This window comes from Artemia sp. Qi Xiang Cuo, chromosome 13 (assembly GCF_049724085.1).
Source record: "Artemia sp. Qi Xiang Cuo chromosome 13, ASM4972408v1, whole genome shotgun sequence".
Taxonomy (NCBI): Eukaryota; Metazoa; Arthropoda; class Branchiopoda; order Anostraca; family Artemiidae; genus Artemia; species Artemia sp. Qi Xiang Cuo.
Window position 1 is genome coordinate 68,971,804 of NC_142806.1, and position 144,179 is coordinate 69,115,982.

Consider the following 144,179-nt stretch of genomic DNA (forward strand, 5'->3'; position numbering starts at 1 on the left):
TAGTGTTTGGTTGTGGTTTACCTTGTCACAGTTACATTTTCTTGATTTTTCACAGTTCATTTTGAATTTATTTCATTGAAATGCAAGAGTTGGAATATTTCAATAGTGTTTTATCGTGGTTTACCTTATCACAGTTACATTTTCTTGATTTTTCAAAGTTCATTTTGAATTTCTTTCGTTGAAATGCAAGAGATGGAATATTTCAGTAGTGTATGGTTATGGTATACCTTGTCACAGTTACATTTTCTTGATTTTTCAATGTTCATTTTGAATTTCTTTCTTTTAAATTCAAGTTTTTGTTGTTTTAATGTGGTTTTGTGTTTTGTTTACATTGTCACTGTTACTTTTTATTGATTTTTATAAGTTCTTTTTGAATTTCTATTGCTGAAATGCAAGAGTTGGAATATTTCAGTAGTGTTTGGTTGTGGTTTACCTTGTCACAGTTACATTTTCACGATTTTTCAAAGTTCATTTGAAATTTCTTTCATTGAAATGCAAGAGTTGGAATATTTTAGTAGTGTTTGGCTGTGGTTTAACATGTCAAAGCTAAATTCTCTTGATTTTTCAATGTTTATTTTGAATTTCTTTTGTTGAAATGCAAGAGTTGGAATATTTCATTAGTGTTTGGTTGTGGTTTAACTAGTAACAGTTACATTATATTTATTTTTAAAATTTCTATTTTAATTTCTTTCTTTGAAAAGCAAGAGTTGAAATATTTCAGTAGTGTTTGCTTGTGGTTTACCTTGTCACAGTTACATTTTCTTGATTTTTCAAAGTTCATTTAGAATTTCTTTCGTTGAAATGCAAGAGTTGGAATATTTCAGTAGTGTCTGGTTATGGTTTACCTTGTCACAGTTGCATTTTCTTGATGTTTCAAAGTTCATTTTGAATTTCATTCGTTGAAATGCAAGAGTTGGAATATTTCAGTAGTGTTTGGTTGTGGTTTACCTTGCCACAGTTACATTTTCATGATTTTTCAAAGTTCAATTTGAATTTCTTTCTTTGAAATGCAAGAGTTGGAATATTTCAGAAGTGTTTGTTTGTGGTTTACCTAGTCACAGTTACATTTTCTTGATTTTTCAAAGTTCACTTTGAATTTCTATCGATGAAATGCAAGAGTTGGAATATTTCAGTAGTGTTTGGTGGTGGTTTACCTTGTCACAGTTACATTTTCTTGATTTTTCAAAGTTCATTTTGAATTTCTTTCGTTGAAATGCAAGAGTTGGAATATTTCAGTAGCGTTTGGTTGTAGTTTACCTTGACACAGTTACATTTTCTTGATTTTTCAAAGTTCATTTTGAATTTCTTTTGTTGAAATGCAAGAGTTGGAATATTTCAGTAGTGTTTGGTTGTGGTTTTCCTTGTCACAGTTACATTTTCATGATTTTTAATAGTTCATTTTGAATTTCTTTCGTTGAAAAGCAAGAGTTGGAATATTTCAGTAGCGTTTGCTTGTGCTTTACCTTGTCACAGTTACATTTTCTTGATTTTTCAAAGTTTAATTGAATTTCTTTCGTTGAAATGCAAGAGTTGGAATATTTCAGAAGTGTTTGGATATGGTTTACCTTGTCAAAGTTACATTATCTTGATTTTTCAACTTTCTTTCTGAAATTCTTTCGTTGTAAATAAATATATGGAATATTTCAGTAGGGTTTGTTTGTGGTTTCCAATTTCACAGTTACAGATTAGTTATTTTTAAAAGTTCATTTTTAATTTCTTTCGTTGAAATTCAAGAGTTGGAATATTTCAGTAGTGTTTGGTCGTGGTTTACCTTGTCACAGTTACATTTTCTTGTTTTTTCAAAGTTCATTTTGAATTTCTTTCATTGAAATGCAAGAGTTGGACTATTTCAGAAGTGTTTGGTTATGGTTTACCTTGTCACAGTTACATTTTCTTGATTTTTCAAAGGTCATTTTGAATTTCTTTCGTTGAAAAGCAAGATTTGTAATATTTCAGTAGTGTTTGGTTTTGTTTTACCTTTAATCATTTAATTTTACTTTATTTTTAAAAGTAAATTTGAATTTCTTTCTTTGAAATGCAAGAGTTGGAATATGTCAGGAGTGTTTGGTCGTGGTTGACCTTGTCACAGTTACATTTTCTTAATTTTTCAAAGTTTATTTTGAATTTCTTTCGTTGAAAAGCAAGAGTTGGAATATTTCAGTAGTGTTTGCTCATGGTTTACCTTGTCACAGTTACATTCTCTTGATTTTTCAAAGTTCATTTTGAATTTCTTTCATTGAAATGCAAGAGTTGGAATATTTCAGTAGTGTTTGGTTGTGGTTTACCTTGTCACAGATACATTTTATTGATTTTTCAAATTTCATTTTGAAATTATATCGTTTAAATGAAAGAGTAGGAATATTTCATTATTGTTTGTTTTTTGATTACAATTTCAAATTTACATTTTCTAGATTTTTCAAAGTTCATTTTGAATTTCTTTCGTTGAAATGCAAGAGTTGGAATATTTCAGTAGTGTTTGGTTATGGTTTACCTTGTCACAGTTACATTTTCTGGATTTTTCAAAGTTCATTTTGAATTTCCTTCGTTGAAATGCAAGAGTTGGACTATTTCAGTAGTGTTTGGTTGTGGTTTACCGTGTCACAGTTACATTCTCTTGATTTTTCAAAGTTCATTTTGAATTTCTTTCTTTGAAATGCAAGAGTTGGAATATTTCAGTAGAGTTTGGTTGTGGTTTACCTTGTCACAGTTACATCTTGATTCTTCAAAGTTCATTTTGAATTTCTTTCGTTGAAATGCAAGAGTCGGAATATTTCAGTAGTGTTTGGTTGTGGTTTACCTTGTCACAGTTACATTTTCTTGATTTTTCAAAGTTTATTTCGAATTTCATTCGTTGAAATGTAAGAGTTGGAATATTTCAGTAGTGTTTGGTTGTGGTTTACCTTGTCACAGTTACATTTTCCTGATTTTTCAAAGTTCATTTTGATTTTCTTTCATTAAAATGCAAGAGTTGGAATATTTCAGTAGTGTTTGGTCGTGGTTTACCTTGTCACAGTTACATATTCTTGATTTTTCAAAGTTCATTTTGAATTTCTTTCGTTGAAATGCAAGAGTTGGAATATTTCAGTAGTGTTTGGTTGTGGTTTACCTTGTCACAGTTACATTTTCTTGATTTTTCAAATTCATTTTGAATTTCTATCGTTGAAATGCAAGAGTTGGAATATTTCAGTAGTGTTTGGTTGTCGTTTACCATGTCACAGTTACATTTTCTTGATTTTTCAAACTTTCTTTTGAATTTCTTTCGTTGAAGTGCAAGAGTTGGAATATTTCAGTAGTGTTCGGTTGTGGTTTACCATGTTACAGTTACATTTTCTTGATTTTTCAAAGTTAATTTTGAATTTTTTTCTTTGAAATGCAAGAGTTGGAATATTTCAGTAGTGTTTGGTTGTGGTTTACCTTTTCACTGTTACATTTTCTTGATTTTTCATATTTCATTTTGAATTTCTTTAGTTGAAATGCAAGAGTTGGAATATTTCAGTAGTGTTCGGTTGTGGTTTACCATTTTACAGCTACATTTTCTTGATTTTCCAAACTTCATTTTGAATTTATTTCGTTGAAATGCAAGAGTTGGAATATTCCAGTAATGTTTGGTTGTGGTTTACCTTGTCAGAATTACATTTTCCTGATTTTTCAAAGTTTATTTTGAATTTCTATCACTGAAATGCAAGAGTTGGAATATTTCAGTAGTGTTTGGTTGTGGTTTACCTTGTCACAGTTACATTTTCTTGATTTTTCAAAGTTCATTTTGAATTTCTTTCATTGAAATGCAAGAGTTGGAATATTTCAGTAGTGTTTGGTTGTGGTTTACCTTGTCACAGTTACATTGTCATAATTTTTCAAAGTTCATTTTGAATTTCTTGCGTTGAAATGCAAGAGTTGGAAATATTTCAGTAGTGTATGGTTATGGTTTACCTTGTCACAGTTACATTTTCTTGATTTTTCAAAGTTCATTTTGAATTTCTTTCGTTGAAATGCAAGAGTTGGAATATTTCAGTAGTGTTTGGTTGTGGTTTACCTTGTCACAGTTACATCTTCCTGATTTTTCAAAGTTCATTTTGAATTTCTTTCATTGAAATGCAAGAGTTGGAATATTTCAGTAGTGTTTGGTTGTGGTTTACCTTATCACAGGTACATTTTCTTGATTTTTCAAAGTTCATTTTGAATTTCTTTCGTTGAAATGCAAGAGTTGGAATACTTCAGTAGTGTATGGTTATGGTATACCTTGTCACAGTTACATTTTCTTGATTTTTCAATGTTCATTTTGAATTTCTTTCTTTGAAATGCAAGAGTTGGAATATTTCAGTAGTGTTTGGGTGTGGTTTACCTTGTCACAGTTACATGTTCTTGTTTTTTCAATGTTCATTTTGAATTTCTTTCGTTGAAATGCAAGAGTTGGAATATTTCAGTAGTGTTTGGTTGTGGTTTACCTTGTCACAGTTACATTTTCACGATTTTTCAAAGTTCATTTGGAATTTCTTTCATTGAAATGCAAGAGTTGGAATATTTTAGTAGTGTTTGGCTGTTGTTTACCATGTCAAAGTTAATTTCTCTTGATTTTTTAAAGTTCATTTTGAATTTTTTTCATTGAAATGCAATAGTTAGAATATTTCATGATTGTCTTGTTGTGGTTTACCTTGTCACAGTTACATTTTCTTGATTTTTAAAAGTTCATTTTTAATTTCTTTCGTTGAAAAGAAAGAGTTGAAATATTTCAGTAGTGTTTGCTTGTGGTTTACCTTGTCACAGTTACATTTTCTTGATTTTTCAAAGTTCATTTTGAATTTCTTTCGTTGAAATGCAAGAGTTGGAATATTTCAGTAGTGTCTGGTTATGGTTTACCTTGTCACAGTTGCATTTTCTTGATTTTTCAAAGTTCATTTTGAATTTCATTCGTTGAAATGCAAGAGTTGGAATATTTCAGTAGTGTTTGGTTGTGGTTTACCTTGCCACAGTTACATTTTCATGATTTTTCAAAGTTCATTTTGAATTTCTTTCGTTGAAATGCAAGAGTTGGAATATTTCAGCAGTGTTTGGTTGTGGTTTACCTTGTCACAGTTACATTTTCTTGATTTTTCAAAGTTCATTTTGAATTTCTATCGTTGAAATGCAAGAGTTGGAATATTTCAGTAGTGTTTGGTCGTGGTTTACCTTGCCACAGTTACATTTTCTTGATTTTTCAAAGTTCATTTTGAATTTCTTTCGTTGAAATGCAAGAGTTGGAATATTTCAGTAGCGTTTGGGTGTGGTTTACCTTGTCACAGTTACATTTTCTTGATTTTTCAAAGTTCATTTTGAATTTCTTTCGTTGAAATGCAAGAGTTGGAATATTTCAGTATTGTTTGGTTGTGGTTTTCCTTGTCACAGTTACATTTTAATGATTTTTCAAAGTTCATTTTGAATTTCTTTCGTTGAAAAGCAAGAGTTGGAATATTTCAGTAGCGTTTGCTTGTGTTTTACCTAGTCATAGTTACATTTTCTTGATTTTTCAAAGTTAATTTGAATTTCTTTCGTTGAAATGCAAGAGTTGGAATATTTCAGTAGTGTTTGGTTGTGGTTTACCTTGTCACAGTTACATTTTCTTAATTTTTTAAATTTTATTCTTAAATTATTTGTTTGAAATTCAAGAGTTGGAATATTTCAGTAGTGTTTGGTTGTGGTTTACCTTGTCAAAGTTACATTATCGTGATTTTTCAAAGTTCATTTTGAATTTCTTTTGTTGAAAAGCAATAGTTGGACTATTTCAGTAGTGTATCCTTGTGGTATACCTTGTCACAGTTACATTTTCGTGATTTTTCAAAGTTCAATTCGAATTTCTTTCGTTGAAATGCAAGAGTTGGACTATTTCAGTAGTGTTGGGTTATGGTTTACCTTGTCACAGTTAAATTTTCTTGATTTTTCAAAGCTCATTTTGAATTTATTTCGTTGAAAAGCAAGAGTTGTAATATTTCAGTATTGTTTGCTTATTTTTTACATGTTCTCTGTTGATTTTACTTTTTTTTTCAAATTAAATTTGAATTTCTTTCGTTGAAATGCAAGAGTTGGAATATTTCAGTAGTGTTTTGTTATGGTTTACCTTGTCACAGTTACATTTTCTTGATTTTTCAAAGTTCATTTTGAATTTCTTTCGTTGAAAAGCAAGAGTTGGAATATTTCAATAGTGTTTGCTTATGGTTTACCTTGTCACAGTTACATTTTCTTGATTTTTCAAAGTTCAATCTGAATTTCTTTCATTGAAATGCAAGAGTTGGAATATTTCAGTAGTGTTTGGTTGTGGTTTACCTTGTCACAGTTACATTTTCTTGATTTTTCAAAGTTCATTTTGAATTTCTTTCGTTGAAAAGCAAGAGTTGGAATATTTCAGTAGAGTTTGTATCAGGTTAACAGAGACAAAGTTAAAATATCTAGATTTTTAAAAGTTCATTTTGAATTTCATTCGCTGAAATTCATGAGTTGGCATATTTCAGTAGAGTGTGGGTATGGTTTAAATTGTCACAGTTACATTTTCTTGATTTTTCAATGTTCATTTTGAATTTCTTTCGTTGAAATGCAAGAGTTGGAATATTTCAGAAGTGTTTTGTTGTGGTTTACATTATCACAGTTGCATTTTCTGGATTTTTCAAAGTTCATTTTGAATTGCTTTCCTTGAAAAGCAAGAGTTGGAATATTTCAGTAGTGTTTGGTTGTGGATTACCTTGTCACAGTTACATTTTCTTGATTTTTCAAAGTTCATTTTGAATTTCTTTAGTTGAAATGCAAGAGTTGGAATATTTCAGCAGTGTTTGGTTGTGGTTTACCTTGTCACAGTTACATTTTTTGATTTTCAAAGTTTATTTTGAATTTCTTTCGTTGAAATGCAAGAGTTGGAAGCCTACGTACGCGCGCGTACGTAGGCTAACCTAGCCTAACCTAACTTAACCTAACCTAACTTAATCTAACCTAACCTAACCTAATCATACACCTAACTTTCGCATGTCTCTCACCTAACCTAAGCTAACCTAAGTGAAGCGTACGTAGGCTAACCTAACCTAACCTAATCTAACCTAACTTAATCTAGTCTAACCTAACCATACTCACCGGAAAAGGACCAACTCTTGCATTTCAACAAAAGAAATTCAAAATGAACTTTGAAAAATCAAGAAAATGTAACAGTGACAAGGTAAACCACAACCAAGCACTTCTGAAATATTCCAACTCTTGCTTTTCAACGAAAGAAACCAAACACTACTGAAATATTCCAACTCTTGCATTTCAACGAAAGAAATTCAAAATGAACTTTGAAAAATCAAGAAAATGTAACTGTGACAAGTTAAACCACAACCGATCGCTACTGAAATATTCCAACTCTTGCATTTCAACGAAAAAAATTCAAAATGAACTTTGAAAAATCAAGAAAATGTAACTGTGACAAGGTAAACCACGACCAAACACTACTGAAATATTCCAACTCTTGCATTTCAACGAAAGAAATTCAAAATAAACTTTGAAAAATCAAGAAAATGTAACTGTGACAAGGTAAATCACAACCAAACACAGCTGAAATATTCCAACTCTTGCAATTCAACGAAAGAAATTCAAAATGAACATTGAAAAATCAAGAAAATGTAACTGTGACAAGGTAAACCACAACCAAACACAACTGAAATAGTCCAACTTGCATTTCAACGAATGAAAAACAAAATGAACTTTGAAAAATCAAGAAAATGTAACTGTGACAAGGTAAACCACAATCAAACACTACTGAAATACTCAAACTCTTTAATATCAACCAAATAAAATCAAAATGAACTTTGAAAAATCAAGAAAATGTAACTGTGACAAGGTAAACCACAACCAAACACTATTGAAATATTCCAACTCTTGCATTTCAACGAAAGAAATTCAAAATGAACATTGAAAAATCAAGAAACTGTAACTGTGACAAGGTAAACCATAACCATACACTACTGAAATATTCCAACTCTTTCATATCAAAGAAATATATACAAATTTAACTTTGTATAATCTAGATATTGTAACTGTTACTCGGTAAACAAAAACAAACCAATACTGAAATAGACAAACTCGGGCATTTAAAATAAATAAATTCAAAATGAACATTGAAAAATCAAGAAAATGTAACTGTAACAAGGTAAACCACAACCAAACACTACTGAAATATTCCAACTCTTGCATTTCAATGAATGAAATTCAGAATGAACTTTGAAAAATCAAGAAAATGTAACTGGGACAAGGTAAACCATAAGCAAACACTACTGAAATATTCCAACTCTTGCATTTCAACGAAAGAAATTCAAAATGAACTTTGAAAAATCAAGAAAATTTAACTGTGACAAGGTAAACCACAACCAAACACTACTGAAATATTCCAACTCTTGCATTTCAACGAAAGAAATTCAAATGAACTTTGAAAAATCAAGAAAATGTAACTGTGACAAGGTAAACCATAAGCAAACACTACTGAAATATTCCAACTCTTGCTTTTCAACGAAAGAAATTCAAAATGAGCTTTGAAAAATCAAGAAAATTTAACTGTGACAAGGTAAACCACAACCCAACACTTCTGAAATAGTCCAACTCTTGCATTTCAATGAAAGAAATTCAAAATGAACTTTGAAAAATCAAGAAAATGTAACTGTGACAAGGTAAACCACAACCAAACACTACTGAAATATTCCAACTCTTGCATTTAAAAGAAATAAATTCAAAATGAACTTTTAAAAATCAAGAATATTTAAGTGTGGCAATTTAAACCATAACAACCCTCTACTGAAATATTCCAACTCGTGCATTTCAACGAAAGAAATTCAGAATGAACGTTAAAAAACTTAGAGAATGTAACTTTGATCACGAATTCCGCAAGAAGACACTGCTAAAATATTTCAACTCTTGCTTTTAAACGAAAGAAATTCAAATGAACTTTGAAAAATCAAGAAAAAGTAAATGTGACAAGGTAAAGCACAAGCAAACACTACTGAAATATTCCAACTCTTGCTTTTCAACGAAAGAAATTCAAAATGAACTTTGAAAAATCATGAAAATGTAAATATGTCAAGGTAAACCACAACCAAACACCACTGAAATAGTCCAACTCTTGCATTTCAACGAAAGAAATTCAAAATGAACTTTGAAAAATCAAGAAAATGTAACTTTGACAAGGTAAACCACAACCAAACACTACTGAAATATTCCAACTCTTGCATTTCAACGAAAGAAATTCAAAATGAACTTTTAAAAATCAAGAAAATGTAACTGTGACAATGTAAACCACAACCAAACGCTACTGAAATATTCCAACTCTTGCATTTCAACGAAAGAAATTCAAAATGAACTTTGAAAAATCAAGAAAATGTAACTGTGGCAAGGTAAACCACGACCAAACACTACTGAAATATTCCAACTCTTGCATTTCAACGATAGAAATTCAAAATGAACTTTGAAAAATCAAGAAAATGTAACTTTGACAAGGTAAACCACAACCAAACACTACTGAAATATTCCAACTCTTGCATTTAAAAGAAAGAAATTCAAAATGAACTTTGAAAAATCATGAAAATGTAACTGTGACAAGGTAAACCACAACCAAACACTACTGAAATATTCCAACTCTTGCATTTCAACGAAAGAAATTCAAAATGAACTTTGAAAAATCAAGAAAATGTAACTGTGACAAGGTAAACCACAACCAAACACTACTGAAATATTCCAACTCTTGCATTTCAACGAAATAAATTCAAAATGAACTTTGAAAAATCAAGAAAATGTACCTGTGACAAGGTAAACCACAACCAAACACTACTGAAATATTCCAACTCTTGCATTTCAACGAAAGAAATTAAAAATGAACTTTGTAAAATCATGAAAATGTAGCTTTGACAAGGTAAACCACAACCAAACACTACTGAAATATTCCAACTCTTGCATTTCAACGAATGAAATTCTAAATAAACTTTGAAAAATCAGGAAAATGTAACTGTGACAAGGTAAACCATAACCATACACTACTGAAATATTTCCAACTCTTGCATTTCAACGAAAGAAATTCAAAATGAACTTTGAAAAATCATGAAAATGTAACTGTGACAAGGAAAACCACAACCAAACCCTAATGAAATATTCCAGCTCTTTATATTCATTGTAAGAAATTAAAAAAGAAAATATAAGAATAAAGAAAATGTAACTGTGAAAAGGTATACCAAAACCATACACTACTAAAATATTCCAACTCTTGCATTTCAGTGAAAGAAATTCAAAATAAACTTTGAAAAATCAGGAAAATGTAACTGTGACAAGGTAAACCACAACCATACACTACTGGAATATTCCAACTCTTGCATTTCAACGAAAGAAATTCAAAATGAACTTTGGAAAATCAAGAAAATGTAACTGTAACAAGGTAAACCACAACCAAACACTACTGAAATATTCCAACTCTTGCATTTCAACGAAAGAAATTCAAAATGAAATATGAAAAAACAACAAAATGTAACATTTAAAAGGTAAACCACAACCAAACACTACTGAAATATTCCAACTCTTGCATTTCAACGAAAAAAATTCAAAATGAACTTTGAAAAATCAAGAAAATGTAACTGTGACAAGGTAAACCACAACCGAACACTACTGAAATATTCCAACTCTTGCACTTCAACGAAAGAAATTCAAAAGAAAGTTTGAAAAATCAAGAAAATGTAACTGTGACATGGTAAACGACAACCAAACACTACTGAAATATTCCAACTCTTGCATTTCAACGATTGAAATTCAAAATGAATTTGAAAAATCAAGAAAATGTAACTGTGACAAGGTAAACCATAACCAAACACTACTGAAATATTCCAACTCTTGCATTTCAATGAAAGAAATTCAAAATGAACTTTGAAAAATCAGGAAAATGTAACTGTGACAAGGTAAACCACAACCAAACACTACTGAAATATTCCAACTCTTGCATTTCAACGAAAGAAATTCAAAATGAACTTTGCAAAATCAAGAAAATGTAACTGTGACAAGGTAAACCACAACCAAACACTACTGAAATATTCCAACTCTTGCATTTCAATGAAAGAAAATCAAAATGAACTTTGAAAATTCAAGAAAATGTAACTGTGACAAGGTAAACCACAACCAAACACTACTGAAATATTATAACTCTTGCATTTCAACGAATGAAATTCGAAATGAACTTTGAAAAATCAGGAAATGTAACTGTGACAAGGTAAACCACAACCAAACACTACTGAAATATTCCATCTCTTTCAGTTCAATGACAGAAATTAAAAATGAACTTTGAAAAATCAGGAAAATGTAACTGTGACAAGGTAAACCACAACCAAGCACTACTGAAATATTACAACTCTTGCATTTCAACGGAGGAAATTCAAAATGAACCTTAAAAAATCAAGAAAATTTAACTGTGACACGTTACACCACAACCAAACACTACTGAAATATTCCAACTCTTGCATTTCAACGAAGGAAATTCAAAATGAACTTTGAAAAATCAAGAAAATGTAACTGTGACACAGTAAACCACAACCAAACACTACTGAAATATTCCAACTCTTGCATTTCAACGAAAGAAATTCGAAATAAACTTTGAAAAATCAAGAAAATGTAACTGTGACAAGGTAAACCACAATCAAACACTACTGAAATATTCCAACTCTTGCATTTCTACAAAAGAAATTCAAAATGAACTTTGAAAAATCCAGAAAATGTAACTGTGTCAAGGTAAACTACAACAACACACTATTGAAATATTCCAACTCTTGCATTTCAACAAAAGAAATTCAAAATGAACTTTGAAAAATCATGAAAATGTAACTGTGACAAGGTAAACTACAACAACACACTACTGAAATATTCCAACTCTTGCATTTCAACGAAAGAAATTCAAAATGAACTTTGAAAAATCACGAAAATGTAACTGTGACAAGGTAAACCAAACACTACTGAAATATTCCAACTCTTGCATTTCAATGAAATAAATTCAAAATGAACTTTTAACAATCACGAAAATTTAACTGTGACAAGGTAAACCACAACAAAACACTACTGAAATATTCCAACTCTTGCATTTCAACGATAGAAATTCAAAATGAACTTTGAAAAATCAAGAAAATGTAACTGTGACAAGGTAAACCACAACCGAACACTACTGAAACATTCCAAGTCTTGCATTTCAAAGAAGGAAATTCAAAATGAACTTTGAAAAATCAAGAAAATGTAACTGTGACAAGGTAAATCACAACCAAACATTACTTAAATATTCCAACTCTTGCATTTCAACGAAAGAAATTCAAAATGAACTTTGAAAAATCAAGAAAATGTAACTGTGACAAGGTAAACCACAACAAAACACTGCTGAAACATTCCAACTCTTGCATTTCAACGAAGGAAATTCAAAATGAACTTTGAAAAATCAGACCTTTGGAGGTGGGAGGGGCCGGGGGAGGGGGTCGTTCTGTGTCTCAATGCACAAAAAAAGTATAAAAAAATGGGGGAGGGAAGGGGAGGGGAGGAGGGGAGGGGAGGAGGAAGGAGGAGGAGGAGGAGGAGGAGGAGGAGGAGGGGGAGGAGGAGGAGGAGGGGAGGGGAGGGGAGAGGGAGGAGGGGCGGGGCCCTTGGGCCCGGGGGGGGGGGGGTCTGGGGGGACCTTGAGGGCCGGGGGGCCCTTTGGGAGCCCAGTGGACCTTTGAGGACCGGTGGCTTCCTTCGGGGTTGGGGTAGGGGGATTGGAACCCTTTGGGATTGGGTTAGGGGACCTCACAACACTGTTCAATGGAACTTGTGTATTATAACGACCACACTCAAAAATCATCTTTTAAATCATCTTTTAAATCAACGTCTCTAACGGTTTCGCCGAAATAATTCCATAAGCTGTCTAAAACTGTTTCGCCCAAATAATCCCTAAAAGTAATTTCATCGTGTTCCTTTTGTTTGGCATCTCTGTGCTTTCACATTTCAAATTTCTAGCAAACCCTTTCCTACGTTAATCTCTTCATCTCATAAATTTTCCTAGCTAAACTATTAGGGTTTCGTTAGAATATCAATTTATCTCTCCGACTTAAAGCTCCGTGAAGCCGTATTTAAAAATAGAATTTCTATCTCTTTAGACTCCCACATAATTCCAAGATAACAAGTGATGTCATTTATAATTCCTGACACTATAGATTAATGAAGCCCTATTTAAAAATAGAATATTAATTTTTCTCTCTGTCCTAAAGAACGTTTATCCCTCAGACCTAAGATTAAAGAAGCCTTAATGTTTCTTAATTCCCCCTTCGTGAAGCCCTATTTAAAAATAGAATATTAATTTTTCTCTCTGACCTAATGAACGTTTATCCCACAGACCTAAGATTAAAGAAGCCTTAATGTTTCTTAATTCCCCCTTCGTGAAGCAATACATTCCCCCGCCGATTATGTAAAACAATTTCTCAGGTTAGACTAGCCAAACAACAAAGAAGCCATGTTTGTTTCTTAATTCCCCTTCGTGAATCAATAATTCCCCCATCGATTATGTAAATTCGATTACGCAATCAAGTTCTCGGAAATCCACTTCCTCTTCGATTACGCAATCAATTTCTCGGAAATTCACTTCCCCCTCGAGTCCTAGATCAATAACATTGTTCCCGTTAGAATTCAATGCGCATGTGCAACCTTCGTTCCGGAGTTATTACACATAGAAACATCAAATAAATCGACCTTGAAGGAAGAGGTCATTGACCCCATTACGCAAGCATTCTCCCTAGGAGGCTATGCCCTTATTTGGACCATAAACCACGTGGTAATCGTGGGAGTTTTAAAAAAGTGTCCGGATCGGGATTCGAAGGGGTATTGTAATCGTGGGACTCAATAAGGCCATTCTACTCACTAGATAATAGAGTTCGTTTAACATAAAAGTACCAATTAAGTTCAATTATTATTTAATTTAATACTAATGTTAAAAATAATTTAAAAACCAAGCACTAATGCATAAAATTTAATATTTAGCATTATTATATTTTAAACAATGTGCGTTTCGCCCATACGAGTGTAAATTAAAGTAAAAATATAAGTATCAAATGAACATGTAATTATATTTGACAATCAAGACGCGTCAAGAACTTATTATTAACAACAACTCTACTACGAAAAACTCACTGCAGCATACAGCGTTTGACCCCCACCCCTAATTTCTACTTGACTTGTAAAATTTATCAAAAATACTGGTCCTCCTCTTGATCTTGTCTCATTTAATGGTTCAGTTTGTCCGTTTGCATATTTTCCTCTAGGTATTATGAAACTGCTAAAAACATCTTATGTTTTGAACTTATTACACTTGGTATTTTATGCTTAGCTATATATATTGTGTAATTTTGCATCCATCATAAATACTTAACGACTGAAAAGATGCTATTTTCAACTATCTAGAATATAATGGTTATCCCAAGATTTTGATCAAATGGCCTTGGGAGGAGGCTGGATGCCCTCCATTTACTTTTGACTATTTTATTTAAAAAAAGAAGGATGGCCACATAAATGACCGCTCATAGTATATTATAGACTATTAAGAGATGCTTTCGATCAAATAGATTTAAACATATAATGGGACGGATTTAAAAAATGTGTCCCTTTTTTACCATTTAATGCCCCATGTTTTTAGAATATACCTTTGCATGTCATTTTTTTTTTTTGGGGGGGCACATGGGGAATAGGTTTTTTCGACATAAAATGTGTCCAGTTGGGAACCGTGCTTACAACATACCTTTTGATCATAAATACAACTGTTATTCAAAACGCAATTTTTCTTATAGAAAATTTAAATTTATATGCACTATAAGGAGAAATTGATATGATTTTATACTCTAACTAAAAGGTCAAAGTCAAATACTAAAATTAGAAATCCTGTTTAGCGTCCCAATATAAAAAAACTGGTTTTAACCAGAACTTAATTAAACGACTCTTCCAAAATTTTAATGCATGAGAATGCGCCTAATCAGTTTTCTTGTGAATAGATTCAGATTCTCCTTCGTTTATCATGTTTTCTCTACAAGAATATGCCTAACAAATCAAGCTTTTTCAACTGAAAGTAAGGAGCAACATTAACACTGAAAAAAACAGAAATTATTACGAATATAATAGGGGTTGCCCTTCCTTAATACCTCATTCTTTGTGCCTAGGTTTGACGTTTTGTCCAAATTTTTTAACAATGACTCAAGAAACACAAAGGTCATTTATTGAAAACAATGAGCATTTTTTAAAGTTATTAAAACTTTAGCTTAATGAGCGAGGCATTGCGGAAGGATCAACCTCCCTCATATTTGTAATAATTTATGTCCGTTTTAAGTTTTTATGTTGCTCCTTACTTTCAGTTGAAAAAACAGTTTCCAGTTCAGTTGAAAATCAGTTTCTCAGTTTTCCACAAAAAGGCAAATGTAGACGCGCTGTATCTAACCTCTGTTTTCAGGCAGAGGGTTTTAAGCATGTTTTAAGCGAGTTTGACAAACACCGTTTTCCGTATTCAGTAAAATTCAACAACACTTTCATCTATGGGCCCTGAGTCTGTTAGATACAGGTTCTTTATAACTGGAACTTTCCAGAATATTGAGCTACAAGTGAACTACAGTTCTGGAAGACTGGAACGCAGTTTTTCAAAAACATAGTCTAACTAGCCTGTGTCCAACTCCGTGTTGGATATAAGCTGGTTTGTAAACGGAGCTCTGGAAGTCTAAAAATCTCTGTTAACATGCAAGGCCGTATCCAGGGGGGGTTACCCGGTTTGAACCCCCCCCCCCCCCGAAATTTTTGACCGAGTCTAAAATAAGTCGAAAATTAGTAAAATCTAGGTAAAAATAAGTATAATTAGTCGAAAACTGAGTCAAAAATTAGAGACCCCTCCCTCCGAAAAAGTCAAAAATTAGTAACCCCCCCCCTAAAAAAATCCTGGATCCGTTCTTGTTAACATGTCTACAAATGTACGGCTATGTGTAGATTGATTGCCCTCCGTAGATGTAAAAAATACAACACAGACGGCATAATTAATAGAAAAAAGAAAAAGTAGAATCAATCTTTCAAAAAATCTATAAATAAGAATCGTAAAGAACAGTTTCGAAGGCATTTCAACAGTAAACTGCTTCTTATACTTTACATCTCTGTTTTTATAAAATGATCGCCGAATTAACAACTACTTTTACTACTTTTGCAGAATTTTACTGTATAATTAGTCGAAAACTGAGTCAAAAATTAGAGACCCTCCCTCCGAAAAAGTCAAAAATTAGTAAACCCCCCCCCCCTAAAAAAAATCCTGGATCCGCCCTTGTTAACATCTCTGTTTTTATAAAATGATCGCAGAATTAACAACTTCTTTTACTACTTTTGCAGAATTTTACTTGTGCAGAACTTTTGCAGAACTTTAACTACTTTTGCAGAATTTACTACTACTACTAACAACCCACCGCACAACCAAGTTGTCTGAGGCCAAAAACAATCGCTTCAGTAATTCTACTTGAATCTTGGTTCTATTTGAATTTCAGTAGTTAATAATTACGGACTATTTTCAAAAAAGATGGACGACAAACCAACTCATGGAGGGAGCGGAGCAAGCCCTGACATCCCCCCTGTTTCCAAAAACTGGTTTAATATTCTGGCTGGGCCCCATGTAGGGACCGTATTAGATATTAAGCAGATAAGAACAAATACTACACTTTGATCTTAGCTAAAAGGTCGAGAACCGATTATTTAATGAGGGTTCTCAAAGACTTTGTTAGAATAAGAGTAATAAGGTTTGTCGCAAATTTAATTTCTGTTGCAATACTCAAATAACATTCAATAAACGGATCAGTTCGTTTTTGTGTTTTTCTAATAAGCGTAAGACACTTCCCATAAGATCAAAATTTATTTCAAAATTTTATAATAAACAATTTTTCGATGGTTTTTTGTAACTTATTTTATACCCCTCCCTCCATAACAATTTTCTGGACACGGCCCTGGGGGGGGGGGCGAAAAAGTATTCTTTAGAGTCCTGGGAGGGGAATTTCGTTGTCTTTTAAATTTCTTTAACAAATATACGTAAAAACCACAAGCCGGCGTTAATGAATTTAATCAATTTAATCAATTATTTATAAATTTAAATGGGTGCCTAACTAGTAAGGACAAGGAACACATGTTTGATTTTACCATTTGTGCTTTAGTTTACAAGAAATAAGGGGGTTTTCAGTGAGACTTACTGGACAGAAGTGATTGAGTATATTATATATATATATATATATATATATATATATATATATATATATATATATATATATATATATATATATATATATATATTTTCAAACTAAGACAACTCACCCTGGTTGAGCACTTGGCTTTTGTTTTTATTCCACGGGATTCCTGACCACCACAAACCCAAACTGTCATTATAGCTTCATTGTTAGCTTTTCATTTCCAATCGGTGAGAAGATACACAGAGAGATGTTATTTTCCGACCTTTGGAAGCTGGAAGAGTCTGTATGCGAAAAAAGGAAAATGGAGACAAAAAAAAAGTAAAAAGAAAGCAAAAAACTATGTTTTTTTTTTTTAAACTAACACTTTGTGACTTTTCAACGAAAGTCGTAAGGAATTCCATGATAATTTAGAGCTAAGACCCTGTGTTTCAAGAGATAATTAATTTATCCTGTTTTTTTTTTCTTTACTTATCTACTATTCTTATCACTTACGAATTGAAAGCTACAAAATTTTACATTTTGCGCACACAAATTTCTCTACTTATCCTTCAAGAAACTGTTAAAACAGGCGGAAAATACAGTATTTTCACGGCTGTCTGACTTTTTGGGCAAGGGCTTTGCCCAAATAAAATGACTTTAACAATCAATGGTATTACAGATCTTCTGCGCCACAGATGTTTGGCCAATGTTGGGTCAAAATTAATAATTACTTGCCTTGTTTTAATGCATGCTACCATTATTAGCCAATTATGTTCAGGGGCGGATCTAGGATTTTTTTTAGGGGGGGGGGGCAAAATAGGTTGATTAAAAAACAAATTTAGGGGGGGGGTGCAAAAGAGGGTGATTTGACAGACGTACGTATTGGACAAGCTTAATTAACGCAAACTTCAGTTAATTAAGTAATTTACACTACTATAGACCAGCCTAAGAGGGAGATATCCCCTCACCCCCCCTGGATCCATCACCGGTTGTATTCTTCCCGCTCAATGTCAAAAATTCTAAATCTGACCACAGTTGAATTCGATGCTCAAGAAGTGTTTGAATTTTCTCCGCATATGTACGGATGATATTTATAGGGTCGCTTATTATATTAATATCCCGAATGGTCTCAAGTGTACTCAAGTCGTCGTATTATATAAAGGGGGGGACTCGGAATGATCCATTCAAGTTTCCGCCAATATTTTTGTTGTTTGCGATTAACAAAATATTGGGAAGGTGATGCTTTTTCGTCTTAGTAATTTTCTTACTTCTAAAGACATTTTTTTCACGATAATCATTTTGGTCTCCGTGCAAATCATTCGACTAATCATGCTTTGTCAGATCTATTTAATTATTATCAATCGGCCCTAGACTCCTTTTTTATTTCTGTTACTCTGTTTCTACTAATACTAACAGCACACCGTAGAACAAAGACGACAGAGCCATGTTTGCTCCTCCTCCATCCAAATCTACTCAAAGTCTCTTTCTTTACAGCCTCACTGGGAGCTCCAATATTTTTAAATCTTTCTTTATGACTTTGTCATACTGAAAGGATAGGTTAATAAAGTTCGTTAAGGGAGAAATAATGGAAGGAATATTACTTTTGTAGCAATATTACTAAGGCTAGATGAAAAGGAATATTTCAATCCCATAACAATTTTTGTAATTCCTCTATGTCATTGGTTTCAACAACACTGTCTTGAAACAAGGTGGCTCGAGATGAGATCTGAAGTTGTATCAGGAAGGAGAAGAACTAACAGAAAATGCAGTCCTAAATATGAAGTAACTGTATCTTGAACATTCATTTCAGAAGATTCGTTCTTTCACACAAAGTCATTTTATGTGAGGGTTTCTTATGAATAAGACTCTAAATCTTTTAAATTCATTCTATCAAATTACCTTAAGCTTAATTTGTGTCAATAATTAATTTATAATTAAGCTTAATGTATAAAATTACTTAAGCATAATTTATAAGATTACATTTAAACTTCTTCAATAAAATTAGACTTAAAACACTTTCAGTAGTCATTTTGGCAATACATCTATTCTGAAGAATTGCATTTCCTATGCAAGCCTTGTTAAAATTTCACAAAATTCCCATCAGGTTTAAAAATTGTGTTTATTGGCTTACGAACAAATTTCCATTCGTACGCTATTAAATTTTCAGCAAGCTCGTGTTCCACACCACAATTAAATGACATTACGATCCCTTAATGTCAAGCCCCTACACAAAAAATAAATTTTAATAAAAAACACCGGTCATTGACAGAGAGACCCCTAACCAGGAATTATTTTGATATTGGACCCCCCCCCCTCTACAGTTTTGTAAGACTATTTATAAATTATTGACGATTCACTTGGGCAACTTTCTATGTGTTTTTAATTTTTTGTTTAACCCATGGAAATGTACCTCCCCCTCCCCGAGGCCCCAAACAAAAATACCGGGTACATATGGATTGGCGGAAAGACATATATATATAATTTCTAACATTTGGGCAATTTCTGACTCAGGTAAATACTTTTACTTAATTCAATGAGTATTGATTTCTTTAGGACAGGGAAGATGGTCTAATCGTAATTACGCTGTTAAGACAAAGGGAAATTCTTAATAACACACATGAATCAGCTAGAAATGGCAATTTTTTCCCATGAGCCAATTTAAAAAAAAAAAAAAATTTTAATCTTGGTTACCTCGGACTATTTTGAGCTCTTTTAGGGGTTATTAATGCAGTTTGGCCCAGAATCCATTATTGGATTATAAAATAGTAGGCTATAAAGAAAAAAATATAAAGAGATAGCTCCACCTTTATCCTAGCTAAATTATGTTATAATAATTTGTCTTTGAATAAACTGTCTTTCAAGCATGAATTTGTTCAAATATTCAGCCTGTTTATTATATCAATATTTAGTCCTGCCGACAGTTTAACGTGTCTTTGTCTGGTAATTCTACTATAAGTCAAATGATAACGTCTTTGCACTTTATCTAGTCAAAGCTAGTAAACGATCAATGAAATGAATCAGTAGTCATATTCTTTTTTACACCGTACAGACCCGTTAAGCAAGCTGAGATATATTTAAGCTGTGGCCTGGATTCAGAGTTACCTTCTTTCTTGACTCACCAGCTTTAAAAAAATTGTTTAACTAACTTAAAGGAAGTCAGGGTTGCCACCACATCAAAAATAAAATCCCGATTTTTCAACTAAGAAAATCCTAGAAAATCCTAAAATACGGTTTTCACACTGTGGAAAATAGAGTTGCGCAGTGATAACATAAAAACCAAAACATGCAATTTAAAGTACTGTCAAACGTGGTTTCTAGTTGTAACTAAAACTGATTGTCAACATTCCTAGTATTATTTCTTTGAAAACGTTCTGGTGGATTAGTAAGATCTACGACAAATATTTTAGGCCAAAGCAATTCACCAAAGTTCTGAGATAACGTTTTGACACATCCACGTTTCATCGTTATTTGAATTTTCCACCCAAAAATTGAAGTCTATATTCAAATGTATTCACCTTCCAATCCCCTCACAAATATAATTCTGGTACTGTCACCAGCATAATATTTTCATTCTGCGTAATACTTGAAACTGCAGTTTTAGGATCTTTTGACGGTCTTTCAAAGTTGTTAGTTAGGCGAAAGAAATTTTACAAAAAATATATTCTGCTCAAATAAGGCATAGACTTGTAAATTTGTTTATATATCTAGACCTACTTTCAAAACTTATACTTCTTAAACAATTAGTAACCCTGTATGAAGGCCAATTCTAGAGATAGAAACAAAAAAATTTTAGGAAAATGTGCTATCATCGCATTTCTTCTTAAGAAATACACCAAAATACAATGTTTGTGCCGTAAAAATTGCACCCCCCCCCCCCAAGGGCGTCGTTTGGGAGGGGCAAGGGGAGGGGCATTTTCCCCTCCAATAATTTGGAGAAAAATCTACTATATAGACCATGCTACTTGAATATCCGGATCCTGACCCCTCTTGCCCCCCCTAATGAAAATGCTGTAGATTTGCTCCTGCACCCCCCCCCCCCCCCTGACTCCTCCTAATGAGAAAAAATTTAGCTATAGACTATATATAAGATCAGGGAATAGGAGATTTACCGGAAGTAATCCAACAAATATTATTCATAAAAATTTACATACTGCTTAAAGAAAAAATTTGGTTATTAGGATCATATTGTTTTCCTTTTGAGGTTTTTTACTATTTTATGACTTAAACCTCACGAACTGCTGGTTAATATGTTAGTGTGTTAATATGTTAATATCAAATAATGTTAGTGTGAGGAAATAGTTTAAGTAACTTTTGCAGGATTTGTAGCCTATATCTATCATATCCTGGCATTAAATGGGCTGATATAAAAAATGTGGCTGCAATAATTACTATATTTAGAACATGGACGGCCGCAGGCGTGGTGGGAAGGGTTGGGGTTAATCGGTGACTATATTGTAATTATGAGGTAACCAAAAGAAAAGTAAGCAAAGTATAAATAAACAATGAAAAAAGTATGTTCTAAAGGAGTATTTTCCGCAGGGAGGGAGGGGGGGGGGTGGTTTGTTCCGCAGGGGGATTCTCCATCGTATTTTTATATACATCAATAAAACTAGTGTATACTAGCCAACTGATGATATTTCCCTATGTTTTTAGGATTATAGAAAACTGGTGGTTTACTGAAAACACAAAACAATATAAGAGTTTTGGTAGGGTAAAAGTAAATGTCTTACGTACACTTTTAATAGTATGAAAATAAAAAATTTTCGGATTGTTGATTATTTTTTTTTTTTTGTTTAATTTGGCACCGCCTATGCACAATGAGCTCAGTCCAATGATTGACTGTCGTTTGGGATCAGAAATGATACTTTATGATAATTTTTCAGATAAGTTAGAAACGAACCAATCTTGATAGCACTAGTACTACATACTTGCTTTAGAATTGGTGTGATAAGTCAAAATTACATAACTGATAATTTTAATTGTATACTTAAAGCACAGTTTATAGAATTATCCAGTAAGTTTATCGCAGATCATTTCTGGTCTTCATTCTCGGTGCGAACAAAAAGCTCCTCCCACTTATTTCTGCATTAGCGCATTAGTATGTTTTCGTAAATCACTGAGAAATGGTTACCAAGTGCATTATTCGTAATTGCGAAAGCAGAAAAAAAACTTGGTGAGCCAGCCAAGTGGTTTGCAAGTGTCCCATCTCACAGGTATGAATTAATTTATATACAAATTATGACTTAATCTATTATTTACATACAGTGGACTCAACTGATCGGCCTATGTAGGATTCTATAAAAAAGGGGGCGGGAGGGTTGATGAAATTTGTGAAAATAAGGAATTTTTTCTTCTTCTAATAACTGGTGGAATAGGGGTAATGGTTTCAGGGGCGGAGCCAGGATATTTTTTAGGGGGGGGGCGCAGAAGAGGTTGATCTGACAAACTTACGTTATGAGCAAGTTTAATTAATGCAAACTTGCGTTAATTAGGTAAATTACACTACTTTAGACTACTTTAGGGGGGCACCCCTCGCCCCCCCCCCTCTGGTTCCGCCACTAGATGGTTTATCATTTTTTTTTCACGTCGTGATGTTTATTTTATACGATATTAATTTTCTAGATAAGACTACTTTCGTTTTCAATCAATGTTTTCATATGGAATGGGCAGACCTTTCCTGAAATTTAAACAATAAACACCTCTGTTTGAAAATCTTTGCATTTTGTGAATTTAGATAGCAATAAGGGTTCCTGATTGAGACCAATTTCAGGACTTGGATTCTAATTATTGGTTGCTGGGGTAAAAGTTGCCACAATAGCCCTATCCAAGAGAATACCAAACGTCTGTTAAGAAGTGTTTTTCGTAAAATTCTTAGGGAACTTTCAGAAAATTTTATTTCTACTGATCTTAAATTTAATATGGCCTTTACTTTTCTTTAAAAAAAACTTTCTTTTTCGTAAATAGTATATATATATAAGTATATATATATATATATATATATATATATATATATATATATATATATATATATATATATATATATATATATATATATATATATATATATATATATATATATATATATATATATATATATATATATATATATATATATATATATATATATATATATATATATATATATATATATATATATATATATATATATATATCGACACGTACAAACAGCTATCTCTTTGATCTGCCATCAGCGGTAATTACCTAATACGTATTTTATAAACTTTCTAAAATGCCTTTGAAACTAATCGAGACTTGAAATATATGAAATTCCTATAAACATCTGAATAATATATATATATATATATATATATATATATATATATATATATATATATATATATATATATATATATATATATATATATATATATATATATATATATATATATATATATATATAGCGTATGTTTTTGTTTATATTTTTGAATTTTTTGGGGGGGGGTTTATATTTTTGTGTTTTGACTATTTTATGTTTTTATGTTGTGTATTTTGTTGTGTGTGTGTGTGGGTTGTGTGTGTGTATATGTGTGTGTGTGTGTGTGTGTGTGTGTGTGTGTGTGTGTGTGTGTGTGTGTGTGTGTGTGTGTGTGTGTATATATATATATATATATATATATATATATATATATATATATATATATATATTTATATCGACGCGTACAAACAGCTCCTCTCATTTGATCTGCCATCAGCGGTCCAATTACCCTGGAACACGTATTTTGGCAGAAACTTTCTCAAAATGCCTTTGAAACCAACTTGAGACTTCGAAACCTATTTTTAATTCCTAAAAACATCTAATAATAACATTACACTACTAACTACCGGTTTTCATGTATGTATTGGAATAAATTAATTTAAAATTAGTTTCTTCAAAATTAGTGTTCCAACGTTGAAGCCAAGTTTCGCTTCCAAGAGAAATCTGACTTGTGTACCCGTGAAAAGATCTGACTTCGCTTATGTTTATATCTGCAAAAACGATCTCCGGAGCACTCGCACCCCGGTCCGGGTTTTTATAATGGGTGAGATAGAGAATGATCATACTGCTAATTATATAAACTGTGCTCTGGAGGCACAGGTGGATCTAAGGTCTAAAGTAAGGCTAAAACAGGACAATAGAAAAATAAATGACAAAACTACTTCATAACTCATTCGCGTTTAAGTTAGTCCGTAGAAAAGTCCTTTAAAAATATCAGTAGGAGCTCAGAAGAAGGACATATTAAGCAGCACGATTTCGTTTGTTTATATTCTAATTGGTTAAGACGAGTAACATAACCCAGTTCGCTGCAACAGCGGTGAAATATTGTAAGTATTTTGAAGCTGTAAAGTACTTAAAACTGCTCTGGAGGAAGATTGAGAAACCTAGCTAAAAGCATACTATGGCACCATAGTAACCAAAAACTAAAAAAGGCGTTTTAATAAAAAAAAACAACCTGCTGGTGAGAAAGAGTTGCCATTTGTAGCTGATTGATGAATTGTGACTATTATCTCGATTAGTCTTAATTGTAAAAAGTTATTTCGAAATAACAGCTTTCTGTTCATAATTATAATCATATTTTTCTGTATATAAATTATAATGCTAAATTCTTTAAAAATAGCAATTCAAAATGCTCAGTTACTTAGTAATTAGGATAAAAATGCATCCAATTTAAGTTAGTATTGTAGTATACTTATAACTGCTTTATGGGAAGTTTCCTTACCAAGTATTTTGACAGCAAATAAGACAACTCCAATTAAATATGTCAATTTCATCTTGGTTAAAAGTTGACTGACGATCGACAAATTTTTATTTGTAATAAAATAACCTTATCACATGTGGTTACTTCCAATGTACTTATTGGAAACAGTTGTGTTTGATTTGAGAATCTCATATAAATATTAAATGAACATGGAGTGACCTTTCCATGTACTGAAGCAATGTGAAATCGCTCATGGTTATATGCAATAAGTAATGAAGGACCTTTGGCAAAGATTCTTTGGCAAAGAATCTGAAACGCCTCCCTACTTCAAGAGCATAAAATCTATGTGCTGATTCCAATAGTGTAAATGGTTGCAGCAATAGCCGCAGCGTAGCAAAGAGTAAACCTTCACCTTCAGTAACCAAAAGTTTAAAAAAGGTTTTGAAAAAGAAACTATCTTGTGGGGAAAAAATTTCATTAATACTGATTTAGGAGTGATACTGATTTAGGATTCCGAATACTGGGACAAACAGGTCCGCATTTCAATTCCAGTCTAGCCTATAAATGCCAGTATTACCTACAACATCATATTACTGTGTCAGTTTTTTTTTAGGTTGAAAAAAAATTAACGAAAGTGAACCTTTTTATAAATCTCTTTTCTCCACTCTATTTTTTTATATTGATTAAATATTAATTTTCTATCACTAAAACAAGATTTATGACTCTAAGCAGAATAAGTCAAAAAAATGAAATTTTCTAAGAAAATACAATTTTCTCGGAGAATTATTCAGTCAATATGTAAAATTATCCTCACCAAATGAAAAATCTTCTTTTGGGGCGTCAGATTGTTTTTTGTTTTTTTCAAAAAAACTTTAAAATCTACCAGAGGAAAAAAACAATAGTTGCTTCATAAATCAACTACTTCCAAAGCAATTGTTCCTGACTGGTTTCTTTATTATAAATTTCTAGTAATTTTACATCTTTGAGTAATTAAAAAATCAGAAAATGAAATTGTTTCAGAATAACCTACGTTCTTTCCAGTGCCTAGAGAAGATATAATAATCCTGGGAAATCTGGCTCCCCCTCCATGGAAAATTCCCTTCCCAAGAATATTCTTCCATGGTGAGATCCTCCTACGTAACCCTCCGGACCCCCCACCCACTAGAAAAATCCCCTGAAAACGTCTGTATACTTCCCAATAACCAATACTATATGCAAGCAATGGGCAAAGTTCATAGCTTGCAGCCCTTTGCCTGCGTTGGGTCATCTTCAAAGACATAGTTATTAGATTTTTTGACTATGCTGAACAAAACGGCTATCTCAAAATTTTGATCGGGTGACTTTGGGGAAAACATAAAGGGGGGAGGGGGCTGGCTGCCCTCGAATATTTTTGGTAACTTTTTATTGGACACTAGAACTTTTGATTTTCGATCAAATGAGCCCTCTCTTATTCTTTTACGATCACTGGTTTGATATGACCACTCCTGACAAATGACAAATAAACGCACATCTGTGATCTTTCTTCTGAAAAAAAATTGAAAATTCCACATGTTTCTACACAAGACCTTGAGACATCTACAGTAGATTCTCTGATACGCTGAAACTGTTGGAGTGATTTCCATTAAGATCACTTAAAGTTTAGGGAATGTTTCCGCCTTTTTTCAAAAATTGGGAAACAGATTTCGGGCTTGTAACTTTTTATGACTACCGTTTAATTTGATGAATTTTATATATTTTGTATAAGCATCAAAATTCGATTCTTTTGATGTACCAGTACCTATTACTACCAAGACTCTGTTTCTTAGAGTTTCGGTTACTATTGAGGCACATCGCTCCTTACTTACAGTTCGTTACCACGAACTGTTTGGATACAAAAGTGCCACATTTTAAGGGATTTGAATCTCCTGTATATAGCTGATGAATATGAAGTTTGAAAACTTTTTCTTTTTTTGCTCACGAAAGGACAGAAAATGTGAAAAGGGGTAGATTATGTGATGGAGCCAATCAAATCATTTGAGCTTGATTTGAAGCCAACTTTTCCGTATGACCTGCCTAAATAGGAAGGTTTATTGTTTCTCCAGATGGTTCGAAGTTGCTTTTGCCAAGATCCATGGACCCATCAAACCTGCGACATTGGAAGGTTTTATTCTTTTTTACGTAACCACCAAACCTGCGTAAATATGAAGGTTTATTGGTTTAGAAAATAGGGATGGATCCTTACTTTTCTGAGATACTGATGGTAGCATAGGCCCAGATTTTGTTAAAAAGCATCAAACCTTCGTATTTGTGCAGGGTCAGTGGTTTCCTTGTTTCTCCGGAAAAACCTGAATTGTCACTTTGCTGCAGCTTTGATCGTTCCATAAATCGTCTGCAAATAGTAAATCTTCGTATTTCTGAAGGTTAAATGGAAAAAATGTGTCCCTGCGGAGGAATAGAAAGAAATGTCTTTCACACAGCACATCAGATAAAAGCAAATACTTTATATCTGCTATGTTAAGTCTGCTCACTTCTGATCAGGAATCAGTGAGACACAGCAGAGCCATAAAATAAAAACCCTTTAGGAAAAAAGAAGAGTTCGGGGTTTTTGAAAATTAAATCCATTTTCTGACGCTAGAACAAAATGACTAGTATAATCCTTTTTTCAGTTTTTGAAAGTCTCTTTCACTCGAGCCTGACTTCATTGTGCTCTGCTGTATGGCTTAAATTCTTGGAGAAGAAGGAACAGTTCCGGTCAGGCGACGCTGAGACGGATGATGTAAGTGATGTAACTAGTGCTTATGCGGTCCTTACGTTGAAAGTTAAAATTTTACAACTTTTGACGTAAGAGAGCTTACGATGAACCAGTAGAGAAGCAGTTTTTTGGCAAAACCTTCAAAACTTGAACAAGGTCGGCCCACTGGAAATGAAGGCAGCTTTAACTGAGCTTTTGCATGAAAAACTAGCTTTATATGAGCCCTCTTCTTCTTGGCATAAAGGATAAAACTTTGAATAAAGATATGTGAAGGAGCATTGCTGATGGCGTGGTTGCTTCTTTTCTACAGGGTCTACTTTTACTACTACTACTACTACTAACAACTCACTGCAGCACCAAGCCACCTGAGGCCAACGCAGCTACTCACGCTCCTCGTCCATCCCAATCTATTCAAAGCCTCCTTTATTACACCCGCCCACGAAGTTCCCATTTCCTTAAAATCTTTCTTTATGACGTCCTCCCGCCCCAGACGAAAACGACCTGCTTTCCGTTTAGCCCTAGACGGTTGGCCGTAAAGAACAATCTTCGACAATCTGTCACCCTTTATCCGCACAACGTGCCCTAGCCACCTCAACCTTTCTTTAATTATAGCCCTAGAGAGCGGTACTGAACCACATTTTTTGTATAGCCTATTGTTTGAAATACGGTCAGTCAGCCGGGTACCCAGAACAATTCTTAAGCAATTTCTCTGGAAAACATCTAGAAAATCTTCATCCGCTTTTCGAAGCTCACATGCCTCAGAGCCATATTTCACCACTGTCATCACAGTAGCTTATAATATTCTAATCTTGGTTTGCAGACTTATTTTCCTATTCTTCCAAATTTTTTTTATTAACTGTGAAAAAACACCCTGAGCCTTGGCTATTCTACTTTTAACATCTTCATTGCTCCCACCATCTTTACTAATAATACTAGCAAGGTAAGTGAAGCTGCCCACCTGATCAATCTTTTCGTTACCCAAAGTCACCGTTTCATCTTCACTTGTTCCTGGCCTTAGTGACTTAGTCTTCTTAACATTAATTTTTAAACCTATTCTAGCACCCTGAACTCGCAAAACCTCTAAAACATCATTCATTTTTCTCACACTTTCATATAGGATGCTTAAATCACCAGCAAAATGTACGTCCAGGAGGCTTTTTCCTCCCCCTTTGATTCAGTGGTCTCCCATTGCCTTTCCTGTGCTCCTTAAGACAAAGTCCATCAAAATGATCCATATAAAGGGGGATAGAACTTAACCTTGCTTAACTCCTGATTTAATACGAAACCGACTACTAACCTCACTTCCACCTTAGCAGCATTAATGTTATTCTTGTACATAGCACTAATCACTTTAATGTATTATCTGGTATACCAAACAAGGACAAAACCTTTACTAAAGCTCTTCTATCAACAGAATCGAACGCTTGCTCATAATCTATAAAACTAAGGACCAAATGTGTTTTAAAACTCAGGCACTTCTCAATCATTAGCCTAAGAGTAAAAATTTGGTCGACACATTCTCTACTGTTTCTAAAACGGCATTCTTAAATTAGATTTAAATTAGAAAAGTTTTATGAATTTTTTTGAGTTTAAATTTAATTCTCATTAATAATTTAATTTATCTCTGTGATGTGGTTAATATACCGTTTATTTTTCCTTTTAGAATTACCTTGGATAAATTACATATAACATTATTGATTTTTAAATTTTCAAATATTTTTCCAGCACAATGCATTTTCACATATTTCAATAACATAAGCCATTTGGCTATGTAGCACATTTTCTAGGCCTAAATTAAGTTCTGTTTTTATCTCACTTTCTGACGAACTTGTAGTAAAGTCTGTATTACTGCTATAGTTTCCGAGTATGGTTTGGTTTCTGATGGTATGAGATGATAATATCAGGATATATTTGAAGTGGCTTCAAAATTTGTTACTTTCCAAAAATGTGTCAAAATGTGATTGAAAGAAAAATGGATCCAAAAGGATGCTACGAAAAATTTGATTTCCAAAAAAAAATAGCTAAGGCTGTATCTAAAATAAATATTCACATTAGTATACATATAAAGCATATAGTTTTACATATATAGTAGAAAGAAACACTCAAAGTTTTTTTTTTTTAACGACAGTTAATTACTTTTAACTACTTTCTCCTCTGTTCACTCTTAATATAGAATTATTAATCACTTAATAGATTGTTTCACAATAAAAATATTTATACGTTGTATCGAAGTCCAACATTTACATATAACATTAAATCACTAGTTAAAACTTAAAGTTAATAAAAACATAGTATATATATATATAAGCATTGTGTAATAACTTACACAATTATGTTAAGTAACAAAAAACTTTAACCTAAAAATATATTTGGTTAAATTTTTAGAAGTTACTTTAAGGCATCAATCATTTTTTTTTTTTTAATTCGATTTTTCGCAAAGCAACACTAAAAAGTGGTATAACTTCTTTTTTTTTTTTTTTTTTCATCATTAAAAACTCGAATTGCTAATTTATTTACAGTAACAAGTATTATTGCTGACACAGTAATTAAATCGCTTCATTATCAATCATAGATTTATCTTTTACTTTCATATTTATGAAATCATAGTGCCAACCGAATTTTCGTGGTTGTAGATAAGCATTTTTTTTTTTTTTTTTTTTTTTTTTTTTTTTTTTTTTTTTTGCGATAGATTATGGTTTTGTGCAGACAGGGTTTCTTATATCCTTACCCCCGAGGGTTTGATGTTTCATAGAATACCAATATTTAAGACCGCATATAATCAATCCCAGAACTACGATAGTAGTTATGAAATATCCCCAAGTATAGGCTAATAAGCCTTTATAGTAAGTGGTTCTTTCTATTTCTGTCTGGAAAATGGGATAATTTATGTCCGGATTTTTATTTAGATTTTCGAGGGTTGTCAAAAATCTGGGTGTTTCTCCTTTTATTTTTTCCGATATGGAGATATAATTTAAGTTCTTTAACATCTTTTGTACTTTCTTAATTTTTTCATTATCTTGTTCCAAATTTGTTGCTTTAAAAAGATTTATTTTGGGTATAGGTTTTATACTCAATTTGTCCATATTTATCTCCGTAATTTACACAATTGGAGATGATATAATTGTCTCTCTTGTCGTTAAACGACAGGATGGGGGAATATTAACCAGGCCTATCCCTTCTATTCGTATATCTCTTGTATTCTTCAACCCTGAAGAATTTTGTATCTCAACTGCACCATATATGGTTGTGGAACGCTGAATATGAAATTATTTTCACTTATTTTTTTCTATAGTTCAAGATTAATTTCGCTCGCTATGTTAACATCACATTCTTTTGACAGGGGATTTGAGTGATCCATCTCCTCCCAAAGTTTAATAGCACAGATTTTTCTTGCGCGTAGATGCGATATAGTCCCTAAGTTGCAAAAGGGTAGTTTATCGTTTTGACATTTAATTATTTCCTGTTGCCTTGGTATCCTATATTTTAAGTTGGAAATGGCAACATATGGGGACAAATTATTTATCTTAATCCAGCTTGTGGTGTTCGTTAACCTTGTAGGAAAAGTATCTATTTGGAACAGTGCGTATTCTTCGTTTTTAACTAGGGGTACCTTTAAGAATATCCATACCTCCCCTTGCTTAATTTGCAAATAGTTTTCCGCCATGCTATAAAAGTATAGAATATTCTCGAAATTTGGTTCTAAGTGTTCTAACCCTAGTCTCAATTGATAAGGCAAATGACATTCTATGGTTTGGAGTACTCTTATAAATTTACCTTGGCTTAGAAGTCGTGCTGGTAATTTTTTTGTCAAAAGGGTTAGAAACTCTAACTCTAATTGATTAAATTCATGAGATATTTCCATGATGGCACTAGATAATAACTGCAAAGCCATCTGAAGATTTATATCCTCTATGATTTCACTTTGATTTCCTATTATTCGTTTTAGAGTTATTAATACTGCATTGTTTATATCCTTTTTAAACATGGAGAGTTTATCGATCGTCTGATTCCCTTTTTCTATGATTTGTAATATCCTTGTGTCGTGATGTTCTGAGATTGTTGGTTGTTCATCTACCAAGTGCAGAAATTTTTGATTTGTTACTTTGACTTTCTCTATTCGATTTTCAGATTCCTTCCACGTTGGCTCAGATACCATAACGAGCATGTATTCTGAGATTTCCCCTACAATACCGATTAAGCTTCTTTTCTTTCTGGCCAATGTATTGTCTGGTTCGTTTTTGTTTTGTTTTTGCAGCGTAATTAACATTCTTTTTTACTACCTACAGAGACCAGACAAGGCCTCGATAATTACCACACTCACTTTTATCACCTTTCTTATAAAGTGGGTTAATTAAGGTTTTCCTACAATAGTTAGGTACTTCCCCTTTTACAAAAATCATATTCATAATCTTCAGTAATTTCTTTCTAACCTCAGAGCCACCATATTTAAGAAACTCAATTACCACCCTATCTGCACCTGGAGCCTGATAATTTTTTAATCCTTTTAGTACTGTCTCTAATTCCTCTTCACAAAACAAATCTTCCTTCACATCCAAGGTATCACAAACTTTTTTATTTTCCTCTATATATTTTCCTGCAACTCGTTCTCGGTTAAGCAAATTCTCAAAATATTTGGCCCATCTCTCTAGTTTTTTTTCTTATCGGTAATTGCGGCCTCATTCCTATCCTTAACTGGCCATGTCCAGATTGACTACTCCCTCTCAACTTGTTAACATGCCAGTACAATATTTTACTATTATGCCGTCTAGCTGTGCCCACCAAGCCAGACCCCAACCCTTGAAGAATACTCAGTCTACAAAGAACTGCTCAAACTCAAACCCAACTCTTCCAAATACCTCGGTGAACGACATATAAAATTAAGTCGTGAATATGCCATTTTTCTCGCTAGACCAGTTTGTCACATCCTGAATTCTTTTTTTGCTGAAGGAGTATTTCTTTCTGTTTGGCAAACTGCATATGTGAGAGTTATACCCAAAACTAAACATCCTAAATATCCAGAAGAACTGAGGCCTATATCTCTTGCCCCTGCCTTCGCAAAAGTGTTTGAGGCATTTATTGCTCAAGCAACACTCAGTGAAATTTCCACAAATATTGATAAATACCAGTATGGGGGTCTCAGATGCGACAATACCACAATTTATCTAGTGTACCTGCATGATACTATAGTAAAATGACTTCACCAAAAAGATACCATCGTTAATCTTGCCATGGTGGATTTTGCAAGGCTTTCGACCTTATCTCCCACCGTATTGCTCTAATGAACCTAAAACTAATGGGGGCGAATAGACTAACAGTTCAGCTAATCTCTGAATTCGTGTCTAATAGAACACAATGTTTGTTTCCTGTATTTGAGGGTGATACTCTGTCCTCTTCTCGTAAAACTACGTGTGGTGCCCCTCAAGGCACCAGATTAGCCGGGCTGATATTTGTGGCTGTGATAAATTTTGTACTGTGGAATTATGACCAAAGATGTAAATTTGTCAATTACCTTTCAGTTTTACTTAACTATGAAGCTAAAAATTCAAGTGTTACCCCTTATTTCCCCCACGACCTGATGAAAATGCTGAAAAAGGAGGTTGAGCAAGCTAATCAACACCCATGTGGAATCAGTGACATCGAAGGCATATAGTGCCCTTCAAACCATTATTAAAATGAAACGTTTTGATTTTTTCCAGAGACCAGTTAAGAACTGCCTTTATGACCTATGTCCGCCCCACCTAGAATATGCCTGTCCAGTGTGGGGTCCTATAGTACAAATTTCACCATCCTTATCTGAAATGCTGGAAAATGAACAAAAACGCACAGTTAAAGTGATTCTTGACAGGGACTACATCAACTATGAGGAAGGACTTGGAATTTATTGACCTACCATCGTTGTCCGAAAGAATCGATAAATTGATAATGAATTTTGGTATATTCTTATTAAACAACAAACACCATAGATTCATACTACCCCCTGATGCCCCTATCAATATGAAGACACGGACCCAACATAAACTGTTACCACCAATGTGTCGCACTCGAAGGCATGAAGATTCTTTCGTGCCGTTTTTTTACCAAAATATATAACAAGAGCTGATATTTTTACCCTTGTTTTTTTTTTTTTTCGAGTTTGTAAAAATCTGTGTAATTTAGCAAATGCTACGAAACAGATTTATGAATAAACCTGTACCTACCTACCTACCTAGCTGCATCTTCTAGATCCTCGGCAATTTTATCCATGGCCTCCACTTCACATCTCCTTAGTTCATATTTTAATGCTTTCTCCATTTTTTTACATTCCTTTTGTTTTCAAATGATCTATCACTCAAATATTTCTTGTACAAGTCCCTTCTCCTTTCTATTAAACATAAAACTTTTTCACTAATATTCATAGCTGCAGTTCTAGCTTTCTTCAATAAGACACCTTTAGCAACTTCACAAATCATTTTTCTAAAATTATTCCAACCATCTTCCACATTATCAAATTTTAAACTCTCAAGTTTAGTTTTCAACTGTTCCTGGTCTACTCCTATATTTTCCATTTAGTTGATTTATGGCCTCATTTGGATAAATGTTTTTGGCCAAAGCTCAATTTTGACTCCAATTGTGTGAGCGGCTTCGCATAAGATCTGGCACCTTATGCGTCTCTTATGTTGCCCGTCAGAGCGCCACCTCAACCAATCAGAAGAACCTCCACGCTTTTTAGGGTAAAGAAATATTCTGCTTCCCGTAAATCCAACGAATTGATGTTGTCATTCTATGCTGCGAGTTCTCTAGTTCTTATAAAAAAGAAATTAAAAAAGATTCGTGTGACGGGTGATGGCAGTAAGTTATTTCGAGGACAACAAAAGAAAAGAGAACCAGATAGAAAAAAAGAAGAGAATCAAAAAAGAAGAAAAAAGAAGAAGAGGAAGAAGAGCCTTCCTACTGTCAAAATCGATACTTGACGGTGCGCGTGCGGTGATAACCACGTACGCAAAAAATTTTTGGGCATTTAGTAAAAACGAGGTGTAAATTTTTAGTAAATTTTATCCTCTCAGAATTAGTAAATTCTTACAGACTAGGGTGGCAACCATAAATCTAGTATTTGTTACTCAGAGAGTTTCTTAGGAGAAGCACTGAACCTGGCCCACACAAGAGAATGTACCATTGAGAAATTTGACTTTACATTGTGCTTGATCTGTGATCAATGTGGAATAATTTGAAAGAAACTGTGCCGAGTTGAGACTTTTAGTCGTCAAGACAAAATATTCAGAAAATCAAAAGAAACCTGCGTATTTGCAATCAAGACTCTGAAGGGCAGATATGCGGTTATACAATTGCTAGAATCGCCTAGTAACCGTTACAAACATATTTAACAGAGCTGCGTAGCCTCATGACGGGTGACCTAGAATCAACTGAATTTTTTCAAACTTTTCTTAACTGCAAAGAGCTTCAGACAGACGCAATGAAGTAATATCTAAAAGGGACCTCGGCCAAGGTCAAAATTGTACAGTGAAATGATTAGCCTCCTCTCTGAGCAAATAAAAGAAGAATCAGAACAACAATGAAGAAACAGAGCTCCTCAAAAGGGCTCTAGGTTTGGCCAACCGGACCGACAATAAATTATACTTTTTGGTACTCCTAAAGATTAATTCACAACCAAACTTTTATTAAATTTAATAAAATTGAATTAAGTTTAAACTTTTAGAGCATCGCAAGGAAGATGTTGTAAAGTGATCAGAGGGCAGCCAGTCCCCCTCCCATTCCCTTTGTAGATGTCCTTTTTCCAAAGATTTATGATCAAAATTTAGGAATAGCTATCTTCCACAAATTAGTTGATAAGATCACATAACTGTATCTCACTGAATACTTAACTCTTAAATCCCCTGGGGCATGTGTTGTAAGATATATAAGTTGCCTGTTGTTTACCTACAGCGTTGGGTATTATGGAAAGAGGTATGTTTGATCCTGATTATCCAAAAAAGGCTGAAAATGTTAAGGTAAAACTTTTAGACAATGTTGAGGAGAATTTCAAACAATATCAAAGCCTATATTAAAACCATATGCAGGAGGCTTTTCAAAAGGACACAACAGCAATATCTAAGGAGTGGCTATGGTTGTTAGGTTGAAACTTTAAAGGCGTGTTGAAGGCAAGATGAAAAAGCAACCAATGGCAGACGCCTATCTCCTCTTTCTCTTTTAGATTATCTCATTAACACTGTTAGAAATGTTAAAAATCCATTTTTTTCGAAACAGTCATAATGTCTAATAGTTAAGCATCTTGGGATATCATGCCCCAGCAGCCCCCAGGGCATGGAATATAAATTATGCAATTTATCCATTTTTTACTTGCACAATTTATCATTAGGAAGGGGGAATGCCTGATTCTGGATGTGTCCAAAAAGGCTATTTCTGGATGTTTCACCCCTGCCGTCAGCTTCCAGTATTTTCATCACGGTTTGTATAGACTTCTCTTCCAATTCTTTCAAACTTTTTAAAACTGTGAAAAAAACACCCTTGATCTTGGCTAGTCAACTTTTAACATTTTCACTTCACCCACTGTCTTTACTATACATTATTAAAGAAAAAAAAACTTTCTGAGAAAGAAGTTTTTCAACGAAAAGTAATGGCCATATTAAACCAAAGATAAGCATAAATAAATTCCTACAATAGTTCAAACTCAAAACGACCAGAATATACTATTAAAGAATAAATGAGACCCTAAACGGACAAAAATTAAGTAAATATTTATAGCAAACAAACTTACAACACCTACCAATATAAACGAATGAATAAATCTTAAAACAAATAAGACTTGACCTGAATATGCAAATAAAGCTTGAAACGGACAAAAAATCACGACAAACAACAGTTTGGCTACTGCCCCCCTCCCAGTTGTGCAAGTCTAACGCCTATTGTTCCATTGGCGCTTTACTGAGAACAAACTATATTACAAATATTTCTGTACTTAATACAAGTTACAACATCGAAAGTAAAAATAAAGATTAAACTGAAATAAGATTGCTACATAATATCATTATGTAGCAAATATTTAGTTAAATTTTATTAGTTCTTTCCAAGACTGTTCAAGACATATATAGACACAAGACACAAGATATTGTATTGGCATGTTAAAAACTGAGACAGAATAGTTTTTCTGGACTTGTCCCAATTAAAATAGGAACGGGGCTACAATTTGTGAGAAATATTTAAAAAAAATGGGCAAAACAATTAGAGAAAGTGCTAAACATTGATAAAGTTACAGAAAATGATATACAAAATATAATGATGATGAAAATATTTTTTAATATAGTGAGTGGTTGTGAAGCTAGAAATAAATTACTGATTTTTCAAAAGATGAAGCACCTAAATAGAGGCGCGTTGTATCACCATTTACACGGATCATTTTTATAGTATTTGTCCTAAAGAACATGGCAAAGGCCTTGGGACAGCATGGAATCAAATGGGAAAGGAAGACTCTCTTGGACTTAGATCATGCCAGTGATTTGAGCGTCCTAGTTGAAAATACTAGTAAAATAAATGATTTTTTGAGGTTTTGAGAGGTCTGAACCCAATAGCAGGCTTAAAAATAAATATTAAGCAGACTAAGTCGCTTAAACAGGAAATAAGTGAAGGTGAAAAGGTTATGTTGGATAACGGAAAGATCGATCAAGTTGATATATTAACTTAGCTAGATAATATTACTAGTAAAGATGGTGGGTGCAGTAAAGAAAATAAAAGTAGAACAGCCAAGCCCCAAAGTATTTTTTCGCAATTCGGAAACGTTTGGAAGAATAGGAAGATACGTCTGTGAACTAATATTGACATACTTGAAGCTAATATGATGATAGTGGTTTTGAATAAGGTTTTGAAACGTGAACGTTCCGAAAGACGAAAGAGGATTTAAGAGAAATTTTCTAAAGAAATTATCTACAGATTATTTAGATAATTACCTATCTGACTGATCGTATTTCAAATTGTAAGCTGATTCAAATTGTGATTCTATTCCGCTTTTTGTGCTTTTTATGAAAAAAAGGTTGAAATGAATAGCAATCTAGTACATGAACTGCGGATAAAATCTAACAGATTGCCAAAGATCTCCCTTTTCGGCAATTTATTTAATGCCAAACGAAAAGCAGGTTGTTCCCATATTGGGTGTTATGAGATCGTAAAAAATATATAAGGGAAAATTACCCTTCTTGGGAGGGTATAAAGAGGAAACCTTAGTCCTAGTTACACAGATTATGGACAAGCGTTCGATTCAGCTGATAGAAGAGTTGTAGCGGAGGTCTTACCCTTGTGTAGTATACCAGACAAATACGGTAAAGTGACTAATGCTATGTACGAGATTAACACTTCTGTGGTTAAGGTAGGAAATGAGGTTAGTACCGGGTTTCGTATTAAATCAGGAGTTAGGCAGGGTTAAGCTCTCCTCAATCCCCATTTATTGAGACAATTTTTATGGAATTTGTCTTATGGAGCACAGGAAATGCAATGGGAGAACATTGAATCAAATAGGAAAAAAAACTCTGCTGGACTTAGATTATGCTGTTGATTTAAGCATCCTAGATGAAAAGCCTCAATGAAAGAATAGAAAAATAAGTCTTTGAATCAAGATTAGAATATGAAATACATTAACGATGTTAGTGGTCATATAGTTCTGAATGATGGGCACTCCAAAAAACTGAAAAAGATTTGCTAGTTGTTTTCCAGATAAATTGCCTACGGATTGCTTTGGGTATCCGATTGAATCGCTATATATCAAACAATAGGTTGTGTGAAAAGTGTAGTTAAATCCCACGATAGAAGATTTACATGGCTAGGGGACGTTCTGTGGATGAAGTATGAACGGTTATCAAAGATTGTCTTCCTTGGCCACCCAGATAGGTCTAAAAAGAAAACAGTTCATCCATAGTTGGATTGGGAGGATGTCGTAAAATTATTTAAAGGAATTGAGATTTTTCTTGGAGGGTGTGGAGAAGTGGCTTTAAATAGATTGGGATGGAGGAAGAGCGTATGCAGCTGTTTTGGCATCAGGCCGCTTGGTACTGTGGTGAGTTGTAAGTGGTAGTAGCGGTAGTTTTAATTTACTTCTGTATGACTGATCATTAAGAGTCACCAACCTCTGATTTTTTAGAATCTGGGCTTGTGCAAAGATCAAGATCTAGAGGCTCAAACTTTTGAAAAACCGGGACGTCAAAAGCCACTTTTAGGAAGAACAGCAGGGAGCAGCGTGAAGCATTGCAAACAGAATTTTTGTTGCCATGGATGTTTTTTATAACTGGCAATCGTGCGATAGTTCAATCAAAAGAAGAATTGAAATATATTCGAGATTTAGAATGACTTTTGGGAAACGTTACAATAATTCTGTTAATTTCAATTGATAAAGGGATCGTCTCATGCGATCTGCGGTTAGTTTTCCTTAAATAATCTTATGCAGAAAATAGATGAATATTTACACTCAACAGTTTCTCTTTTTTTTATGCTGATCAACTTCTTTTATTAGGCCTATTAAATTGCTTTGGTCTTAGGATAAATGCAGTAAAATATTGTACCTCTATGGTAGGATTCTAGTAGAAGGGCTTCTTGATAGTTACAAATAGTTGAATTAGATAAACAACTGGATGTAAGGATCAAGCCATCTTATGAGGCACAAAATGCTTTCTTTGTGCCTTGTGTAAGCAGTAGGCTAGATTCTAAGGTTCCACTTTCATAAAACAAATATTGTCAAAAGTTGGTACGCTCATTACTCAGTAAATTTCTATGTGGCACTATAATTTAGCTAGGATGAAAGTGAAAACAACATTTGATGCATTTTAATGCTCTTTCATAGACCTACTTCAATAATTGCTTCTGTAGAAAATTGCATTGTGAGCCTTTAAAGGGGCCCCAAAAGTATTTCAGGTAAAATTCTACTTAGCTACTTTTGGCTATCTTAGAAAGGGGTTAGGTTAGAAAAATGAAACTTTCAGGGATGGGTCTACAGGCTAAAGTATGTCCCAGGAAGGTATTTTGAAGTACCTACCTCCACTCCCCCTCCCTCTAGAGGGTCCTGAAATTTGCCTACATGACAGGTCTAGGCCTATACCCATTGAAATTTTGACAAAACAACATTTTACATTAATTTTCAGTTATCAGTTTCTTTTTCTCTGACTTTAGCTCTGAAAATGCAATTTCAGTTATTTGAGCAGAATTTTAAGCCATATAAATAGTTTATTTCAAAAATTTAGGAAATGTATTTGCATATCTTTAAAACCATATAAATTGGGATTGAACAAAGTTGTGAAGCTAAAAACAATTTTGTTGTACTTCATTTAAGCAGAAGATCTGTTTTGGAAGGTTTCACTTCTATAACTCATATATTTTTAAAGGTCAGGACCCTCTAGAGGGAGAAGGAGTGGAGGTGGGTACTTCAAAATATCTTCCTAGGACATAGGCTACTTTAGCCTGTAGAACCATCCCTGAAAGTTTCATTTTCTCAACCTAACCCCTTTCCAAGATAGTCAAAAGTAGCTAAAGTAGAATTTCACTGTATTTCATTTTGTTACCACACAAAGAACTTATCAACACTACTTAAGTTATTGAAAAGTTGTTAAAAATAGCCTATATCACTAGTTTATAAATAAGTTGTTCAAGAGTAATATAGGCCTATTCCAAAAATACTTAGGTCAATATCTACAAAATCATATTATTGAGTTAGGACTAAAGTGAATACACCATTCGATGGCTTTTTTTATGCTGATTACGAATATAATAAGCATTTCTATCTGAAATGAATTTCAGTCCCCCCCCTATATATGCAAATTCAGTGTATATATTTCTACATTCGGGGGGGTGGGGGCAAATTTTGTTTTTGATGTAAATGGGAGGTAAGTTTAAACTTTACCCCCACCCCCCCCTAATGTAGAAATATATACCCTGACTTTGCATATATCGGGGGGGGGCTTAAATTCATTTCCGATAGAAATGCTTATTATATTTGTAATCAGCCTAAAAAAAGGCATCAAGTGGTGTATTCACTTTATTCCTAACTCAATAATATGATTTCGTAGATATTGACCAATACTTATTTATAACAGTTTAAATCTCATTTATTAGGTAACTCAAATATAAACTGTTTGCCTGCCATTTCAAGTTTTTCAAATGCTGTTGACAAACATAGGCCTAGCACTGAATTTTGCAATTCAAAACTTTGCTGTTGTCAACAATTCAGGGTATATTCCAATTAAGGGTATATATTTTCACATTAAGGGGGTGGGGTAAAGTTCATGGTAAATTTGCAGTGGGCCATATAATTTAGCTAGGATAAAAGTGAGAACATCATTTGAGGCTTTTTTATGCTGTTTTATAATTCATATAAAATACCCTTGGGGCCCCTTTAAAGGCTCAAGATGCAATTTGCAATAGAAGCAAATACTGAACAATGAAAGAGCATAAAAAAGACATCAAATGATGGTTTCACTTTCATCCTAGCTAAATTATAGTGCCACCTAGAAATTTACCCAGTACTCTTTGGATGGTAGTGTTGAGTTCTTCAGAATACATTGCAGAGAGATCATCAATAGGCAAATTTCTAGGTGGCACTATAATTTAGCTAGGATGGAAATGAAAACACCATTTGATGCCTTTTTTATGCTCTTTCATAATACAATAATTGCTTATGTTGCAAATTGTATCTTGAGCCCTTAAAGGGGCCCCAAAGGTGTTTTATATGAATTATGAAAGAGCATAAAAAAACATCAAATGATATTACTTAGCCTTGATGTTATTAAGTGACCATGGGATGCTAAATGGGTCACTGAGTGTCTACCTGGTTTTTTCTGTGATGCCCATTTCCAGAATTTTTGGGATTATTCATATGCTTCATATGTTACTTTCCTTGTCAAATATCTGATGTGATTTCTAGCAGGTTTAAGCTTTTCTAGTTAATCTTGTGATAAAGAGTTTTTGTAGACAGTCCATATTCTCTTTTTTGTTAATAGATTTTTCTATATCTTGGGGGAGATAAATGGAAGTGTTATGCTTTATTTTGTTGTTTTTTTCACAAATTTCACTGTTTTATAAAGCAGCTTTTTAAACTTGGAGTGCAGTCTGTCTGTCACACAAAAAAAATCCCATGGCAAAGCACCTTTAATTGCTTTTTCATTCCAGTAAGTTCAGTTTGCCCAAAGGACATTACATTAGTGGGAATCTATATACTGCGCTGTACAATACTTTTCTTGTGCTTGTGATGTGATGGAAGATTTCATCAAAATCTTTGTTGTTTTGTGTGTTGGCAATTCTTTTGTAGCTGCAGTAAAACTGGTAGCTGTAAAAAGAAACTAGGCTTACTGCTTAAATGCACTCAGAAAAAGTTTGTGGCACAAATATTTTTTTCTGCTAAATGGGGTATAAATGTAAGTCCATGGCTTGAGATGCTAATTCTCTATAATTAGACATCTCATTAATTGATAATATAATCATACTACAGTTTGATCTATTCAGTACTTTGTTCATGCATTTATACCAGTATGCCCATCTTGTATCAAGTGGTATTCCAAACTGAACAACAGTTATGCCAGGGGTTTTCTTAACATTTAAGTGGGTAGCACATGTTGCTATTTGCAGTTACTTTAAATCACACTTGCTAGCAATAGGATTATCATGTAGTTGCTGGACAGTGAAGATAATGGGCTGAGTGTTCAGGTGAGTCCCAAACAAATCACCAGGGCTTGTTGCACAATTCCTTGTCAACTGATGAATGACTCAATACTGGCAGATAAGATTGTATCCTGGTCTAATGGATTTTTAGACTCACCACCCAATCAGAAAAGAATATGATAAACAATCTTGATTTGGCATGCTTCTTGAAAAGTTTTTGATCATGTCCTCTTGTTCTTGGGGAAATATCCAGTTTAAAGATGTTTGTGATAAGTTTCTTTGTGGTTGAGAACCTTGAATGTTATTATCATATCATCTCTCTTTCAGCAATAAGCCAGCATCAGTAAATTCTATTTTTCAAGCCAGGAGGGTAAGGGATGTCATAGAAAGCTTTAATGCCATTGGTTGTACACCTCTGAACTGCTTCTAGAGTTTTATGATCTGATTTATTAGTTTTGTTGGTAATGTACATACCAAACTCTAGCTTATGCTAAATTAAACCATTAAAAAAAACTGAAAGAATTGAGGGGGAACAACTAATGAAAGCTTCTGACCAAAAGTCTGACTAGCCTTTGCAATGACAGTCTGGGCATGTAAACTAAACTTTAACTCTTCACCAACTAATAGATCCTGGTCACGTTTGGTAGGACTACTGAATATAGGTTGTTCTGTTTTGTCCACTGACTCAATTGGATACTGGTATCTTGAGTTTTTTTTTTTTTTTTTTTTTTTTTACTGAAGTAGATTACTTGGCATATTTGGAAATTGAACTCTAGCTTCCAAGTCTTTGCCCAGCAAGTAAATGAGTTCAAATCTACTTGAATGGTTTCAATTTTTTCTGAACTTTCAAGTGAACCAACAACTTTTGGATCACCTATGTAAAGGCTTATTTTATTTTTTATGTTAGTAGGTGCATCATTAATGGCAATATTGAATAAAGTTGGGCCCAGGAATGTGCCTTGAGGCACTCCACTTCTCATTTCCATAATATTAGAGAGAAATGCTTTGTGACAGTGGTTTCATCATTACATTGTGCACTGCAATCTGACCAGCTGAACCCCAAATTCTGTACTTGGTTGTCAATGAAGCTTGGTCAACATTCTTTATCAGGTTTCTCCATTTGAAAACAGGACTTGTGGACTACAGTATAAAAATAGACCAGTGTTTTGGTCCTCCTAAAATCAGATCTCTAGACCTGGCTGGTCCCCTCACCCTTGCAAATGATGCCACTGGCCAACATAATGCAATTTCAAGATCTGTGTTTTTCCAAGAATTAGTAGGATTCTTTTACTCAGATGTGAACAATGAAGATTTTTGCTGATAATGTTCAAAATATCAGTTAATAGTTTTCTAGAGATTTCAGTTTACTACAAATGTGTCTCATCCTGGAGATTTAGTATATACATAACTGGAGACTATGACTACTGGACTTAATGCTCATGCTGGGGTAGTATTGAGAACATTGTCAGCCTTCTCCACAAGGGGTGGTCAGCAGCAAGGGCCTCTGCCTTAGGCAGTAAAAATCCAGCCTAGTCTTGGAATTTCCTGAGACTGTCATTCCACTGGAACTTGAGTCTTCCTCTCATATGCTTCCAGTCACTAGGCCTACTGACTGGTTTAAACTTGTAAAGAATCCAAGCCAGAGTTTTGGCAGAAAGTCACATAAGCTGTCCAAACCAGTGAAGTGTCTGCTGGGCAACCTGGTGTGGCAAGGGTAAGTGGGAAGTCTTGCTCTGTATGGAGTCATTGCTGACAAAGTCTATCCATTGGATTTCCTGAATTGTCCAAAGCCACTTAGATTGAAGTGTTGAGACTGGGCTGGATAGCTGCAGTTATAGGTCAAGTTTCAGCTGTGTTTTTGATAATTGGCTTCTTCCAAACATGGCTCAGTCTACCAAATAAAGCAGAGGTCTTTGCTGCATGGGTAACAAATTCATAGTTGATGCAGCCATCCAATCATATGATAGAACCAAGATAAATGAAATGGTCAACCACTTCTATTTGGTTCCTAGCAACAAAGTAATTAGGATTGTTGGCATCACACATAGGCTGCACTACCATGACTTTCATCTTCTTCCAGTTAATGGATAGTCTGGTCCTTACAGCTTCTTACACAAGCATGTTCAGAACCTTGAGTAGCTGGGACTTGGAGCTGGTGATTAGTGTTAATGTCATCAGCAAATTCATAGTCAATGACAACTCTTTCTCTATATTTGAGTCCAAAACTCAACTTCCAGGTTGTGCAAGTAATAACATGATCAATAATACAGTTAAATAGCTCAGGGGCAACTGCACAAATTTGTGTGACTCCCATTCTTACTTGAAGGAACATGCTGCATCTACCATTCACTTGCACTCAGATCTCTTGATGCATAGTCCTGAGTAGGTGAACATATTTTGACTAAAGGCCAGTATTAGAAAGGATATTCCATATAAATTCCCAATCAGTAGAGTCAAATGCTGCCTTAACATCAACATAAGTAGTGAAAGCCTGCTGACAGAACTTGTTTGCCTGCTTGATGTTTTGTCTTATGGAGAATATTTGCTCTGTTGTTGCTTGGCCAGGCGTAAAACCTGCCAGTTCTACTCTGCAACTTTGTCATAGTTGCATAAAACATTGCTGCAACAAAACCACAGATAAGAGCTTGCCTGGTGCTGAGAGGAGGGTTATCCCCCTAAAGTTCTTGCACTACTTACTGGGACCTTTCCTCTTCCACAGTGGTAGAATCACTCCTGTACGCTAGTCTTTTAGGAAGATCTCTGAATCCCATATTGCATCGAATAGCCTTTGGAGTCATAGCAGGGTAGTGCTGCTGCTGTTCTTAGACAGCTCTGCAGAGATTCCGCAGATGCCAAGAGCTTTGCGGTTTTTTGATTTCTTCACTGCATTCTGGATTTCTACCATGGAGAATGGTTTAATGCCAATATTAATGAGGCCATTATGGATCACAGGTTGCAGGATTTGCTACAAGTGGAGAGAGAGGATGTATTTAAGACAGAAGAGAAGTGTTCATTCAACCTTGAAAGGTTGGATACTATGTCTTCAAGGAGCACCCTGTCTGCAGATAGTACGTTTTCTGTTGGTTAAGCATACAAGCCAGTGAGACCACGCAAGTGTTTGTAAACTGCTCCAACGTTTTTCCTTGTGGCAGCTCCTTGTGGCTCATTAGCTTTGGCGTCAGTGAATGACTTGAGATCTCTATGTATCAGCTTATTTCTGATGCCATTGGGATGTCAATAGTTCTTCATATCCCCCTACTGTCTGGCCCACCTTTAGATTGCAATGACATCCACCGCCTCCTGTGACAGCTATGGCTTTTTGACCTGAACTTGCAAGCCAAGAGTTGTTCTAGGTGCATTGGTGACTTCAGTTTTAAACAAGTCTCACATGACTTCAATATCCGAAAAACCAATTAGTGTACATCTCTAGGAGTGTTAGCAACTGTATAACTGTTGGCAACAGCAGGATTTTTAAACAAATATATTTCTATTATACCTAAATGACAATCTTAACTTGTTTAACTAGTAAAGGTATTCAAAATCCAAAAATTACATAGTTTATTTAGATTATTTTCTAAATATAATTTTAATAATCTTGTTAATAACTAATATGTATCTTATAAATTTTACATTTTTGATTGCCAGAACTGATGTAGAGTGTAAAATAGGTATCTCTGTCACTCTATTAAGCATGTTTCTATCCTTCTGCATATTATGTGTTATTTATTTGCAAATACTAAAAGTATATTTCTCAATAGTGATACAAATAGTTGAATAAATCATTTCTGTTGTAGTAGTCTAGTACTATGGTGCAAAAAAAATCATATACAGTTTAATTAGCCAACATTATTAATTATGTTTATTATTGCCACCTTTTAGTAGAATTTAAGAGTATTTGGTTTGACTCCAGGCTTAATGTGTTTCCATAAATTCAACAATAACATTATTTCTGTCACTTCAACTCTATTCAGCACAAATTAACTAATACTGTGACTCTACAGCCCTGATTTTGTCTCCCTAAATATTTTCTGGATTTTCTGAAAATTCTTCAGTTTGTCCAAAGAAAATTGGTCTGTTCAAAAATTACAAATTTTTATGGAATTTCATCAAAATGATGTTAGGTTGGTCTAAAAAATCATACCACTAGGTGAAATTTTGAGAATTTTATAATTTGACATTTGGAAAAAACAGGTTAGCAATTTTTGTCTGGTGTGCATTCTCTCATTTTTAGATTTAGCTATGGGACAAAGTCCTAGCATGGGTCAATATATCCCATTAACCCAATAATAGAAAAGGATTAGAATACAGGATCTCTGGGCACAGCTTAACATTCTTTGGCTCATGGAAGATAACTTTGGTACATGTATGATATACATCCTACCTAATGTTCTTCTAATATGTTTCTCTGATGCTCAATCCTAATGAAACATACAAAAGTAAGATAAAAATGTAATACTTTAGAAACAAATTTGGGCTATATATTTGCAAATTAAGGGGGTAGGGACTTAGGGGGTGCCTAATGTGTTAGGTGCAATTATTCTACATATTATGTAGTAAGAATTATTTCTAACTTTACAATGTCCAAATAATTTACCCTCCCCCCCAGTGTGCAAATATATATATCCCAAATTATATGTTTTCCATCTATTCTGTCACTTCTCTTTGTCTTGTCTCATGCTAAGCTGAAAGAAAGTAAGGGAAAAACCTGTTCCATAATCCATCAATGAATGAACAACTTGAGTGGTAGGGCATCTATCATACAAGTACCAGAACTTCTTCTAAAAACAACCAACTGGAGTCAAGATCAGACATTTGTCAGCATCAAAGGATTGCTGGGTACAATTAATAAAAGTGAAACTGATCTAGGGTTGTGTTGCCATACTGGTATTACGCCTTCATAAATAGAAAACTTCACAAAGGAATCTTCTTTGGTTTTTTCTAGCAGTCTGATATTAAATGCATTATGCATGGCCAGCTTTAACATTAATTATGAATAAATTTTCCTTGTACTGTCTGGGAGACACCAGAATTTTATTTGAAATTTTGACAAAAAATGTCAATACTTTTTTATTGTTTTATTGTTTGTTTATTATTGTTTTTATTGTTTTATTGTCTGGGAGACACCAGAATTTTATTTGAAATTTTGACAAAAAATGTCAATACTTTCTTACTGTTTTATTGTTTGTTATTGTTTTATTATTTGAAATTTTGACAAAAAATTTCAATACTTTTTTATTGTTAATTTTATGTTTATTATAAAGGTTAAGAGCTATTGACAAGGTCTTTCTCTGTAGACTTAATTTGAAGAACACATTTATTGTATAGGATTGTTAGCAGAGTGTATTTGGCATAAGTTTATGTCCTTAATCTTGTAGGATGATTAGATAAAAAAAAAAGTTTTTTTTTTTTTTTTTTTAACTGAAAGTAAGGGACAACATTAAAATTTAAATGAACCGAAATTATTCCGTATATGAAAAGGAATGTCCCCTCTTCAGCGCCTCGCTCTATACGCTAAAATTTTTTATTGTTTTAAAAATAAAGTTATGAAAAGTCAAACTTCCAAAGAATTCAAAGGCTAATGATGACAGAAATCAAGAATTACATAAAATCTGAGTTCTACAGATATTCTTGACCTCAATCTCATCTCAAGATTATGTCAATTGTAATAGTGACCTTAAACACCAAGTTACAGATATTCAAAATCAGTTTGATATTAGTGAGCAAAACAACTTGCTGAAAGGTAATGCGTTTAGGTTTTGACATTATGGTAATACAGGTCAGGTTATGAACTGTAAATTTGAACTCCTACACACCACTTGCATAAACATTCAAACAGTTCTTGGTAATAATCTGCAAGCAAGAAATGACTCATTCTAATAGTAGCCAAAACTCTAAGAGTAGGAGTTTTAATAACAATGTATACATAAAAATAATTTAGTAACTGATAAAATTGGCCATGGTAAAATTGGATATTTTAGCATAATTTTACAGACAACCATAAAATTGGTATTTTACCTATTTCATTTAATTTACATATTTTATCGGTATTTTACTACTGGTATCTTACATATTTTACAACATATCTTGCAATTTTCATAGCACAAAAGCTTAAAGAGGCTGGCAGAAAAAAGATTGTATACAATTTTGTCTTGTGTATTGCTGTGTTCTCTGGTTTTAAAGGCCTAAAGTTCTCTGTTTTTAAAAAGCATTTTTCTGTCAAAAAAAAATTTGAATCATATTTCAAAAATATAACTCGGTGAATTCATAAATCTAAGTCTCAGCTATAGAATAGTACCAAAATTGTCATCATTAGTCGAAAATTGAAGACGGTACGCGGTTTATTTAAAAACGGTCAAAAACATGCATAGTGATCATAAACCTTAAGTTATTGTAAATTGGGCCTATAGGAATATCTCCAGTATCTCTATTTAAAGCAAGGTCTCTATATAAGTTTTTTTTTATATTTTAATTGTCTTCCTAATCCTATGAGAATGTGGGAAGCCATTTGCTTCAAATATCAAAGTTACCTCATCAAAAAGAACTACATGATCCGGCTTTTAAACAATGCAGAAGGCCAAAATAGAATCAGTATCCTTATTTTCATTTTATACTTCACATGTTAGAGAAATCTTGCATTCATGCCGTTTTTTCCCCAGGATGCAGTGTTAACCCCCCCCCCCAAAAAAATACCCCCTGCCCCGTGGAAAATCCCCCCCTATTTTCTCCTTGGATAATTCTGGATTTTCATTAGGAGGCAAATAGAAATTCTTACTCTCATATTGCATTGCCATAACAAAGCATAAGGGTTCAGTGTATTAATATTTGTTCATTTATTTTTTCTCAGAGGCACTTCATGTGGAAGGGGTGGTCGAATGAGTTTCGGAGAGGGATCAGTCAGTTAAACATCAAAAGCTCCAGTGCCCTCTTGTAAGATTTAGCCTTCTTTTTAACCAATTGCTACCAAATGAGTTGTTACTGACTACAGTGTCTAAAAGAAATTCTTATTCTAGTTTAACAGCCTTTGTGTTTCAGCAGTTTTTTTTTCTAAGAATCTTCAGATTGATAAAGAATCAGCTCTAAGAAAGAGACAATGGGAGGGTGGAGGTAGAAATTGATATATAATCCTCAGTGCCGTATCCAAACTTTCGTTTCGGGGAGGGGGGGCTTCAGAACAGACATGGTCACCTGAATCAGAATATAAGACTGAAGGAGAGGAGCTAGATTTGCAAGCAAATCTTGTTGAAGACAGTCTTAATGACTATGAAAGTGACTGAATGTTCTGCTTTTGTGATCCAGTTCTTAGTTAATCAAAGTCATCAAAATGCTGTCAACAAACTTCATTTTTACTTGTATTTGGTACTTTTGAAAATAAATGAAAAATAATATGTATATTATATGAGGATTGTGGCTGATTACGTCTATTTCAATATGTAAGACTGTTAGAGTAACATTTTGTAGGTATAAATATAGAAAAAGTTACTAATATGATTTTACTCCCAAATAATGTTAAATTTGATTTTTTTTTTTTATTATTATTATTTTTTTTTATTTTTTTTTTACAAAATTGATGTCTGAAATCAGGAACTGTCTATTTGCTGAGGTATTATCCTAGGCACAAGATTACCAAAGGGATAAACTAGATAGTTAATTATATTGATGAAAATCTAAATGAAGGGGCATTACCTTTTTTAAGCCCAGGAAAATTAGAATCATTAAAAAATTTCAAAATAAGCTGTAAGTTATGCTTAAAAAGAAATGCTCAACTGGTCTTGTAGCTACAGGGTAACTCTAAACCACAAATTTTACCCTCTATTTCCTCGGGGGTACCTTTTTTTACCAATTTTATCTTATTTTACCAACTTGACTTACCAAGTTTTTATTTTATGGTGAGTCAAAATATTTAAAATTTGTTCAATATTTAAAATTTGCTCTACCATTGTAGAGTTACAAGCCTTTGAAAATTTGCCTGATTGTTAGAGGAAAAACATCCTCTAAATGACAAGCAATCTTGAGGAAACTTACTCTATTAGACTCAGGTTGTCAAAAACACTGAACCTTGGTTTACACTGAGGTGATTTTTCTTAGTGAAAAACAGATCATAGAAAATGGATGCTGGACAATTGCAAAAATGTTCACACAGAAACATATTGTTTTAACCATAGAACAATGTGTTTGTAACATCTTGTTGAAGTGCAAATTTAGTTTGAGATGTTTAAACAGCTTAGGCATAGGATTAAACTTAACTTTTTCGCATGCTGATTAATGGTCTGCATTACACAGGTATCCCATTTAGATCTAAGTCGACTCTGGCTGAGCTTACAGAGTCAAACTATTGACTCCCAAACCAAACCAAATAACCGCCATCACCAGGACTTGATCCCCTGACCTTAGGATTTCAAGTCTGGAGTGCTAACCACCTGGCTAGGATGGCACATAGGAATAGAAATAGACTAGATCAAGTTGCAGAAGTCATTGAAGAATATCTAAAAGGCAAGCCTTTATTAGTCTAAGCTAGCTGTACCCACTTAATATAAGTCTTTTATGCTCATTTCCCTGGAAAACTCCTCCAGGCCTTGAGGATTAAGTGTTTCTTTGAATAGTCCTCATCTCCATTGTCATAAACTAATGAGTGCCTTCTGATAAATATGATTAGTATCTCAGATATTTGCATTGTTTCAATTCAAAATAACAGATGCGTTTTTCAGTGTATTGGTAGAAAATAATTATGATGCATATTAAAAATATTTTTCATGATGTTAGGATGTATAAACTTGCAGCAAAAAAAAAAAACAACAGAGGATCGCTCAGAAACTGCCATTTTTGCGCGGAAGCACTGCTTTTTTTTTTTTTTTTTTTTTTTTTTTTTTTTTAAAGGAAAGATTGTGGATACATATGTAGCCTACTTGTTGGTTTGTTTTATTTTCTAAGGGTATGTATTTCAATCCAATGATTCATGAAAATTTGATAAAGGTTCATTTGAATGGAAATAAACAATTTTAGTGACCTTTTTAAGTAGCAAAACAGATTGTATAACAATAAAGCAGTGTTTCTGTCATTTTGTGTGCAAAATACCAATTTTGCCCCAAAGAGATCAAAAAGGCTATTGGATGAGAATTTTGAGATACATAATGAGACAGAATTATTGAAGTGTATTTGAGCATCAGGAAACTTCCTAGTTTCAGAAGCAATAATGCTACAGAGGGGGTATTTGTTCATAAAGATGTACGTTGTTAATACAAAATAAGTAGTTAGTTGAGTAATTTGTACTGAAGCCTTAAAAAGTGCATGTTTGTGCCTAAATTTCCTAATTCTGTGAGCCTTCAATAAATACATAAGTATGTCTGGGGAGGAGCTCCATTCGTTCTTGGGGATATTTCTTGACTAAACCTGTAAAATGGGCGCTGCAGGGTGATGGCTCTCCTCTTATTGCTAATTTTGTTTCTGTGTATCAAAAGGTTGCATTCTTATGCTTACCAGCACAAGTGATCAAGAGGCAAGGGGACATCTTTGTAAGGGGACGAGCTTTGTTTTTAATGATATTTATATTTCATTTTATATTTCTCATTTTCTCAATTCGAATATTTCCCATTGGTAAATTTTTCGCAGTTCATATTATTGACTTACGAATACATACCACTCGATGCCTTTTTTTATGCTCTTTCCAAATATAATAATCATTTCCCCTATATATACCAATTCAGGGAATATATTTGCGCATTATGGGGGGGGGGGGTGAATTTTATTTCTGATGTAAATGAGAGGTAAGTTTGATCTTTACCCCCATCCCACCCCCTAATATGCAAATATATAACCTGAATTGGTATATATAGGGGTGGCGGTAAAGTTCATTTCCAACAAAAGTGATTATTATATTTGGAAAGAGCCTAAAAAGGGGATCAAGTGGTATGTTTACTTGATTCGTAAGTCAATAATATGAACTGCGAAAAGTTTACCTTCTCATTTTCTTCTTTATATACATACTTTAGTGTCTTCTTCTTGCTGAGGAGGCATCCATGGGAGGCTTCCCTATAAAAAAGCTTTAGGTTATTGAGGATCTTACCTTGAAGATAGTAGAAAGGGTGATCCTATATTTCTTTTTTGACATTTTAGACCCTACCTCCTCCTAATAAATATTTAGAGGGGTGTGCTTATTTGGGGGATGATGATCATCTTGAAGTAGCCATAAGAGAATGAAACTTAACTTAAAAATGAGGATTAAAGGAAGAAGCAGTAGCCTTCGTCTTTTTTACAAGAGCTTTAGGTCAAACAGTTCTTAATAACAAACTTTTTGTGACTAGCAATACTTGTCAATAGAAATAAAAACTGTTAATACAACATTTTGTTTAAAAAATATGCAAAAATAAAATCTATAATGTCGGCTCTAAGCACGGAAAATGTATTAATTTTAAAGTTGTTCATCAAAAGGTAATAGCACTTGAAAACTTGCATAATTTTAGAAATAGGAATTGGAGCTCCCCCCCCTCAAAAAAAGAGAAAAGGGATTCAGTCTTGATAGAAATTTTGCATGAAAAACTACCCTAAAGATGTTATTGACAAAATATGGAATTGCTTGACTACCTAATATGTCCTAGTTGAGTGGTTAGCATGCTAGACTTGAATGCTTTTGTCCATGAGGGTAGAGGGTAGGGGTTCGAGTCCTGGTGTTGCTGGTTTGGTTTGGAATGGGGGTCAGTGGCGTGACTCTGTACGTTTAGCCAAAGTTGACTCAACTCTAAATAGATATCTGGAGACATCTGGGTAAGTTAAACGGGAAGGGGGTGCAAAAGAGCAGGATGACTGGCCCCCACCCCACTCCCTATTGCACTTGCTGGCTGAAGGGCCATGCAACAGAGATCAGCACCAACAGTAGGAACTGTAAAGCCCAATTCTGTATTCTTTACCTTTTAGTTAGTTTTGAGATTTTGTTTTTTTATTCTTAAGCTTATTCTGAGGTTTCAGATGTTGTTTTTTATCTTTTTTAATGTAATGGATTCCATATTAAATTTCACAGAAAATCATATTTCCACATAAGAGGAAGTAATATTGTATTAGTTAATATTGATATTTCCATGCCTTTACACCATATTGTTGCTAAGAACTTTAATGGCAACACCATGCCTATAGATAAACCAAAGAGAAAAATGAAGACTAGTGTACTATACCTCCATGTTGTAAATGGGGCTATGATTTCATTTGCTTATTTCTGTGACGTATTTTAGTTTAGAAGATCACATTTTTTCGTATTTCTGGAGGGATAGATATCCTTGTTTTTTTTTTTTTTGCACAAGGCCCAATGAAAGTGTATTGAGTATCATTACAGAATTTGAAAATCTGTGTCTTAAGTTTGAAAATCAACAATAATATAACTTAAAGTTATATTTAAATAATTGAAGTTGTGTTTCCTAAACCTTGAGTTTTGAAATAAAAAGTATTAGAAATAGGGAAGGAGTAGCTATATGAGCTTGAAAACAACTTCCCAGGGCATAACTTAAGCTCTGAATTAGCTTCTGAAACCTTCATTCTCTTAATGCAATTATTTGCCAAGATAGAAAACATTTTCTTATCTAGAATTTTACCTAATTAGTAATTATTATATTTAACATATAAATACTTAATTAACATATATCTAATCATCTTTTAGGTGAGTGCTATCCTTTCAGCACCAAGCATAGACGCTGTCATGTCCCACCCTGATTATCAGCAGACTGCAGTAGATCATGCGTCTCTGCTCATTCTGGTCAAGCATATTGGAACTAGATTGTCTACAAAAGCCTATAATAGAGCCTATGAAAGAATATCAAAGCTGAATGAAATACCATTGAGCGATTCTCAGGGGATTCAAAGATGTATTAGGTTTAGATATGTCAAGTCATATCCTGTCGAGAATAATGACTGGGGCGATTTTCAGACGCACAGAAGAGTTCTGGGACTAATTTGTGTTGGTAAACAGAATAACTAATATTTGTCTAGGTAGATAAGTGTATTTCAAAGGCCCTGGGTAATATACTACAGAAATTTGTACAAAATAAGTAAATCACCAACAACAAAAAATCATAAAGCACACAAAATCGGAGCACAAAGTAAAAAAAATACCTAATCTATGGAAAATAACTTTTATAACAATATAACTTTATAACATATAACTTTATAACAATAACTTTTCTTTCTTTCTAAGTATTTATCTATACATACATCGGTTAGAGTTATGGTCGTTCGATTACAACATGGAAGAATGTCAGGAAGCTGGAAATTAATCCCTTTATTCTCTTATTATTGACCTTATCCTGTTATTCTTTATTTAGGCTATTACAGACTTTTCTTATGTAGTGTTATTGGCCAGTTTGGTCTTAACAATTATTTCAAACATCATTCTCATACTTGAAAACATTAAAAATGCTTAATAATTTTTTTTATTAGAGATGTTAGTCTAGTGACGGCTCTAGCCCTGGGTAGAATGGGCAGCTGTCGCCCCAGTTTAAATGGGGGCTACTAAAACTTATAGATTTCAAAAATGGTGCTTCAACCAGTTTCAAATAGTTTCTTATCCGACATAAAATTCCTATTATTATATACTGTTATGTATATAACGTAAAAACAGGGGATTCATAGCCTGTAGTAACCATTGCCCCCCCCCCATATTATGAAGCCTAAAACCGCTACTTTGTTAGTCATTAAACCATATCAAACCCTCGAAAGCTTAAATTTCTTGGAAGCTTGGTTTTAGTTTTCAATACCTTTTATATACAGTATAGATATACTTGTACAGGAAGAAGGGGGTAATTAAGGGGAATTCTTCATTGAAAATTTGAGAAATTCTGCCTGGAACCTACTATTGTCAGTTTGTTAACTCTGTATCTAGAGGCAAATATGTATTAAGTTCTGGGATCTTTTATTTCTAGTATCTATGGAATTAGGTTGTGCGCAGCTTCATGGTTAAGTTAGAATCCATGTCAAATGCAGGGAGTTCTTATGCCTAAGATCATGTCCAAGAGAATCATACTTGGACCTGAAATTGATTAAGTTTTTTTTTTTTTTTTTTTTTTTTTTTTTTTTTTTTTTTTTATTAAGAGCTGTCGTCCTCGTCTGAGGTGGGTGGACGTCATAAAGAAAGATTTAAAGGAAATGGGAACTTCGTGGGAGGGTGTAAAAAGGGAGGCTTTGAATAGATTGGGATGGAGGAGGGAGCGTGCATAGCTGTGTTGGCCTCGGGCGGCTTGGTGCTGTGGCGAGTTGTTAGTAGTAGTAAGAGCTGTTGCCACTGTATCCTTAAAGCCTGAAAAGCAAAGAGGTAAAGATAACTGCTTGAAAATATATACATATCCGAGTCCTAATTTAGGCTGCGTATCAATTCTTAAGTTTTGTTTACCTAGCTCAACAACTTGCCAAGATGGCAAATTAGCTGTCCTTCAGAGGCTAATGATAGCCAGAGATTTGTAATAAAAAAAAAATAAAAAAAAGGGCTTGCTGACGATTTTGAATGAATGATTTGATTTATACTATGCAAATCATCACCATTACAAAATAAATATCCCTCTCTCCAACGGAGAGCGGAGCTCATAATTACTGAGGGTGAAAGAATTAACTCTAAAAAAATAGCAAATAAATGATGGTATTATGCAGATCTTTGTTTAGTCTTAAGAAAGATCATCTATGTATAACAGTTTTTTTACTTTTTCTTTAAATTTATTGTGGACTTTAAATGGAGGTAGTTCTAAATGTTTGCAGGTAAGTCAGCAAAGTTTAAATTTTCTGCCCATATACGTTTGCATTACGTTTTTTTACTGTTTTTCCGATAAATTTCTTATTTAGTTTTCCTTTCGTAGAAAAAAAAAGAAGGAATTTCTAACTTATAGTATCAGATTACGAAAAATGTTATGCTGTCTCATCACTTTCTGGCAAAAAATCAGATCAGACTTTCTTCGTTTTTTATCAGCTCATAAGCTTTCAAAATAGTGAAATATTTAGGTTTGTCTCGTTTAATTCATTTATAGTAATGACCTTTCTTTATAAGTTTGGCTTGATTATTTATTTTAATTCTTGTTTGTTGTAGGTTTTTTGTTTTCATTTAATTATTCATTTTAATAATGTACTCGTCATGTATTCTGATTCATTCTTTTTTTTTCTACCATTTTTTTTAAAAAACCTTCTTGCACAGAAGGCGCTTAGCCAAGGTCCACACCGAAACTCCTGTATTTGGTGTGCATGTAACTGAACCACCGTGCAACTGAACCCTCGTGTAACTGAACCACCGGGCAACTGAACCCCATTTAACTAAACCCTCGTGCAACTAAACCCTAGTGCAACTCAACCCCATTTAACTGAACCCCCGTGTAACTAAACCACCGTGCAACTGAACCAAAGTGCAGTTGAACCACCGTGTGACTGAACCATCGTGCAACTGAACCATTGAACTCAGATTTTCAGTATTCTAAAAATATTAGGCAATATCATTGGGTAAAACACAAGTTAGAATTTTTACATGTTCAACCTTGTTGGAATTTTTTGTTCTTTAAAGTCATGATATAAACGCCTGTCAAAAGTATTCATGAAAAAGCTTTGTTTTATTTTTTGCAAAAGAAAAAGAAGATCCGATGTCACAAACCATTAAAGCTGATTTATTTGTCTTTTCTCAGATGAATTAGGGCCTTCCGGACGTTAAGTAATAAAAATATGTGTTGAAAATATTTGACTTTTGTGAATCTAGAATTTTGATCAGATGTCTTTGAGGAGGTTGCAGCTAAAAAGGATATGGGAGGGGGACTGGATCTCTTTTTCCCAACCAATAAAGGAAAAAATGCTTTTTGATTGTGTTTGGCATTATTCTTGACATTTCCCTAAGCTTTGACCTTAATGCTGCATGCTTCTTTTTTTTATTTATAGGATCAAACATGCCCTCTTTTCTTGATAAAAAAAAACGTCATATGTTAACAATAGGCAACTTGTATAACTTACAGTCCTCGGACCAGAGGTTGAGGGTTGTGAACCCATAGTTATTTAACTTTTGAATTGTTTTAAATAAAATGTCCGTCTCAAAATTTAGATCGGATGTATTTGCTGAAAAAAGAGGGTAGGGTGTAAGCCCTCTGATCATTTTTAGCTCTGAAAAAATGCACTGGAACTTTTTATTTCCAATTAAATGAGCCTTCAATTTCCAATTGAAGGAACTACATGAATATATAGGCTATCAAAAGGATATATCGGCAATGGGATAGCAACAGCTAATTGTATTAAGTTGAAACTTCTAGAACTCGACGAGAGGAATCTTCAGCTGACCAAAAGGCAATATGTTAATACTACTGCTGCTACTAGTACTATTACTATTAATGTTACTACTAATAGTATTATTGGGAATACCTTTATAGCTGTACCTAACGGTAAAAAACGGTATGAAGGTGGAATTTTCAGGGAATATTTAGGGTGGAAGGTGAACTTAATCACATCACGCCATCTGTATACAAGTTGTCAAAAGGGCGCATCAGCAATGTCTTAGGGACAGTTTGGTGCGTTGAAGAAAATAAAATGTGCTAGGTGCATACTGCTACTAATTCTACTACTGCTACTTCGCAAACTAAGGGTATTAAGGTGAAGCTGTTAAGGTATATTTCGGCGGATATTGAACTGAATCAAATTGACTATGATTATGCACATTCTGAAAAGGGTTACACAGCAATATCTCAAGAACGGCTTCCATTAATAAGTTAGACCTTTCAGGATAAGTTGTGGGGGACTTCAAACTAGCCAGAAGGCACCGTGTATATGCTACTAATATTACTACTACGATTACTGTAATTAATAACGCTAAAAGCATTAAAGTGAAACTTTTAAGAAAAGTTTAGCGGATGTTTTAATTAAACAAAAATATTATTTGCATGAAGGTTTTCGAAAGGGTATATAAGCGATATCATAGACAGCACTGCTCTATAATAGCTAGAAATATTATTGAAACTTTTAAAGGAGCTAACTCGATTTAAAGTTAAAAGTTTTAGGGCTGTTCTAGAGCTGTACAAAAATGTGGTTCAGTCCCACTTTCTAGGGCTATAATGAGAGAAAGCATGCGATGGCTAGGACACGTGTTGCGGTTGAAGCATTGCCAAAGATTGTCCTTGTTTGCCAACCTTCTAGGACCAAACGATGTTCTTATCCATTATTCAGAAAACAACAAGAACCTGGATCTGCAAGATCAGACAATAACCGGTCTGTATTCGGAGACAATTAGCTTAGGCTCAAGGAAAAAACTACGTTCTAGTTATGTTTTAATTAAATATTTAATATATAGAGTTTGTATTTTGGTTAGGTTAGGTTATATTTTGCATGCACCGCCGTTATATTAACTCCCAACCCCCCTAATATGCAAATATATCGCCCAAAGTATATATATCCCATCTATCCCCCAAGCGTCTCACTTTTTTCTACCTGTTTACCTGTAAATTGAATCAACTTAGGGGTTTTCTGAATAATGGACAAGTACCCCAAACGAAAAGCAGGTTATCAGCTAATGGAGCTGGCAGATGTCATAAGGAAATATTTAAGGGAAATAAGAACTCCTTAGGACGGTTTCAAAAGGGAAGCTCTCCATAGATTGAGATGGAGGAGGAGCATGTGTAGCCGTGTTGGCCTTAAGCAGCCTGACACTGCAGTAAGTTGGTAGTAGTAGTAGTAATGCTTGTAGCATACATTCCTTAACAATAAATTAGGAGCACAATATTTTCAGTTATGTGTTTATTGTATGAATCACACAGACTTAATGACACAAACTACTTTTCCGTTTACTGGTATGAATTAGTTATATTATTCACTCGTGTGAAACTTTTTACATAATTTTTCATATTAAACATTCACTAATATGAAATTAATGCTGAGTTTGGGTTATTTGCCGAAGATATTTGAGCTTGTAAGGTTCATTAGAATATCCCTGAGCTTTCATAGACAACCTTTCAGCAAAAGCGTTGTATTTGCCTCTAATACCTTCTATGCCGTTTTGTGCTTGGATGGCCATTAATACTTGAATGCCGATGTCACTTGTTATTCCTTCAAATATTTCCCGACACCTAGGTGGTAGCAAGAGAACATAGCGTTTAAAGCATGATGAAAGCCTTCTGTAGCAGTGATTGTTTTTGGTTCACAAACTAGTACATCGTTTGTATGATTCCAAAGCTCAGGTGGGAATCTAGGTCTTGTCCTGCGGCCATGTATCTGGACTCCCCTTATGTGTGTTTCGTCAAAAATAAGACAGTAGCTCTGTGCAGTCATCACGATCCGGAAACTGCCCACATAATAACTCAAATATGTTTACTATGTCATCAGTTGGAACGAATGCCATAGCACACAAAGATTTCATAAGCATGTTAAAGTGAACATCAGTTTCAAATTCATTTTATAAAACAATAGCACAAACTTTTCTTTGTATGCTCTGGCTAAAATAGAAAAAGCATCCGGATATTTGAGCGTTTGGAAAGCCTTGCTTAAATGCATTATTTGCTGCTGCCTCAAAGTCCAGTAATATTTTACTCGGATTTGTTAGAGGAGCTGCTTGCTTAAAATTTGTAGGTTTCTTCTTTCTTGTTAGTTAGAAGGAATATAGACAAGGAGAGAAAGCATCTCCTACTTATTCATGTATGGTGTAAAGTTGGGAAGAATACACGTGGTACGCATTTAAAGGTTCCGCCACAGAATATTTATTCCGATCTTTCAAGAAGTTTCGCCATATTGTTGTTTCCCAGAACCGAAATTCTTTTGTCATCATTTTCTCCTGAGTCAATGAGAACTCTTGGGGAATAGAAAAAGTGCACGACTGTGGCTTATTTTGCTCAAATGTTTTGTTCCGCATCTCCGTGCGAATTGTTGATTCAGTTGAGCTTTTTTTGGTAGTCTGGACATTACATCTTCATTTAAGTTTCTCAAGTGTACACTCACCAGAGTGTAAGTGGTCGCGTGGTTGCGTCACAATTTGTTCATTTCTCGTTGTTATAGTTGATGAATGTTTATATGCAACATACTTGCGACATCTCCATAAGATGGAGCCATTCTTAAAGTTTCTATGGAAAATGTACTCATATCCATTCAAGGTTAGAACATTTCCACCACGTTGAGGTTTAGTTATAACAAATTCAGACAACAGAATGACACCGACACAACAAAATGCCTTTACGTAACTTCATAAGTGAAACTGAAAGAGCTTTAGGAACCGGTTGTAATTGTAAAATTGATGCGTTTATTTGCCCCTTGGCACATCCTTACCCGAGTTCGTATTGAAAAGTTCATAGTTTGCAATAAAACCAAAATAAACAGTTTATCGGGCCATGCTTTTGGCGATAGGCCCAATCCTGAAAATTTAATTAAATTTAGAGGGTTTAGGGGTTACACTGATGAGTAATACAAGTTCGAAACAGCAAACGAAGCGAGAAATAGATTTTGAGCTTTTAATCAGCCTTAGTTCAAACGTATTTTTAGGCCTTGACTTAGGTTCAGTGACACAGGATTTGATTTAAATGAGGTTGGTTTAAAGGAGGCTTGAGTTAAATGGAGATTTGTTGGAACAGAGGTTCAACGTGTAACTCTATAGCCTCATATTTTTGTTTCCTCAAAACTCCCATGTTTTCTCTGATCGTTTGTTTTAACTTCTGTTCGATTTGGGTTTCGTTTTTCTTGTAGTAATAGTAATTTCTGATCCTTTTCGGTTTTAGTTATTTTAGGAATTGATTTATGCTAGTCTTTAGTTTAATATGGCTCTTTACTTTTCATTGAAAAATTGTTTTTTTGGAATAACCTTTTTAATTAATTTAAAGAAAGCGCAGTAAAAAGCGATTTTTTGTTATCTAAATTCTCGAAGTTCCGATATTTTCAACCCAGATTTTTATTACTCAACGTTTAGGAAAGGTTTGACTCATCTAAGAAAAAAAAAAAATTCAAACCAAAAGTTTTCAAACACAACGAGAAAATAACTTTTGTGTCTGCTCCACCAACGCAGGTAATTAACCTTTGTCAAACCAAACGATAACCAACTACGAGTGTAGAAAAGACCATAAAATGAAAACAACAAAATAAGCAAAGTGGTAAAAAAAACATTACAGTATGTAGGCGGTGCCCCCCCCCCGTGTAAAACATCCCGTGAGGAAAATACACTGCGGAAAGATAATATCTACCCGTGTAAAATCCCCCCCCCCCCCGAAAAATATTCCTTGCCGTTGGTTAGTCTCTAATCACTTTCAGCTTATAAAAAAGACTAGAAATGCCTGGGAATTATCAACACTTTCTACCTCCATCCTCCTCTCGTCTCTCCCTTAGAGCTAATTATGTATTTATCTGAAGGCTCAATGACAGCTGAGATATTTTGGCATCAAAACAGTGGCGGATCCAGGGGTGGGCGATGGGGGCGCGCGCCTCCTAAAATAGTCTAAAGTAGTGTAATTTACTTAATTAACGAAAGTTTGCGTTAATTAAACTTGCTCCTAACACAAGTTTATCGGATCAACCTATTTTGCGCCCCCCCCCCCCCCTTAAAAAATCCTGGATCCGCCCTTGCATCAGAATGCACCCTCAGAGGTATCTCCCTCTTTTCCTAGCTACAAAACGATCAGATAACTGTAAAACAATCAGATAACTGTAAAAAAATTTCAGACATTTTTCAACTATTGAACAACCTGTACATGCATCTAACTATTTGAAATTATGACAACATTTTAGTCTATGAAACCCTGTCACCACGCCTGCCTCTCCTTACAAAAAAGAAACAACAGCCGTATCAGTATAGGTAAACGGGTACTTAATTACCGAAGATTTGACCTGATTTTATTTAAACAGACGACTTCAAAATTCGAGTGTTTGATTAGAATTCGACTTTAAAATACAGCGGTTCCATTGCAACTGAACCACTGTAACTGAACCACCGTGCAACTGAACCACTGTGCAACTCAACCCCCATGCAACTGAACCCTCATGTAACTGAACCCTCGTGCAACTGAACCCCTTTTAACTAGACCCTCGTGCAACTCAACCAAATTTAACTAAACCCTCGTGTACCCGGACCCCCCAGTAACTGAACCACCGTGCAACTGAATCCTCGTGCAACTCAACCACCGTACTTAGTACTTAAATTGGGTAAAACACAAGTTAGAATCTTTACATGTTCAACCTTGTTGGAATTGTTTGCTTTTTAAAGTCTTGATATAAATGACTGTCAAGATGATTAATAAAAAAGCTCTGTTTTGTTGTCACAAAAACAAAGAAAATCGGACGTCATAAACTCTTAAAGCCAGATTTATTTATCCTTTTTTATGTGTGTTAATGGGGGTTCCCTTCACCCTGTCACTGTCTAAGGGTCTAAGCAATGACCCCCCTCCCACCGCAGAAAGTATCCCCTCTCCCACTCACGGAAACCCCTCAACTGGAAAATACCCCACTCGCGGATATTATAGTTTTCAAAATTTGAAAATCATATTTCAGTTGTGTTATTTTTTAGTTTAATTGAGAAGTGCTGAGGGGAGTGGAAAAGACAAATTTATGTTTAAGTCTTGCCACCCCCCCCCCCTCCGTGCAAAAAATTTCTTCTCATGGAAATTCTTCCAGAAAACTTCCACGCAAAAAATGTCCGTATGTGTACCAGTGACAAATACTATCTGTAAACAACAGACAAATTACAAAACTTAAAAAGGAACTGAAATTTCTCCAATTTTTGCAATTTTTTGCAAGTTTGAAGTAAAATGCTTTTACATTCTTAAATAAATTTCCTCAATAATAATTTTATTAAAATAAGATGTTTTTATCTTCTAGGGTGGACATAATGTATAGGTGGTGTAGCTTGTCATGACAGCTCCATGTTTTCATTTTTAATCTAAACCAATTTTAGTTTTTCTCAGCATTGTTTGAAAAGGATTTTAAAATTTCTTCCTATGGTGTTAATTACCCATAAATTTTCGTTTTTGTTTTTGTTAATCAGTTCGGTCTCAACTTGTTTGAGGGTATTTTATGGGATTGGTCTTATATGTTGTTTCTAATTTTAAAATGTTTTCAATTCAATTTTCTCTTGAATATTAAGTCTTTTTTTTCCTCCTGCTTTTCCTGCATTTATCTCCTTGCTTTTTCTCTTTACAAGTTATATCTAATTTTCAAATATTTTCAGTTCCATTTTCTCTGAATCCAAAACTTGTTTTTTACCTCTTTTCTTTTTTTCCTGCTGTTACGTCCTTGCTTTTTGCTCTTTACAAGTTGTTTCTAATTTTGAAATGTTTTCATTTCCATTTTTTTCTGAATCCAAAGCTTGCTTTTTACCTCTTTGCTTTTTTTCCTGCTGTTACCTCCTTGGTGTTTGCTCTTTACAAGTTGTTTTTAAATTTGAAATGTTTTCAGTTCCATTTTCTCTGAATCCAAAGTTTGCTTTGTACCCTCTTTGCCTTTTCCTGCTGTTACTTTCTTGCTTATTGCTCTGTACAAGTTTTTTCCAATTTTGAAATGTTTTCAGTTCCATTTTCTCTTAATCCTTTCCTATTTGCTTTTTTGCTACTGTTACCTCTTTGATTTTTGCTCTTTAGGCCTACAAGTTTGCTCTTTAGGCCTACAAGAATATGCTACTTTTTTTGTGAAAAAGCATGCTTATTCTTTGCGCATGTACGCTCTCAGAACGCTGGAAGAAAGTGCTCTGTGTGTCTGGTCCTTAAGTAATAATCTTCACTTTGGAAGCTACTGGTATATTTGCAAAAAAATTATTTCTTTTGTTTAGCAACCAATCCCTATTTGAATAGGTTCCAGACAATATAAAAAAAAATTACTAAAAATGTGAAAAGCTACCATGCATCAGGCAAGATTGGCTAATTCTCCCAGGAAGTGTAAATTAATAGAGAACGCCCTGGAAAGAAACCTTGGGTAACCTTTGTTAGGGACACGGGAAAAGAAAGCGCATGAAACTCTTGAAAACCCACGTTGTGTGTTTAGTCTATTGTAAATGAATACGTTTGCAGTCCTTAGCAATGATTTTTAATCTAGTGCTCCGTTAGGGGTCGACAAGGTTAGGGGTCTCCCTCCTATTACAGCAGCTGTTCAATTCTTGAAAAACTCTGTGTTTTAATATTCACCTTTAACAGCTCTAGGATATTTCCAAAAATTTGATTATCTGTGTTTAGCCGTCCTAGCCGAGTGGTTAGGGTGCCAGAATTGAAATCCTTTATCCGTGAGGACGGGGGTTCGAGTCCTTTTGTCGCTGGTTATTTGGTTTGGAGTCAGCGATGTGACTTTGCAAGCTCAGCCAGAGTCGACCCATCTCTAAATAGGTACCTAAAGAAATCTGGGGGGGGGGCACAGGAAGTGTTGGATAATTTACTCCCAACCATGCATTACACTCCCGGCTGAAGGCAGAGAATTAGAAGATCGGTACCTGCGCTGTGCGGACCATTTGTCAGGCTGCGAAAAAGTTAAAGGCTTTTGTAGGTTTAGCACAGATTTATTATTTAAAAGATACCAGATAATATAGAAAAACTTATTGTAATAAGTGAACAGTGAACTGGTAGTCTTGTAATGGTGCAATGGGATTGATCTCTGCTTGATAATACAGGACCCACTCCAGGGCCTGGAATTTGATTCCGTTGATTAATTGTCACCATACAAGAAGAAGAAGTAGGTGATAGCCATCGTGCAGCTGATAAGAATGGTGGATTTTAAGACGGATATTAAAATAATAGAGAACAGGAAAGAAACCCAGAGTATCCTTTGCTGATAGCACAGGGGACAAAATGCACCAAACTCGCGGAAACTTTGTAGTTTATTCTAAATGGGCAAGTTCACAATTTTTAGGACTGATTCTCAATTTAGCCTTCCATAACTTCTTCCTTATTTCTTTTCAGGTCAGTGTTCGACCACTCAAGAAGTTAGCGAACTGAGTCGGCTGCACGAATCTCTTAAAGTAAAATACTCATCAACTGTTTATGATTCTCGTTGTGTTCTTTTTGGACTTCATCAAGATGGCACTTCCTATGTTCCTCTAGCCAAAAGTGAAGAATTTCACGATGATGAATTGGACAGACGAATTGATAAAGATACGCCACTAAAGAGTATAGAACCGTTTTCAAGAGGGCCAATGAAGGAATCAGGGCGTGAATCTAGAATCAGTCCGAGTGGGCTGAAAAGGCTCCTGTCACCTCAAGACATAAAAAAGAAGCTACGACCTAGAAGTAGGAGCAATAGCCCAGAGGGGGCTATTTCCCCATATAGGAGGTTGGAAATACCTCCAGATCTCTCATCAGCAACTGAAGTTTCTAGTGTCAAATCAGAAGTCAAAGAGGAGGTGAACCAAATGGACCGTCAAGAGATTAATCCTGGCCTAGAAAGTGGTCATGCATCTGTTTGCTCGCCGCAGCTTAGTTTAAGAAGTATAGCAAGCTCTAATGGTGGCAGTAACTCAACAGTATCTCAGCAGAATACCAGACTTCTATTCTATCCTTCATTGGAACTTAGTAGTGAGATTGAAACTGATCTACTTGAATTTGTGAATTCCTTATATTGGATCTTGGAGTCGAAACGGGTAAACAAGTCTATGGAAAAGATTGAACGTGTTATATTGCTTTGTGCACCCTTTGAAAGACGTGATGTTGTTGGGATTGATAATGATTCAAAAAGTAGACAGAAAAAGAAAGGACGTTGGAAGAAGCATATTGGTGATCTTGCATTACAGGCAGGCCTTCCGTTAGAAGCTTTAGAACTTTACAATGCGGCTTGTGAAATATTGAGGAGTGAAAAGGATTTTCTATGGCTTGCTGGGGGACTGGAAGGTCTTGCTTCAGCGTCTGTGATGTTCATCTACCCAGACTTGAAACAACATCCAGTTTTACAGCGGGTCTCTTCATTCTGCAACGGTAGCACAAAACGTTTTGACAGTACTACGCGATCACTACCTACACATCTTGATGTGGGCGAGCAAAGAAAACCTGTTAAATATTGTCTCTCACCTGAAGGAATCATTGATAAGTATCATGAAGCGATAGTTCATTATACAAAATTCAGAAACGCAGGACCTATAGAAGCTGAAGCTAGTATAAAGGCAGTCCAAGTTTTGATAAAGCAAAAGAAAAATCTGCGAGCTTCTGAATTCCTTCAAAATGTGGTATTTATACATTTACAGCTAAGTGACGATGAAAAAATCCACCATATGTGTGCACTGTCCAACTTGTATAAAAGCATCGGCTTCTATAAAAAATCGTCTTTTTTCAAACGGATTGCTGCTATGAAATGCATTGCTTCTCAAAATCCTCAACCGAATTGGAATAATTGCTACAACTTACTTTATGAGGCTTTACCAGGGTATGGCATCTCGCTCGATCCCAACATTTTTTCCCCAATGAGCAGAATGGGATGGGTCACACTTCAAGTTCAACTACTTCAAGAACTGATAAGCGTAGCAAAGCGGATGGGTAATTACCAGCTTGCTGTAAGGCATGCTTCACTGCTATTACATGCTTTAGCAGACGTTATGAACCCGTCAAATCTGGCTGATTTAGCCAAACAGGTAGAAGCATTAGCTTCTAATTGTGAATGTACTACAGCACCTATTGTATTGGTTAATGGGATTATTGTCCCGCCGGTGAATCTGTTATTCATACCATTAGTGAAAGTTTTCAAAGTTATGAATTTGCCTATTCATTTAAGGCCTCAAAAAATAACAGCAGGAGACACCAAACCAAACGGTCCTTTTATCTATGCTGCTTTCCAAAATGGTGCAAATAATCGGAATAAAGATAAGTCAAAAGTGAGTTTTAATTTAGTTGCTGGTGAAGTCTGTGATGTCTTAATATCAATGTTCAATCCAATGCCATTCGAGTTAAAAGTAACAGAAATGCGGCTATTAGTAGATGGCGTTGATTTTGATTCCAATAATGTAGATGTCACTCTACCAGTTGGGCCTGCAGTTCATAAAGTTATACTTACAGGGATTCCTCGTGAGTCTGGTGAGTTGATATTCACGGGGTATTCATCGAAACTGTTGGGCATTAGGAGTCAGTGCAAGTTGAAAAATATCCCTCATATATCTGAAGATAAGTATACTGTTACAGTAATAGAATCTCTACCTGTTTTAAACATAGTTGGTGAAAATCCTCGTAAAAATATCAATCCAGTTAATACTCCATCGAGTAACGGTCTGGGTATGTCTGTGGTGGTTTATGGAGGGGAATCCTGTGAATGTAATATAATGCTGTTTAATAATAGTACATTCCCTGTTGATATTGTTGATTTGCAATTATTAACTAAATCTGACAAACACAGAGCTATGTTTACATGGTCTGATGGCAACTTGAAATCCCAATTGCCTATTAAACCTCAAAGCTCGGCAAGTCTGACTGTCTATGTACATGGTAATATGGACTTCTTGTGTCTTGGTGGCAGGCATGTTGATGATCCTGAGTTCACAAGTCTTGTGTCAACAGGTGTACCTAACACCTCATTTATATCCGGTCCCGGCTCTCTATTTTCAAGACTTAGCGGTAGTGCAATGGCATCAATACCTATAGGTCTTCGATCACAGAAATCTCGAAGAGCTGAATCATCATTATCATTATCATCCCATAGATCTGGTTCTAGTTCTAAATCTTCAAGCTCTCGTATGGGACGAGGAACTGACTTAATGTCTTCCGAAAGTGGAAGACATGTTAGTATAGCGCTCCGATTGAACTATTCTGGTGGACCTGGTTTAGCTGCTGGGTATACTAGATCTGCTAACGTATCTATATCAGTTGAAATTGTACCATCAATATTGGTTACCAAGTGGGATATGATGCCGAGTGAAATGCCAGACCATGTTTACTTGGTTCTAGATATATTGAATGTGACTCAAAATGAAATTGAGATACAGTATGCTAAAACTAAGTGCATAGCGATTGAAAGTGGTGAGTCTTGTAGGATACCAGTGCCAGTTGAACGTTGCCCCTTAAGTAAGCTAGAACATTTGTATATCCTTGATGCTCAAGGGCAACTTCAACCAATTGATGAAAATGAAGTGAATAAAATTTGTTGTGAACATTTAGCATCTTTGGTGGATCTAAGCTGGGTGATGAATTTAAATAATAATCTTGATAGAGCTAATAATGGAAGCGGAAGTGTCCGAGAATTGACAGGAAAAGCCAATTTGAACGGCATTGTTTGTACCCCTAAAATGCTGAGTATCCTCAGAATGTACCCTGTCCAGTTTAGTAAGCATAATTTATAGCTTAAGCATAATTAATAATTTTTTAAGAATTAATAATTATAATTAATGTTAAAATGCTTCTTAATAATTTATATAATACATAAACATAATTAATAATTTTATATAATACAAAATATGATATAATACAAAAACATAATTAATACTTTATAGCTTAAGCATAATTAATAGCTTATAAGCTTTTAGCTTAAGATGAAAATTAAATTTATCTAAAGGAAATATAATATCTCGTCTACCGCTTAAAAAGAAATTTTTTGAAATTTGGTGGATTTTGAAAATTTTTGAAAAATTTTGAAATTTGGTGGATTTTTTGTATTATTGTTTGTCTTACATTGATATATTCACGATTGGAATACCCTCTGACTAAACTCTGTAAAGTTTAGCAAGCTTAATATGTATGTTCCTTTTAGATTAAGCCAAATGTCTGAATTATCTAGAGAAAATTTGATACATTTGAAAACCCGATATGAAACGATTTTATATGAAAAAGATGAATATTTTAGATTACTGTTAATCCACAATAGTCCTATATCTGAATATCCTCAAAATGTACCCTGTCCAGTTTAAAAAGCACTTTCAATACCCACGATAGTCCTATATCTGAATACCCTCAAAATGTTCCCTGTCCAGTATAAAAAGTGCCTATTAGTCTCTCTCTCTCTCTCTCTCTCTCTCTCTCTCTCTCTCTCTCTCTCTCTCTCTCTCTCTCTCTCTCTCTCTCTCTCTCTCTCTCTCTCTCTCACTCTCTCTCTCTCTATCTCTCACTCTCTCTCTCTCTCTCTCTCTAACTCTCTCTCTCACTCTCACTCACTCTATCTCACTCTCTCTGTGTCTCTCTGTGTCTCTCTATCTCTCTCGGTCTCTCTCTGTCTGTCTCTCTATCTCTCTCTCTCTGTGTCTCTCTATCTCTCTATCTCTCTCTCTATCTCTCTCTCTCTCTCTCTCTCTCTCTCTCTCTCTCTCTCTCTGTCTCTGTCTCTCTGTCTCTCTCTCTCCCCCCCCTCTCTCTTTCTCTCCTTGGAAAACCCCATATAAAAATGATATTAATGAGAAGGATGGAATTTGAGATAAAGTATTTTGACAACCGTAGTATTTTGTTAAACGGGATTAGAAACGTTGTTAAACCTTTTGAGAAAAATTAAACGTGAAGCTGACTAAACGTGCTGATGATAAACTTATGGATTGTTATTTATTTTTAACAGGAATTTCGTTTCCGATTTGTTACTCATACCTCGGGCGTAAATGCTAAATACTTTAGAAAGGGGAAAAATACTATTGATTCTAAACATTAAATAATAATTTAAATTAAAATAATGCAAAATAATAAATAAATAATAATGGTTGAAGAATAATACACAAATAATAATATAAAATAAATAATATTGATAAAAAATAATAATAAATTATTATTAGAAAATAATAATAGTGTAAATAATACGTATTGTCTAATTCAATATGTAGTCTAAAGTTATATATTTTCTAATTCGTCAGTTTGAATCATTTTCTATATGTGTAAATTATTCTATCTTACATTTTCACGAAAGGGTAAAATCTCCCTTCTCGTATTGACCTTAGGTCTTTAACCTAAGAGTCTAGGTCTAGGTCTTAGGTCTAGGTCTTTAGATTACTTTAGAAACTGAAGTCTCAGCTAAGTCGCAAATGGAAGTTTTATTTATCAGAAAAATCAATTTTTATATTCTTAAAAAAGCTCCAAATATGCAAATATGTAATTTCTCGATGGGGGGGGGGGGGGCAGTGCAAATTCACGAAAATACTAAGGATAGCGGAAAAAGTATTTTCAAAGTTTGGGGTGGGGATTCGTTTTTCCGATTTCTTTTTCAAAGACGATATTTTCAATAAGAACATCAGAGAAGAGTATTTTACGAAATCTAGGAGGAGAGTAAATGCTCATTGCCTTCCCAGCTATTTGGTGCCGTTAGGGGGGGGGGGGTTGTAGTGGATTTTCTACGTGAAAAGTGTTTTTCTTTAAAAAAAAAACTTTTTTGATACAAGTAGTTAGGCTTGTCAACTGATGAACATAGGTAAGACATTGGGAATGGGCTAGTCACAGAAGCTTATCTAGGGGAAAGAGGGTTTTCTAGGCCAAAGGTTTTCAACTATTCTAAGGGGGTTTCACACCAATCTCGGGGGAGGGCATTTCTATGTTGGAGAGCCTAGACTAGAGACTTCTTCAGTTTGTCCGAGGGTGGGGGTGGACTATTTCCTGTATGGAGGGCATTACTTGCCAGTGTAGACCTACAACTACCATTTCAAATCGTGTTTTTAGACTTAAAATTTTAGTTTTAGACTATTTTCAGTTTACGAAAAAAAGATAGTAAGTCAGCTTCTAGGAAGAATTAAAGTATTTTTTATTAGCTTCAATTAATAAGTGAGACATCAAATTTTGACTGGTTCAGCCAGAGTTTTGTTTTAACAATGGGACGACGGACCGTATAATCGGTTGGTTATGGTCCGTACTACGGACCGCAACCGTACTTTGTCCATTGGCTTGGGTACACTTTTAGGTGAATTTGGTTACTACCTTATCTGACATGTGACATCGTTTTACTCGAACATAGTTCGGAATTAAACAAGATGGTTTCAATCGCATCTCCTAATGTACACTAAGAATAGTTGATAATTTCTATAGTAACGGTTGGCTGAGTTCTTTTGCATAAAAAAGACGGATAAGGTGATAAAGTTATAAATATAACATAGCCGAGAATCGTATCTTAGCAAGTTATATTGCTTGCATTCTCGATGAAAAGGCAAAAAATATAAAAGATGTAGGTGTATAAAAGTATCTGGAAAAATATAGGGAAAGACGAAAAAACAATGTTCTTTGTTATATCAATTTGTCCGAGCAGTAAGAACTTTGAGAATCGAGGTCTGACTATAATCGTATAAATTAGCGCATAATTTGAGCCTTCTTTTGAGAAACATTTCATTGTTTCATCTGGAAAAATTCTTTACTTTTGGGATAAACTTGGCTAAAGAATCTCTGAAAATTAGATTTTTGATTTTATGCTATGTTTTAAGCTGTGTGCATTTTATCGCAATCGAACATTTATCCTATAAATATAAAATTATATATTTACATTATTATTTATATTATTATAATTATATAAATATAAATATATATATATATATATATATATATATATATATATATATATATATATATATATATATCTGTGTGTATATATTATATACGGCCCTGGCTTCCGCTTTTTATTATGTCTGCTTCTTGTATATCTGCTGTTTTCTAGTAAAAAGGTGGGAATTTGATTTGAGCTTATTTCAGATATCAGTGTTAATGGAGAGCCCTGGTCTCCAGAGAAGGGTGATGTACTAGCCACCTGTGGTGTTCCAATTCGTTTAGCTATTTCAATTTCAAACAAGTTGAATATTCCAATTATTTCCTGTAAATTGAAAGTTCAGTGCTGCTTAGATTATGATATTGGTCAAAATTCTCTGAGACTGGATGGAAGACTTATAATTTTAGATGGGCAGTCAGTTTTTTTCAAAGTGGTAAGTTTTGTGTTTAATACAAAACAGACATCTAGCTTTCACAAATTGTAGATGGCGGTCTTAAATATACCCTAGCATAACAGAGATGTACGTATATTCTGTCAATACTTTAGACGAGTGTGCAGATAGCCTTTTAGATACTATTCTGAGTTTCGACACTTAGGGCTGGAAAGCAAATACGCCTTAGGTGTCAATTGTGATTTGTGATTAGTGTAAAGCTGCGAGATTGTTATTCACAAGGAGACAAGAATTACCTTCAAGATTGAAAGCGACTCCAGCCCACTACCGGGAAGCATTTTTGGCTAGTAGTTTTTGCGCTAAATTTAAATTATTGCCCTCGTGAATTTAGTTAGGCTGTTTTTCTTTATTTTTTATAATAGTTACTTCAAAGAACCGGTATGTATTTTCAAAATCCTGGCTGAGATCAATTATTGATACTAGTTTTTCGAGAACAAGTGATTCCGACGATTGAAAAGGGTCAATTTTCAAATAGCTTGCTAGTCTTTATTTACGATCTTCAGTAGCCAGCTTCACGTTTTTGCAACTGGCACTCTTTGCCGCTGCGACGGCTTGCTGCCAATAATCCCATATATTTTTTTTCTACATTGGCAATTAGCGCCATCTATTTAAAAATGACTCCCGACTTGGACCCTTTAAATTCTAAGGGATTTACTAGAGTAAAGTCATCTTGTCTAGATATGAATTCATTCAATTGAGAATAAATCTGTTATTTGATCATGGTTGCCACCCGAAGATATCCCAGAGGAGGACATCTGTTCAAAGGAAAGGAGGACGCTTGGCATTTTTACCCCCCCCCCCAAAAAATGGTGTTCAGATTTATCATTAATTTTTTTTATCAGTCCCTGAAGGTAGTAATGCAAAACTTTCATAGATAAAAACCATGGTAGATCCTTTGAGACGGCATTCATTGTAAAATAAAAATTGTCGAGAGAATAAAAATAAAAAATAATTAAAGTTAAATTTTTGAAAGGGGGAATTATTTTAAAAGAAAATGCGTTATTGCCTTAAGTGGCATTTTACCTAAATTCAAGTTTTGCTATTTTTCAAAATTGCGCTTGCGCACTGTGACGATTTTAGAAACTGTACCAAACGTCCCATGATTGGAGGTAATTTTGACTTTTGAAAATTTTGACTTTGTTGTAAATAGACAAACTTTTTCTGACTTTTCCCTTCAAGCTTTTTACTGTTTTCAATGAGATTTCAGGATTTAGATAGGATGAAATCTTGGCTTTTTTTAAATTAATTAAAAAAAACTTTTTCCACAAAATAAGTTTTTAAAAGAAAAGTAAAGAACTCCATTAAACAAAAAATGAGCAAAAATAAAATCAAATAATTTACCAAGCGTGAAAATACGACAAATCAGCATCGATGAATAAATGAAACCCAAAACGAACAGAAATTACAATAAATAACCGAGTCAAACTCAAAACGAGCAGAAATTAACATGAGTAGGGCTCAAAACCCCCATGCCTTCCCAAGGCCAGAACATAATTTGCACTTTAATGAAAAAAACAGATTGCGACATAGATTTATATATGCCCCCAGGGCATAACTTATAATCCTTGCCCTGAAGACTGTGGGCAGAGTGTCCTGCTCAAAGGTATAATTTCCTGAACTTTAAACTGCGTGGAACAAAAAGGCTATCTAAAAAATTTTGATTGGATATGTTTGGGGAAAAGCTGGGTATGGAAGGGGTGTTAGTCACCTTCCAATCACTGTCAACTATTAAAAAGGGCACTAACCCTTTGAATTTCCAATCGAATGAGCCTTTTTTGAAGTTTCTACAACAAAGCTTTCCATAAGAACCTTATATGCTCCCAGGGCATAACTTACAACCCTTGCCCTGAGGGCTTTGGGGGAGTGTCCTCCTAAAAAATATATTTTCTATCTGGAATTCAACCACGCTGAGCAAAATGACTATCTAAAAATTTTGATTAAAATGACTATCTAAAAATTTTGATACAGAACTTATCCGTAATTTAAATTTTAATCGTAAGTTAAACTTATGAATGTTCACTATCGTGGGTAAAAGATCCAAGATTATGTAGAATAAAACCGTAATATCCAGTCAGGGGCGCAGCTGCGGGGAAGGGGGCATTGTAAGGTTCAACATAAATGTTCACTGTACTGAAAACTCTTTTTCTTGGGACAGAAGAGGGCAGACAACAGAGGTAGTTCCGATCAAGTTGTGCCAGTCTCTTTGAACGACTGCTGTTATTTCGCCACCAGTCTAATGGACAGCTTTTTTCCAGTCAATGACAGTCTCACTCATGTACCTTTCCAGCTGCTGATCAATATTATCTGCTGACTGTTCTTTGTCACTTGTTGAAACAGGTAGTCAATCAAACTTGCTGGGCCTACACTCCTTCGTTTGGACACATTTGGAGCAACTAGGATTTTAAGTTTGAAGAAAGGATATAAAGAATGTGTCAACAAAATCTTCCAGTCTGCCGACAAATGCGGACACATAGGCTAAAATTTCCAAGGTGTCGGAATGCGGCGCCGAAACCTTGCAACTATATATATATATATATATATATATATATATATATATATATATATATATATATATATATATATATATATATATATATATATATATATATATATATATATATATATATATATATATATATATATATATATATATATATATTCAGGCTTAGAGCTTTTTTAGAACTATAAAAGCTATATATATATATATATATATATGTATATATATATATATAGCTTTTATAGTTCTAAAAAAGCTCTAAGCCTGAATATTAACGGATGCTACAATAAAGAAAAGGGTCTGGATGATCTCCTTCAACTGTACGATGTGCTATTCATTCAGGAACATATGTTCTCTGGATTGAATGTAAATTTCTTACATAGATCTAAATCGCACGAGCTGTTCACACAGCCTGCTAAGTTAACGGCAGGGCGTCCGTCTGGAGGCCTTGCAACATATTCAAGGAAAGAATTATCAGCAAAGTTGTCAGTTAAAAACACTAGCGTTTTGTCTGGTTTTGCTGTGGGTACTGAGTTAATAAATGTATATATGCCTACTAATTATAATAATGCTATCTCATTGAGATAGTTATCTAAAGCATCTGATGCACTTCGGCAACATCTGGAATCTCTTGAGCATAATGGAAGAAAATGAATTATGGCTGGTGACTTCAACTGCGATCCAGGAGAAGACAATATCCACTCTGACATTTTTCTAAATTGCCTACCCGCTTCCTTTCAAATTTGGCCAAAGTCTTTGGGTTTTACATATACCCATTATTGTGGAAAAGCATCCAATATTGACCACGTTGTGTCGTGTATATCTATTCCTTATCTTCCCGTCACAGTATATGCAGATGACCCAGTTAGTGATCATCTTGGACTATCTTTTCATCTACAGCCATCACAGAACATTAATATTCAAAAGAGAAGAAGGTGAGTGTGGAAGAAGTATTGGAATATATGCGATGCTGATTTGTATATGGCCACTGTCTCCTCTATTCTTTCTTACATTAAAGTGCCATTCCACTTACTATGCTCCAATCTTCCTGAAGCATCTACCATGATTGATCTTAACACTTATTCCCATCAGATTGTCCATGCCATGAAAGTGGCCGAATCACCAGCAGTCCCTACCAGGAGTGTCAAGATTGGCACAGAAAAACCAAGATGGTCAAAGTCTGTTGAGCTTCAGACAGCAAAGTAACGCGCAAAAATGTGTTTGAGCATTTGGATTGCATGTGGAAGACATTTATACGGGGAATTATTTGAGTTGAAACGGAGCACTAAACGGAACTATAAAGCTGAGCTAAAAAAAAATACCGTGTTATTGGACAACATTTCATCGAACACAAGACATCTTGGCAAAATATCAGGGCCGTATCCAGGGGGGGGGGTTACCCGGTTGGACCCCCCCCCCCCCGAAACGTTTTTCTGACTCGTAAAAACGCAACAAAAAATGGATATAAACAAGTTTTGTAACCCCCCCCCCCCCCAAAAAATTTTTTGGGGGTAAAAAACCCTCCGAGAAAAATCCTGGGTACGGCCTTGCAAAATATTAATCCGAACTGATAGAAGTTCGCCTAGTTCTTCTCTGACTATGGATGATTATTATCCCTATGGATATTCTTGTTGCACGTCAGTTTACTGGATCGAAAATCTTGCCATAAGCAAATATTATGAAAAGGAGTTTACCAGCTGGCTCGGACATTTTTCACGACAGGATTGCGTTGTCGCCATTCCTGAAACAGGTTAAAACCGCCGTAAGAAAAGTTTTGTATAAAGCTAAGAACGGGATAGACGCTGACGGCCTTTCAACGATGCACTTTAAAAACTTACCTGATAGCTTATATTCTCATCTGCAGCTTTTTTTCAGATGTGCGGGCATTCTTCCCGACAGATAAGGCATTCTTCCCGACAGATAGGGCATTCTTCCCGACAGTTTCCGAAAAGGAATTATAAAATCGATTGCGAAGAAAGCGAAAGACACCAATGATTGTAAATCTTACAGCCCTATCAGTGTATCTTGTATTTTGAGTAAAATATTTGAAGATGTTATTCTTCCCGGGTTAGACACTGGAATTTTTGGAGATAACCAGCTTAGATTCCAAAAAGGTGTTGATTGCCCAGAGGCACATAGATTACTAGCAAACGTGCTACTGGATTTAGAGAGTAAAAAGTCACCTCTTTATGTGTGCACCGTTGATTTATCGAATCATATTATTATCACAACATTAATCACATGCAATCTCTTGACGCTTTATTGCATAGCGGCGTAAGTGTAAGCATCGTCAAAACTAAAATTTTCTTACGCAAATTCGACAGTATCTGCCAAATGGAGAAACCGTTTCAGAACCATTTATAGTCAAAAAAGAGGCCTTAGGCAAGGCAGTATTCTTAGTCCTGTCATTTTCAAACATACAATCTCTAAGATTCTGAACCACATCGCTTCATCTCTTCTATTTCACGGTACCGACTTATCTTATATAGCTTGCGCAGATCATGTTCTTCTTCTCAGCAGATCAAAGGCAGACTTGCAAGATAACCTGAAAAGACTTCAAAACGATTTTCAGTCAATACGACTTTTTATTAACATTGAAAAGTGCAAGTTTTTATAAATCATTCCGTCCCTGCTGTGTTAGAGTTGAAATACCCCGGGTTAGTGATTTCTGAATTGCTCCACAAAACCAGGAAATACATTGTGAAGCACACAACCACCGCCATTAAACGTGCTCAGGGGACTGTTTCTCTAAATCGGGGCGATACTCCTGGAAATCACTTGCTTCTATTTATCGCTCAGTGTGCCAACCTCACATTATTTACCTCACTGGTGCGTCTCATTTATTTGCCGAGAGTGACATAGATAAAATTAATAAGTGCTATTTTAGATACACAAACGTTCTGTTGTTTATTCCCAAGTGGCACTGAAATTCCCGTCTTGAACAATTTGGAATTATGAATTCAGTAAAAGAATGGTCGAGAATCCGCGAGAAGTCTGTGATAAAAGTGATAGTAATTAGACGACGTTTTTCTCCAATCTAGATTGAGTGTTTCTTTCTATTGGTGTGTTTAGTTTTTTCCTTTTATTTTTCCTTGCTCCAGTACAATCTTTCCTAGATGGTGGGTAAATAAATCATTGTTATTATTATATACCGTCAATGTAAACTAAAGATATACAGAAATCTATATAAACCAGTAGATGATATTTTGAAAATCTCACTCCTATGTGGAAATACTTATGTACATCATTGTATAATTAAAGTCCAATTGTAAAAGGGAAGGGGGTGGGCATTGTTTTCGGGGAATATTTGAAGGAGGACGGGTGGTACTGGAGGCTTCAAAGATGTATTTCAAGATCTGAGAAATTGCTTTTGGATTTCATCTTACTCGTGTAGGTAGAGGACTTTCTTCTTTCCTGGGTTCTCAGGCATATTCAGTTTAATGGTGTATCTTTAACAAAGATCCCATTCTTATTTGGATATGGTCCCAGGATCTTACCGCAGGGGGATCCTGAGGTTTTGGTCGTATTAACACTAGCATGTGGAAAGTTAAGACTCGATCAATTGCGTTGATACTGATGTTTCAAAAATTTTAAAAGTGGACGTGGTCAAATTAGCATCTGAAAGACTCTACTGTAAGTAATTATTACTTTATTATTTATCAGTAGTGTCCATTTACTTTTATTGTTTAAGATTTATTTTCTCTTCGTAGCTTTCTCCTGGTGAAATATATTCACACTCGTGCGGAATTTGTTTTCTCACGCCGGGCAAATTCAAGATTGAAGTTCAGTGCTCCACCGATGAAAAAGATGGCGTTTCAGTAGGATTTGAATCAAAGTCTGCCGTAACACACTGCTGGAAATTTACCCCGCCTATTGACGTCAATGTTACGTAAATGGAGGTATATCAGGAATTTGTTTTGCAGAAGAAGAAGATTGTGGATTTTTGACACAGTTCTGTGCTAAATTCAAACCAGCATATATTATGTTTAATTGGTAAATCTTTGGATGTATCTATTAATTTTCTAACTAAAAGATTAACTTAAAACTTGATGCGCCTTTTAGCGCTCTTTCCAAATAGATTAATCGTTATTCTCTCTCCTTAAAGGGATCCTTAAAGTGACAACTTGTTCGACAATTTGTAAATCTTTTGATTCCATCATTTTTAACATTGCCAATAGTTCACGGGTGTTTCCTTTTTATGTTGCTTGAATTTGGCAAATAACAAATCTTTTTCAAAATTTACGGTAATTGAATCATTTAAAAAAATTACTTTCAAATAACAAAAATTGAAAAATAAGTAGAGAATAAAGAAAAAGAACAATTTTTAAAAGTTAGTTGATAAATAGAAAATTATTTTAAAAAATGCAGAAAATTGGTTTTAAATTTGGACTGGAATTGTGTTATCTTATTTTATTTCTAATAAATAAGAAATAAGGAGCAAGGTGTTACACTAAAGATCCCTTTACAGGTTCTAAGTGGAAGTAATTTGGGTAGCGATAAGTATATTTTTAAAGAACGTTAAAAGGCTCTTTGATTTGTATTTTGATCTTTTAGCTAGCAAATTATTTGACAAATTCAAAAATTTACCCTTTAATTTCGCTTAAAATGCACAAGAATGGAATTTTCGTATTCGTGGGTTTTATGCTCTCTTCAGTAAATTCTTCTTGTTGAACTGTGTAGTCAAAGAGTTCGTGGTAACGAACTGTAAGTAAGGAGCGACGTGGCTCAATAGTAACCGAAACTCTAAGAAACAGTCTTGATAACAATAGGTACATGAAAAGAATCGAATTTTCATGCTTATTCAAAATATATAAAATTCCTCCAGTTTAATATTAACCATCAAAAGTTTTAAGCATCAAAAGCTCGCTACCACGAACTGTTTGAACTGTTTGGAACTGTAATAGACTCTAAGAAGTTTGACTCTAAGAAAATACAGGATAGGAAGGTAACTGATATCAATAGTTAAACCAGGTAACTCAACATAAAATTGAGCAAATATCGTGAAACTACAATATTTGTTTAAATTTTCAGTCGCCGTTGCCGAATATTTTTGGTTCAGGCCCCCCTCCATTAGAGTCCCCCCCCCCCACCCTAGATTTAGAAAAATACCTTTCATTGCTATTCTGTTATTTTATAGTTTCATTTAAGCAAAATCAACAATAGAATTATTCCCCTAGATATAGTACTGTTATAGAAGCCCTAGTGGTTTTCATTGGTTAGGTTTTTCAAAATTTCCCTGATCTTCTCGCAGCTATTGTCACGTTGGAAAATTGTCAAAACAATTGGTATCTCCTGGAATGAGATATCCTGCTCTCTTATAGTTTGTTTGTCGAAATGCGCGATAAAGTTTGTTTTCGAGAGTGTGTCTACCCATTTTCGAGAAACACTTTTAGAAAATCTATCCACTGATCTTCTGAAACTCAGAAATCCTTTGACGAAAATATTAGCGGTTTTATCTGGTTAAAGCCTCTCCGAATCCCTCAGCCCTAATTCGTACTCTAGGCTAACTGTGTTCTAGGCTATAGACGTCTGAATCTACCAAATCCATGTTAAAAGTGCTAGTTTTATATGTATAGAATGTTGTTTGATATTTTACAAATTTGTATTGTTATGTTTGTTCTTTTTTGTCTTTCCTTGCAAAACAGTACGAGATTGATATTTTTATTCATTAGCGCGGAAAATCAGCGAGAACTTAGAATATAGCCTTCTTGTAGGGGTTTTTTTTTTTGTATTTTTTTTTTTTTTTTTTTTTTAGTTTTTTTTTTTAGTTTTTTTTTTTTAATTTATAACTAGGTTATATTTTGTAATAATTCTATCTGATGGTTGATGTTAACCTCTTTTCTAAGTCTATTACAAGAATAATTTTGTATGGAAATCCAGTATAGGCTGCTTTTTCATGACGAGTGTCTGGTTTTCACCCCTTTAGCAAATATGACCTCATGGGAAATGTGAATTGGACCTGACTTACAGCCGGACGGCATTTGAATAAAATTGTTACCTTGAATGTCCTAAATCTAGTTAATATCGACATTTACCGGTGAATGTCCGAAGTTCCTTTTTCTCTGCTTGGGTTCAATTGGCTTTGTGAGTCAGCTTTTTCAGTTTTGTGTAATCTATGATGATGAAAGTTAAAGTTAGGTTAGCTTATGTTAGTTTAGGTTAGGTTAGATTACGTTGGGTTAAATTTGGTTATAAATATCAGAAATGGGTTAAAAACCTAGCTAACTTAACCAAATATAACCGTACCTGTCATCATCAAACCTTGAATTAAATTGAAAAAGTTGCTGGCAATGCTGGCTAAATCCAGGGGGAAAAAAGAGTATTTCGGACATTCACCGGGAAATTTCGACATTCACGAATATCGAACGTTCACGGTAACAAAATACCTAATATTTTCCATCTTTTATATAGATTTATGCTCTCCATTTTCAGGTCTATTGCAAGGGAAAAGGGCAAGAAATGTCAGTACAAATTAGGCTGTTAATTCGATCCTATGGAAAGGAGGATAATTTCTGACAAGAAAGACACCACTTTAGGGATGATTTTCCCTTCCCAAAATAGGGAAGATTTGGGCTTGAAAGATGCCACATATTTCCCTCCTTTCTCATGTTGAGTGAATGCCCTTCATTTCTTTAGCTAATATGACCTCATAGGGAATGTAAATTTGATTACACAATAGAGTAATCAATACAGTTCCTACAGCAATACAGTAATAATGCAATAAATATAGTAGTCAATATTTTTCTTCTTTTTAAGTAAATTTGTGTCCTCCACTTCCAAAAAAAATATTACATGAAAGAAAACACTTGATATTCTCCCCCGTTTCTATGTCAGGTGAGTCCTCCGCCCCCTGCCACGATAAGCTAGTTAAATGAAAAAAAAGGGAATTTGATCTGAATTAGAATAGTTTCTGACCTGAAATACAATACGTATTTCATCCTTTCCCATGTTAAATGTAAGCCCTCCACCCGTTTACCTAGCGCAACCTCATAGGACATATTGATTTGACCTGAAATTTATTTCGGTTCAAATTTTTTCCTCGATAGTTAATCTTTCCCCCTTTTTAGGTAGATTTATGTTCTCCGCTTCCTAGTCTAATGCAAAAGAAAAAAAATGGAATGTCAGTATCGTTTGCTTTGTAATTTGGATTGAAAGATAGCAGATTTTTTTTTTTTTTTCATGAAATACAGCACTTCATATTTTTCCCCGCTTTTACGTCGTTTGAGTCCTCCACCCCTGCCACAAAATACCAGCTCAATAGAACCCGTGCCACCCGTGCTAGCTCAATAGAATCTAACTTAAATTTGACTTAAAATGGAGAAGGTTTTAACCTGAAAAACACAACGTATTTCCTCCCTGTTTCGTGATGAGTGTATGCTTTCCATCCGTTAGCAATTATGACCTCATAGGAAAAGTAAATTTGACCTAAAATACAGCAGAAAAGTATCTGATCGGAAATGCTATGGTTAATATTCCCTCTTGCCGCATTCTCCACTCTTAAGTCCAGTGCAAAGGAAAAAGGGCACATAAGGTACCCTTGCCTTATGCCTTCCCCCTGCCTTAATGTCTTATGATTATAACTCCTGAGTGACACTGAGCTCAACTATCATTGGCGTTTCAAAAATACCTAGCTTGAATAATCGCTTCTCTGGTGCAACTGCATTCTGAGCAAGAATCCGACAGCTTTTTACTAGGATAAAATCTTTTTAGCACTAGTAATTGAGGAGACCGTATTTTGGACAATGACATAATGAGATTTAGAACAAAGATCAAGCCAGGAAATGAAGAATGACCTTTAAATATTCAAGTATATTCGCCAAATGTAAAAGAGTCAAAATGCTAAAAGCAAGTTCAGACTTTGCATTGTAATTCATTTCTTTTGTAGAAATAACACTTCGAATTCCAAAAATAAAAATTATTTTTTCTTAATATTATGGCACGAAGAAACTACCCTTCTTTTGGGTATGTCGATAACCAGAATCTTGCACGCGCCAATTTTATTTGTCAGAAAAAAACGTTGTTTAATTAAAGAAAGTATTGTCGAAGAAGCAATCGTTTACGCCCCTCTTCCAAGTGCTACTTAAGATCTTTTTGAGCTGATGGGAATATGAATGGAAGTATTTCTCGTTTGTGTTCTTATAGCAAATTTTATAATAACTTCATTTTTGACTTTTATATTGCTCTGTGGACTTTTATCTATGTTTCTTATTCTTCCTGCACTGAAGACGGCTGGTCTATGCCCAAATATTAGCATTTTTCTGTTTTTCACGGGCTCCAATTTACCTTGTTTTCTCTGTCTCATTCTGTCAATCTTGGCTGTGTCTCAGAAAGTATTTAAAGAAATTTTCTCTATTTCAACTGCCAAAACATCCATCGTTTGTGTGTCCCATGTTTTTCTAATTCAAATAATATGCTCTTTCCATTTTCTGTCCTTTTCACTATCATGTTGGACGATATTATTAGCTGTTATTCCTAGAAAAGATATTGTCTAGAAATTATATCTAGAAATTTATACCCACAGAATATTATCAGTTTGTTTCAATATTTTCGACTAGCAAAAGATCATGGATTACAAAAATAAATACAAAAAAAAACAAATTAAAACAATAATTAAATAGCAAAAATATGATACATAAATAGCCTAACCATTATCTGGAGCTCTTATAATTTTTGCCAAACTGTCAATGAAAAAACTCCGAAAATAGCGCAAAGTATTAAGTTGAAAATTCAGGGAATATTGAGGGGGATGTTGAATTCAATCCAAAGGCATGATGTACATCCAGGCTGTCCGGACAACCTCTTCTACACCACATCACGAACATGCTCACAAAAGCGTGACGAGCGATGCCTCTGATATATATCTACTCTTTTTAAACGAGTAATTATTTTAGTGTCCCAAAAAAGTCCTGAATTTGAACCCCCATAAATCGAATTTATTTTATTGGAAGAAGCAAACTAACTCCCTATTCTCTTCAGAAAATGCTGCAACTCAGCGTGAAACATAACGTCACGCAACTACCCTTCTACTGACATAAGGAGTAGCTCGTTCAAAAAACCATTGTCATTTCGATATTGATATTATTAACATTTTGACATGTTTGAGAAGCCAAATCAAAAAAGACCTTTGCCTCAAAGCATTTTATTTTATTTTAACTTTAGTAATTTAATCATTTTAAATGTCGTTCATAAGGACATTTACTTCAAACAAACATTAAAATGACAAAAAATGGCTACGATTATCTCATAATATTTATAATAATTTCTCCAAGTAAAATTGACTAACATCGGGGTAAAATGCACTTCATAATAGAATCTTTATGATCTGTTGTGAATCAGTAAATTTGCAAAGGGAGGGGGGGGGTGAAAATTTAGATACGCTGTTTTGCCACTTTGAGAGATCGATTTTCGTGATTAGTGATCCAAATTTAAATTTGAGATCTAAAAAAATGTGCTTTAGCCTATTCTTCTTACTTGAAACCCTGAAAAAAGTACTTTTTCCATCAATGATTAGTACACTAATACCAAACCAATAGAATATATCTTTCCTTAACTATCTCTATTTTTATCTTATAGATATTGTCAGTTCGACTCTAAACAGGCCACTTTAAAGTTTGTCGAAGCCCCCATTTAAGATGTGAAAAATAATATTGATAAACTGCCTTCTGGAATGATTTTGCAATCTTGAATTCTCCACTTTTAAAAATTTAAGACTCTTTGAAAAAAAAATTGAATTTTCTACACACACACACTCTAATTTTCTCTCAAGAATTGGGGCTGTGTGCACCAGGGGTGGATCTAGAGTAAAATCTTGGGGGGGGGGCCTATGTGACAATGGCACCAATGAGCAAAATCTTGGGGGGGGAATGTGACGAAGGTGCCAATAATTGATCATATTGACAAATTTATTCCAAAAAAGAGTGAAAATAAGAAAGAAAAACAGGATAAGAGGGCGCCAGAAAAAAATCTTGGGGTCTCCCCCCCCCGGGGGATATTGTAAAAGTAATAATCTGCTTTTGTGAACAACACAGCTATGACAAAATACGTAAGTCGTTTGATTTGCACCACAGATTAAAAGAGAGACTTCTGAAAAATGTTGTGACTCGAAACGTTTCTTTCTTTTTTTGAGTTGAAATTTCACACAGGAAAACCAATCATGTTTTTAAAAGGTTGGGTCGTTTGGCCTTCCCCTCTGACATACCGTTAAGGAATCAAGGGTTGATAAAATAAAGTAGGCTATACACTTTTTACCACGGAGATATAAGAAAGTAATCTCTCTTTCTTTGTTATCACTGTGTTGAATTTTTTTTCAAACGCATTTTAGGTAAGCGGATGAAATAAACAAGCTGGGAAAGGGGTACGTTTTGCGTCAGCTTTCTACTTAATATAGAATTTTGGAATATGTGTATCAGGCAAGTTTTCCGGGGGGGGGGGGGCGATAATAAGGTTAAACATCTTTTTGGGTACTTGAAGTGAGAAAAACCCAGAAATTGAGGTAAATTTAGGATTGGGAGAGGGAGGCAAACTTAAGCCCCCCTCCCCTATGTATATCCCTGATGAATATAGTATAAGTTTTGGTTTTTCAGAAGAAAAAAAGCTGTATGCCTGATTTTAATTATCCTTCATAACCGTAATATTATTACTGTAATTTTATAATAACTATCATTGTTAGTGTCTTAAAATAAATTTAAGCGGAAAAACCATCTTCATTTGCAAAGTTAAATTATGTTACTCAATCGTAAATCTACTCAGCTATGGGGCACATAAAAGAAAAAAAGCCAACGAATATTGAGAACGTATTCGAATATATATATAATATATTTGGCCAAATTATTTTTTGTTTCTTCTATTTTTTGGCTTTAAAATCTCAAATAATTCTGTGTTTTTATAAAATTGTTTTGAAATACGGTTCTCTGCAATGGCGTATCCAAGATTTTTTTTTGGGGGGGGGGGAGGGCAAAAAAACTTGGTTACAATACTGGTGGTTACAAAGCGCATTACAAATTTGTTAGTTTGCATTTCTGTAACTATTTCATGAGTCTGATAAAAATTTTGGATGGGGGGAGAACGTGGTAAATTTCCCCCCACCCCCTGCATCCGACCTTGGTTCTCAGTTCCCTTTTCTTTTTCTTGTTTTAGTACTTGCATAATTACAAAAATCAAAAACTTGTATTTTCTACTTTTAGTATCCAGCAGATATTGCTGGCTAGTCTTAAGCAAAGTTTAAGTATTTTCCTTAATATTTGAATAAAATTGACCCATAATTTATTTGATTCCACTGTTTATGTCTGTAATAAAAGAACGGCTAAGATGTGTAGGCCACATTATATGGATGGAAAATAACAGTTGGTGAAGATTGTGCTTCTTTGCCATCCATCTTTAGCCAAACGTAAAATAGGTTGTCCGTGAATGAGGCGAAAAGTTATCATAAGGGCGGATTTAGAGGAAATTAGAACTCCGTGGGAAAGGATTAAGAGCGAAGGTTCAAATGGATTGAGGCGGAGGAGGAATGTGCGTAGTTGCGTTGACCTCAGGTCAACGCAACACAGTAGTAGGGAGTGAACAGTTAAGATTTGAATAAATTGGGATTCAGGTGGAGCGTGCCCCAGCTGTGTTGGCCTCATTAGGGTTGGTATGAGTAGTACATATTGTTATTGGAGCACAATGGTAGAGAGTGAACAGTGATGATTTGAACAAATTGGGATGGAAGAGGAGCGTGTCTCGACTGTGTTGGCCTCGTGAGGATTGGTACTGGATTGAGTTGTTGGTGGTAGTAGTGGCTTTAGTGTATTCTTGTTGATCCTGATATGTCACAGCAGAACAAGTTGAGACTTCTGGTTTGTCCTGGGTCATATTGAATACAATCACCCCTTTAACGTCGTAAGTTCAAATCAGGTTTGCCATCTAAATATTTTTTACGGAAATTTGACTTTTAAAGTGACTTCTAGTTTCAGTTTGGGTATATTGAAGCTGCTATTTTTCTTAGTGTTAGCATTCGGATAGTAAACTTTAGGCTAAAGTCACCCAGCGTGATTTGACCAATATGTTTGAATTTTTTCAGCATGTTTTTAATAATATAATGAAAAGTCGAATCTCGGGAGTCTGAGATATAGCTCTCTAAAGTCTTGAAATCTAAACTGACGCTTGTCCTAGATTCTTTGTATTTTAGACTTTCTTTCCTTCTTTTTATGTTTAGACTGTTCAGCTTGAAAAAAAAAAATCCGTAAGATAATTTCTTTAAAACATTGCTGCTAGCGTACGATTTGAACCGAAGATTCCTTGTTGACTTCGACTAGTTGGAGCCTCCACACCTGGACCGACAGATACACCTGACTATCTTGTCGTAGCATCTTATTTTGGAATTTACTGTTCAATATAGATCAAATATCTTAGAATTATAATTAAGTATAGGCTATTTTTAACTAATTATTTGTTGATATGTTAAGCTCAATGCTTTTCGTTTTGATCAACTCCTACGCTTGCAGCGATTTTTTCAACGTGTTATCTTTAGTCCCTAATTTTCGTAATCTTCCAGTATGTAATATCTTTTTAAATTTCAAATCACAAACTTAGTTCAAGCTCACCTTATTAACTTCATACTATACTTGCTCAAAACCTGTTTAGTGGATGTATTATAATCTAACACCACAAAACTTTTTTCCTTTTTTTCATCAAAACGGTGTTCTATTAAAAACGAGCAGGTATAAAAAATATAAATATATCAAATATAATTAAAAATGAAAAAAATTAAAAAGGGTGTTTTATTAAAAACGAGCAGGCATAAAAAATATAAATATAATTAAAAATGAAAAAATATAAAAAGGGTGTTCTATTAAAAACGTACAGGCATAAAAAATGTAAAAATTTTAAATATAAATAAAAATGATAAAATATAAAAAGGGTGTTCTATTAAAAACGAGCAGGCATAAAAAATATAAATAAACTAAATATAATTAAAAATGAAAAAATATAAAAAGGGTGTTCTATTAAAAACGAGCAGGCATAAAAAATATAAATATGTTAAATATAATTAAACGTGAAAAAATATAAAAATGGTGTTCTATTAAAAACGAGCAGGCATAAAGAATATAGAAATAATTTTATATAATATGTAAAATTACAAATGCTATAATGCATAAAATGTTGTGTTTACTCTTTTGTGAGTATTATAGAAAACTTGTTTTATTCCCCTCCGCCTCCTCACACAAATTTGAAGTCACAATTTCCCTCCTTTGACGAAAAATAAGACATAACACTTGAATTAAAACAAATGAAAGCAGCTAAGAAAAAACCAGGGAGGTTTTTGATGACAAAATTTATGGCACCAGGCTGCTAAAAACTTGGGTTCTGTTGTTCCACTTGTCAACCATTTACTTAGGCTTTCTCGCTAGATTTGTATCTGTTGATTTTTTCTTTTTTTCAAGGAATCAACAGATGAGTTTCTAGGAGTAACACCCCTCAGGAGTAACATCCATCAGGAAACCATTCTAAATTGATGCACAGTTTCATACAAAGTTGTTCTCCAAATACTTAGTGCTGGGTACCTCTTCTTCTAGGTAATTTGACCATACCAAGTTCCTGTGTGTTGTCGTTTTGGTTTGCCAAACGGCAGCACAAGTAGAAATAACACGTCGGGGGGAGAGTAGTTGGAGTTGGCTCGTGTAACTCAACCCCTCACCCCCTAGAGAAAGTTTTGTGTCCGTGCCTGATAATCAATAAATGTTTTAAATCGTTTTGAAACCCTGGGCAATTTTATGACAAATTAATAGTGCAAGGTCACTAAAAACTTGGGACCTGATTTTCCGCTTATCAAGAATTCGCCTGGGTTTTCTTCTTAGAATTGCATCTAATAAAATTTGTCTTAAAAAGAATCAAGGATAAAATCCCTTGATTTTAGGAGGTGCAGCGTCTTGTAAAGCCGTTCTTCAAGTAATTAGTGTGGGGTGTCTCAGTATAAATATATTAATAGTTGCGAAAAGTCCTCTACTCTTCCATAAAGATTTTTGGCACATATCAGTCTAGACCTCTCTTCATGATTCCGCCTTCGCGCACGCACAATGACAAATTTTTAGCGCATTGAATGCCAAGTAGCAACCAACGTATAATCACCTACAGAACAAGTACTGACAAAACTCTCCAAAAGTGACCCCGCGTACCTCAGCGCCTCTAGACGCAAAATGTTGTACTACTTAATCGCTCCGAGCCAAAGTACTTTGGTCCGGCCAATAATTATGCTAGAGCGTGATTCAGGCGACGAGTGACGTACTTGTTCCGTAGGTGATTATACTTTGGTAGCAACTGAAGCTATTGCTGCGATGCAGACGGATTTTCCATCTGCATCGCAGACGGAAAATCCGTGAGAGAGGTAATCTCACCATACCATGATTGACTTGCCAAACGGTATGACAGGTAGAGATAATTCGCTGTAGAGAGGTTAGTGGATGTGCTTGCAGAAAACAGCCATTGATGCCACTTTAAATCTACCACTGAGTGGTTTTACGGTTACCCGATTGAAGCTAAATGTTGTCCTTAAGGCCCTGCATGACTTATAGAGATGGGTAATCGGTCTGGATGATAGCAGACTTAGAATGACAAATTAAATTTGGTTTTCTCGAGAAGGAGGATGTTTTCCTATGCTTTACAAAACTTAAGTAGGGGGGCATGATTCTTTAAAAGCGTTCATTTTTTGCCAAAATGGCCGGATTTTGCATACTTAATTTGTCTTGAGCACGGAAATGTAACATTTATAAATTCATTGGGCGTACGTTTTTTTTTCTTCTTCTCTTGTATGAAAAGTATATTAAATGAATCTCTTGTGCCGCAAAAAAATTATGGCTTTTGCCAAATATGTCCCGCGAAAAATAATTAAAATTTCAATCAAATAACCATAAGACGAAGTTCAGAATAATGCAAAACCTGTACCTATACTTTGATAAAACTTAACTTGAGAGCTACAAAAAAGAGGGGGGGGGGATTCAAGGTTGTTCATTGTTGCTATATTTCTTTGAACTTACCAAAGTTAAAAATTTGTGTTGTAAAAACATTACAATTTTCCTAATGGGAGTCTTTTATTTTCAAATTCACAAATAAATAAACTAAACAAAACGTTCGCGCTGGAGAAGACCTACGAGGGTTTACGGTCGCACGAAAGTCCACTTAATTACTTACCTATTAACGAAACTATTTAAAAAACGACAACTATTTAAATAATTCTATCATAAATAAACCAAAAGTAAATCAACTATAACCTATATATCAGAAAAAAAACTGAATTGAAAGTAATAATAGATAAATAAAAATATAAAAGAAAAATAATACTATCAAATCCAGTCTCCATGACTCTTCAATCCTCAACGATTCTAGGTGTCTTTTCGTCAAATTAAATTAATGCTGGAAATGTATAGATTTGCGTTTTTTTGTAAACTATGTTTTGAAAACAGAGGAACCATCTTGGCCGTTTCTGAAAGTAAGAATCTTTGGATGTTTACGAGTTTAATATGCCACACAAAAATGAGTGAAATAATCTTATTGCCAAATGAATCTTATTTGAGGCTTTGGACCTGGCCAAAATAGGACAGTGCTTACATATTACTACTACCCGCTGTGCTAATCTCAAGTTTCATTTTTTATATTTACCTTGCCCAAATTCAAGATATTTTGACTAGTTGCACGCCACCTCGGGGAGGGAGAGGAGGATTCAAAAAGTAGATTACCTAAAAGTCATATAGAATCTGGACCAATGTATAAGGATATGATTGCTATCATAGCTATGATTATCACTTGTATACCCTCTCATTATAACGTATTATGGATTTTTTTTTACTTTACAGAAGCCCTATCTTGTTTGCGCAAAAACCCTTAATGTGGCCCACTTATTGTCTCTGTGCTTGCCAGTTATATTGTAAATATGAGCCAGTTTTATTGTTAAATGCTTGTATGCAGTTTATAATACCTTATATTTTTGTGATAAAATTTATGGAGTAAATCAAAATATTTGTTCTTCGAAATTGTGTTGTTATGTAGTTTGTATTAGGGATTTCAGCTCAAAATGAGAAATCTTTGGAACTGAAAGGTAAAATTTAGAGAGATTCAAGCGTATTGTTTTAACTTCACATCCTTGAATACATTTTATGCTGGTTTTCTTATTCTTTGTTTGTGAAAATCCAGTTTGGTAACCAAATTATTCTAAATGTGTTCTTTGGATTAGGGATTTCAGCTCAAAATGAGAAATTTTTGGAACCGAAAAGTAAAATTGAGAGAGATTCGTGACTATTATTTTAAATTCGAGTCATTGATTACGTTTTATGCTGATTTTCTTATTCTTTGTTTGTGAAAATCCAATTTGGCAACCAAATTATTCTAAATATTTAGTTTGAATTAGGGATTTCAGCTTAAAATGATAAAACGTTCGTAGTAAGTAAGGAAACTAGGAAATATTGTTTTTACTTCTTGTCATTGATTACATTTAATGCTGATTTTTCTATTTTGTTATTCTGCATTTTGTTATTTTTATTTTCTTATTCTGCAATTATGAAATTCCAATTTGGCAATTATACTTTTCTAAATATTTAGTTTAGATTAGGGATTTCAGCTCAAAATGAGAAATTCTTGGAAATGGAAAGTAAAATCGGGAAAGATTCATGAGTATTCATAGGTGTGCCCAGGTTCAAATCTAGGGAGGGGCACGCCATGGTCGTTTAGGTTGTAACATTTTATTGCAGAAAAGGTAAATAAAACCAAAGTTGCAAGAAAATTATGCCTAATTATAGCATTGTTTTATCAACCAAGTTAATACTGCTTTGTCTGCTTGATAGAGAATGATGTCTGCTTCAGTTGTCTGCTTGAACTAGAATAATTCGAGTTACATCTCTTATATTTACGCTATTATCATTTTCTTGTATTTGTAGAAAACTGGTTCAAAACTCTCGTTTCTGTCCAGGCCTGATCATAGGCAGCGCAATTGCGCTGCCTAAGTAAAGAACCATGTTGGCACAATGTATTATTTATTTATTTTTTCTTTAGACTAGGGCACTTCGTATCGAAGGGGCTGCCGTTGAAACTTCAAAAAGGGCTCAATTGACTGCACATTGAAATGGCTAGGGTCCTATTTAAGAGTTGAAAATGATTGGAAGGCAAAACACCCCTTCCACGCCCACCATTTCCCCAAACACATCGAATCAAAATTTTGAGATAGTCAGTTTGTTCACATAGTTGAAAGTCCTGGAAACTAAGTCTTTGAAATCATAGAAACTATATTTTTGAGGAGGACACTCCCCCACAGCCCTCAGGGCAAGGGTTGTAAGTTATGTCCTGGGGGCATATAAGGTTTTTGTAGAAAGCGTTTCCGTAGAAACTTCAAAAAAGGCTCATTCGATTGGAAATTCAAAGAGCTAGTGCCCTTTTTAACAGTCGAAAGTGATTGGAGGGCAACTAATCCCCCTCTCACGCCCGCCTTTTTTCCATACACATCCGATCAAAATTTTGAGATAGCCATTTTGTTCAACGTAGTTGAACGAGGGCTCATTCGATTGGAAATTCAAAGGGCTAATGCCCTTTTTAATAGTCGAAGTGATTTGAGGGCAACTAACCCCCCTCTTACGCCCACCTTTTCCCCAAACACGTCCAATCAAGCTTTTTTGATAGCCAGTTTGTTCAACGTAGTTAAAGTTTTAGAAATTAGGTCTTTGAGGATGATAACCCCCTCAGAACCCTCGGGGCAAGGGTTGTAAGTTATGCCCTGGGGGCATGTAAGGTTTTTATAGATAGTGATGTTGTAGAAACTTCAAAAAAGGCTCACTCGATTGGAAATTAGAAGGGCTTGTGCCCTTTTTAATAGTTGAAAGAGATTGGAGGATAACTAACACGCCTCTCACATCCACAATTTCCCCAAACATATCCAATCAAAATTTTGAGATAGCCACTTTGTTCGACGTAACTAAAAAGTCCGGAAATTGTGTTTTTGAGGATGACACTCACCCCACAGCCTTCAGGGCAAGGGTTATAAATTATGCCCTAGGGGCATATAAGGTTTTTGTTATAGAAAGCGTTATCGTAGAAACTTCAAAAAGGAATCATTCCGTCGGAATTTGAAACGGCTTGTGCCCTTTTTAATAGTCGAAAGTGATTGAAGGGCAAGTAACCCCCATCTCACGCCCACCATTTCCCCAAACACATCTAATCAAAATTTTCAGAGAACCGTTTTGTTAATTTAGTTGAAAGGTCCGGAAATTATGTCTTTGAGGATGACATCCCCCCTCACATCCCTCAGGGCAAAGGTTGTAAGTTAAGCCCTAGGGCTATATAAGGTTTTATAGAAAGCGCTGTCCTAGAAACTTCAAAAAGGGATCATTCGATTGGAAATTGAAAAGACTAGTGCCCTTCGGAAGCGATTGGAGGACAACTAACCCTCCTCTTACGCCCACCATTTCCCCAAACACATCCAATCAAAATTTTAATATAGCAATTTTGTACAACGTAGTTGAAAGTTCTGGAAATTAGGTTTTTGAGGATGACAACCCTCTCCTCCCCCCCCCCCCCCCCGCCCTCAGGGCAAAGGTTATAAGTTATGCCCTGGGGGCATATAAGGTTTTAATTGAAAGCGTTGTCGTAGAAACTTCAAAAAGGAATCATTCGGTTGGAAATTGAAACGGCTACTGCTATTTTAATAGTCGAAAGTGATTGGAGGGCAACTAACCCCCTTCTCACGCCCACCACTTCCCCAAACACATTTAATCAAAATTTTGAGATAACCATTTTGTTCAATGTAGTTGAAAGGTCCGGAAATTATGTATTTGAGGATGACAACCCCCTCACAACCCTCAGGGCAAGGGTTGTAAGTTATGCCTTAGGGCATATAAGGTTTTATAGAAATTTTTGTCGTAGAAACTTCAAAAAGCGATTATTCGATTGTAAATTGAAAGGGCTAGTGCCCTTTTTAATAGTCGGAAGTGATTGGAGGGCAACTAACCCCCCTCTCACGCCCACCATTTCCCCAAACACATCCAATCAAAATTTTTAGATAGCAATTTTGTTCAACGTAGATGAAAGTTCTGGAAATTAGGTTTTTGAGGATTACAACCCTCCCCCAGCCCTCAGGGCAAAGGTTTTAAGTTATGCCTTGGGGGCATACAAGGTTTTAATTGAAAGCGTTGTCGTAGAAACTTCAAAAGGGTTCTTTCGATTGGAAATTAAAAGGGCTAGTGCCTTTTTTAATAGTTCAAAGTAAATGGAAAGTGACTAAACCCCCTCTTACGCCCATCGTTTCCCCCAATACGTCCACTCAAAATTTCTAGACTAAAGCGTTCTTCAACATAGTTTATAGATATAATAATTAGATCACTGAAGAAGACAGAGTTCTCAGATCCCTCGGGGCAAGGGTTGTAAGTTTTGATCTGGGGACATATTAGGTGTTAACTGAAAGCTCTGTCGTAGATACTCAAAAAAGGGCTCATTCGATTGGAAATTGAAAGGGCTAGTGCCCTTTTTAATAGTCTAAAGTGATTGGGCACTTTGTATCGAAGGAGTTATCGTAGGAACTTCGAAAACGGCTCATTCGACTGAAAATAGAAAGGGCTAATTCCTTTTTTTTTATAGTCAAAGTGATTGGAGGTCAACTAGTTCCCCTACCACGCCCATCCTCTCATTTGCCCATTATCTTTAAAAACTAAATGTTGCCTTAAGATTAAATCAAAATGCACTGTGCTAATGCTAATTGTCAATAAGGCATTTCAGCAGTATTCCAAGAACGACTGAGGGTATTATGTTCAAACTTTCGGGGCTACTTCTCCTCTTAAAATTTAACCAAATCAAAATAGCGTAAGTGTATCCAAGCTATAAAAGAAAGTAAAAAGATTTTTTTTTTGGCGAATGGTATCAAGTTTTCTATTTCAGGTCAACTAGAGGAGGTATGAACTAAATTAAACACTACTATTTGTTTCCAGATTTTTAAAAGGGTGTATGTCGTTAAAAATTGCTGAAAATTTTTCTCCAGCACACAAATAGCAGGCCAAGCTATAAGTCTTAAAAAAAAACGAAAAGATTTAAAGTGTTATTTTCTTATTCCCTGAAAAGACTGTGTCAATATAAAACGAACATAAATTAATTAAAAAAAAAACTTTTTCCACAAAATAAGTTTTTTAAAGAAAAGTAAAGAACTCCATTAAACCAAAAATGAACGAAAATAAAATCAAATAATCTACCAAGCGTGAAACTACCACAAATCAGCATCGATAAATAAATGAAACCCAAAACGAACAGAAATTACAATAAATAACCGAGTCAAACTCAAAATGAGCAGAAATTAACATGAGTAGTTGTCAAAACCCCTATGCCTTGCCGAGGCCAGAACATAATTTGCGCTTTACTGAAAAAATATAAATCTTTTTACTTTTATAACTAATAAATCAAATAATATTAATATTTTGATTACTAGATATCAGAATATGTATATTAAACTGACAATGCACATTCATTTGTATTTTTTTCAGTAAAGTGCAGATTTTTTCTGGCCTTGGGAAGGCATAGGGGTTTTGAGCCCCACTTATGTTAATTTCTATCGTATATGAGTTTCGTATATTATCGATATGAGTTTTGCTATTATCAATTATCGTATAATTGAGTTTCGTCGTATATCCACGTTTGATATTTGATCACTCAGGCGTATCCTGAAGATATTACGCAGATAAATATGCTCAACCATCTTCAGTGCATTTTCATGTAGTCGCTTTATTGACCAAGTTTCACATCCATATAGAAATGTTGTTCGAACCAAAGCCAGGTAGACTCGAACTTTACTGCACATACTAATTTCATGTCAGTTCCACAACGATTTTCTAAGGGAAGCAAAGAACGTCTATGCTATCTGCAATCGCTGTTGAACGTCGATGTCTGAAGATCTATCAGTACTAAGCCGGGAGCAAAGGTATGTGAAACTGTTGAACTGATTCAACTGTACATGAATTACAATTAGCGAAAGAGGGTCAGTGCCATTTACTGCCGTAACCTTTGTATTCCCTGTAATGTCTTTCAAGCCAATGTGATCTGCCCAAGTCACCACATCATTGAGCATAGCTTGGGCTTTCTCTGGGTCTGAGAAAATTCCGACATCCTCAGCGTAGTCAAGGTCTTAATGAGAAAGTTTTTGTCCAGTCTGAACTCCTGGAGGAGAAGATGGTGCATTCTAAGCACCCAATCAATGCAGTAGTTAAACAAAGTCAAAAACAGGACGCAGTCCTATTTTACTCCAAACTCAATCGGGAATTCTTTGGTCTCTTCTCCATAAACTCGAACTCGGCTCTCTGACGCCTTTTAGTATGCTTTAAGCAGTTCGTCAAATTAAGTTTTTGACGGGTGACCGAGTCGAAAGTGGCAACCAAGCCAGAAATATCGAAATCACTTGAAAATTATACCTCTGAAACTGCTGGACAATGAGGTGGAGTTCAAAAATACTGTCAGCACAGCCTCTACCAGGACGGAAACCGGCTTGGTTTCCCGGATTCTTTTCTCCTTTGCCCCCTTGAAGTGGATAAGGAGAATAATCCCAAAATCTTTTACCGCAATTTTAATTAGAGCTATTCTCCGGTAATTTTTGCACTCAGTTTAATCAGCTTTCTTTTAGAATAGAGGAATAACTGATGTCTTCCAATCCTTTGGGAAAGTGTTAGTCCTTCATACTTCTTCAGGGATACCATGGAGCTGTTCCGCAATGATCTCGGGCACTGTTTTTGTATTTGCGGGGGGACACCATCCTGACCTGAGGCTCTGTTGTTCTTCAAGGCCTTAATCGCATTGAGTATTTTTGCTCGTGTTGGGGTGGCCTTCTTTATATTATAAGGTTCTTTTGGAACACTAGGGGCGAAATCGTCAGGAGTTGATTATAGGGACGGGTCAAGCACTGTTTAGAAGTGATCCTTCCATCTGGTCAAACGCTGCTTTTGACAGCTAATGACTTTTCCTGATCTGTCTCTGATAACTTCAGACAAAGCAGGTTTCTTACCAGTCAATTCCTTTAAAATCTGGTAGAGTTAGCGGGTGTCATGAGCATGTGGCCCCCTTTCTAATGACAAAGCATTCTATTTACACATTTCGTGGCGGTGTAGACGAGGAGAGCGCATGAACTGTCTACGCAACTCTTTCGGGATATCTTTAGGGCCGCTTATCTTTTTCCTTTGCTGTCCGACTATTGACAGGGTTCGGGCGGTAATCCAATGTTGTCATTTCACTTTCGTTTGGCCTAGGATCTTTTGGGTGGTCTCTCTCATTACGGTTTTGAAGGTCTCCTGTCTTTGCTCAGGGTCGCTGTTTTCCTCCTCTTTCAGGTTTAGGGTTTTCAAGCGGTTCTTTAGCTCTGTGTTTAAAGTTTGCCGAACTTCTTTATGTTGCAGATTACCAGTGTCGTTTCGGGCTTTTGGATTATTCTTTCTCTGAGATGCAAGACGCAGCAGGATGTTTGCAAGGAATACCTCGTGATCGGACTCCGATTGTGAGCCTGTGTCCGCACTATTACAAGAGCTCACGTCCAATACTGAACTTCTGCGGCGTTGACAGACGAGAATGAAGTCAATTTGGGCCTTAGTAACACAGTCATTGGAGTTTTACGTCAATAGATGACTTGGCTTGTGCTGAAATAGGCTGTTGGTGACACAAAAATGATTTCATCAAGGCACAGTTTACCAGGCTTTGCCCAATTTTACATTTGTGTCCCAATCCGAACTTTGTTAGGAATTGGACGGGGTTCTGATCAGACGGGCAAACTCTCGTATTGAAGTCCGAAGCAGCAAGTCTCGTGCAGCAACTGAAGAAGACACTTGAAATTCCGCATAGAATTAATCATTAGCGGCACCAGTGGCGTCACGAGTAGGGGTGTATGCAGAGAAAATAGACACATTTGCAGGGCTTTCTTTAAGCCTAATCCTGGTCATTCGGGGAGAAACAGATTCCCAGTCAAGAAGTGCGTTTCTAGTTCTTTGGTTCATAATAAAACTAACGCCACTGAGTCGCTAGTTATCATCTACTCCACAATAGAAAAAGTGGAACTGTTATAGCGTTTCGGGCGCTATAGTTACTGTAGAGCTAGAACCAGAGATTCTGGTCTTAGAAACGCATAATGTATCAATCATATACTTCTCCATTTCATGGACAAGGAGAGATTGTGTTGCTTCTTGAATTTGCTAGTTTTATGACTATTGATGGTTTGCTCTAAGATATGGCTTTTTTATTTATTTTTATTTATTTTTTTTTTACTTCGTCGCCATATTCGAAGTCGCGTAGCCTGTCGAGAACACCGTAGCATGGTTGGCTTGTTTACTTTTCAACATCCACAGCAAGGGGGCGCGTCACTTGCCGGGAACGCTGTTGCACATTATAGATCGACGTAGCACAAAGTTGCACATTCTAGATCGACGCAAAACTAGTTTTCTTTTTTGATTTTCGTGTCAGTTTTTTCTAAAAAAAAATTGAACTGTCCGTGAATGTTCGTTTTTCGAATGTCAAGTATCATCCCGATGTAAAATAAAGAGGTGAGCCCGAAAATGAAATCAAATATGATGTCCAATGTACCAGAAACAAGTTTCATAATCATAAATATGTGATTTTACTCTTATCATCATTGTGACCTCTTTTTCACCATAATATCAGAAGGCAACTATTCTGACATAAAATGATGAGCTGAGCCCGAAAATGAGAACAAATTTGACGTACAATGTACCAGAAAAAAGTTTCATATTCATAAATATGTGATTTTACCCTTTTCATCGTTGTGACCTCTTTTTCACCATACTATCAGAAGGCAACTATTCTGACATAAAATGATGAGGTGAGTCCGAAAATAAGAGCAAATTTCATGTACAATGTACCATAAAAAAGTTTCATAATCATAAATATGTGATTTTACCCTTTTCATCGTTGTGGCCTCTTTTTCACCATATTATCAGAAGGCAACTATTCTGACATAAAATGATGAGCTGAGCCCGAAAATGAGAACAAATTTGACGTACAATGTACCATAAAAATTTTCATAATCATAAATATGTGATTTTACCCTTTTCATCGTTGTGACCTCTTTTTCACCAAACTATCAGAAGGCAACTATTCTGACATAAAATGGTGAGCTGAGCCCGAAAATAAAAGTAAATTTGATGTACAGTGTACCAGAAAAAAGTTACATAAAAATAAATATGTGATTTTACCCTTTTCATCGTTGTGACCTCTTTTTCACCAAACTATCAGAAGGCAACTATTCTGACATAAAATGATGAGCTGAGCCCAAAAATGAAAGCAAATTTGATGTTCAATGTATCAGAAAAAAGTTTCATAATAATCAATATGTGATTTTACCCTTTTCATCGTTGTGGCCTCTTTTTCACCAAACTATCAAAAGGCAACTATTCTGACATAAAATGGTGAGCTGAGCCCGAAAATGAAAGCAAATTTGACGTGCAATGTACCAGAAAAAAATTTCATATTCATAAATATGTGATTTTACTCTTCTCATGGTTGTGACCTCTTTTTCACCGTACTACAAGAAGGCAACTATTCTGACATAAAATGATGAGTTGATCCCGAAAATGAAAGCAAATTTGATTTACAGTGTGCCAGAAAAAAGTTTCATAAATATGTGATTTTACCCCTTTCATCGTTGTGACCTCTTTTTCACCAGACTATCAGAAGGCAACTATTCTGACATAAAATGATGAGCTGAGCCCTAAAATAAAAGTAAATTTGATGTACAGTGTACCAGAAAAAAGTTTCATAATCATAAATATGTGATTTTACTCCTTTCATCGTTGTGACCTCTTTTTCACCATACTATCAGAAGGCAACTATTCTGACATAAAATGATGAGCTGAGCCCAAAAATGAAAGCAAATTTCATTTACAACGTACCAGAAAAAAGTTTCATAATCATAAATATGTGATTTTACTCTTCTCATGGTTGTGACCTTTTTTTCACCATACCATCAGAAGGCAACTATTCTGACATAAAATGATGAGCTGAGCCCGAAAATAAGAGCAAATTTCATGTACAATGTACCATAAAAAGTTTCATAATCATAAATAGGTGATTTTACCCCTTTCATCGTTGTGACCTCTTTTTCACCATACTATCAGAAGGCAACTATTCTGACATAGAATGATGAGCTGAGCCCGAAAATAAGAGCAAATTTCATGTACAATGTACCAGAAAAAAGTTTCATAATCATTAATATGTGACTTTTTACCCCTTTCATCGTTGTGACTTCTTTCTCATCAGACTATCAGAAGGCAACTATTCTGACATAAAATGATGAGCTGAGCCCAAAAATGAAAGCAAATTTCATTTACAATGTACCAGAAAAAAGTTTCATAATCATAAATATGTGATTTTACTCTTCTCATGGTTGTGACCTCTTTTTTACCATACCATCAGAAGGCAACTATTCTGACATAAAATGACGAGCTGAGCCCAAAAATGAAAGCAAATTTTATTTACAATGTACCAGAAAAAAGTTTCATAATCATAAATATGTGATTTTACTCTTCTCATGGTTGTGACCTCTTTTTTACCATACCATCAGAAGGCAACTATTCTGACATAAAATGACGAGCTGAGCCCGAAAATAAGAGCAAATTTCATGTACAATGTACCATAAAAAGTTTCATAATCATAAATAGGTGATTTTACCCCTTTCATCGTTGTGACTTCTTTCTCATCAGACTATCAGAAGGCAACTATTCTGACATAAAATGACGAGCTGAGCCCAAAAATGAAAGCAAATTTCATTTACAATGTACCAGAAAAAAGTTTCATAATCATAAATATGTGATTTTACTCTTCTCCTGGTTGTGACCTCTTTTTTACCATACCATCAGAAGGCAACTATTCTGACATAAAATGACGAGCTGAGCCCGAAAATGAAAGCAAATTTTATTTACAATGTATCAGAAAAAAGTTTCATAATTATAAATATGCGATTTTACTCTTCTCATGGTTGTGACCTCTTTTTCACCATACTATCAGAAGGCAACTATTCTGACATAAAATGATGAGCTGAGCCCGAAAATAAAAGCAAATTTCATGTACAATGTGCCATAAAAAAGTTTCATGATTATAAATACGTGATTTTACCCCTTTCATCGTTGTGACCTCTTTTAGTTTAGAGTTTTTAGCTTAGAGTCTTAGCTTAGAGTTTTTGTTGAAGTTCTAGTTTAGTTTTAGTTAATAGTTTAGAGTTTTAGCTTAGAGTCTTAGCTTAGAGTTTTTGTTAGAGTTGAAGTTTAGTTTAGTAATAGTTAAGAATTTAGAGTTTTAGCTTAGAGTCTTAGCTTAGAGTTTTTGTTAGAGTTCTAGTTTAGTTTAGATATAGTTAAGAGTTTGGAGTTTTAGCTTAGAGTCTTAGCTTAGAGTTTTAGTTTAGTTTAGTTTTAGTTAAGAGTTTAGAGTTTTTTAGCTTAGAGTCTTAGCTTAGAGTTTTTGTTAGAATTCTAGTTTAGTTTAGTTTTAGTTAAGATTTTAGTGTTTTACCTTAGAGTATTAGATTAGAGTTTTAGTTATAGTTCTAGTTTAGTTTAGTTTTAGTTAAGAGTTTAGAATTTTAGCTTAGAGTCTTAGCTTAGATTTTTTGTTAGAGTTCTAGTTTATTTTAGTTTTAGTTAAGAGTTTAGAGTTTTTAGCTTAGAGTCTTAGATTATAGTTTTTGTTGAAGTTCTAGTTTACTTTAGTTTATGTAATAGTTTAAAGTTTTTGATCATAATCATAGCTTAAAGTTTTTTTTAGAGTTGAAGTTTAGTTGAGTAATATTTTAGAGTATAGAAATTTATATTATACTCTCAGATTCGATTTTCTGTTTGATTTCTAGTTTATTTTAGTTAATAGTGTAGATTTTTTATATTTTAGTATTAGAATAGATTCTTTGTTGAAGTTCTAGTTTAGTTTAGTAATAGTTAAGAGTTTATAGATTTAGATTAGAGTCTTAGCTTAGAGTTTTTGTTAAAGTTGAGGTTTAGTTTAGTAATAGTTAAGAGTTTAGAGTTTTAGCTTAGAGTCTTAGCTTAGAGTTTTTGTTAAAGTTGAATTTTAGTTTAGTAATAGTTAAGAGTTTTAGCTTAGAGTATTAGATTAGAGTTTTAGTTTAGTTTATTTTTAGTTAAGAGTTTAGAGTTTTTTAGCTTAGAGTCTTAGCTTAGAGTTTTTGTTAGAGTTCTAGTTTAGTTTAGTTTTAGTTAAGAGTTTAGAGTTTTTAGATTAGATTCTTAGCTTAGAGTTTTAGTTATAGTCCTAGTTTAGTTTAGTTTTAGTTAAGAGTTTAGAGTTTGTAGATTAGAGTCTTTGTTTAGAGTGTTTTGTTGAAGTTCTAGTTTAGTTTAAAGTTTTAGCTTAGACTTAGAGTTTTAATTAGAGTTCTAGTTTAATTTAATTTTAGTTAAGAGTTTAGAGTTTTAGCTTAGAGTCTTATCTTAGTGTTTTTGTTAGAGTTCTAGTTTAGTTTAGTTTTAGTTAAGAGTTTAGAGTTTTAGCTTACAGTCTTCGCTTAGAGTTTTAGTTAGAGTTAAAGTTTAGTTTAGTTATAGTTAAGAGTTTTAGCTTAGAGTCTTAGCTTAGAGTTTTTGTTAAAGTTTAGTTTTACTTAAGAGTTTAGAGTTTTATCTTGGAGTCTTAGATTAGAGTTTTAGTTTAGTTTAGTTTTAGTTAAAAGTTTAGTGTTTTTAGCTTAGAGTCTTAGTTTAGAGTTTTTGTTGAAGTTCTAGTTTATTTTAGATTTACTTTAGAGTTTTAGCTTAGACTAAGAGTTTCATTTAGAGTTATATTTTGGTTTAGTTTTATTTAAGAGTTTAGATTTTTTAGCTTAGAGTCTTTGCTTAGTTTTATTTAGAGTTCTAGTTTAATTTAGTTTTAGTTAAGAGTTTAGAGTTTTAACATAGAGTCTTAGCTTAGAGTTTTAGTTAGAGTTAAAGTTTAGTTTAGTTACTGTTATGAATCTAGAGTTTTAGCTTAGAGTCATAGCTTAGAGTTTTACTTAAAGTTATAGTTTGGTTAAGTTTTAGTTAAGAGTTTCGAGTTTTAGCTGAGTCTTAGCTTAGAGTTTTTGTTAGAGTTCTAGTTTAGTTTTAGTTAAGAGTTTAGAGTTTTACCTTAGAGTCTTAGCTTAGAGTTTGTGTTAGAGTTCTAGTTTAGTTTAATTTTAGTTAAGAATTTGATGTTTTGCCTTTGAGTTTCAGTTAGAGTTCTAGTTTAGTTTAGTTATAGTTAAGAGTTTAGTGTTTTACCTTAGAGTCTTAGCTTAGAGTTTTTGTTGAAGTTATTGTTTAGTTTAGTCATAGTTAAGAATTTAGAGTTTTATATTAGAATCTTATATTTAAGCTTCTGTTAGGTCTCTATTTTATAAATTTACATTTTTGTTAATTTTTAGTTAAGATTTTAGAGTTTTAAATAAGTCTTATATTATATTTTTTGTTATAGTTCCAATTTAGTGCATTTCTATTTTCGAGTATGGAGTTTATACATTAGAGTCTTAGTTTAGAGTTTTAATTAGAGTTCTAGTTTAGTTTAATTTTAGTTAAGAATTTGATGTTTTACCTTTGAGTTTCAGTTAGAGTTTTAGTTTAGTTTACTTTTAGTTAAGAGTTTAGTGTTTTACCTTAGAGTCTTAGCTTAGAGTTTTTGTTAAAGTTGAAGTTTATTTTAGAAGTTTAGTTTGTGGAAAGAGTAATTTTGTTAAAGTTGAAGTTTAGTTTAGTTGAAGTTAGGTTAGATTAGGTTAGCTTATCATGAGCGCTCATGATAAGCTAACCTAATCTAACCTAACTTAAACGTGGAGAAACCTAACCTCTAACCTATGGTTTTGGTATTTCTATGCAATATTGTGTAGTTTTGTGGTTATGCTAGTTTAGACTAAACTTCAACTCTAACTAAATCTCTAAGCTAAGATTCTAGGCTAAACCTCTAAGCTATAACCCCTAACTAAAACTAAACTAGACAATAACTCTAACTAAAACTCTAAGCTAAAACTCTAAGCTAAAACTATAAACTCTTAACTGTAACTAAACTAAACGAAACTTCAACACTAACTAAAACTCTAATCTAAGACTTTAAGGTATAACACAAAACTCTTAACTAAAACTAAACTAAACTAAAACTCTGAAAAAAACTCTAAGCTAAGACTTTAAGGTAAAACTCTAAACTCTTAACTAAACTAAGCTAGAACTCTAACTAAAACTCTAAGCTAAGACTCCAAGCTAAAACTCTAAACCCTTAACTGTAACTAAACTTAACTTCAACTATACGTAAAACTATAAGATAATACTATAAGGTATAACTATAAACTCTTAACTAAACTAAACTATAACTTCAAAAAAAACTATAAGATAAGACTCTAAGATAAAACTCTAAACTCTTAACTAAAACTAAACTAAACTAGAACTCTATGTAAAACTCTAAGCTAAGACTCTAAGCTAAAAACTCTAAATTCTTAACTATGACTAAACTAAACTTCAACTTCAACATAAAACTCTAAGCTATGACTCTATGCTAAAACTCTAAACTCTTAACTAAACTAAACTAGAACTATAACAAAAAATCTAAACTACGACTCTAATCTAAAAAACTCTAAATTCTTAACTATAACTAAACTAAACTTCAACTCTAAATATAACTCTAAGCTAAGACTCTAAGTTAAAACTCTTAACTCTTAACTAAAACTAAACTAAACTATAACACTAACAAAAACTCTAAGCTAAGACTCTAAGCTAGAACTATAAACTCTTAACTATTACTAAACTAAACTTCAACTCTAACAAAAAATCTAAGCTAAGACTCTAAGCTAAAACTCTAAACTATTAACTAAAACTAAACTAATCTAGAACTTCAACAAAAACTCTAAGCTAAGACTCTAAGCTAAAAACTCTAAACTCTTAACTAAAACTAAAACAAACTAGAACTCTAACAAAAACTCTAAGATAAGACTCTAAGATAAAACTCAAAACTCTTAACTATTAATAAACTAAACTTCAACTATAACAAAAACTCTAAGCTAAGACTCTAAGGTAAAACACTAAACTCTTAACTAAAACTAAACTAAACTATAACTCTAACTGAAACTCAAAGGAAAAACATCAAATTCTTAAATAAAATTAAACTAGAACTCTAACAAAAACTCTAAGCTAAGACTCTAAGGTAAAACTCTAAACTCTTAACTAAAACTAAACTATACTAGAACTCTAACAAAAACTCTAAGCTGAGACTCAGCTAAAACTCGAAACTCTTAACTAAAACTTAACCAAACTATAACTTTATAAACTAGAGCCTTAACAGAAGCTCTAAGATAAGAGTCTAATCTAAAACTATAAACTCGTAACTTTGACTAAATTAATCATCAACTTCAGCCAAAACTATAAGCTAAGACTCTAAGGTCAGACTCTAAACTCTTAACTAAAAGTAAACTAAACTAGAACTCTAACTGAAACTCAAAGGCAAAATATCAAATTCTTAACTAAAATTAAACTAAACTAGAACTCTAACACTAACTCTAAGCTAGGACTCTAAGGTAAAACTCTAAACTCTTAACTAAAACTAAACTAAACTAAACTAGAACTCTAACAAAAACTCTAAGCTAAGACTCAGCTAAAACTCGAAACTCTTAACTAAAACTTAACCAAACTATAACTTAAAGTAAAACTCTAAGCTACGACTCTAAGCTAAAACTCTAAATTCTTAACAGCAACTAAACTAAAATTTAACTCTAACTAAAACTCTAAGCTAAGAATCTATGGTAAAACTTTAAACTCTTAACTAAAACTAAATTAAACTAGAACTCTAAATAAAACTAAGTTAAGACTCTAAGCTAAAAACTCTTAACTAAAACTAAAATAAACTATAACTATAATTAAAACTCTAAGTCTAATCTAAAACTCTAAAATAAAACTAAACTAAACTAAAACTTAAACAAAAAAAATAAGCTAATACTATAAGTTAAAAACACATAAATCTTAAATATAACTAAACTAAGCTAGACCTCTAAGCTAAGACTCTAAGCTAAAACTATAAACAATTAAGTAAAAATAAACTTTAACAAAAACTACAAGATATGACTCTAAGATAAAACTCTAAACCCTTAACTATAACTAAACTAAACTTAATATATAACAAAAACTATATTAGGATAATCTAATCTAAAACTCTAAACTCTAAACTCTTAAATGAAACTAAAATAAGCTATAAATCTAACCAAAATTCTATGATAAGACTCTAAGCTAAAACTCTAAACTCTTAACTAAAACTAAACTAAACTAGAAATCTAATTAAAACTCTAAGTGTAAGCTAAAACTTTAAGCTAAACTAGAACTTCAACAAAAAACTCTAAAGTAAGACTCTAATCTAAAAACTCTAAACTCTTAACTAAAACTAAACTAAACTAGAACTCTAACAAAAACTTTAAGATAAGACTCTAAGCTAAAACTCTAAACTCTTAACTAAAACTAAACTAAAACTCTAAGCTAAGTCTCTAAGGTAAAACACCAAACTCTTAACTATAACTAAACTAAACAACAACTCTAACAAAAACTCTAAGCTAAGACTCTAAGCTAAAACTCTTAACTATTACTAAACTAAATTATAACTCTAACACAAACTATAAGCTAAGACTCTAAGCTAAAACTCTAAACTCTTAACTAGAAGTAAACTAAACTAGAACTCTAACACAAACTCTAAAATAAGTCTCTAATCTAAAAAACTCTATACTCTTATCTATAACTAAACTAAACTAGAACTCTAGCACAAAGTATAAGCTAAGACTCTAAGCTAAAACTCTAAACTCTTAACTAAAACTAAACTGAACTAGAACTCTAACTAAAACTCTAAGCTATGACTAAGGTAAAACTCTAAACTCTTAACTATGGCTTTACTAAACTATAACTTTAACTAAAACTCTAAGCTATGACTCTAAGCTAAAACTCTAAATTCGTAACTATAACTAAACTAAAATAAAACTCTAACTAAAACTCTAAGCTAAGACTAGGTAAAACTCTAAACTCTTAACTAAAACTAAACTAAACTATAACTCTAACAAAAACTCTAAGGTAAGACTCTAAGCTAAAATTCGAAACTCTTAACTAAAACTTAACTAAACTACAACTTTAAGTAAAACTCTAAGCTATGAGTCTAAACTAAAACTCTAAATTCTTAACTGTAACTAAACTAAACTTCAACTCTAACTACAAATATAAGCTAAGACTTTATGGTAAAACTCAAAACTCTTAACTAAAACTAAACTAAACTAGAACTATAACTAAAACTCTAAGCTAAGACTTTAAGGTAAAACTCTAAACTCTAAACTAAAACTAAACTAAACTATAACTATAAAAAAAACTCTAATCTAAGACTGTATGCTAAAAAAATCTAAGCTATTAACAAAAAAAAAACTAAACAACACATAGAATAAAAGTATCAAATCAAAAACTCTAAACTCTTAACGATTACTTAACTACCCTTCAACTTTAACTCACTCTCTAATCGTAGATTCTAAATTAAAACTCTAAACTCTTAGCAATAATAAAAATCAGACACAAATTTAACAAAAACTCACTGCTATGGGACTGTTCCCAAAATCTAAACTATTAAATATTACTAAACTAAAATAGAACTTCAACAAATAATCTATGCTAAGACTCTAAGCTAAAAACTCTAAACTCTTAACTAAAACTAAACTAAACTAAAACTCTAACAGAAACTCTAAGCTAAGACTCTAAGCTAAAACTCTAAACTCTTAACTATTACTAAACTAAACTTCAACTTTAACAAAAACTCTAAGCTAAGACTCTAAGCTAAAACTCTAAACCATTAACTAAAATTAAAGTAAATTAGAACTTCAACAAAAACTCTAAGCTATGACTCTAAGCTAAAAACTCTAAACTCTTAACTAAAACTAAAATAAACTAGAACTCTAACGAAAACTCTAAGCTAAGACTCTAAGCTAAAATTCTAAACTCTTAACTAAAACTATACTAAACTAGAACTCTAACTAAAACTCTAAGCTATTACTCTAAGATAAAACACAAAACTCATAACTAAAACTAAAATAAACTATAACTCTAAAAAAAACTCTAAGCTAATACTATAATGTAAAACTCTAAACTAATAAAAAAATCTAAAATAAACTAAAACTAGAACAAAAACTCAAAGCTAAGACTCTAATCTAAAAACTCTAAACTCTTAACTAAAACTAAACTAACCTAGAACTCTAACAAAAACTCTAAGCTAAGACTATAAGCTAAAAAACTATAAACTCTTAACTAAAACTAAACTAAACTAAAACTCTAAGCTAAGACTCTAAACTAAAAATCTAAAATCTTTACTATTACTAAACTAAACTTCAACTTTAACAAAAACTCTAAGCTAATACTCTAAGCTAAAACTCTAAACTCTTAACTATTACTAAACTAAACTTCAACTTTAACAAAAACTCTAAGCTAAGACTCTAAGCTAAGACTCTAAACTCTTAACTATTAATAAACTAAACTAGAACTTAAACAAAAACTCTATGCTAAGTCTATAAGCTAAAAACTAAAAACTATTAACTATAACTAAACTACAATTGAACTATAAAAAAAACACTCATATGAGACTATAAGATATAACTATAAACTCTTAACTATTAATAAACTAAACTACAACTCTAACAACAACTCTAAGGTAAGACTCTAAGCTAAAACTTTAAACTATTAACTAAAACTAAACTAAACTAGAACTTCAACAAAAACTCTAAGCTAAGACTCTAAGCTAAAAACTCTAAACTCTTAACTAAAACTAAACTAAACTAGAATTATAACAAAAACTCTAAGATAAGAATATAATATAAAATTATAATCTATTAAAAAAAAATAACATAAAATATAACTATAAATAAAACTCTAAGATAATACTACAAGTTAAAAAAAAAACGATTAACAAAAGCTAAAGTAAACTAAAAATCTAACAAAAACTCTAAGATATCACTCTAATCTACAACAATCCTAACTTTTAACTAAAACTAAACTGAACTATAACTAAAAGCTAAGTCTGTACGGTAAAAATCCAAACTCTTAACTATATCTAAACTAAACTAGAACTCTAAAGAAAACTCTAAGCTATGACTCTCAGATAAAACTCTAAACTATTAACTATTACTAAACTAAACTTAAAGTATAAAAAAAACTATAATCTAAGACTATAGGATAAAACTCTGAACTATTAACTAAAAGTAAACTAAACTAGAACTTCAACAAAAACTCTAAGCTAAGACTCTAAGCTAAAAACTCTAAACTATTAACTAAAACTAAAATAAACTAGAACTCTAACAAAAACTCTAAGCTAAGACTCTAAGTTAAAATTCTAAACTCTTAACTAAAACTAAATTAAACTAGAACTCTAACTAAAACTCTAAGCTAAGACTCTAAGGTAAAACACCAAACTCTTAACTAAAACTAAACTATTGCATGGTGTTGGAGCATTCAAAAAAGCAGTATAGTAAAGTTGTGGGTGAAAAGGATTGGTACTTCAATTTGTAAGATGGGTTTAGGACGGTCACTAAGAAAAGAACTTGTTCTGAAATGCCTTTGAAAAGTATTGCTTGGTGTTGGAACATTCAAAAAGCTGTAAAGTAAAGTTGTGGGTGTAAAGGATGGGTACTTCAATTTGTAAAATGGGTTTAGGAGGGACGTTAAGAAAAGAACTTGTTCTGAAATGCTCTTGAAAAGTATTGCTTGGTGTTGGCGCATTCAAAAAGCTGTAAAGCTAAGTTGTGTGTGAAAAGGATGGGTACTTCAATTTGTAAAATGGGTTTAGGACGGTCACTAAGAAAAAGAACTTGTTCTGAAATGCCTTTGAAAAGTATTGCTTGGTGTTGGAACATTCAAAAAGCTGTAAAGTAAAGTTGTGGGTGTAAAGGATGGGTACTTCAATTTGTATAATGGGTTTAGGAGGGACATTAAGAAAAGAACTTGTTCTGAAATGCTCTTAAAAAGTATTGCTTGGTGTTGGCGCATTCAAAAAGCTGTAAAGTAAAGTTGTGTGTGAAAAGGATAGGTACTTCAATTTGTAAAATGGGTTTAGGATTGACATTAAGAAAAGAACTTGTTCTGAAATGTTCTTGAAAAGTATTGCTTGGTGTTGGCGCATTCAAAAAGCTGTAAAGTAAACTTGTGTGTGAAAAGGATGGGTACTTCAATTTGTAAAATGGGTTTAGGACGGTCACTAAGAAAAGAACTTGTTCTGAAATGCCTTTGAAAAGTATTGCTTGGTGTTGGAACATTCAAAAAGCCGTAAAGTAAAGTTGTGGGTGTAAAGGATGGGTACTTCAATTTGTAAAATGGGTTTAGGATGGACGTTAAGAAAAGAACTTGTTCTGAAATGCTCTTCAAAAGTATTGCTTGGTGTTGGCGCATTCAAAAAGCTGTAAAGTAAAGTTGTGTGTGAAAAGGATGGGTACTTCAGTTTGTAAAATGGGTTTAGGATTGACATTATGAAAAGAACTTGTTCTGAAATGCCTTTTGAAAAGTATTGCCTGGTGTTGGGGCATTCAAAAAGCAGTAAAGTAAAGTTGTGGGTGAAAAGGAGGGGAACTTCAACTTGTAAAATGTGTTTAGGAAGGACATTAAGAAAAGAAGTTGTTCTGAAATGTCCTTTTAAAAGTATTGCTTGGTGTTGGAGCATTCAAAAAGCTGTAAAGTAAAGTTGTGTGTAAAAAGGATGGGTACTTTAACTTGTAAAATGGGTTTAGGATGGACATTAAGAAAATAACTTGTTCTGAAAAGATATTATAAAGCCTAAGAAAGTATTAACAAATGGTAGCTCAGGGGGCTCTTTGGGGGCCCGGGGAGGGCCTTTGGGGGTCCTTGAGAGCCGGGTGGTCTTTTGGGAGCCCGGGGGACCGGGGGACAGCCTTTGGGGGTCTGGGGGGCCCTTGAGGGCCGGGTGGTCCTTTGGGAGACCGGGGGACCTTTGGAGACCGGGGGCTTCCTTCGGGGTTGGGGTGGGGGGATCGGAACCCTTTGGGGTCGGGGTAGAGGACCTCACGAAACTGTTCAAATACAACTTGTTTACTATAATGACCACAGAGTTTCACCCTCAAATTCTCTTCTAAAACCTCTTCTAAAATCATCTTTTAAAATGTCTCTAACTGTTTCGCCGAAATAATTCCCTAAAATGTCTAAAACGGTTTCGCCCAAATAATCCCTAAACGTAATTTCTGCGTGTTCCTTTTGTTTTTGACATCCCTGCGCTGTCACATTTGAAATTACTAAGAAACCCTTTCGCGCGCTAATCACTTCATCACTAAGATCAAAACATTCGCCCGGAAACAATTCTCTTGGTAGAACTCCAAAGACATTAATAGACATTTGCTCGGAAACAATTCTCTTTGGAAACAACAAATTAATTCCCCTTTCGTGAATCAATAATTCTCCTTAGAAACAACAAATTAATTCCCTTTTCGTGACAAATCAATCAATCATGACATCATCTGTCAGGTATTAATAAACATTCGCCCGGAAACATTCTCTTTGGAAATACATCAAAGACATTAATTAACTTGACGTCATCTGTCAGACATTAATAAACTTCCCCGGAAACAATTCTGACAGGTGATGTCAAGATTGATTGTATATGCAATCATTCTCCATCAAAGTGAGAAAAATATTGTTTTTCCATTCTCACTGACAAAAACCATAAAACAGACATAAATTGATGTTGACATCAATGAAAAACATCAAATAAATTGACCAACACTCATAACCGTCCAAGAAACAACCATAAAAGTGAGAAAATTCCTGTTTTTTCAAGTGAGAAAGTTCCTGTTTTTTCATTCTCACTGACAAAAACCATAAAACAGACATAAATTACTGTTGACATCCGAGAAAAACAACAAATAAATTGACCGACATTCATAGAAGTTCAAGAAACAACCATCAATGTGAGAAAATTCCTGTTTTTTCAAGTGAGAAAATTCCTGTTTTTTCATTCTCACTGAAAAAAAACATAAACCACGTGGTAATGTCACGAGTAGCGCCCCCCTCTCTGCTGGGGTCACCACTTTTAAAGGCAAAAATGGCGCAAAGGGTTGCTATGGCACTTACTGGAGTGGGAAGATCCCTCTTTGACCCCACATTAGTGGGATTTCCGCGGTTACTCCAATGGTTCCGTATATACCAACGTGATCGGATGGTTTACGGCCACATTTAAAGCCAAAGTTTACCGATAAGATTTATATCAAACTCTTTTAGATTCGACCTAAGCTGAAAAGTTAAGAGAGTACATAGAAAAATCTTACTGTATTAACAATCACCCGGTATAAAAAGAACTGACTAAAAAATGGACACTTTCTCCCAGTCCGCTAACCACGTGCTGTGGCAGAAGTTGCGAGGGTGGTAATGAATCTTTCCAGCCAATCCTTGGACTTACTAATCTACTGGCCGACCTCCCTAACTGCGCAATTATTTCCCTCGTGGTCTATTAAGCACGTACGCAGTTAAGAGGACTCAAAATGGCGTCAAAAAATAATAGGAAAATTGAAATTTATTACTTGCGGAAGGAAAATAAAAAAGGGGCCAAAAGAAATGAATCTCGGAGGGACATTTATCCGACAAAACTGGGACCAAGGGTTCCAACACCTTACTCCTAAGATAAATGGCCCACATCCCCGTTGGATTGACTGGAAATTCAAACACAATATAAAACTATAATACACATTAAATTTCCTTTTCATCTTCCTCTGGTCTTCCAGGTCTTCCAGGTTTATTTCTTCCTGAGAGCTCCTGCCGTGCGAGGGTTTCTGCCTTGCCGATTAGTGTGGGGTACTATGAAGTTTTCCTCATCTATCAGTAGTTCCTCGTGCTCCTTCGTAGGAAATAGTTGTAGGATTTCACCTTCGGGAGTCGTAGAAATTGATTGTGCACAAGATAATATAAAACAACAATTGTCGTACTCTAACGAATTCACATTTGAGAGGAGCAGAGAATAAATTTCTGGCACATGTGATGATACCAGCCATTGTGAAAAATTGGCTGCACTAGCCTCTTAATTTGCATCTGTGGAAACAACCCCAATTCTCGATAAAAAAGTAAATTGCCCCTTGGCATAATTTCAAATAGTCTAAGGCCGAAAATACACAGGCCAGTGAAAACGATAAGGGTTCAGGAAACCTTGTTAGCGTCTCATATTCATTAAAAGTGTTCTCAAGTTTTCTGTTATTTGCAAATTTTCCCGAAAAATCAATTTGGCGCGTCTTATTTTCAATATTATGTGGCCTTATTACTTCCGCATCCAATATTTGTGGAATATCAACATTTTGAACACGTGTATCATGTATTTCGTTTTTCCGATAGGGTGGCACAGCCTTCCCATTTGTTTTATGGGCCGGTTCACCTTCCCGCCTTGTCAACGAAGTAGCATATTTTTCCGTCGTAGTGTAATTTTGTAATTTTTCCTCTGTTAAAGAAGTCGCTTCTAACGATAGGAGATTTACGATATCTCCAAAGTCTCCTCCTACTAAAACATCAACTGCTAGCGTAGGTACTAAGCCTACTTTTATCGTTTTTCTCTGGACCTTACCGTCCTTCTTTGCAATTTCTATTCTTACCCAAGAAGACGGGCATGGGTGCTTGTCTCCATAATAACACACTATTGTAACTTTATTTTTCTGGTCTATCTCCGTTTCATATCTTCAGTCAGTTTCACAACCATGTTTGGTCACAATTAGACTCATTCAACATATCGACCAATTCCGCTTTATACTCCCTATATAATTTTTGCAAATCCGCAAACGCCACATGTTTTCCCTTACTATGGGTCTTTGCCCAGGCTCACATTTTATGGGGTTTTTGGTCATGTTAACTCGGGCAGATTCTTGTAAAATGCCCCGTAGTACCACAGTTATAGCAAGTTAATTCTCCTTGCGCTGTGTTATAGTGCCTATTTTGTTATACTCTCTATATTGAAATATGTCTGTCTCTTCACCGTCCTATCTTATTTCGGTCCATCTATTCGCCAATTTCGCCATGTCTTCGCATGATTTTGGGCTCTTTTCTTTCAAATATATTTTTTATTCTCTGTGGGTATTTTATAAAAATGGTTCCATAGCTGTTTTATTTACCACTTCTGTCAATTTTTTTTCAGTTCTTCTGGGTCTTACTACATTCTATAATTTTCTAACTCTAGCCATTTAAACACATATCTTTCAATTTGTACCCCAATTCTTTACATGTTTCGTTGTCTCGTTTTCTTTCGCTTCTAAACCTTCTTTGAAAGTGCTCGGAGGAGACCTGACATTTTTCAAAAATGGCTTGTTTTAGTCTTTCAAAATCTTTTGAGTATTCCATTGGTAATGCTTTATAGATAGATCGTGTATTTCAAAAAGCCCAAGAGCCATATACACACAAAAAATATGAAAATAGAAAAATTACAACAGAGCAAATTACAAACACACATTAACATGAATACATAGCGAAAAATACCTTCTGGTAAAATACCAAAAAAAATAACTTTAATTCCATATAATTAATAATAATTGATTGTAAAAACATTTCCTTCTTTTTAATCCCTTCTCTATGTACGCACCAATACGAAATATTGTGGTTGGATTACTACTTTGTAAGATATTTGGAAGCAGCAAAACAATCCCATGTAAGTAATTTTCCCTTAAATCAGAGAGCACCGGGCACTTTCGGAGAAAATGGTCCAAATCTTCTTCCTCATCTCTACAAAGAGGACACACATACCAACCATCAGGATGTACTATCCCCCTGTCGAACACCATTTGTCTGCTCTGGATTGGAAGGCAATTCGCTCTAAGTTGAATCCATCGACATAAAATCGTATCCGGTAAATTAAATTTAAAATAAATTTTCTCTCCAAAACTAGGTTTAGCCTGATTATAATTATTCAATGTAGTAGAATTTAAAACCAGTCTTTGCCAATACTGAATTTCTTGACCCTCTAAGATAAATCGTACCTGGCTTACTAAATTTGTTGGTAGATCACGGGAACCAAGACCGTCATTCCATAAGTAAGCCATTCCCACACTTTGTAGTAATGACCTAATTTGGGATGGCCATGACTTTTTTGAATCATAGCTCAACATCTGATAATAAGCAGCACTTACTAGTCTGTCTTCATTGCACCTAATGATCTTCAACCAAAATCTAAGCATCAAAATAGACCTACGTAGTTTTAACGAAAACAGGCCCATATCACCTTTCAGAACCTGTGAATGAGTTGTCTGATGTAATCCAAATAGTCTTTTATAATACTGGAGCTGGAGGGACTCCAACTTGTGTGCCGCTTCTCCGCCCCAAATCTCCGCTCCATACTCTAATACTGGTAAAATTTTTGTATTAAATATTCTTTTATGCATTTTTAGGTTTTTAATTCCCATTATCGTCGGATTTCTAAAAATTGCAGACATGGCCACTTTAACTCTATTAATTAGTTCATCAACATGACTCTTTAAACTTCCATTTTCCGATAAAACAAATCCTAAATATTTTATTCTTTTACTTACTTTAAGTTCCTCATTATTAAATTTAAATTTACAATTATTTTCGCCACTTGTTTTCCTTTTTTTAAAAATAACAACTTCACTCTTTTCAACATTCAGCCTTAGTTTTTTCATTTGCAAATAATCATCTATAAGACTCAAAAGCGTCTGCAGATCTTGCGGTGTGCTAGCCACCAAAGCAATATCATCTGCAAATAATAGTAGTGATAGTTTATGGGTCCCTAGACTAACATTCGGAGCCCATCTATTCTCTAGATAATCAACAACATCATTTATAAAAATGTTAAACAATTTAGGAGAAAGAGTGTTGCCTTGTTTTACACCCAGCTTAATATTAAAAAACCTAGAAAACCTGTTACCAACTAACACGATTCCACTCACACAAATATACATACTCACTATCAACCTCACAAACAAATGAGGGAGGCCACGCTTTATATGCAAGTTGTGCTTTGTAGTTAAAGAGGGGCTGTATTCTTGTAACCGAATTTTCTCTCGGTAATCCGCTTAATTCCGCCGTTTTTTTCAAAATTGTATATGTATAAATGTACATCTTCATTTTCTTTCATTGGTTGAAGGTTTACTGCCTGCATCATCTCTATTGTAGACGATTTCTGAGGCTCTTGGTAATTTCTCCCTGCAATCATTTCTATTATGTATTTTCTTTCCTCTCTGTCTGCCTCCTCCTTTCTTTTTTCTGGCTACTCTATCTCTTTCTCTTTGTTCTCTATCTTCTTCCTCCTTTCGTTCTCTGGCTACCCTCTCTTTCTCTTTTTCTATCTTTCTCTCTTTTCTCTCTTTTCTATCTTCCTCCTCTTTTCGTACTCTGTCTAATCTTTCTTTCTCTGTGAAATTTAAAAGTTGTTGTGTCATATCTATTTGAGTGCTCCTTCGCGAGCTCCTACTCGAAATTGAGCTATATATATATACATATATATATATATATATATATATATATATATATATATATATATATATATATATATATATATATATATATATATATATATATATATATATATATATATATATATATATATATATATATATATATATATATATATATATATATATATATATATATATATATATATATATATATATATATATATATATTTTATATATATATATATATATATATATATATATATATATATATATATATATATATATATATATTTAGTATAAGCCAATAATTGGGGCAATTGAAGTGGAAATAGGCTAAGAAACAGTTCCTAATTTTATAATATGCAAAAATTGTAGTTACCAAACTTTGAAAGCGATTCCACTATAATTTACCCTCCCCCCCTGTTTTCGTTATTGATGTTGCCTTTAGTAATAGGAGGTTTCCTATGTCCCCAAAATCTGTTTCTACTAGCAGGTGTGTTGGTAGGGTAGCTATGAAACATACTTCTATTGTTATTTCTTTTGTACTGCTCTGTCTGTGTTCGCCACTTCTAACCTTACACAAGTTGCACTTATTGTTCTCTCCTTAATAGCATAGAGCTATAGGCTTATCCAATTAGTTAAAATCTCTCTCTTTGACAAGCTCATTCCATACGTATATTTGGTCACTATATGAGGCAATTTCCATCTGGGCACAACAATTACACAAAATTCTGCCAGCTTTAAGCTGGAATGGTCAAGCTCCAAGAAACCTATCCTGCCGTTTTCCAATCCTTCCAGAATGAGATGCATATGATCAGACGTTCTGATAGATTCTGGGCTGGGCTCTCCACGGATCTTGTCATTGAGCAGGAGCCAATGCATTGTCTCAAAACGGCAGGTGGCCTTACCGATGAAAGTGGTATGACAGAGGTTCAAAGGTCTTTATGGGTTCTGTCTCAACCAGTCTGCCCTGCACTAAATCTTCTGATGGAGGGTATGTCACAGGTTTTCTATGGAACTAATGAACAACATAAGGAACCGTCCGAGTAGAGGCAACTAAGAGACTAAAGACACTCAGATCGTTATCGATTTCCTAGACAAAGGATCACCATTTAATGGGGACCTTCAACTAAGAAACATCACCAACGGTCTGACAGCCTACGAATCTGCCAATATTAATTCTACTAGAGATTTAGGCCTGAAAATCATTGACTCCGTGTCTAGAAAACTGTGATCTCTAGAAAGCCCTGATCTCTATTTCGAAAGTGTTGTAGAGCAAATTCTTCTAAATTTGTAAGCAAATAAGAAATGTCGCTTTCATCGTGCTAAATTACTAACAGTATGGTCGCTAAATTAGAATTTTGCCACACAAAAAGTATTATTGAACCAAATCCAGCTTAGTAACGAAGTTTCTTGTTAATTAAAACCCTGGTGATATTTAATGGGTAATTCGTTATTAAGTGCTGTCGTAATTTCTGTTTATCTTAATCTAAAAAATTCAGTAAAAACTATCTAGATTTTTAATGAAACTTTCTAATTAGGCAAATGACAGAACCTTTTATTCCTATTATTTTCTTTCATTATTAAGATTCTCTGGATATCACGTTGAGATAGTATTTTTGTTCAAAGTATTTGAAACCTCTTGAACTTGTAGTTTCGGAGACGATATGACTCCTACAGCTTCTCGGAGCAGGGCCATAAATACTGCAAAATGCTCATTGATTAAACATAGAATTGATAGTACAAAAAACCGGATTATTTGATGATGGCTGAGCGATTGGCTCAAGACTTTCAGGGATTGTCCCCTCGGTCAAAAAGGATCAAATATTTTGTTGTGAGAGAAGGGGAGGGAAGACTGTTTTTAATTATTTTGAACCTTAGAGCTGTAAGTTCACGGGCTAAGACGTGTAAGTTCACGGGTACAAAGTGTTTTCCCTGGGGACTCCCTATCCCAAAAAAGTATCCAAATTTATACCCTTTAATTACCATGGACACTAAAATAAAGTCTGATTCATCAAACTGGTTGATATATATATATATATATATATATATATATACGATTTTGGGTCGGACGATCGGATGATTTTGAAAAAAAGGGCGGAAGAGGGGGCCTAGTTGCCCTTAAATTTTTTGGCTACTTAAAAAGGGCACTAGAACTTTTAATGTTATTTACGAACATTTTTATTAGTAATAAATATACGTAACTTCCGAATTAACTTACGTAACGAAATTTTATATTCGTATATTTTTTATTACCTCTTTTAGGAGTGTTCGCCCCCTATTCACTACCTTTCTTTTTACGCTAAAGTTCGAATTTAGCTCCAATTCTTTAAGAATGACCCCTTAATCACAATGGCCGTTTGATTAGAATAAATAGCTCTTATGAAAGTACTAAAACAAGCCTTAGCGTAAAGAGCGAGGTATAATAGTGGGCGAACCCCCTTATATACATAATATTTCTGTTCCTTGTAAGTTTTTATATTGCTCCTTACTTTCTATTGAAGCAACTTGTTTTTTATTTAATTTTTGATCGGTTTTAAATAATGCTGGGAAATCCGGCGCCCCCTTAATAGCAATATCCCCTCCCCCACGAAAAATTCCTTCATGGAAAGATCCTCCCGTGTAACCCCCAAACCCCCACCACTACCAAAAAATCCCACTGACTCCCCCTGAAAACGTCTGTATACTTCCCAATAACCAATACCATATGTAAACATTGAACAAAGTTCATAACTTGCAGCCCTTCCCCTTGGAACTGTGAGGGATTAAGTCAGCCTCGAAGACATAATTATTATATTTTTGGACCATGCTGAACAAAATGGATATCCAAAATTTTGATCCGGTGACTTTGGAAAAAAAATGAGTGTGGGAGGGGGCCTAGTTGCACTCCAATTGGCTTGGTCAATTAAAAAGAGCACTAGATTTTTTAATTTCCGTTCGAATGAGCCCTCTTGCAATATTCTAGGACCGTTGGATCGATATGATCACTCCTGAAAAAAATGAAAAAAATAAAAAAAAATAAACACGCATCCGTAATCTTTCTTCTGGCAAAAAATACAAAATTCCACATCTTTGCAGATAGGAGCTTGCAATCTCTATAGTAGGGTTCTCTGATACGCTGAATTGGATGATGTAATTTTCATTAAGATTCTTTGACTTTTAGGGGGTGTTTCCTGCTTTTTCAAAAATATGGCGAATTTTCTCAGGCTCGTAACTTTTGATGGATAGAACTATACTTGATGAAACTTATATATTGAAAATCAGCGAAAAAATTCGATTCTATTGATGTATCTATTGGTAGTAGTATGCATAGTATGGATTTGCTTGAAGCTATAGGGACCACCGTGCTATTTGCTTGCAGCACGTTCTTTGGTACCTTTCCAAGCAAAGCGATCAAACACGTTTTGGAACTGTGGCTGAGATTGTGTAATGCAATCAGACTGGTTTCGTTTCACGGGTGCATTAATAGAACAACTAATGTTTTTGAAAAGGGTAATTACTTCTAAGTTCAATAACCAAATTTAACTTACGATGGTTAAGAATGCGTCACCGGTAATTAAAGAATGAGGAATGGAATGCTATAGTTAGAATGGTCTTAAGTTGAAAATTGTACCATTTGCGTAAAAATAACTCTATTTGTGAATTTTTTTTTAACAAAATTAAAGAATGAAATTAAAGACCTTTTAACAAAATTAAAGAATGAGGAATGGAATACATCAACAATACAAAGAATATGCTCAGATACGTAATAGATTTGACGCCTACAAGAGATTGGTACAAGGTATTCAATAGCTTAACTGGCCTTATATCATTTTGCGTAAAAGCTAACTCCATTTGCGAAAAAGGATATAGCATTTGCGAATTGGACTGCATGAACGAAATTAAATTTTGATTGAATAATAGGGATGTGAATGATCCTTATTAGTGACCGGATCGTATGAAGGTGGTAAAAAAGGGTTAAACTGATTATCAGTTAAGGTAACCTCGAAGGGCTTGTTAACTCAGGCAATTTGTTATAAATTTGGAATACCATCAATCTATAAAAATGGTAAACAATGATAAAATGGTTTTGTGACTTGACCTAGCTTTACTTGTTTGATATGTTCTGTATAATACACAAGTGGCGTTTGAACAGTGTTGTCAATTTAAAATAGGGTCTAACGTTATATTATACTAAAAAGTTGATACTAATAGAGATGTATATGTCAAGAAAAGAATTTTAATAATGAAATTCAGAACAATCCATAGAAATCCTTACAAATCAAGTAGCGAGGTGTATATGAGTACAAACCTTCAAGGATCATTTGCACCGACGACCCTAACCACCAGGGACCTCAACCCCCAAAGGTCCCATATCCCAAACTCCAAGTGGACCACCGCCCCTCCAACTTTTTGGCCCCCCTCCCTTTTTTCAAATTTTTTTCTGAAGTTTTTTTTTAACTTTTCTTTTATTTAATTTTTTAACAAGATATATTTTTTCAACTTTTTTTTACATCTCTAAATATGACCAGAAACAACAAAATGAAACGTAACGAATTTTAAAACATATTCGTTTGCGTACCCATACCCCTACTGATGAGGACTGAAGATTCTAATTAAACGTTTTTTTTTGAAAAACATACTGTTGTTTTAAATATAGGTCTTTTGACTTCAAAATTATTCATGTTTTTTTTTTACATCTCTAAATCATATCAGAAAAATAGAATGACTTTTTATTTAGATTTTAAAACATATTCTTATGCATGACCATACTCCTATTGATGAGGACTGATGGTTCTCATTCAATATTTTTCATGAAAAACAAACTATTTTTTTTAACTAAATTTTTTTTTTGGACTTCGAAATTATTCAACTTTTTTTTTAACATGGTAGCTTTTTCAACTTTTTTACATATCTAAATCATATCAGAAAAATAGAATGACACTTTTGATTTTAATTTTAAAACATATTCTTGTGCATACCCATACTCCTATTGATGAGGACTGATGGTTCTCATTCAATATTTTTTCATGAAAAACAAACCATTTTTTTCAACTAAATTTTTTTTTGGACTTCGAAATTATTCAACTTTTTTTTAACATGGTAGGACTGATGGTTCTCATTCAATATTTTTTCATGAAAAAAAAACTATTTTTTTTAAACTAATTTTTTTTGGACTTCGAAATTATTCAATTTTTTTTTAAGATGATAGGACTGATGGTTCTCATTCAATATTTTTTCATGAAAAGCAAACTATTTTTTTAACTAAATTTTTTTAGGACTTCGAAATTACTAGCTTTTTTTTACATCTCTAAATCATAGCAGAAAAATAGAATGACACTTTTGATTTAGACTTTAAAACATATTCTTGTGCATACCAATACTCCTATTGATGAGGACTGATGATTCTCATTCAATATTTTTTCATGAAAAACAAACTTTTTTTTCTAACTAAATTTTTTTTTGGACTTCGAAATTATTTAACTTTTTGTTTTTAATTTTTTTTAACATATTTTTTTCAACTTTTTTTTACATCTCTTAGAATAACATGAAACAGACTTAAAACATAAAAAAATTCAAATTTAATTGGAATAAGCAAACACCCGCCCAGAAACACAGGCAAAAAGATTGAGAGAGACAAAAACACATTCAAATACGTAGATTCAGACACACAAACCGAGAAAGACATACATTTGGAATAAGCAAACACCCGCCCAGACACACAGGCAAAAAAGTGAGAGAGACAAAAACACATAAAAATAACTAGATTCAGACACACAAACCGAGAAAGACATGCATTTGGAACAAGCAAACAACCGCCCAAACACACAGGCTAAAACAGTGAGAGAGACAAAAACACATAAAAATACGTAGATTCAGATGCACAAACCGAGAAAGACATGCATTTGGAACAAGGAAACACCCGCCAATACACACAGGCAGAATGAGTAAGAGAGACAAAAACATATACAAATAAATAGATTCAGACACACAAACCGATAAAGACATGCATTTAAAATAAGCAAACACCCGCCAAGACACAGAGGCAATAGGAGTGAGAGAGAGAAAAACACATACAAATAAATAGAGTCAGACACACAAACCGAAACAGACATGCATTGGAATAAGCAAACACCCACCCAGACACACAGGTAGAAAGAGTGACCGAGACAAAAACACATACAAAAACGTAGATTCAGACAAACAAACCGACAAAGACATGCAATGAAATAAGCAAACACCCGCCCAGACACACATTCAAAAAAGAGTGAGAGAGACAGAAACGCATAAAAATAAGTAGATTCAGACATACAAATCTAGATACACATTCATTGGAATAAACAAACAACCGCCCAAGCACACAGGCAAAAGATCGAGAGAGACAAAAACACATACAAATACGTAGATTCAGACACACAAACCTAGAAAGACATTCATTTGGAATAAGCAAACACCCCGCCCAGACACACAGGCAGAAAGAGTGAGAGAGACAAAACCACACTCAAATACGTAGATTAAGACACACAAACCGAGAAAGACATGCATTTGGAATAAGCAAACACCCACCCAAATACAAAGGCAAAAAGAGTGAGAGAGACAAAAACACATAAAAATATGTAGATTCAGACACACAAACCGAGAAAGACATGCCTTTGGAATAAGAAAACATCCGCACAGACACACAGGCAAAAAGAGTAAGAGAGACGAAAACGCCTACAAATACGTGGATTCAGACACACAAACCGTGAAGGACATGCATTTGGAATAAGCAAACACCCGCCCATACACACAGGTAAAAAGAGCGAGAGAGAGACAAAAACACATACAAATACGTAGATTCAGACACACATACCGAGAAAGACATTTAATTGGAATATGCAAACACCCGCCCAGACACACAGGCAAAAAGAGTGAGAGAGACAAAAACTCATAAAAATAAGTAGATTCAGCCGCAAAAATCGAGAAAGTCATGCATTTAGAATAAGAAAACATCCGCCCAGACACACAGGCAAAAAGTTTGAGTGAGACAAATGCACAAAGAAATATGTAGATTCAGACACATAATCCGAGAAAGAAATGCATTGGAAAAAGAAAACTCCCGCCGAGACACACAGGCAAAAAAGAGTGAGAGATACAAAAACACATACAAATACGTAGATTCAGACACACAAACCGAGAAAGGCATGTATTGGAATAAGCAAACACCAGCCCAGACACACAGGCAAAAAGAGTGAGAGAGACAAAAACACATACAAATACGTAGATTCAGACACACAAACCAAGAAAGACATGCATTTGGAATAAGCAAAAACCCCGCCCAGACCCACAAGCAGAAAGTGAGAGAGACAAAACCACACACAAATACGTAGATTCAGACACACAAACCGAGAAAGACATGCATTTGGAATAAGCAAACACCCACCCAAACACAAAGGCAAAAAGAGTGAGAGAGACAAAAACACATAAAAATATGTAGATTCAGACACACAAACCGAGAAAGACATGCCTTTGGAATAAGAAAACACCCCCACAGACACACAGGCAAAAAGACTAAGAGAGACAAAAACACCTACAAATACGTGGATTCAGACACACAAACCGTGAAAGACATGCATTTGGAATAAGCAAACACCCGCCCAGACACGCAGGCAAAAAAATTGAGAGAGACAAAAACACATACAAATACGTAGATTCAGACATACACACCGAGAAAGACATGCAATAGAATAAGCAAACACTCGCCCAGACACACAGGTAAAAAGAGTGAGAGAGACAAATACACATACAAATACGTAGATTCAGACACACATACCGAGAAAGACATTTAATTGGAATAAGGAAACACCCACCCAGACACACAGGCAAAAAAAGTGAGAGAGACTAAAACGCATAAAATACGTAGATTCAGACACACAAATAGAGAAAGACACGTATTTGGAATAAGCAAACACCCAACCAAACACAAAGGCAAAAAGAGTGAGAGAGACAAAAACACATGAAAATATGTAGATTCAGACACACAAACCGAGAAAGACATGCCTTTGAATAAGAAAACACCCGCACAGACACACAGGCAAAAAGAGTGAGAGAGACAAAAACGCATACAAATACGTAGATTCAGACACACAAACCGTGAAAGACATGCATTTGGAATAAGCAAACACCCGCCCAGACACGCAGGTAAAAAGAGTGAGAGAGACAAAACATATACAAATACATAGATTCAGACAAACAAACCGAGAAAGACATGCATTGGAATGAGAAATCACCCGCTCAAACACACAGGGAAAAAGAGTGAGAGAGAGACAAAAACACATACAAATACGTAGATTCAGACACACATACCGAGACAGACATTTAATTGGAATAAGGAAACACCCACCCAGACACACAGGCAAAATGAGTGAGAGAGACAAAAACACATACAAATAGGTAGATTCAGACACAAAAATTGAGAAAGAAATGCATTTGAATAACCAAACACCCGCCCAGACACACAGGCAAAAAGAGTGGGCGAGACGAAAACACTTAAAAATACGTAGATTCAGACACACAAACCGAGAAAGACATGCATTTAGAATAAGCAAACACCCACCCCAGACACACAGTCAAAAAGAGTGAGAGAGACAAAAAAGCATACAAATACGTAGATTCAGACACACAAATAGAGAAAGACATGCATTTGGAATATGCAAACACCCGCCCAGACACACAGGCAAAAAGAGTGAGAGAGACGAAAACACATACAAATACGTAGATTCAGACACACAAACCGAGAAAGACATGTATTGGAATAAGCAAACACCCGCCCAGACACACAGCCAAAAAGAGTGAGAGAGACGAAAACACATACAAATACTTAGATTCAGACACACAAACCGAGAAAGACATGTATTGGAATAAGCAAACACCCGCCCAGACACACAGTCAAAAAATAGTGAGAGAGACAAAAACAAATACAAATATGTAGATTCAAACACACAAAACGAGAAAGACATGCATTTGGAATAAGCAAACACCCACCCAGACACACAGGCAGAAAGAGAGAGAGACAAAAACACATACAATTACGTAGATTCAGATACACAAACCAAGAAAGACGTGCATTGGAATAAGCAAACACCCGCCCAGACACACAGGTAAAAGGAGTGAGAGAGAGACAAATACACATACAAATACGTAGATTCAGACACACATACCAAGAAAGACATTTAATTGGAATAAGCAAACACCCACCTCAGACGCACAGGCAAAAAGAGTGAGAGAGACAAAAACGCATACAAATACGTAGATTCAGACACACAAATCGAGAAAGACATGCATTTGGAATATGCAAACACCCGCCCAGACACACAGGCAAAAAGAGTCAAAGAGGCAAGAAAACATACAAATACGTAGATTCAGACACACAAACCGAGAAAGACATGTATTGGAATAAGCAAACACCCGCCCAGACACACAGCCAAAAAGAGTGAGAGAGACGAAAACACATGCAAATACTTAGATTCAGACACACAAACCGAGAAAGACATGTATTGGAATAAGCAAACACCCGCCCAGACACACAGGCAAAAAGAGTGAGAGAGGGACAAAAACACATACAAATACGTAGATTCAGACACACATACAGAGAAAGACATTTAATTGGAATAAAAAAACACCCACCCAGACACAAACGCAAAAAAGAGTGAGAGAGACAAAAATACAGAAAAATATGTAGATTCAGACACACAAACCGAGAAAGACATGCATTTGGAATAAGCAAACACCCGCCTAGACAATCAGTCATAAAGAGTGAGAGAGACAAAAACACATAAAAATACCTATATACTGTTTTACAAATTAAGTAGGAATAGCAATTGAATTAGACAAAAAACACCAAGGACGTACGTCAAATATAGTGAGAGAGACAAAAAAAACATCAAAAAACCTAAGATTCAGTAACAAAAACCGAAAAAGACATGCACCGGAATAAGCAAGCACCCGCCCAGACACACAGGCAAAAAGAGTGAGAGAGACAAAAACACATACAAATACGTAGATTAAGACACACAAACTGAGAAAGACATGCATTGGAATAAGCAAACACCCGCCCAGACACTCAGGCGAAAAGAGTGAGAGAGACAAAAACACATACAAATACGTAGATTTAGACACAAAAACCGAAAAAGACATGCATTGTAATAAGCAAACACCCGCCCAGACACACAGGCATAAAGAGTGAGAGAGACAAAAACACAAACAAACATGTAGGTTCAGACAAAAAAACTGAAAAAGCCATGCATTGGAATAAGCAATCACCTGCCCAAACACACACAGGCAAAAAGAGTGAGAGAGACAAAAACTAAAACAAAAGAGTAGATTCAGACACAAAAACCTAAAAATTCACAGGCAAAAAGAGTGTACCCCCGCGACGGCGCATACATAGTGAGAGAGACATGCAAAGTTGACATACCTTTATTTCATTTTTAAGGTTAATTTAGACTAGGTTACGTGCGCGCACGCAACCGGGTGTTTGCTTATTCCAATGCATTTCTTTCTGGATTTGGGTGTCTGAATCTACGTATTTGTATGTGTTGTTGTCTCTGTTATTCTTTCTGCCTGTGTGTCTGGGCGGGTGTTTGCCTATTCCAAATGCATGTCTTTCTCGGTTTGTGTGTTTGAGTCTACGTATTTGTATGTGTTTTTGTCTCTCTCTCACTCTTTTTGCCTGTGTGTCTGGGAGGGTGTTTGCTTATTCCAATGCATGTCTTTCTCGGCTTGTGTGTCTGAATCTAAGTATTTGCATGTGTTTTCGTCTCTCTCACTCTTTTTGGCTGTTTGTCTGGGTGGATGTTTGCTTATTCCAATACATGTCTTTCTCGGTTTGTGTGTCTGAATCTACGTTTTTGTATGTGTTTTCTTCTCTCTCACTCTTTTTGCCTGTGTGTCTGGGCGGGTGTTTGCATATTCCAAATGCATGTCTTTCTCGATTTATGTGTCTGAATCTACGTATTTGTATGCGTTTTTTTCTCTCTCACTCTTTTTGCCTGTGCGTCTGGGGCGGGTGTTTGCTTATTCCAAATGCATGTCTTTCTCTGTTTGTGTGTCTGAACCTACGTATTTGTATGTGTTTTGTCTCTCTCACTCTTTTTTGCCTGTGTGTCTGGGCACGTGTTTGCTTATTCCAATGCATGTCTTTCTCAGTTTGTTTGTTTGTTTGAATCTACGTATTTGTATGTGTTTTTGTCTCTCTCACTATTTTTTGCCTTTGTGTCTGGGCGGGTGTTTGCTTATTCAAAATAAATGTCTTTCTCGGTTTGTGTGTCTGAATCTACGTATTTGTATGTGTTTTTGTCTCTCTCACTCTTTTGCCTGTGTGTCTGGGCGGTTGTTTGCTTATTCCAATACATGTCTTTCTCGGTTTGTGTGTATGAATCTACGTATTTGTATGTGTTTTCGTCACTCTCACTCTTTTTGCCTGTGTGTCTGGGCGGGTATTTGCATATTCCAAATGCATGTCTTTCTCGATTTGTGTGTCTGAATCTACGTATTTGTATGTGTTTTTTCTCTCTCACTCTTTTTGCCTGTGCGTCTGGGGCGGGTGTTTGCTTATTCCAAATGCATGTCTATCTTGGTTTGTGTGTCTGAATCTACGTATTTGTATGTGTTTTGTCTCTATCACTCTTTTTTGCCTGTGTGTCTGGGCGGGTGTTTGCTTATTCAAATTAAATGTCTTTCTCGGTATGTGGGTCTGAATCTACGTATTTTTATGTGTTTTTGTCTCTCTCTCACTCTTTTTACCTGTGTGTCTGGGCGGGTGTTTGCTTAATCCAATGCATGTCTTTCTCGGTTTGTGTTTCTGAATCTACGTATTTGTATGTGTTTTTGTCTCTCTCACTCTTTTTTGCCTGTGTGTCTGGGCGGGTTTTTGCTTATTCCAATGCATGTCTTTCTCGGTTTGTTTGTTTGAATCTACGTATTTGTATGTGTTTTTGTCTCTCTCACTCTTTTTTGCCTGTGTGTCTGGGCGGGTGTTGTCTTATTCCAATTAAATGTCTTTCTCGGTTTGCGTGTCTGAATCTACGTATTTGTATGTGTTTTTGTCTCTCTCTCTCACTCTTTTGCCTGTGTGTCCGGGCGGGTGTTTGCTTTTTCCAATACATGTCTTTCTCGGTTTGTGTGTCTGAATCTACGTAGTTGTATGTGTTTTCGTCACTCACTCTTTTTGCCTGTGTGTCTGGGCGGGTGTTTGCTTATTCCAATACATGTTTTTCTTGGTTTGTGTGTCTGAATCTACGTATTTGTATGTTTTCGGCTCTCTCACTCTTTTTGCCTGTGTGTCTGGGCGGGGGTTGGCATATTCCAAATGCATGTCTTTCTCGATTTGTGTGTCTGAATCTACGTATTTGTTTGTGTTTTTGTCTCTATCACACTTTTTGCCTGTGTGTCTGGGGCGGGTGTTTGCTTATTCCAATTTCATGTCTTTCTCGGTTTGTGTGTCTGAATATCCGTTTTTTTATGTGTTTCTGTCTCTCTCACTCTTTTTGCCTGTGTGTCGAGCCGGGTGTTTGCTTATTCCAATGCATGTCTTTCTCGATTTTTGTGTCTGAATTTACGTATTTGTATGTGTTTTTATCTCTCTCACTCTTTTTGCCTGTGTGTCTGGGCGGGTGTTTGCTTATTCCAATTCATGTCTTTCTCGTTTTTTGTGTCTAAATATACGTATTTGTATGTGTTTTTGTCTCTCTCACTCTTTTTTGCCTGTGTCTCTGGGCGGGTGTTTGCTTATTCCAATTAAATGTATTTCTCAGTATGTGTGTCTGAATCTATGTGTTTCTATGTGTTTTTGTCTCTCTATCACTATTTTTACCTGTGTGTCTGGGCGGGTGTTTTTCCACCCGCCATACATTCCAATGCATGTCTTTCTCGGTTTGTGTGTCTGAATCTACGTATTTGTATCTGTTTTTGTCTCTCTCACTCTTTTTGATTGTGTGTCTGAGCGGGTGTTTGCTTATTCCAATGCATGTCTTTCTCAGTTTATGTGTTTGAATCTACATATTTGTATGTGTTTTTGTCTCTCTCAATCTCTTTGCCGGCGTGTCTTGGCGAGTGTTTGCTTATTCCAAATGCATGTCTTTCACGGTTTGTGTGTCTGAATTTACGTATTTTTTATGGTTTTTGTCTCTCTCACTCTTTTTGCCTGTGTGTCTGGGTGGGTGATTTCTTATTCCAAAAGCATGTCTTTCTCGGTTTGTTTTTCTGAATCTACGTATTGTATATGTTTTTGTCTCTCTCACTCTTTTTGCCTGTGTGTTTGGGTGGGCCTTTTCTTATTCCAAATTCATGTCTTTCTCAGTTTGTGTGTCTGAATCTATGTATTTGTATTTGTTTTTGTCTCTCTCACTCTTTTTGCCTGTGTGTCTGGGCAGGTCTTTTCTTATTACAAATGCATGCCTGTCTCGGTGTGTGTGTGTGTCTTAATCTACGTATTCGTATGTGTTTTTGTCTCTCTCACTCTTTCTGGCTGTGTGTCTGGGCTTGGTGTTTGCTTATTCCAAATGCATGTCTTTCTCGGTTTGTGTGTCTGAATATACCTATTTGTATGTGCTTTTTTCTCTCTCACTCTTTCTGCCTGTGTGTCTGGGCGGGGTTTTTGATTATTCCAAATGCATGTCTTTTTCGGTTTGTGTGTCTGAATCTACGTATTTGTATGTGTTTTTGTCTCTCTCACTCTTTATGCCTCTGTGTCTGGGTTGGTGTTTACTTATTCCAAATGCATGTATTTCTCGGTTTTTGTGTTTGAATTTACGTATTTGTATGAGTTTTTGTCTGTCTAACTCTTTTTGCCTGTGTGTGTGGGGGGGTGTTTTCTTATTCCAAATGCATTTATTCCTTGGTTTATTTTTCTGAATATACGCATTTTTTTGTGTTTTTGTACCTCTCACTCCTTTCGATTCCGAGTCTGGGCGGGTGTTTTATTATTCCAAATGAACTTTTTTATTGTTTTGCGTGTCTGAATCTAATTATATTTATGTGTATTTGTCTCTCTTACTCTTTCTGCCTGTGTGTCTGGGCGGGTTTTTGCTTATTTCAATTAAATATGAATTTTTTTATGTTTTAAGTATATTTCAATTCGTTCTAAGAGATGTAAAAAAAAATTGAAAAAAATACCATGTTAAAAAATAAAAAAAATAAAAAAAAAGTTGAATAATTTTGATGTCCAAAAAAAATTAGTTTAAAAAAATACTTTGTTTTTCATGAACAAATATTGAATAAGAACCATCAGTCCTCATCAATAGGAGTATTGGTGTGCACAACAATATGTTTTAAAATTCAAATTAAAAGTGTCATTTTATTTTTCTGATATGATTTAGAGACGTAAAAAAAAGTTGAATAATTTCGAAGTCCAAGAAATTTCAGTTAAAAAAATAGTTTGTTTTTCATGAAAAAATATTGAATGAGAACCATCAGTCCTTGTCAATAGGAGTATTGGTATGCACAAGAATATGTTTTAAAATTTAAATCAAAATTGTCATTCTATTTTTCTGATGATTTAGAGATGTAAGAAAAAAGTTAAAAAAATACCATGTTAAAAAAAATTTTACCAAAAGGTTGAATAATTTCGAAGTCCAAAAAAATTTTTTTAAAACCAAAGTTTGTTTTTCATGAAAAAATATTGAATGAGAACCATCAGTCCTCATCAATAGGAGTATGGGTATGCACAAGAATATATTTTAAAATTTAAATCAAAAGTGTCATTCTATTTTTCTGATATGATTTAGAGATGTAAAAAAAAGTTGAATAATTTCAAAGTCCAAAAAAAATTTAGTTAAAAAAAATAGTTTGTTTTTCATGAAAAAATATTGAATGAGAACCATCAGTCCTACCGTGTTGAAAAAAAAAGTTGAATAATTTCGAAGTCCAAAAAAAATTTAGTTAAAAAAAATAGTTTGTTTTTCATGAAAAAATATTGAATGTAACCATCACTCCTCATCAATAGGAGTATGGGTATGCACAAGAATTTGTTTTAAAATTTAAATTAAAAGTGTCATTCTATTTTTCTGATATGATTTAGAGATGTAAAAAAAGTTAAAAAAAATACCATTTAAAAAAAAGTTGAATAATTTCGAAGTCCAAAAAAATTAGTTAAAAAAAATAGTTTGTTTTTCATGAAAAATATTGAATAAGAACCATCAGTCCTCATCAATAGGAATATGGGTATGCACAAGAATATGTTTTAAAATTTAAATCAACAGTCTCATTCTATTTTTCTGATATGATTTAGAGATGTAAAATAAAAATTTGAATAATTTCGAAGTCCAAAAAAGAATTTAGTTAAAAAATATAGTTTGTTTTTTATGAAACAATATTGAATGAGAACCACCACTCCTCATCAATAGGAGTATGGGTATGCACAAAAACTTGTTTAAAAATTTAAATCAAAAGTGCCATTCTATTTTTCTGATAGGATTTAGAGATTTAAAAAAGTTGAAAAAATATATCATGTTAAAAAAATAAATAAAAAAAGTTAAAAAAAACCTAAAAAAAATTCAAAAAAATGGGGGGGTGACAAAAAGTTGTAGGGGAGGGGGCCCACTTGGAGTTTGGGGATAGGGGACCTTTGGGGGTTGAGGTCCCTGGTGGTTTGGGTCGTTGGTGCTTATTATCCTTGACGGTTCGTACTCATATACACCTCGCTACTTGATTTGTAAGGATTTCTATGGATTGTTCTGAATTTCTTTATTAAAATTCTTTTCTTGACATCTTCATCTCTATTAGTATCAGCTTTTTAGTATACTATAACGTTAGACCCTATTTTAAATTGACAACACTGTTCAAATACCACTTGTGTATTATATAGAACATATCGAAGAAGTAAAGCTATGTCAAGTCACAAGACCATTTTATCATTGTTAACCATTTTCATAGATTTATGGTATTCCAAATTTATAACAAATTGCCTGAGTTAACAAGCCCTTCGAGGTTACCTTAACTGATAATCAGTTTAACCCTTTTTTTACCACCTTCATACGATTCGGTCACTAATTAGGATCATTCACATCCCTATTATTCAATCAAAAATTAATATCGTTCATACAGTCCAATTCGTAATTGCTATACCCTTTTTCGCAAATAGAGTTAGCTTTTACGCAAAATGATATAAAGCCAATTAAGCTATTGAATACCTTGTAGCAATGTCTCTTGTAGGCGTCAAATCTATTAGGTATCTGAGCATATTCTTTGTATTGCTGATACATTCCATTCCTCATTCTTTAATTACCCGTGACGGATTCTTAACCAACGGAATACCTTTTCGCAAATACATTTTTGCAAAAAAATTCGCAAATAGTTATTTTTACGCAAATGGTACAATTTTCAACTTAAAACCATTCTAACTGTAGCATTCCATTCTTCATTTTTTAATTACCCGTTACGCACTCTTAACCATCGGAAGCATAATTTATTTTTTGAACTTGGAAGTAATTACCCTTTTCAAAAACATTAGTTTTTCTATGAATGAACCCGTGAAACGAAACCAGTCTGATTGCATCACACAATCTCAGCCCTAGTTCGAAAACATGTTTGATCGCTTTGCTTGAAAAGGTACCAAGGAACGTGCTGCAAGCAAATAGCATGGTGATCCCTATAGCTTCAAGCAAATCCATAATGCATACTACTATTGGTATCAAAATTCCGTTTTTTAGAGTTTCGGTCACTATTGGGCCGGCTCGCTCCTTACTTAGTCCAATTTCTAACAACAGCTGCTTCTATTCAAAGATATTTGATTATTACAGCAAGTCCGATTTCTTTCAAAGATTTCTACTAAGCTTCGAATTTTTGGTTTTCTTTTTTAAGGTTTTGCAATTGTTGTAACCCCTTGTTGAAATATATACAAATATTTTTGGAATTACTAGTTCTTTATTTTTTAGGCAATTTAATGTCTTTTAATACTGAATCTATTCAAAAATATTCGATTGATAGAGGAAGTCCGATTTTTAACAGCAATATCTACTAAATTTCAAACTTTTGTTTTTCTTTTTTAAGGTTTTGAATTGTTGTGATCCCTTGTTAAAATATATATAAATATTTTTGAATTTACTAAAAAAAAAACAGGCATTGTCAGTTTAATATGCATATACTGATATCTATTCCTCAAAAAGTATTAATTAATTTTCGATTTCTTAAAGTTATAAAAAGTGAAAATATTTAAAAGAATTTTTTTTAGTAAAGTACAAATTATATTCTGGCTTTTAGAAAGCATGGGGTTTAGAACCCTACTCATATTAATTTCTGTTGGTTTTGAGTTTGACTCTGTTGTTTATTTTAATTTTTGTTTGTTTTGGGTTTCATTTATTTATTGATACTTTTTTGTTGTAGTTGTATGCTTGGTAGATTACTTGATTCTATTTTTGTTCATTTTTGAATTAATGAAGTTCTATACTTTTTTTTGAAAGGCAAAATTTTTTTTTTTAATTAATTTCTGTTCGTTTTATATTGACATAGTCTTTTTCAGGGAGAAAGACTGAGCCTCTTCTAAAGTTAAACAACCGTCCCTTCCATAACAAATTTAAATATCCCCTGGGCATAACTTACAACCCTTGTCCCTAATCTCTGGGTTTTTTTTCAACCTCAAAAGCATTGTTATATGATGTTTAGACTATTTTGAATAGAATGGCTATTTCAAAATTTCTATTAGATGCATTTCGGAACGATACGACATGTGTGTGTGCGGGGAAGGGTAGCTGCCCTCTGATCACTTTGACTCTTAAAAAGAGCACTAGAGCGTCTGATTACCAATCCAATGAGCCCCTTCCAAAGTTTATATGACCACGCTGTCTATAAAAACTTTATATGTTCCCAGAGAATAACTTAAACCCTTGCCCTGAGGACTGGGGGGATTTGTTCTCCAAAAAAACATCATTTCCAGACCTTTCTAATACGCTGAACAAAATGGCAATCTCAGAATTTTGATTGTAAGTGTTTGGGGAACGATGGGAATGGGGGGGGCATTTGCCCTCCGTTTACTTTCGATTAAGAAAAAAGGCACTAGTCCTCTCGATTTCAAATCGAATGAGCCCTTTTTGAAGCTTCTATGACAAAAATTTCTATAAAAACTGTAAATGCCCCAAGAGTATAACTTAGGACCCTTGTCGTGAGGGCTATGGGGGAGGGCTGTCATCCTCAAAGATATAATTTCAAGACCTTTCAACTACGTTGAACAAAACAGCCATATCAAAACGTTGATCGGAAATGTTTGGGGAAATGATGGGCAAGAGGCGGGGGTGATTCTCCTTCCGATTACTTTCGACTATTAAAAAGGACAATAGTCCTCTCAATTTCCAATCCAATGACCTCTTTTTGAAATTTTACGACAACGCTTTCTATAAGAACATTATGTGCCCCCAGGGCATAACTTACAACCTTAGCCCTGAGGGCTGTTGGGGGGGGGGAGGGGTTGTCATACTAAAATATAGGTGATATTTCTTCGTTTAAGATAGTAATTAAAGGGATGCTTTTTGGTAAGTATGAATTTTAGTGCCTTTTTTTTATAGTGATATTGGTAAATATTTATGGCCCCTGGGGGTGATGATTATGAATATGATAGTAAATTTAATGAAATTGTTAAGGTGTAAGGTTTGTGGTGCTGTTTGGGGATTGTGATATAGATAGTTTTTTTTTGTTTTTCTATTGTTTTGTTATGTTACTGTATTTTTGCCACCTCCTTTGACAAGTTTTTACTTCTTGGGGTGGCTGCTAAACTTATGTTAAATTGTTTGTTTGTGTAGAATAAATCTCTCTCTATCTCTGAAAAAAACGTAATTTCCGGACCCTTCAATTACGTTCAACAAAATGTCTATATAAAAATGTTGATCGAAAGTGTTTGGGGAAATTATGGGCATGGGGGGTGGGCATTCACCCTCCAAACGCTTTGACTATTAATAAAGGCACTAGTCCTATCAATTCCGAATTGAATGAGCCCTTTTTGAAGTTTCTATGATAACGGTTTCTATAAAAACCTAATATGCCCGAGGGCATAACTTACAAAATTAGTCATGAGAGCTGTGGGGAGGGGGGAGGGGGTTGTCATACTCAAAAACATAATTCTCGGACCCTTCAACTACGTTCAACAAACTGGCTATACCAAAAGGCCCCCCCACGCCTATTTATGCCCCACACTTACAACATGAGCCCTGAGAGCTGGGGGGAGGGGGAGGGGGTCATACTCAAAAACATAATTTCCGGACCCTTCAGCTACGTTCAACAACCTGGCTATACCAACCGGTTGATAGGACGTTTTTGGAGATTAAATGGGCGTGGGGGGGGCGTTCAAACACTGAGTGCTTTTTACTATTAATAATGGTACTATCCCTCTCAATTCCCAATTGAATGAACCCTTTTTTGAAGTTTCTAAGAAAACGCTTTCTATGAAAACCTTATATGCCCCAAGGGCATAACTTACAACCTTAGCCCCGAGGGATGTGGAGCAGGGGGTTGTGATACTCAAAAACATAATTTCCAGATCCTTCAACTACGTTCAACAAATGTCTATATCAAAACGTTGATCGGAAGTGTTTGGGGAAATGATGGGCGTGGGGGGGGGGGGGGCCATTCACCCTCCGATCGCTTTTGACTATTAATAAGGGCACTAGCCTTCTCAATTCCCAGTAAAATGAGCTGTTTTTGAAGTTTCTATGACAACGCTTTGTATAAAAATTTTATATTCCCCCCAGGGCATAACTTACAACCTTTGCCCTGGGGGCTGTGGGGGGTTTGTCATCCTCAAAGACATAATTCCCGGACCTTTCAACTACGTTGAACAAAATGGCTATCTCAAAATTTTGATTGAATGTTTTCGGAAAAATAATGGGCGTGAGAGGGGGGTTAGTTGCCCTCTGATCACTTTCGATTATTAAAAATGGCACTAGCTCTTTGAATTTTCAATCGAATGAGCCCTTTCTTAAGTTTCTACGGCAACACTTTCTATAAAAACCTTATAAGCCCCCAGGGCATAACTTACAACCCTTGCCCTGAAGGTTATGGGGGGGAGAGGGTGTCATTCTCAAAGACATAATTTCCAGAACTTTAAACTACGTTGAACAAAATGCTTATCTCAGAATTTCGATTGGATGTCTGTGGGGAAATGGCGGGCATGAGAAGGGGATTAGCTTCCCTTCAAACACTCTCGACTATTAAAAAGAGTAATAGCCCTCTTAATTTCCAACCGAATGAGCCGTTTTTGAAGTTTCTACAACACCGCTTTCTGTAAAAACCTTAAATGCCCCTAGGGCATAACTTACAACCCATACCCTGAGGGCTGTGGGCGGGTTGTCATCCTTAAAGACCCAATTTCTAGAGCTCTCAAATACGTTGAAAAAAATGACTATCTCAAAATTTGGATTGGATGTGTTTGGGGAAATGATGGGCGTGAGAGGGCGGTTAGTTGCCTTCCAATCACTTTCTTCTATTAAAAAGGGCACTAGCCTATTCAATTTCTAGTCGAATGAGCCCTTTTAGAACTTTCTTCAACAACCCTTTCTATAAAACCAACCAACCAAAAAAAAAAAAATACATTGTGCCAACTTCGTTCATTACTTAGGCAGCGGTATTGCGCTGCCTATGATAAACCAGGATACCAATTTTCCCGAAAAAATATGGAGCCGTTTTCGGGAACATAAATCTATACACAATTATTGCTCACTTATAAAGATGCTAGCAGAGCACCAATTCACTATGTTACAACAATGTCAAATGTTGCAAAGTCACTAGCAGAGCACCAATTCACTGTGTTACAACAATGTCAAATGTTGCAAAGTAAGGTGTTAATAGTGCCCAGATAGTTTGCCACGAAACAAATTTGTCATTCAGTTTTAGGTTGTTGCCAAAAGGGGCATTAAGAAAAGTGTCACTGCTTCTTCGTCATGGGAGAAAGCAACATTGTTTTTGTCTATCATTTTTATTCTGCTGTTCTCTTCTATCATTTAAAAGATTATCATTGTTTTGTTCAAATTGAGACAAAAATTCATTGGTCTTCCTGTCCTCGGAAAAGTTCATATGTTTTATACCGTCATGGCCAAGTATCATTCTTTTTCTGTCGTCGGATAAACTGTCATCGTTTTTCTTCAGTCCCAACAAGTGTCATTGTCTTTTTCTGTCATTTCAAAAATGCCCATTTTTTAGGTCATCACAAAAACTTTAATTGCCTTTTTCTGTCATCGGGCAATTCCATTGATTTAATCAGATTTTTTTAAGCATACAACCATCTTATTAAAACTTCGTAACAGGAGTTGATAATGCCCCAGCTACTGACAGGACGCATATAGCTCAAATGTATCCCCTTAAGCCTCAGACGCAACGATTCTCTCTGTTGTAATCACAGTTTATAGAATTAGCAGTATGATCATTCTCTATCTCTCCCATTATAAAAACCCGGACAGGGGTGCGAGTGCTCCGGAGAACGTTTTTGCAGATAGAAACATAGGCGTTATCAGATTTTTTCGCGGGTAGACAAGTCAGATTTCTCTTGGACACGAAACAAGTGGAAACCCGCTATTACAAATAATGCACTTGGTAACCATTTCTCAGTGATTGACGATAACAGACTAATCCGCTAAGGCAGAAACAAGTGGGAGGAGCTTTTTGTTCGCACCGAGACCGAAGACCAGAAATTATCTGCGATAAGCTTACTGTCTATAAACTGTGGTTGTAATATACAGCTCTGAAAGACTCAACTATGCCGACATGTCACCCATCTATATTATTCTGCATATCAACTTGGACGATCTTTAGAGGGGGTAGTTGACAATACCCATAAAAATATCAATAACACGACCGCACTAAAAGTCAGAAAATACTTTACCAATTTCTGACTCAGTACTTGATTACAGCGAATTAACAGGCTCTTGCAAACCAAAGAATGCTAAATTAATAATGGTGTTGCGAAGCAATATAGGAGAAAATCCCCGATAATATTCTACAGACAGAGACATACTTGGGGACTACAGCTAGAGACATACTTGGGGACAATAAAGGAACGGTTGGATGAACGGAGACATAGGCCTTCAGAATTATTGCAATTAAAATAAGATAATAATTGGGAAGGAAGGTTTTTATGGTAAGCGGAGTATGCAAGGGATAAATTTAATTTTTTAATAATTTGTTCAAAAGGAATAATACGAAAATCGGAGAACAAGTCATGGGTGGGATATAGTCGGGGCAGCTGATAAACTGCTTTGATGGCACGGTTTTGGGCAGTTTTTAATTTATTGGTAACTGAAGGATAAGTGTTGCCCCAAACAGATCCGCAGTATGAGATATATGGCTAAATAAAAGAGTAATAAAGGGTGACAAGGATATCAGGGGAAAGAAAATTATTCACACGATTAATCATACTTACCTGTCGCAAAATTATGGCTCTGATGCAGGATACATGAGTTGCAAATGATAGGGAGTAGTCTATGTGGACAGCAAGAAACTTGGCAACTTCGACCTGCGGGAGGAGATTGGTGAAATATTTTAGGCCAAGTGCTTGCTGAGCTTCATTTTTTTTTGTAAGGGGTTTGAAATAATACAACCTAACTTTTCTTGCTGTTAATGGTCATGTAGTTAACGAGAGACCATTCTTGTACTATATTCAGAAGAATTTGAGCAGAGGTGACGACGGATGGTAAATTAGGGCCAGTGATGAAAAAGTTGGTATCGTCAGCCAAAAGTACTGGGTGCACTGATGGACCCAGTCCTGTAACCAAATAATTCATATAAAGGAGAAAAAGTATTGGACCAAGAACAGAGCACTGCAGGACACACCTTCAGACAAATTGAGAATGCGAGGTCATTCTACCCGGACTCACACTCTGTACTCTACCAGAGAGATAGGAGCCGCACCTTGAGAAACGAATTCCACGAATCCCTATGTTCTTGAGTTTACTTAATAAAACACTGTGATCAACCATGTCAAAGGCCTTAGAAAAATCCAGAAATAAGCCAATTACAGTATTTTTAAGGTCAAGTTGGGAACGGATAAACTGTGTGGCGTTGATTAGTGCATGAGCAGTTGAAAATTTGGAACGGAAGCCATATTGATGAGAGGAAATCAACGAATCAGAAGGATTAATCCCAAATAAAAAGGAAGAAAGACGTCGGAAGATAATTCTCTCTAGCACTTTGGATACAACTGGGAGAAGTGAGATTGGACGATAATTACTTATCTCAGACGGATCGCCTATTTTATGAATCGGGATAACAATTGCTGATTTAAATATTTCTGGGAAGATTCCATTGATCATAGACAGGTTTATTATAAGCACAATGGGTTTACAAACATAGGAAGATGCGGTCCTAAGAAGCTTATTGCTTATCTCAAAGAAGTCAGGCGTACTACTATTAGAGAGAGATTTGATAACTTGAAGAACCTCGTTGCTATCAGTTGGACAGAAAAATATGGATCTGGGATTCTTGCTAGGGTGTACTGACTCGGAGGGGGAACAGGAGTTAGCATTTGGAATATTGGTGAAATAATTATTAAAAGCATCCGGTACTGAAATTGGGTCAATTAATCTGCCACTGTTGTCCTTAAGGCTAATAGGTATAGATCTTGAATTCCTTTTTTTTGAAAGAATTTCATTTATTGTTGACCAAATTTTTCGCAAGTTCCCTTTGCAGTGAGTGATTTTTGAATAATAATATTTTTTTTTGCTTCACGGATGAGTTTGGTATCTGAGTTTTTGTAATTTTTATAATTATTTAGGTCAATAACGCTACAGGTTTTGCAAGCTAACTTATATAGGTCATTTTTACGGTATGAAGAGATTATCAGGCTATTGAACATACAGGGGAGTATACAGGTAGTTTTTCGGTTTGATTCACGGACTGGAAAGGTTGAACTGATAAGATCACTCAGTCCCTGTGTAAAACCATTTGTGGCTGAATTAACATCCTGAAAATCCAAAACCATGGACCAGTCAAAGGATTTCAAACGATCCGTGAACCGTTTCTTATTCACAATATTATATATTCTATTAGACGTAGGGGTATTAGTTCTAGGGTGTTCAGTAGTTGGTTGGAAGGGTAGAGAGAGATAAATTGGAAAGTGGTCTGACAGGTCAGAGAATATTGTTTTGGAGGACAGGTGGTTTCCCAGGGAAGTGGATACAAAAATGTTATCAATTATAGTAGTGGTAGACCTCATAGGATCAACTCTAGTAGGAAAAAGGATTGTTGGAAGAAGACCACTTGAGGTAAATGTATCAAAGAAGGTATCACAATCATTATTACTACTAACATTTAGTAAATTACAATTGAAGTCCCCAAAAACTATTGCCTTCTTTTGTGGTAAATTAATAAAACTAGAAAAGTCATCAAAAAGATTACAAAAAAATGTGTCGGAAATGAGGGTGGTTTATAAAACAATGAAAAAATAAAAGAATTGTCGTCAACACTTATATCAACAATAATTGAATAAATGCATCTATTATTTATAGGTTGCGAGAATAAGGATTCACAGCGCAATAGCCTGGTGAATTTTAGATTTGACCGGATGGAAAGAGAAATGCCACCAGAGGACTTGGTTAATTTTCTTTCAATATGAATAGCTTGAAAGCCAGGGAGGGAAAATTCATTAGTATCATCAATTTCTGAAAGCCACGTCTCCGTTATTCCAATTACGTCGAAAGGGCAGTAACCATTAATTAAAATTAAATCTTTTAAATTAGTCCACTTGTCTCTTATGCTTCTGATGTTAAAGCAGATTATATTAAGTTTTGTCTCTTCCATTAGCTTAGGTTTTACATTATTTACAAAATCAATAGTGTCGAGATAGTCAAAGTTTATATAGCTAAAAGGGCTAGCTAAGGGGTTGTTGCACAAATTATTTTGGTCATCGTAATAGTTAAAAACAACATTATTGCACAGTGATACTTTCGTGAGAATCGTAAAATCCTGCATAGTATCCTATACATTTAAATATCCATTGTGGTCGAAGTTTGATCATTTGCTTGATTTGAATATTGAAATTCTTCTTCAGCCGACGAATTATCATTCGTGGTAATTTTGGACTGGGATGGAAATTTTGCCGTTTTTTTCTTAGATTTCTTGCCTTTTACTAGGGCAATGGCACCGATTTGATTAGCAGTTGAGTCAACAGGCTTAACTAGCTTCGATGTGGAATATATGTCCTTTTTGATGGAAGATAGTTGAGCTATAGCTGTTTGCAAGATGTCATCACCTAGGAGTTTGGTGATAGCTTTCTTCTACAGAATATTTTTGGTTTCTCCTGGTTCATTACTAACCTCAATTAAGTGACTGACTGTGAGATAAGTTGCAAGTCTTTGCCATTCTTGGCAACTTTCGGATGAATCTTTTGGAGGGCAGGATGTTGAAGTAAACCTAGGTAAGGGCGGGGCCGACGGACTAATACCTTGAGTATGAACATTGTTTGCCTCTTTAGAAAATGATACTGTATTTGCATCTTCTACAACAACTGTTGCTTGGCTTCTACTGGGCCGATGGGGTGTGGGTTGCCGAGGGGTTCTTGAAGCTACAACTGAGTAGGGTAGGTTCCTTTTATCCGATGTGCTAAGGATTACGACTCGTTTTTGGTGAGCCGGGCAAGATTGTTTTTGGAGGGTTGTGTGTCCCTTACGGTTACAATTTCTGCAGAAAGGGTCTGACTCAGGGCATTCACTAATTGCATGGCCTGTTTTCCCACACTTAAGGCAAGACGGATGGGACAGTTTGCAGTGTTTTTTGCTGTGGCCATGGGCCAGACAAGTAGAGCTTTGTAGGGGCTTAGGCTTATAAATCTTATAAAAAAGGGACATACCGTACAAGAATATTTCTCTGTTTAGCCCAACTTTGCAGGAAATGAGGATTGAACGGCTTGGGTGAAGGACTCCTTCTTTGTTAAAACTTAGCCTTATTGCAGTTGAAGGATTTATGAGAAGGCCTGAAGAATCTATTAGTTCAGTTTGTATTTCCTCCACTTTTACACTGGTATCAACACCATAAAGCACATACTTGTTTAACTTTTCCACATTTTTATTTTGTGGCTAAAATTTTCGAGGCATCAAGAATTATTTCTTTGGATTTTGACAGGACATGGTCTGCCGCCTGAGAAGACGTAAAGTAAATATCAATAGACTCGTCCTGCTTGAAAACAAGTTCAAAATTTACCTTGGCGATCAGAAAAACAGCTTCGATCTTTTGAAAAGGGTTGGCCATTGATTTTCTTGATTGAGACAGTATAATGATTATGGTAATCTGCACTACTAGTTTCTGGGACACTTGAAGGGAGAGGTTGCACTATCACTGGCAATCGAGTTTCATCCTTTTTCCTCTTTTTGCCAGGTGTCTCACCTCTTTCATTAGAGTTAGTTGTGGCTAATGCCTGAATTCCTGACAGGTGGCTAACTGTTCGACCGCGTAGTTGGGGGGATTCTAGAAAGAGTTTTAGAAGTAGGTTGGAAGGGCGACTGGCCAAGGGTTTCAGTGGGAGTATCCTTCAGGGGTGGTAGCCTTGGGGGCTGTTTTTTTCTCGACATTTATTCTGACGAGACACTACATATTCACGAACTGTTAATCAGTCTTAATTCAAAGTTACTTGACCAATAGTAAATATTCAGTTATGGAACTAGATTATTCACTATGATAAATAATAACTCACTTGTGTGAAGTGAATATTCCCTTACAATTAAATCCACAAGTTAATTGCGCAATCTAACACAGTACAGTACAAAAGATAATCCGATTAGGTTCATAAGTTAGTTCCTTTTAGTTCAGATACTAATGTTAGTACTAAATAATGGTTTTATTATATTCGTTATTGTTTTATCAAGATATAAAAAGAGGTGCATACATTCTACAGAGAGCTAAACAAATATGAACTAGATAAAAAAATAATAGAAAATGTGTCATAAAAAAAAAAAGTAGCCAAAAAAATTAATTTTCATTTTGTAGATATCCGTATCATTTTGTACCTCTTGTTTATTCCTTACTGTCATTCAATAAGCATAATTATGCAACTTCCAAAAAATCGAAACAACACGGACATTAGCCCTAGAGGGGATAAGGAACTGAGCCCCCGAAACTTCATAATTCCTCATTAAGATTCCTTATATGGATAATTACAAACAGGAAAAAAACTATGTTTCTTTCTCAATTTAAAAGTAAGAGACAAACCTCAGGGAATCAGGCAGACAATTAGGTCAAATAAGACACCATACCTAAAAAAAGCAACTTTTTAAAAGTTTTTTTTTGTATTGCAATAGCTTTTAGTTCCTAAAGGCCTTGGATTGTTCTTTACTAGGTTTCAGAGGTCTCTACAACCGTGATACCAATGTCGCTATTTAAATTGAACTACACCTATTCTTTATATAATTAAAATAAATTTGTGTTATGAAGTTTGAGAGGTTTTGCGAGTTCAGGGTGCTAGTATTGGTTTGAAAATTAATGTGAGGAAGACTAAGTCACTAAGGCTAGGAATAAGTGAAGATGAAAAGGTGACGTTGGGTAATGAAAAGATTGATCAGGTGGAAAGCTTCACTTACCTTGGTCGTATTATTAGTAAAGATGGTGGGAGCAGTGAAGATGTTAAAAATAGAATAGCCAAGGCTCAGGGTGTTTTTTCACAGTTAAAAAAAGGCTGGAAGAATAGGAAGATAAGTCTACAAACCAAGATTAGAATCTTAGAAGCTACAGTGATGACAGTGGTCAAATATGGCTCTGAAGCATGGACGCTCCGAAAAGCGGATGAAGATTTGCTAGATGTTTTCCAGAGAAATTGCTTAAGGATTGTTCTGGGTACCCGGCTGACTGACCGTATTTCAAACAATAGGCTATACGAAAAATGTGGTTCAATACCGCTTTCTAGGTCTATAATGAAAGAAAGGTTGAGGTGGTTAGGGCATGTTGTGCGGATGAAGGATGACAGATTGCCGAAGATTGTTCTTTTCGGCCAACAATCTAGGGCTAAACGGAAAGCAGGTCGTCCCTGTCTGGGGTGGGAGGACGTCATAAAGAAAGACTTAAAGGAAATGGGAACTTCGTGGGCGGGTGTAAAAAGGGAGGCTTTGAATAGATTGGGGTGGAGGAGGAGCGTGCGTAGCTATGATGGCCTCAGGCGGCTTGGTGCTGCGATGAGTTAGTAGTAGTAGTAGTAGTATCTTATCTGAAGATAATTATGTGTTGCAACATCATCTATACAATGATTCCTTTTAATATTGTAGTTGTTGTCAGCCACAATTCGTTCTTTAATGTAACTTACTAGGTTATTAGCTACCGCTGCAACCCTGATCCCAGAGAAGTAACGTTTCAAAAGCTGTGTGTGTGTTATCTTATCTCGTCAAAAGATAAGCGTGT

The 144,179-nt window shown here is 34.5% G+C and overlaps 2 protein-coding genes and 1 non-coding gene across 4 annotated transcripts in view; 1 reads left to right on the forward strand and 2 right to left on the reverse strand.

Moving 5' to 3' along the window:
• Positions 1-25,112, reverse strand: part of LOC148945588 (sphingomyelin phosphodiesterase-like) — a 262,982-nt gene extending 237,870 nt beyond the window's left edge. The window contains exon 1 of the mRNA XM_089098860.1: positions 24,920-25,112. Within this exon, the coding sequence (XP_088954986.1) occupies positions 24,920-24,971 (52 nt within the window). The 5' untranslated portion in view covers positions 24,972-25,112. The remainder of the gene's footprint in view (positions 1-24,919) is intronic.
• Positions 16,540-16,734, reverse strand: LOC148945590 (U2 spliceosomal RNA). Its single transcript, XR_016142783.1, has one exon. It is a non-coding gene; the product is annotated as a U2 spliceosomal RNA (small nuclear RNA).
• A 13,829-nt stretch (positions 25,113-38,941) lies between the features above and the next one.
• brun (trafficking protein particle complex subunit brun) lies at positions 38,942-90,480 on the forward strand. Of its 2 annotated transcripts, none has more exons than XR_016142771.1 (6): positions 38,942-39,025; positions 53,896-54,196; positions 65,087-68,422; positions 71,741-71,967; positions 78,193-78,475; positions 90,310-90,480. XR_016142771.1 is itself a non-coding variant. In XM_089099504.1 (6 exons), exons 1-5 carry the CDS (start codon positions 39,014-39,016, stop codon positions 78,373-78,375), a joined length of 4,059 nt encoding a protein of 1,352 aa, XP_088955630.1. In that variant the 5' UTR covers positions 38,942-39,013; the 3' UTR covers positions 78,376-78,381; positions 90,310-90,480. The 2 variants fall into 2 exon arrangements, 1 of the variants encoding a protein (XP_088955630.1); XM_089099504.1 differs by having other exon boundaries at positions 78,193-78,381.
• Positions 90,481-144,179: the final 53,699 nt, after the last annotated feature.

Bases quoted from the DNA above. Each gene is read 5' to 3' on its own strand.
- brun (XM_089099504.1), top strand. The intron at 68,423-71,740 runs GTAAGCATAATT...AGCTTATTTCAG, and splicing joins AATGTACCCTGTCCAGTTTA to ATATCAGTGTTAATGGAGAG. The intron at 71,968-78,192 runs GTAAGTTTTGTG...TTCTCTTCGTAG, and splicing joins AGTCAGTTTTTTTCAAAGTG to CTTTCTCCTGGTGAAATATA.